At 39.4% G+C, this 122735-nt stretch overlaps 1 protein-coding gene across 1 annotated transcript; it reads right to left on the bottom strand.

The window, feature by feature from the left end:
* Positions 1–39838: 39838 nt before the first annotated feature.
* On the bottom strand, positions 39839–108669 carry RYBP (RING1 and YY1 binding protein). Its single transcript, XM_027863710.1, has 5 exons — positions 108575–108669; positions 107832–107957; positions 43099–43275; positions 42894–42992; positions 39839–40400 (listed from the first exon to the last, which is right to left on the bottom strand). The coding sequence occupies exons 1-5, from the start codon at positions 108604–108606 to the stop codon at positions 40148–40150; spliced, it is 687 nt and encodes a 228-aa protein (XP_027719511.1). The 5' UTR covers positions 108607–108669; the 3' UTR covers positions 39839–40147.
* Positions 108670–122735: the final 14066 nt, after the last annotated feature.

Consider the following 122735-nt stretch of genomic DNA (forward strand, 5'->3'; position numbering starts at 1 on the left):
AAACATTTATTAATTGCCTACTATGTAGGCATTTGAATGCCAATCAGCATTTTATATTTGTTCCTAGATAAGAATCAAGCCCTGATTTTCTAGTGTTTGACAATTTCTGAGATCTAAATGCTCACACTAAAAATTTAATAACAGTTTCTCAAGAGATGGTAATAATTGGCTCCAGCAAACCTCTGGTCGAATCTAATAAAGTGAAATGAAATAGAGATTAATGTAAAATCTTGCATTGGGGTCCAAAAAAAACCAATTTCACAAGTACAACATGGATAAAGCATGACAAGCTAACAGTTCATGTGAGAAAGCTCTGGGACTGTTAGAGCGATGGAAATTCAAAATGAGTACATCAGCAGTGGGAAAGGCAACTAAGGAAAGTGACGTAACCCTAGGCTGCAGTGACAAAAACATGTCTGGAACAAGAAGGTCATACATAGTCCCAGAGTGCCCAGATGAGACTGCATCTTAAGTATTCTCTTCATTTCTGGGGGCCCCATTTTAGAAAAACCATAAATAAGCTAGAAGTGGAGGAGAAGGAGAGTAAGCAGATGAGGAGGGAACTGAAAACCACACCACTCTGAGCATTGGTTAAAGGACCTGGGGATGTTTCGCCTAGAAAAGATAAGATTTAGGGAGGAAATTATGAATGAATGAAAAGCATTTACTAATTCGATTTCAATTCAATTCAATAAACATTTATTAGGTGCTTACTATGTGCCAGTCACTATGCTAAGTGCTAGGGATAAAAAATAAAAAATAATAAAAACACAGTCTCTGTCCTTAAGGGGCTTACAATCTTATGGGGGGGGGGAGAAAATACACAGAAGGAAGCTGAAAAGTGGTGGGGGGGTCACCAGGGGCAACTGAGGGAGCTAAGGAATTGAGTACCAAAAATTGATTCAATCTTCAGGGTGGTGAGATTTCAGGTGACCAGCTCACCCTGGGGGGAAAACATGGTGTTCTGTGGAGTTGAAACCAATCAGAGGCAACAATAGAAAATGAAGTTCTTATTATTAAGCACTTACTATGTGCCAGGCACTGTGCTATGTGCTGGGAATACAATTACAAGCAAAAAAAAAAGTCCCTGCCCTCAAGAAGCTTACATTCTAATGGAAAGAGATAACATATATAGAGGAGTTGATATTGGAAAGTTGGAATTGGAATTCCAGATGAAATCAGATGTGAGGGAGAGGGCAAGAACCTGGTAGAATGGCATAAAGATGGCCAAGAAGTTGGATGGTAGGTCCAGGACCAGACAAGATAAGGTGTGAGCTCACCAATCAGAGCCCAGGATCCCCAGGACAAAGGTCTGAGTTCTGGTGAGAGGAGGAGGAGAAGGTCAGAGCATAAGTGGCATGGTTTATACACCGCCAGGGAGTAGGGTGGTAGGAGAGAAGAATGTCACCTGTTCACTACTCAGCTCTCATATTCTCTCTCTCTCTCTCTCTCTCATCCTAATCAACTTGATTTGATTTGCGGAGGGAAGCCAATTTTAGGAACTTTTCATCTGTTTATAGAGAGTTTGGACATACCCTTGGACTATTTCAAGTTTTCCTCCCTCTCCCACCCCACATCCCCATGTAACTTCAACCTATTTGTTAACATTGAATGGGAAAAGTGCTGAAATTTGCAGTGAAAGTCAATCATTTTCCATAACCAAAGAAGCGACAATTAAGAATACTGGACTCCATCCCATCCTCATTCCAGTCCCAAAGACACACTACCACAGGATATGGTAGATGGGATATTTTGCCCCCGGGGAATTGCTACTAAATTACCACCTGACCTCAAGCAGCATATTCAGCACCTCCCACATCAAGGGACTCTTCCTGAGTGGCAAGTTCTTGAGGCCACCGTCTTCCTGCCCCCTGAGTCTGGTGGTGAATCCAAAGCAATAAGTATCTTTGAATAAAGTCTGAAGCATTAATTTTATCTTGGAAATTTTTGATCTCTATCGGAAGCTCCCTTTTTTATATGACCAATAAAATGGACCAGCAAAGATAGAGACAGAGAATCAGAGATAGAGAGGGAAATAGAATCAGAAACAAAGACAAATAGAGAGAAAAAGAGAGACAGTAACAGGAAGAGAGAGAAGAGACAGAGAGAGGAGACAAAGACATAGAAAAAGAGACAGTGAAAGAAGAGACAGAGATACTTAGAGATAGAGGAGGACAAAGGGGAGAGATAAGAGTCAGAGAGAAACACAGCAGAGTTAAAAGCAAATGGGAGAGAGAGGGTCCATGTGCATAGGATCTTTCCTGGAGAGGCAGGGGCAGAGATGTATTGCAGTTTCCTAGGATCTCATCCGTTGGGCTCAGGAGGGGAAAATCAATGGCACCGTGTAGACCATGTGGCCTCTGGAGTGAATGAAGCCTAATGTTTCTTGGATTGGAGTGAACTGGACAGAGTAAACCTAACCTCTTGGATGGAGAAGAAGGAAATTCCCAGACAATGCACTGAACTGGATAGGGTTACACTCAACCTCTTGATGGAGGAGAAGGAAATTCCTGGACAATGCTGAGTTGTGGAGAATTCTGGAACCAGCTTCTAGAGTAAGAAGGGGGACTCCTTGAACAAGTACCACCCTCTTCATGAAGAATGTGTAGCTTCAGAACTGGAGCAAGGGACTACGTCCCCAGTCAGTGGAACCCAAATCTAAACTTTGGTTCTGCTACTACAGTGAATGATTCAGACGGTTCAGGTCCAATGTAAAAGGGGGAATGAATGCCTTTCTAGCATCCTCGTTCTTTCTCTTCTAAGGAGAGACCAAGACTGTAGGGCAGTATGATCACCACGGAGGTCTGTCTAGGTCCCTGGGGTGAAGTCACCAGACTATCAGGAGTTTCATCTCTAGCAATCCTAAAATCACTTTCCTTCTGGAAGGAGTCTGAGCCCCCAGTATAATACTGTAAAGACAGAGGCTTCTATAGGTCCCTGAGTTGAAAGTGAGACTCACTGGAAACAGGATGAGAGTTTTACTACTTATGCGTATTCTATGCTGTTTTGCATTTTAGCGTGACTTAGAGGGTGAAAATAAAAGTTAATGCTGTAGCTGCTTCCTGGAATGCTCACCGTCCTCCCCTCTAGCCTCCTTCCTTCTCTGGCTTCCTCCAAGACACACCTCAAATCCCTAACTGGCCGGCAGGAGGCCTTTCCAGGTTCCCTCATGTCTTCCCTCTGAAATTACCTCCCCCTTCCACTGTACGTATCTTGTATGTACAAAGTTGTTTGCAAGTCGTCTCCCCAAGTAGAAAGTGAGCTCCCTGAGGGTAGGGTCTGTGATTTTGCCTTTCTTTGTAACCTAGGCACTTAGCACATCCCATGGTATATAGTAGGCACTTAGTAAATGTTTGACAAGGATCATAATGATGAAAATTATTTTACCTTGGATGCTTCTGTGGCAGCTGGGGCCCTTTTACCCACATCTTTGGAGACCTAGCCATGAACTCTATTCTGAGGTTCCCAGAGGAATATCTGGGAAAGGGGAGAGAATCAATCAAAGCGACATAATTTTGGAGATGCCCTCAAGCTTAACCTGGTGTATGTAAATCCCAAGCCTTAGGATGGTGGAGGATGGGTTATGTAGATATAACCCCAATTAAAACTGGAAGGAGGTCTGAGTCTTTCTATGATCAGCTTGCTTAGAAAAGTTCCTTCTTTGGAACTAAGTCATAAATTGACTTAGTCCAGGCAATGCAAGTCAGTCTCGAGGTAATTGATGAGAACAAGACATGCCCCATTCTCTGCCTCCAGCCTCCCAAAGCTGTCTCTTTCAGCACTGATCCCAGAGGGCCCGAGTGCTCTCAGAGGCCCAGGAACCAAGCTATCAAAAGACCCAGGCAAGACGACAAGCCTCTGGGAAGCATGGCCTGTCTGCCCGGGCAGCTCTGCTCAGACACTTTTCATCACCGCCTAGGAGCTGCGGGCCAAAGACGTGAATAGAGGACTGATCTCGAGGGAGAAATTCAAGGATGTTAAACCCACCAACTGAATCAGAGGAGCTGGACCGGAGGGCAGGCGCTGCAACGGAAAACCACTGCCCAGCTGAGTAAGCCAGAGAACACAGCACAGAGGGAGGAGGGGCTAACTCAGAAGCAAAACACAGAGCTCGGGCCTGGGAGGCTAGCTGGAGCGCACTCACAGCTTTTTTATAATTTTTGTTCCCCTCACACTTTGGAACCTGATGCTTATGTGAAAGAATTTAAGAACAAGTCCCATGTTCCTACACATCTGCCTCTCTAAGAACACTGGGTTAAATGAAAAGAACACTGAATTCAGAGTCAGAAGACCTGAGTTCAAATTCTAACTCTTATCATTTGCCACCTGACTGATGTTGGGCAAGTTGCTTGACCTCTTTTGGTCTCAGTTTCCTGATCTGTAAAATGAAGAAGTTGGATTAAGATTTATTCCAGCTGCCAATCTCTGATCTTATGATAATTCAACATGTAGTATAGATATGTTCATATATATGCAGATATATATATATATATATATACACATTTATGCTTAACACATTCATTATACACACATATATTTAAAAGTGGCCTTCTGGAGACAATATCCATTCTTCTTATTTATCCCCAAAGGAATAGACATGTTTCAAGCCAAGGAGAAGGGAGATCTTTTCTGGTGATTGCTAATATATCACTTAGATAGCACTCTACTTCTTCAACACTTGCACCATCAGAATATTCTGCCAGAATCATCATACATTTTTGCACAATGTCTCTCTTTAGCTAGATAGCCACCTACAGACTGTCCTTGAGTCATTAAAAGTCATTCAGACACCCCTAGTCATCTCATGCCCCCAACACACAGCCGCCCCTCTCCATCCATTCAAACACACTGACATGTCTACCTACATAGAATTGTAGATTTAGAACTGGAAGGGGGCTTAGAAGTCACCTAGTCAAAGCCCATCATTTTTCAGATGAGGAAATTGAGGCCCAAGGAGGTCAGGGGGCTTGAACCCAGGTTCTTAGAAAAGACTGTCTCTAGGGCTTACTATTTGTGTGACCTTGGAATGTCATTTAAACTTTATTTCCTCATCAGTGGAAGGAGAGGATCAGGCCAGATGGCCCCTGTGGCCCCTTCCCATTCTAGAGTTATAAATCTAGAAGGCTGAGGTCCTCAGAATCCTGATTTGGTGAAAGAAGGTGGCAGCTGAGCAAAGCTTCCAAATGGCCTCCTTCTTAACTCTTAGAATTCAGTGGCATTTGGTGGAAGGGCAGAAGCTAATGAGCTAGGTGTCTACATCGACTGAAGTCTACAACACGGAGCACCACCTACCTTGGTAAGCCTAGAAAGTCTGATCTTGAACTGCTGAGACACTGCAAAGGTAAGCCCCTAGAAGGCAGGTACTGTTTTTGCTTTTTCTTTGCTTCCCCAGTGCTTAGCCCTGTGCCTGACACAGAATAATCAATGAGCTTTTGGATCCATCCAATGCTTTCTAAATGCTTGTTGATTGGTGGGTTGGTTGATTTCAGGGAGGGAGGACAGAGGGTGGCCTGAGCATGGATGTCAAAGGCCCTGGGCATCCAGGTCATGGGGACACCAGACCAGGAAGAGAGAAGGGCCCCAGCACTGAGGAGAAAGGAGGAAGAATGAATACAAAGTCTGCCTACTTCCTCATTTGCCTTGAGTTGGTTTTATTGACTCCTGTTACAAGGTGCTTCTTTATGTTGGGAGGCTGAACTCCAAATTCTCCTTTTGCCACAGGTCATGCATTGCCTTCATGTGTATTTTACAAGAGGTGACCTGCCACAAAAGTGTGGAACTAAATATGCCTTTAGCATATGTGCCATTCAGACAAGAAATACCTTTTCAGAGGGGTGCTACAACACCAAAAAACTCCAAAGGAATTGAAATGTGTTTAATGGAGTAGAAGTGTTACCACCAAAGATAGGATTTGAACCCAGGTCCTTGGATTTCAAAGCCAGGATTATTTCCTAGGTAACATATTTCACCGCAAAGTTTGCAAAATGTTTCCTCACAAGCCCATCAGACAAACGTGCAATTATTATACCCATTTTATCAAAAGAGACAGTGAAGATGAGTGGTTCAGTGACTTGTCCGTGGTCCTACAGCTAGTAAGCGCCAGAGACAAAAGACCAGCTATTCCCGATGCAGTTTTACAGATGAGGAAAGTGAGGCACCGAGAATTTACGACGGTGGATTGTCCACGTGGTGACGTCTAGATTAGAATCCAGACTTCTTCTGAGTCCCAGGTCCCAAATCTCCTTCCATTTACTTTTAAACCCAGGAACTGGCCTTCTTGAGGTTCCTCCTAAAAACAAAACAACAACAACAACGAAAACCCCACTCCTTTCCTCGTGCTCCTCTCCCCCCACCCCACACCAAGCTTTTCCCTGGCTGTCTTCCATGCCTGGGATACTCTCCCTCCTTACGTCTGTCTCTCACCTGAAGTCCCACCTTCCGCAAGAGGCCTTTCCCGATCTCCCTTAGTATATTTCCCACTTAGCCAGCATGCAGTACATAGGTGTTTGAATGTTAGACAGTGTTAGACACCCCCCCCACACACACACACACACACTCCCCATTTCGAATGGACGTTCCTTGAAGACAAGGACTGCGGGTTTTGTTTTTCTTTGGGTCCCTGGCACTTAGCACACAGTAAGCGCTTCATGCGTGACTGTCTGATTCACCCCTTTGACTAGACAGATTACCCCAGTGGAGGCTAAGGAAAGGGTTAACTCTCCCAGCAGCCCGCCCCCTTCACATCCCGGCCAGGAGTCCCGAGGGCCGACGCTGTAATGGCCCAGCCCAGCTCTGCTCATCCAGCCCGGCCCGGCCGGGAAGAGCCGATCCCGGGCCACTGGCTCTCTTGGTGCCCCAGGAGCCCAAGCCTCAAACCCGGCGGACCAGCTGCTCGGGAGATGAAAGCCGCGGGAGGCCTGGGGAACAATGGCCCGTTCTCTAGCCAGGGCTGGGGCGGGGACGGGCGTGGAGGCGGGTGGAGTCGGGCCAGGGATACGGACTCCGGCTCCGGCTCCGGCTCCGGCTCCAGCTCCGGGCTTTTCCGAAGCCCCGCCGAGAACCTGAGGCTTAGCAGCTTTCGAAAGGTGATCCCGGGGCTCGGGAGAGGTGGGGGAGGAGCTGCAGACCCTCCCCCACCCATCCCCATCCTTCCCTCCTTGGGGCTGCGAGCTGGAGGGGAGCAGAAGGAAGCGCTGCCTGTAGCCTGGACAGAGCACTAGAGAGCCAAAGGAAGGACGCTGGTCCAATCAAGGCGGGTGGAGGTGGGAGAAAGGGCCCGGCGGAGAGGGGGAAGTCCCCAGGACACCATCCTGGGAACCTGGGGGCTGCCAAAGCCTGTGGTTTCACCCACTCACTGACTCACTCACTCACTCACTCACTCACTCTCTCACTCACTCACAGTGCTCGGGCCTCAGTGAGCCAAAGGTGTGAAGGGAGCAAGTGGCCAGCTCAATGCTGCGCTTGGGACCTTCCGGAGAGATTACTTGGTTAAGGGCGGTAGCTCTCGGCTCTCCCAAAGCCCTTACTTGCGTTCTTTCCTGCCTACCTCAAAGTCTAACACCCAGGCCATACCCCTCGGCAAATAATGTTCCCCTTCTCTGTGGGCCTCATTCAGTCCACAAGCATGTATGAAGCGCAATGCGGCAGGCACTGTACTAAACGCTGAAAACACAAAGGCAAAAAACAATAAACATTTATTAAGCTCCCACAGTGTGCCGGGTACCGTGCTGGGGATACATAGAAAGGCAAAAACCACCCCCCAGCCCCACCCAACTCTCTAGAACCTTACAGTCTAATGAGGAGAAAACAACCCAGCAACTACGTACAAAGTACACACGTTCTCATTTGTGAAGTGAGCGACTGGGTCCTTTTCGGTTCGAAATCTTTGACCCTACGACCTCTCTGGGCCTCCGAAAAAAGAGGAAGTTACACTCGAAAGGAGCTCTTCATCTTCTTGTGTGTCCTGGACCCCTTTGGGAGCTGGTGAAGCCCGTGAACCTCTTTTCCAAATAGTTTTTAAGTAACTGAAAGAAGTGCTCAATTTCAATGAGAAGTTAGTGAAAACAACAGATTGACTTTTTTCGCCCTGGATAAGCAGCGCCGAGGACCCCAGGGCTAAAGAATAATAGGTAACATTTCTGTAGCACTTGAAGATTTGCCAAGGGCTTTGTATACATTCTCTCATTTGATTCTCACAGCCCGGTGAAGAAGTGGAAGCAGTGGTTAAGTGACTTATCCAGGGTCTTACAGCAAGTATCTCTGGAAAGATTCCAACTTGGATTTTCCTGACTTTAACCTAGATGACTGCCAAGGTCCGTTGCAACTTCAAATCTACAATTCTAGGATCCTCAGAACTGCCTAAAATGCCGCTTTTCCTGAGGAAGCCTCTCAGACTCCCAAAATTTCCCCTCCTCCTCTACCAGACTTACCAGTCCTGTAGTATCATTCCCTCAGGGGCCTAGTCTCTGCAGATTTACTGTCTCCAAAGGGATTCATAGGTTAATGTGTTACCCACTGGAGAGAGATATTTACATTTTTATTGGGGCCTCCTGGGGAAACAAACGTTTAGCTAAGGCTGGAAATTTCCGGCTCTGGTGACTGGCTGGTGGGGAAAACCTTTGGAGACTGGGGAAAGCAATTCTCACATGACATCTCCAAGCGGTAAAATGGCACGCTTAGGAAGCCATTATTTTCTGCGAGAATAATCCCTCCTTGTTTCCCCTTTCCCTCTCCATTTCTTCCTCCCCCCCACCCCAGCATAAGGCTTCTTCTGGGTTAAGGACCCAGATCCCTCAGCAGTCTGTCTGGTATCTCAGATAAAGCTGAATTTCCCCCTGAGTCACTGAAAAGTGAAACCCTGTAGAGTCCAGAAAAAGTCTTTAGGGTCAGCATCTCAGTCTGGTATCTAAGTTCCCTGGCATCGGGCCAAATGGCTAGAGTCAAATAAAGATCTCAGAATTTGTCATGGCCTATCTCCTGGAGCATTTTCCCACCTTTTATTCTTCTCCTTACTGTTGCCTCCTCTCACCCTCCCTCCCCAAGTTTGAGAAATAAATACAAGGTTTTATTTTCCTCTGCAAAGTTTTCTCCCTGGCAGAGGGCCAGCAAGAGCAGTCCTGAAACCTCTGAAGGCCAATAAAGTCATCGAAGTGGAGTAAACCGGGTTTAATTAAAACCCAATGGTAGCCTCCAGGTACAGGGGAGCCTGCAGAAATTATTATCCTGGCTCCCACCCTGCCACAGTCTGCCTTGCCCCACCTCTTCTTGGGGACAATCTAAGAAGGAATTTGCTAAACAAATTAATGGTGTGACCAAGATTGTACAAGGAATGTTTAACGTCTGCAAAAAGGCTTTCTCTCTTCTGGTAGGAAGAATTGGTGTGCAAACATTCATTCGTTAATTCCTTCAACAAGCATTTATTAAATGCCTACTGTGTGCCAGGGACCTTTCCAGGCACTGGAGATACAGGAACAAAAAAAAAAAGAGACTTACATAATAAGTCATCTATTCATTAAGGCGGGGGGGGGGGTGTTGTTGGTCCTTTTAAAAGCTTGGCAATACTGTTAGAATTCATGGAATACATTTCTTTTATACTTTGCATGTCTGAATTTCCAGGAGTCTCCCCCACTTCCACCTCCTAAAATTCCATTTTCCTTTCTAAGCACAGACCAAGCACCACCTCCTTCCGGAGGCATTTTCTGGTGATAATAATAACAATCATTATGATTATTATAGTTAACATTTACATAATCCTTTAAAATTCACAAAGTACATTATGTGTTATTTCATTTAACCCTAATAATTGTGTGAGGTACATGAATACCTCTGTGAGGTAGTCTCATTGCACAGATGAGAAAACTGAGGCTGAGAGGTTAAGTAACTTTCCCAGTATCACATAGCTGGTGTTTGAGGCAAGATTTAAACTCAGGTCTTCTGGGGTCTGTCATTCTATCCCCTGGACCCCCTGGCTACTCAGCCTCCCTTGTTAGAGCTCCGTGCTTCTTGAGACTATACTTAGTTACCTGCGAATAGATCCCATCCAATCAGTAGAAGGTAAACTGCTTGAGATCAGGAACTGTTTCTTTTATTTGTTTGTTTGTTCGTTTTGTATCCTCAGCACCCAGAATAGTGCCTTGCACATAGTAGGTATTGAAATTTTGATGAATTGAATTAAATTCAATCTGTCTTTTTCTCTGATTCATTAATGTGCTCATTGAGCAGGAGTTTTTAAAAAAGTTTAAAAAGTTATTGATATCTTTTGTTTGCACATCACCTTCATTTCTGAATACATTCATCTCCCTTTGCTAACTCAGAGTCATCCCTTATGACAAAGAATAAAAAAAAAATGAAAGAAAAAGAAAGAGTGATTCAAGAAAACTAAGCAACAAATCAACGAAATCTGAAGGCATGTATGATGTCCCACAATCCTCTATCTCTGTGAGGAAAAAAAGCGGGGAGAGGTAGATTCGCTCCCTCATCATTTCTTTGAGCCAAGTTTGACTATCATAATTATACAGCACGCAGTTTTCCATTTTGTTGTTTTGCTCTTTCCCTTTACATTGTTGGCATCATCGTGTATATTGTTTTCATGGTGCTGTTTATATCACTCTATATCAGTTTACATGTTTTCCAATGTATCCCCTATATTCATCATTTCTTAACACTCAGCAATATTCTATTACATGCGTGTACCATAATTTGTTTAGCCATTTCCCAAATCAATGGGCATCTACTTGATTTCAAGCTCTTTGCCACAATAAAAAAAAAGTTACTATTGCTATATTTGCATATATGGGACCTTTCTTTTATCATTAACCTCCACAGGGTACATACCTAGTAATGGGTTAATCTCAGTTGAAATTTCCAATTGCTTTCTAGACCAATTCACAGCCCCACCAACTATGTATAGGTGTGTCTGCCTTTCCACAGCCTCACCAACAGAGATTATTCCTATCTTTTGTCCCCTTGGTCTATTCGTTGGGTGTGAAGTGAAGCCTCGGGGTTGTTTTGGTTTGGACTTCTCTTACTACTAGTAATTTGGAACTTTTTCATAGGGTTGTTAATTTCAGCGAGCTTTTGTTAAATAACAGCCATGTACCTGCCCTGTTGTTATACTTCCATATTTCAAGGATCTATGATGCCTCTCTAATGGTACTCCATCTATGAATCATGAGTGCCTGAGATTCAGTAAGTAGTCACCCAATTTCACCTAGGGTTACCTCCACACCATGGTAAGGAATTGAAGGACATTTGTGCATTGTCCTAAGTGAAACAGAGATAAAATGACAGTCCCTGACCTCAACATACCTGCATTATTCTGTAAAGTACGCTGTGGTTTTAATCACAAATACTAAAAACTACTTATTACAATGTCATTAGTTTGCTAGCAGAGCATAGGATCAGAACCAAGCTGAAGATTACGTTCTACCCATCTTTCATCCTCTGAATGCAGTCATTCACTGATGATGCCTGTCCTAACATATATCCCCTGATCATTATCTGCAGTGTGACTGTGGGGACAAGAAGAGCTGGGTGAAGGGAGGGCAACTAGGGCAGCTTGTGTATTCTTCAGGGAAAACTGTCGTCTTCTGCAAATCACATCACCAATCTGGGCATCATTTTCCTTATCTACAAATATGACAGGGTTGGACTCCATGATCTCTCTCAGCCCTAAAGTCTATGCTCCTATCAGCTTTAAGTCATGTCAAGTCAAATCAACAAGCATTTATTTATTAAGCACCTACCATGTGCCAGGCATTTGTTGAGCACTTTAAGGAGTGGAATAGCTCCATTCCCAGGAGCTGAGAAATAGCACCTTCCCGGGAGAAGTTCTACATGTCTCTTGCAATGACTATCTAAAGGTAACTGGTTTCAGAAAAGAAAGTTTATGGAGGATTACTGTGTGAACTTATGGTATCCATTGGAGGTTAGCACAAGAAATGATGATAGAGATCATGGAACCATTGATTTAGAGCTGAAAAGAGCCTTAGAGGTCATCTGGTTGAACCCCCTCATTTTACAGATGAGGAAATTGAGACCCAAGTAGCTAAGATCACCAGCTAGTTGGTAGTAGTTCCAAGACTACACCCCAGGTCTCTCATTTTCCAGTCTTAAGACCTCATTGGTTAGCCAAAAAGCCAAGGACCCTGAGTGTGAACCAGAAAAAGGATAACTGAAAATTGTTCAAAGCTGTCGCTTAAACTTAGCATTTCTGTGATGCAATGGAGGATGTATTTTATCAACTTTGGGAGATGATCGATCAATCAGCATTTATTAAGCACCTGCTATGTGCCAGGTACTGTGCTAAGTGCTGGGAATGCAAAAACGAGTAAAAGATGATCCCTGCCCTCAAGGAGCTTACAGTCTAATGGAAAAGACAACATACAAACAAATAGCAAGCTATATATGGGATGAGATGGAAAGCACTGGAATTAAGAGGTTAAGGAAGGTTTATTATAGAAGGTAAGATTTAGCTGGAACTCAAAGGAAGTCAGAAAGGTCAGACCAGAGGAGGGAGACCATACCAGGCATGGGGGACTGCCAAAAAAAAAGGCATGGAGCCAAGAGATAGTGTCTCTCCTTTGAGGTACAGCCAGGAGCCAGGGTCACTGGAGTAAGTGGTTGGGAGTAAGGTGCAAGAAGACTGGAAAGGCAGGAGGGGGCAAGCTAATAAAGGGCTTTGAAGACCAAACAGAACCTTTTGTATTTGATCCTGAAGGCGATAGGGAACTCCTGGAGCTTTTTGAGTAGGTGATGACTTTAGACCTGTGCTTTAGAAAAATTACTTTGGTCGCTGAAAGGAGGATGGATTACTGGGGAAAGACTTGAGGCAGGCAGACCCCACAGCAGGCTATTGCAATAGGGAATGAGGGTCTGCACCATGGTGGTGGCCATGTCAGAGGAGAAAATGAACCATATTCACAAGATGTTGCAAAGGGGAAAAATCTACAGGCCTTGGCAACAGCTTGGATATGGGGGGTAAGAAATAGTGAGGAGTCCAGGGTGACTCCTAGGTTTCAAGCTTGAAGGAATGGGAGGGTGGTGTTGCCCTGTACAGTAACAGGGAAGTGGGAGGGGATAGGATGATGGTGTGTCTCAAGCTAAATTCTTCTGAACTTGAGGAATTAGAAATGATTCTATTTACCTGCTAGGCAGGTGATCATTTGGTCATGACAGGGGAGCATGAATTACCTTGCCATTTCCTTAGGAAGCTTCCTTATGGCAAACAGAGAGACAAAGAGCTTGACTGAGAAATACAGATGAGAGGAGACTTTTGAAAAGATGATCTCCTTATTGGGGATACTGGGGTAACTATTGGGAATAGATGAAATAAAAGGCCACTAGGGTAGGAGGAACCTTAGTATAGCATAGGTCATGAAATGTAGGGCCACCTAGTCGGGGCTAAGCAGATTTGGTTTGTTTGTTTGTTTGTTTTGGGGTTTGTTTGGTTTTTTTGCTTTTTTGGCGAGACAATCAGGGTTAAGTGACTTGCTCAGGGTCACACAGCTACTAAGTGTCATGTGTTTGAGGCTGGATTTGAACTCAGATCCTTCTGACTCCAAGGCCAGAGCTCTATCCACTGTGCCACCTAACCACCCCTCAGATTTGTTTCATATGTACTTCTAAATACCTGTTGTCCTTTGTCTGGATTCTTCTGTCTCCTCCCCCTCCCCCCCCAAAAAAAGATACTCTGTGAAACCTAAGAAGACTTGTGTGACCTGATGCAGAATGAAGTGAGCAGAACCAGGAGAACAATTGACACAATGACTACAACATTGTAAAGGAAAACAACTTTGTAAAGACTGAACAATTCTGATCAAAGCAATGACCAATCCTGACTCCAAAAGACCAGCGATGAAGCCTGCTGCCCACCTCTTGACAGAGAGGGGTTAGGGCAGAGGTACAGACTATGACATACGTTTCTAGATACCACCAATATGTGGATTCTTTTTTTCTGATTTACTATACTTATTTGTCATGAGGAAGAATATCTGGGTTTAGTAGATAACATATAAAGCTTTGGTATGGAAGACATGAGTTCTAATCCTGCCTCAGACACCTACTAATCATGTCATCCTAGGCAAGTCATTTAACTTGTTGGTGACTCTGTTTCCTCCCTGATAATTTGAATGGGTTAAATGAATGACCTCTAAGTTTTTCTATAACTATAAAACTATGATCCTGAAAGGATATGGGGAAGAAGGGGGAAGTGGTAGGGTAGAGTGATACTAAAAAAAATTAATGAAAAAAATTTAAAACACGCAAAAGAGAGAGACATAGATGAGTGGGGAAAGAGTTATTACTACCGTTAATATTTACTTTTAAAAAAGAAACAATCTATATGTAATAGTCACAGTTTCACATACCATCTTGTTTTTCTGGGTTTTTTTGTATGCAGAAAAGCTTGTTTGTTGTTTTTCAAATTTATAATTAAAAAAAAAAGTTTGAGAAAAAAAATATTAAGGGTAGAAGAAGAAAAACTCCAGAAAATTCAGTCTTGGATCCTGCAGTGTGTGGAGACAGTAGAGAAGATGAAAGATCAAAGTAGAGTCTTAGAAAGAAAACTGATAGATGATGTCAGACAGAAGAGGTAGAATAGGGTGACAATGAATTAAGATTTGGAGACATTCATGGTTCTGAACCCAAGAAGCCAAAGAGCTCAGTGTCCCTGGAAATTCAGGAGGCTTGGTTCTTGGAATTCAGATAATCAGGAAGTATGTAAAGCAATTTGACCTAGTGGAAAAGCCAAGTCATTTCCCTTCTCTGGGCTTCAGTTTCCCCATCTGTAAAATGAAGGGATTGGACTTGATGCCCTCCAAAGTCTCTTCCAGCCTCAAATTCATAATCCTCTGAAAGTTTCTTAAGGAGTAATTAATTAAGGAGTAATTTTGAAAGTCCCTAGGGCTCAGAGTGAAATCAATTCCCTTGGATGGGCTCCTCAAGAGACTCTGGAGGTCCCTAAAGGAAGAGTTGGTATTCTGGGAAGCTGCCTCTGGTCCCAGTGAGGTCTAGGTCTGGGGCTGGGGCTGGGTCCTTGCATCTTTTGTTGTTGTTTGTCCTCTGTTTTCAAAGAGAACCAATGACCTCACAGGGTGGTGTCTTGACTTGCTCATGAATTGGATTTAAGTGAGGCAGAGTTGCACAAAGTTGGCAGCCTCACTCTCTCTTACAGAGTCATTGAAGTTTAGTGGCAAGACAAAAGTCAGGATGATCCTGGGGTCTTCAATGCCTGACCAAGCTCTAAGCATTCCACAGTGTCTGCTTCAACCCCCTTTGTTTCCATTGGAACAATTTTTTCTCATCCACCCATCCAACTAGGGAAAGTCTTCACATGCTTGGGGTAAAGATCCCCCTGACTCACTGATGGGTTTGAGAACTGTCAATTACCTGGTTTAACTCAGCTGCCAAGACAATTTTACCAGGGTGTGGCCGCTGTGCATGTTACAGCTTCTTGGAGCCAGGAGTGAGAGTTGGGTGACAGATGGACACTAAAGGTGGATGGGCAACCCTGAAAAGGGCTTGGCAAGCCTTCATACCAGAGGTGCTAGTCCTCAGGGAGGTGTATCTTTTGCACACTCTTCCCTAAGGATGTACCAAAACCCTCAAAAGCTTCTTAGGTATTTAGGTATTTAGGGTGGGATGGAGAGATATTTTTCAGCAATAACTCTCCTCTTCCTTTGGACATAATTACCACCAAGAGAAGAAAGAGGAGACAGGAAATGAAACCTTAGCATGCTGTCCAAAAGAGATACACTTCAAAAGAGGAAGAGGAAGAGGCTGTTTCTGGCAGTTGGAAGAAGGTGATATAACACAGATGAGCTCCAGAGAGCAAGAGTACTCAGAGCTGAGGTCACTAGTTCAACATTTTTGGTTTCATTTTTCTTTCTTTTAAAATGTATTTTATTGATGTCTGTTGTGCTTACCTTGCAATCATTTCCCACCTACCAGCAGAAGGAACCACTGAATCTACTCTTGATAAAGATAATTAAGTAAAAACATTCAGTATAGAAGCACTGTCTGGCAAGGTAGTCCCCCACCTCTTTGCTGTAAGGGAAGAGGGCAGCTAGGCAGCATGGTGAATAGAGAACCCTGGGTCTAGAGTCAGAAAGACTCATCTTCCTGAATTCAGATCAGGCCTCAGATTCTTTTACTAGCTGTATGACCCTGGGCAAGTTACTTAACCCTATTTGCCTCAGTTTACTCATCTGGAAAATGAGCTAGAGAAGGAAATGGCAAACCAGTCCAGCATCTTTGCCAAGAAAATCCCAAATGGGGTCACAAGGACATGACTGAAAAATGACTGACTAAATGACAAAAACAGGCAGATTTGGTTTTTCCATTACTTGAAGTTCAAGTTCCTTTGCATTTATATTTTTGTATATATTTTGGATGTATTTCATTTTTATTTTGTTGTCATTGTGTTATATAGTTCCTTGCAATAGGCATTTGTCAAATGCCTATTCTTGTGTCAGGCACTGTTTTAGCCGGGAGGGAATGAAAAGATAAACTTTTTTTTTTAAATAATCCTAGCCCTCAAGGAGTTTACATTCTACAAGGAAGAAGAGACAAAGAGAAATGCAAAAATATGTAAGTTGTAGTGTACAAGCCCTGGACTCATTCTACCAATCCTTGTTCACACTGGCAGGTCAGGTCCCCCAAACACATCTAACTACATCTCTTTACCTGGTTCTAGGGGTGCTCCTGAGGGGCTAGAAGTGTCTTTCTAATGCTATTGCTCATGAGCCCCCATCTAGTGCATATCTCCTCCCTCCCTAAACATCAATCAACTAGTCACTAACTCCTCTATCATCTAACCAGTGCTTGTTGCCCCAATATCATTTTGGCCAGTTGATCTCTCCACAATATCAATTAACCAGTTAACACTGAACAGCTTTTATTAAGGTTATTTATTTAGAAGAAAAGCAGAAGATAATGATTTACTGGGCAGTTAGAGCTCAGGATTTAGAAATCAGGAGGACCTAAATTCAAATCTGGCCATAGATAAGTATTAGTTGTGTGGCCCTGGGCAAGTCGCTCAACCTCTATCTGCTTCAGTCCAATTATCTGTAAAATAGGGATAATAATAGCACCTGCCTCACTGAAAAGGAAAAAAAAAAAGATGACATTTATATTGTGCTTTGCAAACCTTAAAGCACTTTATAAATGATAGTCATTTTTATAAGATACGTAACCAAAGTGCAAACATCTCTGAAACTTGGAGCCCAGCCCCTGGGGACAAATGGGCTCATACTTAAAGTGGTGACATTTTCCCCCAGCAAATTCACTTCTGGGTACAGCTTAGTGCCAGAGGTGGGGAACCTGTGGTCTGGAGGCCACACGTGGCCTTCGAAGTCTTCGAGATCTTTTGACCGAGTCCAAGTTTTACAGAACAAATTCTTTCATTAAAGGAATTTGTTCTGTGAAGTTTAGATTCAGTCAAAGGGTTGCACTTGAGAACCTAGAGGGCCATAGGTGGCCTTGAAACTGCAGGTTCTCCACCCCTGGCTTAGCCAATAGACAAGTTGCTTTCTTGCTTACAGGCTGACACACGGCCATGAGCACAACAGGGCTGTTTTTCTGTCTGTGTTGTATTTATTCTTTCCTGCTCTTCGGTAACAGAATATTGGAATAGGCTAATGGACTAAGCTAGGACTGTGTGAATTTTGCAAGGTCAGAAGGTCCATCAACCTGAGATCTAGGACGCATTGTTTCTATCCGAGCTGGCCAGCAGCCTAATCCAGTTCACCAATATAGCCCTGAGGAGCAACCTACTTGCTCCAGCAATGGCTTTCGGGAGGAGGGATATTTTTGTACTTCTATTCTCAATATATCTTCTCAGTAAATATCCCTTTGTAAGAGCTACTTGATGTTAACTAGTTAAATGAAATTGGAATGCTAATCATTGGGTCAATCAATGAGATAGGGTAGATACTAACTATAAGTAGGGCTCAAGCAGACGCATTAGAAATCACCCCCAACCCCTCAGGGTAACTTCTAGGGAGGGATATAGTCCCTCACTAGAGACTCAACTTGCCAGGGTGAATGGGAGTTAGGATAACAACCCCCAGAGCTTAAATGGGCTACAGTTAAGTTAGGAAATAAAACCTGTTTCTATGCTTTTTATAGGTGTTGTCTGGGACCACCAGGCATTCTGATCTCTTCATTCCTAAGCTTTACAAGGACAAACAATAATCCTATATGTGATTTTGTTTTTTTAAGTGCTCCCAAGTTTACTCGAAAGGTGCTGCAGTCCATTGTAGAGTTAACCAAATAATCTTCAGCTGTGCTACCACACTTTATCACCCACTGATGGTCCTGATCCCCTTGAGCGTCAGTATTCTTTTTTTCCTCAATTCAGTTCACTGATCTGTAAAATAATGGGGTTGGATTTGATGGGCTCAGAGCTCCCTTCCAACTCCAGGACTATCCTCTGAACCTCGGGTCTTACAATCCAAAGACCAGAGATTTTAAAGAGAAGAAAGGCATCCCATATGAGATTAGATTATGGGAGCTCAGCACAGAAGAGTGTATGCCAAGGATTTGGCATTAAATACCAGGCTCTCTGAGGAGCCGAGCAGGAGGCACACAGCAGGAAGGCTGCCGCTGCCAGACACCTGAGATACCATCAGTCAGAGAGCTAAGCCAACCAACACCCAGGCTCCAGGGGCAGGCACAGGGGTAATTACCAAGCTGAATCAGCCAATTAGGGTTTGACTGTGAGAAGAAGGCGCTCACCCACACAGCCCTCTGGCCATTTGCTAATATGGTGGTTTGTCACTCTGGAGACAAATGGAAGAAAAAGAATACCCAAAAACAAACAGGAGAAGAAAATGTAATTCATAGACAAAACGATGGGTGAGACTCAGGGTCTGTTACCAATTCAATTCAATTCTTTTCATCAAGCAGCTTCTGTGTGCCAGTCATTATACTAGGCCAAGGACAGTCCCTGCTTTATAACTTTTACATTCTGCTGGAGGAAAATAAGATCTACCCAGATAAGTAAATTTAAAAAAAAAAAGAATTACAATAAATGCCCCTCATACCTGACCCTTGCAATATCCCACTCAAGATCTGCCCACCACTTCCCCAGTGCTCTCTGGAATACCTACTCTATGGGTAACAAACTAGATTTTATCCTAAGCTTCTTCCTTTTTCTCCCCTCCTTCTGGCTCTCACTGAGACCTAGCCCTCTCCTGATGATCCATCTTCCCTGGCTAGTCTTTTCAGCACTGGCTACACTTTCTCTCATGCGCCCAGACTCACAGATCATGGTGGAGGAGTTGAAATACTGCTTGTTCTCTAGCTCCATTTCCAGACCCTCCCTCCATCTCCCTCACTCAGTAACCTCACCACCTTTGAGGTTCATTCAAGCCATATTTTTCACCCAATCAAGCTTCTGGAAGTTACTTATTGAACTCTGGGACATTCTTCCTTTGTCAGTGAGTTCAGAGTCTCAACTCACAGTCTTTCTCTCCTACCTAACTCCTGCCCTCATACTGAGAAATTTCAACGTACATATTGATGCACCCTCAAATAACCTAACTTCTCAGCTCCTTAACTTCTTCACTTCCCATAACCTATTCCTCCACCCCACCTCAGTCACACACAAAGATGGTCACACCCTTGATCTCCATGTTACCCACAAAGACACTGCTTCCACATTCAGGAAATTCCTTTACCTGATAATAATCTATTGTTATTCTACCTCTCCCTGTGTTTATGACCCTAATCTTGCTCTTCATCTTCACCATAACACCCAATCCCCCCGCTCCTCAGTTCTTTTCCATCACCCTTGCATTGGCTACATTCCCCTCTCTTCCCTAACTTAACTCTTTGGTAGACCAGTTCAACTCGACACTGTCCTCTTTTCTCAAGTCCCTTATTGCCTATCACTCATTTTGTCCTGCCAAACCCCCAGTCTAATCATTCCAGGCAACCTGACTCTTTACTCCTATTTACATACTGTTAAATGAAGCTAGAGAAAATGACAAAATCATAACTGGGTGCACTATAAATTTATGTTGCAAAATCTCACTGTAGTAAGGCGATTTTTTTATACCTCCATAATTAGTTCACTATCTCGCACACCACACTGGCTTCTCCAAACTTTTTCAACCCTCCTGAGACTTCTCACATCTCTTCCTTTTCCTCCTCTCTTGCCTTAGTGAGTAAGCAAAGAGCTTTGCCTCACATTTCACTGACAAAATTGAGGCCATTCGATGAGAGCTCTCCCTTCTTCAATCCTCCTCATCTCATGTCAACGAGACGCCTTCTGCCACTTTCTCCCTCTCCCTGCTCCACATGAAAAGGTGGCCCTCCGCCTTGACCAGGCAAACCCGTCTACATGTACAAGTAATCCCATTTCTTCCTATCTTTCCCAGCAGATTGACCCTTCTCACAAATCTTCACTCCCTCCCTGTCTACCGACTACTTTCTTGCTGCCTGTAAACATGTTCACAGCCTCTTCATTCTCAAAAAACCACCCATCCAGGCTAATCATCATCCTTTACCTCTCCTCCCTTCTATTGGTAAAATTCTTGAAGTCATAAAAAATCAATGCCTCCACTTTCTCTTCTAACTCTTTGCAGGCTTCCAACCTCACCATTCAACTCTTCTCTCCAAAGTTATTAATGATCTCTTAATTGCCTAATCTAACTGCATTTTCTCAATCTTCATCCTTCTTAACCTCTATGCAGCCCTTGACATTGTTGATCACTCTCTTCTTCACACTCTATTCAGGTTTTCATGACATTGTTCTCTCCCAGTTCTCCTCCTACCTGTCTGACTACTTCTTAAGTCTCCTTAGTAAGATCTTCTTTGTGCTGCTAACTGCACATGTCCCCCAGGTTCTGTTCTAGGCCTTCTCTTCTCCCTCTATACTGTCTCACGTGGTAATGTCACTAGCTCCCATGGATTCAATTATTATTTCCAGCAGATCTACTTATTCAGCTCTACCCCCTCTCCTGACTTCTAGTCTTTCATTTCTAACTGTCCATTGGACATTTCAACTGGATTTCCCACAGGCATCTTAAACTCAACATATCAAAAACTAAACTCATCTTTTCCCTAAACTCTCCCCTCTTCCAAACTGTCAAGGGCATCACTATCCTCCCAGGCTCTCAGGTACACAGCCTACATGGCATTCTCTACTCCTCATTCTCTTTCTTTCTCATGCCCCGAATCTAATCTGTTGTCAAGTTCTGTCCATTCTATCTTTGCAGCACTTCTCTTACATGCCTCCTTCTCTCCTTCAACACCCTGTACCACTCTGATGTTGGCCCTTATCACCCCACAGCTGGACCCAGCACTCAGCACAGTGTAGGTGCTTAAATGCTTGTTGACCTACTATCCTATTGGAATAACCTTCTAGTTCTCTGGACTTCAAGTCTCTCCTCACTCTAATCTATCTTCCACTTAGCTGTCAGATTGATCTTCCTAAAGCACAGGTCCGACCAAGTCACCCCCTCCCCATTCAATAAACTCCAGTGACTCCCCCACGATCTCCAGGATCAAAAAGAAAATCATGTTTGGCTTTTAAAGCCTTTCATAATCTAGCCCCTTCTTGCCTGTCCAGTTGCTTATACCTTCCATGGTAGGGAACCTGAGGCCTCGAGATGGCCCTCTAAGTCCTCAAGTGCAGTCGTTCGACTGAATCCCTCTAAATCCTCAAGTGTGGCCCTTTGACTGAATCCAAACATCTGATGTCTACCCCACCCCTGCTTACCCACTCCCAATTTGCTATCCCACTTCACTATACTCTCCTCCTCCTTGTTCAACCCCCATAAAACCCTATTTCCTGACTCTGGGCATTTTTACTGACTGCCCCCCATGCCTGGATTTTCTCCCTCCTCATTTCCACTACCTCTTAGCTTCTCTGGTTCCCTCAAATGATGAAGTCATCAGTTGCCCTTCCTTCAACCCTGTGAGGACCACTGAATTTGAGTTTTAGACAGAGAAGCTGTTTCTAAATGACTTCAAATGTGATTTTGTCTACTACCACTCTCAAGTCTTGTTGGCTTAGACACTCTCTGTGATGTTAACTGACCCAGCTGGTCACCTTTCCCAATTTTCTCCATGATTAATGCTACTTCCCAATACAAATTACTTTGGTTTTTATTCAACAAGTCAACAAGCATTTATTAATTACCTGCTATGTACCAACCACTGTACTAAGTTCTGGGAATACAAAAAAAGGGCAAAGGCTATGCCTCCCCTCATGGTCTGTGGGGGAGACAACGTGTAAACAAATATAAACAAACAAGATACATAGAGAAGATAATCTGAGGAGCATGGCAACAACATTAAGGGAAGTCAAGAAGAAGGGATTTTAGCTGGGGCTTGAAGGAAGCCAGGAGGGAGAGACGAGGAGGGAGAGATTTGCAGGCTGCAGGACAGCCGGTGAAAATGCAGAGACTTGGGAGATGGAGGTTTTGTGTGAGATTTAGCTACTAGGCCAGACACTGAATCACAGAGTATGCAAGGGGAGTAAGGTAGAAAATGTCAAGGAAGGGGCCTGGATTCAAACACCAAATGAGATTTTATATTTGATCCTAGAGATGATAGGAAGCCATGGAAGTTTATTGAATAAGAGGGTGGGGGTGACATGGCCAGACCTGAGCTAAGTGTAGGATGGACTGGAGTGGAGAGAATTTGAAGGAAAAGAGATTGACCATCACAATAGAGGCTATTGCAATAGGACAAGTACCAGATGATGAGAGCCTGCACCAGCATGGGGGCCCTGTCAGAGGAGAGAAGAGAACGTATAGGAGAGATGGTGTGAAGGTAAAATTGACAGGACTTAGCAACAGATTTGATAGAGGGGGTGACAGAGAGTGAAGAGTTAAGGGTGGCACCCAGGTTGTGAGCCTGAGTGATTGAAAGGATAGTGGGAAAGTTAAGAGAGAGGAGAGGTTGGTCTCACGGCAAGTATATGTCAAAGGTAGAACATGAATCCAGCCAGATCTTGGGCTTCTGAGATCAATGTTCTAACCACTAGACAACACTGCTTCTCCTGCTCCTCAGTATATTGCATATATTTGGTATTCCAGTCATTTTTCAGTCGTATCCAACTCTTTGTGATCACATTTGAGGTTTTCTTGGCAAAAGTAGTGGAGTGATTTGCCATTTTTCTCCTGCTCATTTTACAGATGAGGAAACTGAGGCAAACAGGGTTAAGTCACTTGTCCAGGGTCACACAGCTACTAAGTGTCTGAGGCCAGATTAGTTACCAACAATAATGTCAATATTTTCTTCTTTTCTTGCCTAAGAGGCTTTTGAGTTGGTTTAAAAAATGTCTCCATCAGACAAATGCCACTGACCAGGAAATGGATAATCTATAAAGGTTCAGGGGCTGGCTTGTATATGTGAGGGAACGAAAAAAAAAAGTTTCTCTTTGAAGTGAACATTTGCTTCTAAAGCTACAAAGACTGTGCAAGCAGTCCCAGGCTAGACATTCCATCCTGTACAGCTTGGAAATCCCAAAACACACTCATCCCACTTTTCAACAAAGACCAGTGACTTGTTACAAAGGAATTCTCCACAGCTGCCACCAGCAGATTGGGTGGCAGAGTATCTTTTTTCCATGCATAGACATTGGCTAGTGGCTCCTGCCTGATCATTTAAGGTGCCAAGAGAGATGCCACTCCAGGGAGGGGTGAATCACCCCCCCCCCATCCATGCCACAGGTCCTCCCTTCACCTTCCTCACTCCCATCTACACGAGAAGCTGATTGGAGCTTGGCTCTGACAACAGTGATCAATTCCATTTTTTCCTTAAGGAGCAGGTTCATTTTGCTCAACTCTTAAGACATGCTTTTTTTTTTTTTCCTTTTTTAATGTGCTCCAAGCAATCTGTTCTGAATCTTGGGGAGGAAGAATTGGTGCCAGATGGATTATTTCAAGACCTGTTAAGATTTGTTACACGAAACTGCTGACTCGGATTGCAGAGGGCTTAAGAGACCAGTGCTGGAACATGGAATGATCTCTGGTTCTTTTCACCCTTTCCCCCAAGTAACCTGGACCCCGGGGCAATCCATTCTGTAAGCACTGCCTCTGAGGCTTACTTTGCTGATAATGACAATAATAGATAAGGGACATTTCTGTACCACTTTGAAGTTCCCAAAGCCTTTACATACACTATTAACTCATTTAACCTTCATGACAATCCAGGGGATGGGGTCTGTGATCTCATCATTTTAGAAATTTCCTGTAACGATACAAATCTCAACTCTTCCATGCCTGCCCATCCTGTGAGACTGTAGTTGGACATGCAGAGGTCCTCCTCTTCTCCTTACCGGGAAACACTGGGTACCCCCCTGTTACTGCTTACTCTTGCCACATGGTCAGCCCAACTTCTCTTCCTATGATCCACTCCATTCACGAGGCCCCTTTCTCCAGTTCTTTGGCATTTCTTCTTGGTTATGGGTTGCAGCCAGCACAAATGTACTATGTATTTCTCTATTGTCCTCTGTGTGATAACTCATTTTTAGTGTTCCATGGCTCACTGACAAACAGCAACAATGTCAGCATGGAAAAGACTGGTCTGTGCTTTCACGGAAAGCTTGTGGTCAGTAAAAGAGCTTTGTCATTTTCTGGGAGGAATCCAACGTTTTCTCTTTCTCCTATTCAACTTGAAGCACATCTTGTTGTCTGTCTGCATCATCTGTCTCAGTTATATATACTTTTGCACAAACTCTATAGAAGTACATGCAAAGGCATATTGAAATCTTGGCAGCAAACACTATCCATCCACTTGGTCTTTTCTGTGTAGATGGACATGCTGAACTCCTTTGAGTAATTATGGATCTCTTCCAGGAGGCTTTGCAATGTTCTGGACCTTGATGAAACAAGCACAATGTCTTCCACAGAAAGGAACATTTGGAGATTTTGCAGATTCTCAGCATCCACAGAGAATCCCTCCCCATTGTGGACTCTGACTAGCTCTCCTCCCGCACAGTGGTAAATAACTTTTCCAAGCGTTATTTATGGCTTCCCTGGTGCTTATTAGCAGAGAGTCAATGAGTAGGGCTATAGCTATTGTTATTATCTTCTAAGAAACCTTAAATGATCTGGATATATGGATGGGAGACCCCTTGCGAAAGGCTTACAAGGCCTCATTTTGTACAGTATTAAATGCTTTATCATAATTAATGAAAAATAAGCACAATGAAATCTCATACTCTCTATATCTGTTAATTATAAAGTGGTTAAGAAGAGTGGTTAAGTGAATATTACTCTTGAAAGTTTGTTTTCTACTAATTCCTTCATATAGGAAAACCTTGATTTAGGTATAGATAACACTGATAAAGACAGGAGAGTAGGCATACAGGTTGGCAATTATTGTTATTCTCTAGGTTACCTTTTTGGTATTAATAAAGAATCAGATTTTTTTTCATCCCTTTGACATCTTGTCTTCCTTTAGATATCTTTCATAAGAGTCTCATAATGCCCTCACAATTATATTGCTTCCTTTATGCATTCATGGTTCAAGTTGGCTGTTTTCCTCTCTTAGTTCTCTTTAATGCTATGTCTACTTCCTCTACAAGTACATCTTGGATTGTGAATCCATGTGAGTCCACCATTTCTGATGGGGAAAATAGCTTGGTAAAAATTATTTTTCCAGATCTTTTCCATTTTTCTTTTGTTTGTAATCTTCTTTCCATTTTCATCCTTGATCCCCTTGGGATGACTGCTTAGCTGGATATCTTGCCAAGCTATCTTTAAACTGGTTTTATCCTCCATTGATTTGCTCTGCTTTAGTCAAGGATACTGCTCATAATCATCCATCATCTTCTCTGTGAGATTGTATAAATAAATGTATATTCTAACCTTGTATTGCCTTTAGCAGTGATCTCTCTGTTTGGCAAATAAATCAGATGCTTGCTACAGGTATTAATATCCCCATTTTATAGGTGAGGAAATAGAATCAGAAAGATGATGTGACTTGCCCATGGTCAGCATAGCTTGTAACTATCATAGCACGGCAGAATATAGACTTAGAACTGAAAGAGACCTTTGAGGTCACATAGTCCAAATTCCTCATTTATATAGGAGAACTGCAACCAATGGAGGTTAAGTGGTTTGCCTAAGGTCACACTGGTGATAATTGGTATAGCTACCCAAATTCATGTCCAGCACTCTTTGCACAGCAGCTGTAGTTGAACCTAAGTATTCCTGAATTCAAATCCAGAATTCTATCTACTATGTCTATCTGGGGAACAGGTTGGAGTGGGGAGTGGTGTTGTAGACTGGGCTCTGTATGTCTGTTCTGCTAACTCTTCAACATTACTTTAGCTTCTTCAGATCACTGGAGTGTCCTCATGATGAGGTAACGGACTACCTCTTACAAAGCTGTCGATTAATTCATTAACAACCATTTATTAAGTACTAAGACACTTTGCTAAGCACTGGGAATACAGAGGGAAAAAAATTCAACAGTCCCTGATCTAAAGGAACTCGCTACTTCAAATGGGGCCCTGTAGAGAGGGGGCGGAAAACAGTTATGCAAAATTCACCAACATATCAACCAAGTCCAACAATATATGCCTAATTCCCTGCCCATTGCCCCCCACCTCAGCAAAGAAGAGGAGGTGAGTTTTGTCAACTCTTCTCAGTGCCAAGTTCTCTTAACGATCAAAGAGCTTTCTGCTCCTTTCCCACATCCAAGGTCCACTTCACTGCTCTCCCTATCGCTTTGTTGTTTTCTGCTCCCCCCCACCCCTACTACTCTCCTTCCCTCAGCTATCACTTCTATATGGATGACTCCCAAATCTTCATCCCCATTTCTGTTCTATACAAAGTCCTGGCCGATATTTCCAGTGACCTATAAGACATCTCCACTTGTATGGCCTGCCTCTGCCTCAAACTTAGTGTTTCTAGATTTGATTGAGGTTGAACAGAAAATACACTGGTCAAGAGACTGGTGTTCAGTCCTTGCTCTGCCTAAAGTTCTCTTTTTCCCATTTAAAAAAAAATGCTTTTAGGGGCAGCTAGGTGGTGCAGTGGATAGAGCACCGGCCCTGAAGTCAGGAGGACCTGAGTTCAAATCTGACCTCAGACCAAACACTTGACATTAGCTGTGTGACCCTGGGCAAGTCACTTAACCCCAATTGCCTAAAATAAATAAATAAATAAAAATTAAAAAATGCTTTTATTGATGTCGGCCTTATATCATCATAATTATCCCAAGTATTCTTCCATTTTCCCTCCTGAGAGAGCCATCCCATATCACAAATAGGATTTTTTGAGAGAGGAAAAAAAGTAGCACAGCCGAATGATACATTAAAAGAAGCCTGAAAATGTGCCCAATGTGTAATACCTGTGGACCTCCCACCTCCACGAAGGAATTGCTGGGGTTAACCTCTCATATCTTTTCACTTGAGTCTTGCTTTATCTTCATAATTTTGTTATGTTCACTTTTGGGTTTTTTTGGTGTGTGGTTGTTCTTTCCACTTAAACTGTTGTTTCTGTGCATATTGTTTCTTGGTTCTGTTTACTTCACTCAGGATCAGTTCACATAGGTTTTTCCATACTTCTCTGTATTCATCACACACATCATTCCATACAGTGCGGTAATAGTCCACGAGATTCATGTACCATAATTTGTTTAGCCATTCCTCAATCAACGGGCAACTACTTTGTTTCCAATTCTTTGCTATCATAAAAAGTGATATTTTAGTATATATGGTGGGGACTTTCTCCTTATTGATAGCTTACTTCCTTGGGATTAAACCCTATAATGGAGTCACTGGTTCAAAGGGCATGGATATTTTCATCACTTTATTTGCATACCTATGTGATTTGCACTCAAGTCTTCTTGACTCCAGACCTGGTGCTCTATCCACTGTCACCTTGTTGCCCTACTTTATATGTTATTTCATTTGATTTCAAAGTTTTGTTAAGTATCTCTTAATTTGTAAAGTTCAGACTAGAATACAATTGTTCTTTGTACTTATTAAATTCCATCTTGTTAATCTGGGTTCATCATCCTACATGTCATGATCTTTTTGTGATATGATTCTGAAATGCAGAGTATCTTTTTTCTGTGCATAGCCATTGGCTGGTGGCTCCTGCCTGATCACTTAAGGTGCCAAGAGAGACGCCACTCTAGGGAGGGGCAGCTGAGCCCTCTGAGCTTTTTCCATCCCCAGATTTGGTTAGCGAACTATCCATGCCTTAATCTAGCTTATTGATAAAATGTTGAATGGTACAGAACCAAAGACATAGATTTGCAACTGTGTTTAGTTTGAACTCTGTGGAACAAGATGCATTTCCCAAGATAAGTTGATCACTTGAAATCACTTCATTGTTGTTGTTATTCAGTAATTCCAGTTACAACTCACTCTTCGTGACCCCCTTTGGGATTTTCTTGGCAAAGATACTTAGAGTAGTATGCCATTTCCTTCTCCAGCTCATTATACAGATAAGGAAACTGAGGCAAACAGGGTTAAGTGTCTTACTCAGGGCCACACAGTGTCTGAAGCCAGATTTGAACTCAGAAAGCTGAGTCTTACTGACTCCAGGCTTGGCACGCTATCCACTTTGCTTCCTAGCTACCCACATGGATCTTAGGAGCCATTACATTATCCCCAAGGCTTAAAAGTATGCTAATTATTATAACAGGGTGTTCCACCTGTCTACAGAATTTGGATCTACCAGTTTATTAAACCCTGTCACAAAAGGAAATTAAGTTAGTGTAGTGACTGTACTCATAGTGATCACTCTATTTCTCTTTCCAAATGTTCACAAACTTCCACTTAATAATACTTTCTAGAATTCTTCAAAGAATCAAAGGTAAGTTTATTGACTATAGTTTGAAGAATTCATCTTCTGCCTTTTGAAAAATCAAGGCAGCATTTGTCCATCTCCAGCCCTTTCCTTTTCTCCACAGTTTTTCAAAGTCATTCAACCACAGCATCCATAAGGTTCATTTAGCACTCCATGTTCTTCTTTGGTTAGTCCTGGTGTCAACTAAAACTCAGGGAAAACTGCTGGGGGCTCTTTTACCATCTCCTTGCTTAACTTCAGCATCAAATCCCTGTTACCCATTTTGTTCTATATTTCCTGATCTGAAGATCTTTCTCCTTGGGAGAGAAAACAGAAATAAACAAGGAATTGAGTCTTACTGACCTCTTTTCTTATCATTGCTCCAAAACATGTGCATGCAATAGTTTTATCCCTTATTTAATCTTCTTTCTGAAGAAGTCCTTTGTGTTATTATTAGCAGTTGGTGTACCAGACACTTTTATAGAATAATTTATTCTATAATAATTTTATTTTTATTTATAATTATTTGTTTATCTTCAGTTATCTACCCTTGCCTCCATCTTTTATACTTTTGATTGTAAGATCTTATAGTTAGAAGGGGGAAGCTAGGTAGTGCAGTGTATAGGGAACTGGGCTTGGAGTCAGAAAGATGAGTTCAAAGCTGGCCTCAGATACATACTAGCTGTGTGACCCTGGTCACTTAACCCCTATTTGCTTTAGTTCCTCATCTGTAAAAACAGGGGCACACTGGAAAAGGAAATGGCAAACCACTCCAGGACTTGCCCAAGGAGCCATGTAGAGTCAGACACAGCTGAAAGACTGAACAAAAACACCAGTAGCTAGAAGGGACCTTAGAATTCATCGAAACCAACTCTCTTACTTTACAGAGGAGGAAACTGAGACTCAGACAGAGAAAGAGATTTGCCCGATATCATATGTTAGCTCTTACAAGTACTCTTTCAAAGGCACTGCTCTTTTAACAGTCTAGGTTGGCTGATGAATTTCCAGCGCAGCCTCATCAATCTCTTTAAACAGATCCTTCTTTTCTTCCTCATTGAAATTGGTTATGTTGGTGTTATCAGAATTTTGATCTTCAGACCAATTCATCCCTCTTGTGCCAACTTGCCTCAGGAATTGTAGAACATGAGTTTTTACCTATTCAGAGGGAGGGGAACCCTCTGAAATTAGTCTTCCCAAAGTTTAAGCTTATGTCCCCCCACACCCATTCCATCATGAACTCTTAAGATGTTGTGGTTACTGCCTTCCAAGGCTCCAGTCATTTCTACTTTGGCAACCATTTTTTCCTTGTTGGACATTTGTCACCCATTTCAAATGATAGGTACCTCAAAGTCTTCGGGATCCAAAGGAAAACATAAAAGATTCCCAGGGCCTACCAATTGTGTATATTTGCACTTTGCTTCTTGAAAAGCAAATCATACAAGTGGACTAATACATGCCACATGTCAGAACTCTGTATTCCTTAGGCCATCTGAGGGAACTCCTCCAATTTCTGGTGCTGGTATGTGAACATACCCACGTGTAGGAGAGGCCCCAACCACTTGGATCAGTCTGTCCTTTGTCTTCCTTTGATGAAAGACTTTCCCACCACCTATTATCACCCATTGCCCCTCAATACCTACCACCCACAATTTTTGTGGGTACCCGTCTCCCACTGACACCCTGCAATTTACTTGTGCATAAAAAAGACAATGACTCTATTAATACACCCATTATTAGGAACCAACATGCTCTCACTTATAAATCTGAGAGAGCTCTCTGGCCCCAGGGGACCAAGTCCAAATTCCCTTATCTGGGATTCAAGGATCACAGAGGTCTCTCCTTATCCCTCTCACCTACCTTGTCCATTATCACACTCCAAAAAACCTCTATCTGCTCTAATCAAGCTAGATTGACTTTTACAAATTTCCTGACTCCTACAAATTTCCATCCCTGAAGTTTTGTCTCTATCATCTGAAATTCTTTCTCGGTCTGGTCAAACCCCATAATGTGTTTCTTTTTCTTTTTTTAAATTTTATTTTATTTTTAATTTATGGAATAAAACAAGCATTTCCATAACATAGTATAATAAAAAATTTGATTGCACATGAAACTGCAAATCTATTATGTACAACTTGCTGTTCCTTTTAGATATATAATAAAGTTACCATGTAAATATTTTTTTTTCTTCTCTCCTCCACCCCTCCCTGCTAAGAGATGTGTTTCTTACTTCAGGATTTTCCTGACACCTCCCCTACAAGTTGTTAATAATAAATTATCATTATAGCTAACATTTATATAGCACCCACTATGTGCCAAGCACTCTGCTAAGCGCTTTACAAATATCTCATTTGATCCTCACAACAACCAAAACGAGTGCTATTACTTTCCTCATTTTCTTCATCAGGAAACGGAGGCAAAGAGAGATCAAGTGACTTGCCCAGGGCCACACAGCTAGTAATAATACTCTCCTTGTATTGATTTTGTATTAATTTAGCTGTCTTTGTATTGTTCTCCACCCCCAGCCTCTGCTGTCCCCAGTAGATCCCTGAAGACCGGGACCATTTCCTTTTCTATCTTTGGATCCTCCATGCTTAGCAGACTCACCTGAACATATAGCAGACAATTAAATGATTGTTGAATGAATGAATGAATGAATGCATCGATCAATCATTCAATAACTTTTTGTTGGTTAAGTGATGGATTATAAAGGTTCCAATCTAAGATCAGCACACCTTAAGCAGGTTCAAACACCTCATAGATAATCCTAACACCTCCTGAGGCCCTTCTTTGATCTAGTTCCAACTTAGATCTAGTCTGATAGGGTTGAGCCAGGCCAGCCCCTGCCTCTAAGCAAGCAAGAAGACAGAGGTGGTGACAATATAGGGAATTTCATAAGCACAAATTGACAGTCACTACTAGTTGTCAGCTTCCTGGAAGAAAGACTTACATGACCAAGGAGTCCAGAATAATTTATTTTAAATAAGTCTGAATAGACTAGAGAAAACTCAGCGACTAACCATCACATGTATGATTTTAACTCTCTCAAAAAAATAATGGGTTAGTAGCCCGGGAGGCAGAGATTATGCCTCTGCTCCAGACTGGCCCTCAAACAATATAGCCAAGTGTCTGTTGTACTTAGGATACCAGAACCTTTTCTGTTATGCAGATATCACGTTTTATTACCATAGCTTCTCCCATCTGAAACTTAAATATCCCATTGTGAAGCAGGATGTGGGTAGCAAAGCTATAGTCGTGTTTAACTTGAGTGATTTGGTGGGAAATTAGAGGGGAGGACTGACGTGGCTTCAAAGTTTTCCATGGTCCCTAGCTACTTTGATCCTTTAAAACAGATAAGCTACTGATGCTAGTGGCTTTCTGTGACATACAGGCTGAGATGAAAGAGACAAGAAAAAGATAAAACAGTTCATCAGACAGGTAATTAAAATGTGATCTCAATTATTTTGAGATGTCGGATACTATCACTTTGGTCTACGTGCCCTCAGGTCTCAGCACAGTACCTGGTACATAGTAGGTGCTTCATAAATGCTTGTTTGATTGGTTGAGTTTCATTACCCTCCACACTTATGTGTTTTCAGTTTCTGTTCTACTTTGTTTCAAATACACTCTAGATATTAGAGGTTTGTCAGTATCTCTATCTGGTTGTTTTTTTCTTTTCTTAAAAGAACAAATATCTAATGGCCAGATATCTGTAGTCTCAATTCTGTGTTTACTAGACCACAAGAGTTATTTCAGTCTCGCCGAGGCACACACATGAGGAGGGGATCTGCCGTCTATCCAGAGTAAAATGATTAACAGCAAATATAGCACTTATTGTTTCAAGACTCCCGATTCTTGCCTTTATTACTCTATTTGTTTGCTGACTTAGTTTGCATTGTCAAGATTATCTCTACAAGCAAGAGAGGCAGGAACTTTATAGCATAATTTATAAGGAGGTCTTAGCATGTGGGAATCCCTCAAATTCACATATTTTCCACCCCAGTAAATTTTTATAATCCGAGCCTGTGATCTATGTCCACTGTTGACTTCTGAATAACTCCATAAGTTGCGTTAAAATGAAAGATGCAATGAATACAATTTATATTTCTCTATCCCATAGTGGCTGTAACATATCATTCCCCTTGCCCAGGGCTACTGTTCCTAAGTGTGGCTGAAAAGATCTCTACTATTTGTTGTCCTTTCTCCCTCAGCATTTCAATAGATGATCCAGTGGTTAGTAGCTGTATCTGCTGGTTGCAAAGCCTAGGATAACACGTTTAGCAGTTCGCTTTGCCCTTTGGGGCTAGATGAAGTTTTGTTTTAAGGATTTTCAGCTGTAGTTGGTCTTGTTTTCTGCTATTCTTTCTAACAATCCACATCTTTTAAATGGCCTACCTTGTCATTTGATATTCTCTCTGGCTAAGGGAACTGGTAGGTCCTCTTTTAATAAGCCCAACTGTAGTATGTGTTTAAGGAGACAAATACAACCCAAGAACCTTGGAATTTGAGTGCTAGATCTGCCATTTAACTAGGCAGCCGTAGGCAAGTCATATCCTTTCTTTGGGGAGAGGCTTGGAAGAGAAGGCTTCTGGCCCCCTCCAGCCCTCCAGCTATAATTTGAGGAGGTATATGGTATTCAGGGAGGACGAGCACCTCTGGTGTGAGGGCTTGCCAAGCCCTTTTCAGGGCTGCTCATTCACCTTCACCCAACTCTCACCTGTGGCTCCAAGAAGCCGCAGCATGCACGGTGGCCACACACTGATAAAACCATCGTGGCAGATGGCTAGATCAGGCTGAGGGAACTGCCGGGCCCAACTCTCTGGGTGAGTTAGGGGGATGTCTGGCTCCAGCACATGAAGACCTCCCCTGGCAGAACGGGGGGGATGAGAACAATTTGAACCAAGGCAGCTGAAACAGGCACCGTGGAACACTTTGGTCAGACATCGAAGATGCCGAGGTCATCCATTACCTCCCGGGCTGTTGCTAGCTGTGGTGACTTGTGTCCTGCCACTGCACTGCGATGACTGGAAGAGAGAGTGAGGCTGACAACTTTGTGCAACTCCACCTCACTTTAATTCAATTCATGTGCAAGTCACCACCCTATGTTACCATGGGTCCTCTTCAAAAAATGAAGGACAAACAACAATGGAATGTTAAAACCTGGCAAGTGTTCGAGCCCCGTTGGTTTTAGGGTCCCAGTGTGCTGGCCCAGTTCTGAGTCACTGAACAGAATCATGACTCGTGTGGCTGTTGAGAAACTTTAATTATCTTGCCTGATGGCTTTGTTTCTTGCTTCTTACTTTCTGTATCAGAACTCAACAATTCCTTTCCTGATTGACAAAGGCATGCTCTTCCACAAATTGGGAAGGAGAAAACAAGCATTAATTGCCTCCTGTGTGGAAGGTACTGTGCTTTATAAACATTATCTCATTTGATCCTAATTTGGCTGTTAAAACATATCCAGTTCCTGACTGGGCAAGTCTTCATTTTGAAGAACCAAGTGTGTAAGGTAAGAGAGACATTTTGAGACATCCGTCTGGTAACCTGCAGTCCTGACACAATGACCTTCATGTCCAAGTTCCCAAGATCATTGGATTTAGAGAAGAAAACATCTTGTTTGAGCCCCTCAATTTTACAGGCACAGTAGTGACAGAATGTCTTCTATCCCATTGCTAACCTGTTGTGTGTTCAGCTAGCTAACTCAACAGAATTCCCCCTTTTCCATCACCCCAAACTTTAGGGAAGTGCCAACTCCAGGGTTTAGCTGGAAAGGGAAGACTTCTACTGCCTGCCCCCAGCTGCCCTTTGAGCCCATCCACATCCAGCAGTCTCAGCTGCTCCCTCCATATAAGGAGTAGGAAAGATGGGAAGGCCAGAGCAGAGTACTTTGGGCATTCAGAGTATTAGTACTAAAAATAGCATCTTTCCTCCTCACCCCCAGCGCTTATTGACTTTGTTAAGGTCAAGGCTAAGGGCAATACTGCTTCTATTCCACTAGACCTGGGCCTCAAGGATCTTTCCATTACCTAGCTACAAGATCATCAAGAATCCAATAAGGGAAAATCAGCCCCCATGTCCATGTTCCAACAGTGTTCCCCATGAACTTAGAGAAGGATAAGCAGAAGTGACCCACATAATGAATGGCCCAGGAGGAGCCCCACCTATATCGACTAGGATCTCACCTTTCCCCAGCTTCCTTCACAGCCCTGTCGTAGATCCTCAAAAGCCCTCAACAGAATCTCACCTGGATGGAAAGCAACGACCTCAAGCATATACTTGCTGAAACAAAATCATGCCAGTCAATTTTCTCTTCAAGTAGTGTAAGTTAGGCTGAACCAGCCTTTTAGCATATTTCTATATATGGAACAAAGAGATGTTTTAGGAATAGATCAGGGAATCACATCAGAGGAGAGTAGGACTGGAAGGAAGTTCCAAGACCAGATTTCATCTAAAAATTCAGTGTGACTTTTAATTTTTATTATAGTGGCAACTATCTAAATTTAAGGTTTCTCTCATATAGCTAAGTTTTTCTAGATTGTCCTTTCATCTGATGATTATATGGTTTGGCAAGAAACCTAACTACACATTTCTATGTAACACTTAATTGATGCTAGAAAGAAAATGCCAACTCTTTATGGGGAATTTTTCTGAAGTTGTAGGGTTCAACTATTTCAGTTTGTTGAAATGACAAATAAAAATAATATGGGAAAAAATAATCAATTTTTTGGTGACTTAATGGGAGATTTAATCTACCTTTATGGGTAGAGGGAAAGGACTTAAAATAATTACCCTCTGCCCTTCCTCTGAAAGCTTTCTAAATCAAATATAGCCAAGAAATTGCTTCCTCTTAATTAACAATACTCATCCAGTAGGATTGTCCTGGTAATACCAACATTCCCTTAATAAAGATAAAACTTAATATCTATCCATTGATATCTGATGGGTTTAAAAAAAAAAAAAAGCTGTTAAGCACTAACTACATGCCTGGCCCTGTGCTAAGATGTGTCTGCCTTTTCAGTTTCTAACTCACTTGGATGCTCTAGAAATGCATGGCAAATATTTGAATCAATTCTTACATTATTAATTTTTCAAGTAAGTAACTGTCTGAGATTTGAGGAAATAAATGTGGTCGTCTTTTAGTTTAGAATTTCTGAATAGTATTTCCTGACATGATGGTACTTTCCCCTTCTTTGTCTATTGATGTTGATTAAATTCTTAGACTAAGGGATACTTTGCATACTTTTAGATTAGGCATGTTTATTGGTCAATTCGAAAATTCTTTGCTCCTATTCAGGGTCTTTCTTTATATGCTATTAGTAAAACCTATTCCTGAGTGAACTCTGCTCAGCTTAGTGAAGCATGAGGAAAGGCAGAAGGGATGTATACTTTAGAAGCTAAATCTGACTCTGGGGGAGAATTACTAGCACACCTCAAAGATGTGCAAAAAAATTTCTTTAGCATAAAAAATACCACCACAAAACTGGGGAGTCACTATTTTTGAAGGTTAAAATCCACAAAAAAATTAAAAGCTTCCAGATTTAAATTTTACTATTTTATTTGTGAAAAAACTACAAGCAGAATTCATAAATAGACATTTCTATTTAAAGCAGGAAAATGATAAAGTGGCTTCTAATAACATAGTCGTGCACATGCCAGTAACAGGAATATATTAACATCTTTTATTTGCTAGACAAAGAGCAGTGTCCGATATAAATTTTCCCAAAACATTTAAGACCTGTGAATTTCTGACCAGTTCACAAAACCACCAATTGACACTTTAGCATGAAGATAAAAACAAACCTAACAGACTGTCAGCTCTAAAGACTTTACAGAGCAGAAACTTTCAAAAGCGTTATACAAGCTGTCTTTCTGGGCAAATGAAAAATATAGCTCGTATAATACATTAACAAAAATTCACAAGATAAGATTATGTTTTGACATACTTAACAAGCATTCTCTATTTGTCTCCAACAAACAAAGCTAAGGAAATAATGTAACCATCTTTACACAGTAAATTAAGGTTACAAGTCATACACAAGAACAGAACTGCTTGCGCATTAAAAACTGTTCAGCTCCATTGTCATACATTTCTAAATGTTGGCTCTTAAACCATTTTCGGTTACATACAAGCAAAGGTTATTATATATTCAGCAATTAATAAATTTTCAATAATTTAAGATATGGTAGCTTAAAAAAGTAGACTGAGAATGGTCTTGATAAGGCAGGTGAAACATCTTAGTGGAACTAAACTCACAGAAGCGTCTGCCAATCTTTTTTATAGTTAGCCAAATTTAAACTGAAAGTTATTTATTGATTAAAATAAATACTTTTTGTCTGTGTTAAATGTTTATTTTTTTCATTGCATGACTCAGGTAGAGCAAGTCAGGCAAGTTCTGTGTGTCTATGTGTGCGCATGCACACACATGTATGAGAGACTGTGTGGCATAAAAAAAAAAAATTGAAACTTGCAAGCATAACACTGTGCTTTTTTTTTAACCTGTGTTCTGTGCCACTGAATACCAAGTATTTCTGGTCCTTCATATATATATATATGTGTGTGTGTGTGTGTGTATGTATGTATACACACATACACACACACATGTATACATCTGTATATATGTATAATACACACACACATACATACACATATATATAATCTACACTAGTGTTTTTACGTGCTGCAAAAGCAGGAAATCATGGGAATTCCATTTCCAGAATACATGCCTGAGGGGTGTAATCAACTTCAGAAACTAAAAGTCTAAAAGCACCTACACTACCCTAACAGAATACACAACAGCAGCCAAAGGACTGGCCCAAGCATGAAATTTGACTGCTTAGCTAGCAACTTCCACTTTTAGCTGCAATTTCTAGTCAATGCAGAGTTTTATTCCATTTGTTCCAAAGCAATCCTGCTCCCTTTCTTTTCCCCTCCCTACAATAAGTTAATTTACCAAGGAGGCAAAACTGAAAACCAAGACATTAGCAATGAATGAATTAGCAGCCTATGAGTAGCTGGTTAATCAGCTTTTCCACTAAACTAGGGGTCCATTCACTTTACATGAAACTAATTTTGAAAAAAATACACACAGTGTTTCTGAACAAAGTGCAAACTAACACTTACTGATTCATAAAAGCAGTGCAACATACACATTAGTTTGGTGGTATTTTAAGATTTATTTTTTGTAAAATAAAAAACTTAGCATTTCCATACACCTCTGGAAAATAAATATGGCTGACCAGTTTACCCTCCCTGAGACCCTTAATAAAAGGAATATTAAAACTTTAGAAGGAATGTCTTTGCAATATCCCACCAACATTAAAATGTGGATTTAAAATTCATAGTCAAACCACTATGTATTATATATTCTGATGCTATTGAAAGCATCTGATTTCCTTTGGTTCATTAATAAATACTTTAAAAACGTATTTAAAAGGTAATTACAACTTGCATCTTTGATACAAGCATAATTTAAAAAGAGGGGAACATTGTCCATGCATTTTAGACTAGGACCATAGCAACAAATGGCACTGCTTTGTAATCTATACTTTTGAGAATATAATTTAAATTATGATGCATTCGTGACTACAGAATAGTTTTAATGTAAATGTGAAAGGAACCTTGCCTGTTGGCTACTCAAAAATCAAGCTGATAATTTTACTTTTTACTCAGTTGCCTCCATATACGTAAGTTATTTTTTTCCCAAACCAAGTTATCATAACATAATCTGGTGCGTCATTACAAATTGGCTGCTCTCACTTGTGAGTACCTAAAGCATGACCATATATATTGAACTGGCTCTGTGCTTGAAATGATTCAGAAGCACTCTGGGCCACATGAGTAAATGTATAAAATGCGATACAGACAAAAAGGCTGAAAGAAAAAAAAAATAGGAAAAAAGTCACACTAGTGTTTTCAAGGGATGATAAACAGGAACCAAACTGCAAAGTAACTCTAAGAGGCTTGGAAGAATTTCCTTACGTCAGATTATCTTTATATCTAGAGGGAAAAACTAGCCCCATCAGTATGAGCTGCACTTGTGTCTCAGATGCTAGTATGAACATCGTTCACAACTGAAGCTTCCCAAAATAGAATACCAATGAATTTCTACAAAACATTGAAAATCACCATGTTGGTATTAAACATATATAGTTCATAATCCCCTTTCAGAAAACAAGCAGATCTAAAGGTTTGGGGGGATGGGGGGGGAGGGAAAGGGTGATGGAGAGAGAAGCTTACAGGGGTGGAGAGAAGAAGAGGGAAAAGAAAGACAAAATTTAATTACACAAATCACTATGCAATGTTACATGAAAACAAGTAACTGCTTACTGTATCGACTGAAAAACATTCCAGCCCTACAATTACAGTGTTGATTTTAATGTCTTAAATCCTAAAACTAACAAGACACTTTATAGATTTTTTAATAATTACCTCAGTCATGAACACAGGTCTGGAAAATGGATGGAATTCAAGTTACAGAATACCATATTTTTGTGAATGGCTATGCAAGAATTAGCAATGTTAACATGTAACCATAATTTACTTGGCATTCTGAAGCCAGTTTAAATTATTTTTGAATGATCAAGCACTTCCAACTGGACAAGAGAACTTGTGACTTGTTATTCTATTGCAAATGCAGGATGGTTATCTGGAGCAGTCTTGTAATTTGAGATCACATTGCTTAAAAATATAAATTTATAGCATCCAGTACTCTTTAGAGAGACGAGAGACTTAAGTTCCCATGTAGGTTGGAACACACTTCATATAAGACTGGTTTCAATTTAGTTTCAGCACTTTTATAGAAAGGACTGTCCCAAATCTTTAACTGTTCAATGTTGTTTTCACTTCACAGTGTATCAAAGCACCAGCGTTGCCATGTATTGGTTTCAAATAACCCTTTATATATATATATTTATATTTATATATATAGTTATATCAAAACTGATAGTACATAGTATAACTGGAAGAAAGAACTAAACTTAAAGGATATGCTGAAAAGGATGGAGTCTGTGAATGCAATAAATAAAGCCCCCCCTCCCTGCTCTGCCCACCCCCCTTCCCCCCCCCAAAAAAACGCCCAACAGTTGTAATGTACATGGAAAATTGTGCACAGCAGATTTTTATAAAAAGTAGATTCAGGAGCACATCCAATTATAAATGATTGTTAGGAAAATCATATAAAACAATGGAATACATAAAAGTGTCAAGAATAATTGTTAGGGTGCGAAATTCCTTGCTGGCCAGATGCCCATGGCAAGCAGAAATGATCCTGGTAGCATCACTAGGTCGATGTCCACAGAAGAATCTCCAGGGATGCAAGCAGCATGGGCAGGTGGAAGATCTGAATTTCATACCCTGATTCATAGTTTTCACAATTCCATGTGCAATTTCAGAAAGATTCATCATTTACTGCTGACATGTCGCCCTTGGGCGTTGAGGAACGGGACGAGCCCTTGTCTGTGCTCTCCGATCCAGAGCTGCTCTGGTTCTGCTGTTCTGATCCTGCACTGGAGGTCACTGTCGATGAGGACGTCGAAGAAGAACGAGTCTTTTCTTTAAAGTCTGTGATAATGACTGTGACATTCCCCACTGTTACTGCCAATTGCTGTGCAGTGCTTCTGTCCACATTTTTCAGCCTGGGCCTAAAAGAACCATCATAAGAAATAGATAATATTCAATGTCCTTCACACACAAGGTCCTGATGCAGTTGAGAATTTACCTAAGAAAGATATTCAGACCATTTCCCCAAATTTTCCAATAAACTCAGGGGCTCCGGAAGAACTGAAATTCTTCATTATTAAGCAGGATACCAAGAAGTGTAACATTTTGACTTCTGGTTTTTCTATCAAAATACCATCTTAGTTCAAGAAAGAGTTACTAGTTACAAAGTAGAGTTGGTAGGAGAAAAGAGACTTCACTCTAGTCACAAGATTATTTCAGTTGAAGAAATGAAGGGACACCTCTACGATTCTGCCCTTGAGGCACACAGAAAACTCTTCCTCCATTTCTCATGTTGCTCATGGTCTCCTCCTAATAAATACGTTACATGTACAATGTGCCAGGCACTGTGCTAAATGCTTTACAAGTATTCTCATTTAATACTCACAACCACCTTGGAAGGTAGGTGTTGTTAGTAATCTCCATTTTACAGATGAGGAAACTGAGGCAAACAGGGATTAAATGACTTCCCCAGGGTCACACAACTACTAAGTGCTTGAGACCAAATTTGAATCCAGGACTTTACCAAATAGAGATCATAACAAATTGTTGAACCAATTAACACTTAGGTAAAATATTCCTCTTTTGCAAATCTTTTACAAGTTCAGAATGTGCACAGACTTGCTACTGGTTTTTCTTTTGCTTTGTTTTATTTTTTAGTCCAAACGGTAAATCACAGCTATACATCCTGGATATTTCAAGTGGAATTCCGCCCCCCCCACCCCCATTTGAAGCTCAATATAGCTAAAAGAGAACTTAATTTGCTTCTATATCCTTCATTTCTTTCCAGGCTGCACTTCTGACTTTCTTCCCTAAAGTGTTACAATGACCCAATTCTGGGTACTATTCTCCTCCCCTTTCTGCTTATATCCTCTAAACCAATGCTTATTGACACGACCCCTCCCCCAAATTAGCTCCATTTTCTGGTTTCTCTCCCCCCTCTTAATATATCACAATCAAGAAAAGCAGTGTGATAGAAGGGAGAGTATAGAGAGCCATGGATATGGTGTCAGAAGACCTGGGTCAAACACTTAGAATTTAGAGTATAGGACTTAAGAGTCGGGAAGAACAGGTCACTTAAAGTTTTAGCTGCAGTTTCTTGATCTGTAAAACAAGGATAATAATAAAAGTACCTACTCTCACACTAGCTGGTAAGGACAAAATGAGATAACATATTTAAAATACTGTGCAAAACTTTAGAAAAACTCTTATATTTTCTATTACATAACTATACACATAAGTATTTTAAAATAATGCCAGCTATTATTATTATTATTAAATAAATTGCTATCATTATTAATGCTTAAAGAAAAAGGACTCAAAGTCAGGATGATCTGGGTTCAAACCCTATACCTGATTCATCCTGGCTATGTGAGCTTAGGCAAGTAACTGAAATTCTCAATGCCCAAGGCAACTCTCTGCAACTTCTACCAGCCTGTATAGGAAGAGGTTGTTTCCTCATTAAGAGCTTCCTATCCCAATAAAATCACAGAGCCTGTCCCTTTTTTAAATCAGAGTCAGAATGAATTCTTTCCCCTTTTCTTCCACTGTTAACCATACTTTTCTTTTCCCATTCCTACTGATATCACTATTCACAGAAACCTAGATCTCTGCCAATTCATTTTCCTGCTTACAGTCTGTCCATGCTCCAAAATCCATCCTATGAACATCCAGCTATCATAACATTCTTGCTCCCTTTTCCTCTAAGATGGCTTTACTGAAGTCTCAAGTCCTATATTCTCTCCACTAACCTATCCAGCTGACCCACCCAACTGCAATCTCTCCTTTTAAACTTTTCAAGCAACTGTTTGTTTTCATTTGGCTACTGAGTACATACTTATTGCTCTCATTATACACATCATCTTGTCACTTCACTACGATCTAGTAATAATTTTTTTAGGAATCTTTTAATCAATGATAACTGGATGAAACTAGCAGAGACTTCCAAATTCAAAACACAAATGACATTACAGATAAAACATCGTAAATTTTTTCTAAATTTCCCTACTATGTTTACAAAAGGAAATGAGAGAAATTATGTCAATGCAAGTAAGTCTAAAGAGGCCTGAAAACAAAAATACTTTATAAAGGAAGGCAAAAGCCTCAATTCAAACATGGAGTGCAATCTTGACTGGATACTAGACAAAAATGTTCTATATTTGTAGAAAACACTTACGTTCTCTGATAATTTTAGATGTGAAATGGTGAAATCAACTATAGCTTATAAACTTTTAAGGACCACTAAAAATTCTATTGATGACATTTTCCTGACTCTTCTATTTTGGCCAGTGATGCAAACGTTATTTTTAGACAACAAAATTTAACATCCTTATCTGTGCCTCCTCAGCCTAACAGGTACACAATTTTTATTGGCTAAATCACTGAATCAATCTATCAATTTGGTGCTAATGTCTTACCGTGAAGTGTGATTTGAGTCACTGGTCTTTGTTGTAGCATTCCCAGACTGTATACTGTTTGCTTCACTAGGAGGATCTTTCAGAATATCTGACTTTGGTCTAAAAAGAAGGAGCAAAAATATGCTTTATTAGAATTTATGGATTCATTTACAATTTAATCAGCTCAATTATGAATGACAAATTTCTGGCTTGCTTTGGGACTTACTTTGTCTTCTTGTTGGTGTTTTTCTTTGTAACACTAGGACTAATTTCTTTTTCTTTATCCGGTTTCTCTTTTTCCTGCTTTTCCACTTTTTCCTTCTTCTCCTTTTTAGGTGGTGGAGGAGTGGCGTACTGCTGGGCCACTTGTTGTGCCACCAGCTGAGAGTTTATTCTAGGTTTTCTATAAAAGAAGGAAAGAAGCAACTGTCACTTACTTTGTAAACAAAGTTAATTTGAATAAATGGAAATTTTTTAAAATACACATGGCTAAACCACAACCCATTAAATATAAACTAGACAACTTTTACTCATTTCATTTTTAATAGTAGTAATATATGCTCTCTTGCAAATTTCCCAATATTCTAAAAGAAAAGTTTCCTCTTGTATAGGAACACTAAAAACTTTTTTAGACGTGTCAAGATTGTATTGATTGCAGATTTAAAATAAGCTTTTCTTAAATCTCCTTTTATCAGAGATTGGTAATCTCTTAAAAAGAGAATGAAATTAGAAGTGAGTCAGCCAATAATCTCCCCAACTAGTTTATTGAGCCTAAGTTTTGTGCATGAGTAATACATCTGATCAAGAAAAGGTAACAGATTTATATTCACTCCCAGAAGGGGATGAATAATTAAAAATTACTCTAACAAACCTAAGACAAATGGTATATTCACAGGGCCATCAACAGTCACGTCTGTGCCAATCTCCAACTGACACTGTCTCTTAGAACCATTGTCTACACGTTCTAAATAGTGCCAATCAAGTTTCTCAATGCATGTTCCTTCAGACCAAAATGGAAAGGACTGCATATCCACACTATATTCTATGTAAAATGAATCATCCAGATATTCTGACATGAAATAATATACTAAAAATAAAGGAAATCAGGACCAGACCTAGCAAATAATGAAACCATGGATGTGAAGTAACCTATTTCTACAATGTGATAATCTGTAAATAAATTAACTAAGAAAACTTTAATGATACAATCAAAATAAACCAACCAAAATTCTATTGAAATATGCTTAATAACTCCTTATTTTATTAGAAAACCGAGGCCCAGAGGTGTTCTGATTAGAATTGTCCAAAAGTAGAAGCACTCAAGAAAAACTGTTTCTTCCATCCGTTTTCCACATCTTTCTCAGTCCATTCATCCCAATTTGTAAGCCCTTGCTTATTGGGAAAATCTACTATTAATTTTCCTTCCCCTTCAAAAGAGCACAGGAAGTACGCTGGCCTTGGAATTAACCATCTTTGATAACATAGTAGATCATGGGCTTTCTGCCAACAGCTTTCCTTCTCTCTCTATCCAAGGGCCAAAATTTTGCCACAACACTGACGAACAAAACAGTGGAATAGTCTTGACTATATAACCCCATCTCTGGTTTCAACAATGAATGAGAAAAAAAAAAATCAAAGTTTGGTAGTAAATGAAAAGATCCAAAGGATCTTTAACTATTTCCTCTTTCGTGAAACACAAAATAGAACAGGATAAAAGTTGCACAGTAGTTCCAACATGATAAATGTTAAGAATCTGCCTACCAAAGGAAAACATGACACTAATACAAGAACAATTCAGTTGCATAATGGGTTAAACAGGCTTTTTAATGAGATTGACTGGGAAACACATTCATTATTATTCAAGTACGCAACAAGCATTTATTAAGTAGTTCAGTCTGCCAGGTATAGTGTTACTGGGGATACAAAGAGAACAATGAAACAATCCCTGCCTTCAAGTTGAGTTCTTTCTATAAAGGAAAACAATATGTACAGAAATATATGTGTATGTGTGGGGAAAACAAAAATTGAGAGGGCATCCACTGCTAGGGAGGTAGGTTGGGACAAAGTTGAAAAGGGCTTTAAAAGACAAACAGGACTCTAAACCACTACTAATTAGAGAAATGCAAATTAAAAGAACTTTGAGGTACTACTTCACTCCTATCAAATGGGCTTGTTAGCCAATTGTCATGTCTGACAAAACAGGAAAATTAGAGTTATGGTATATCAATGTAATGGAATACTATTGTTCCATAAGAAATGATGAGCAGGCAGATTTTGGAAAAACCTGGAAAGGCTTACATGAACTGATATGGAGTGAAGTGAACAGACCCAGGAGAACACTGTACACAGTAACTGCAACAGTGTGAGATGTTTAATAGACTTTAATAGATTTAACTCTTCTCAGCAACGCATGGACCTAAGACAATTCCAAAAGACTTATGATGGAAAATGCTATCCATATCCATAAGAACTATGGAGTCCGAATGCAGATCAAAGCATACTATTGTCTCCGCCTCCTTTTTATTTGGGGGGGGGGGGGTTGTCTCTTCTTTCTCCTGGTTTTCCCCTTTGGTTCTAATTCTTCTTTAGAACATGACTAATGTGGAAATATGTTTAATATAATTGTACATGCCTAGCCCATCAGATTGCACGTTGTCTTGGGGAGGAGGGAGAGAAAATTTAGAACTCAAAATTTTATGTTGTAAACTAAAAACAAATAATTTTTTTTAAAAGCCAAACAGAAGTTTATACATTTTTAACCTTAAACTAACAGGGAGGCATTGGGATTTATTGAGTGACATGGTCAAGACTTGCACTTTAGTTTTTTTTTTTGGTTTTTAAGGCAATTGGGGTTAAGTGACTTGCCCAGGGTCACACAGCCAGTAAGTGTCAAGTGTTTGGTCTGAGGCCGCATTTGAACTGAGGTCCTCCTGACTTCAGGGTTGGTGCTCTATCCACTTCGCCACCTACCAGCCCCCTTGCACTTTTGTTTTAACAACTGTGGCAGGGATGGGGAATGTATTCAACAGAGGTTTTAGGCATGCATACTGGCATTACTATTGAGGAAAAACAAAGAGAAGACAGGCCTTCAAAGAGCTACAATATACATAGGTTCCTCCCCAACCCCTCTCCCCACCAACAGTCTTAACTAGGAAATTTTCTCCCAGGACTACTATTTTAACATACAGGTTCTAAACACCTTATTTTTGTCAAGTATACTAACAAATGAACTTTCATGTCCAGAATCTGATGTACTTTACTATACATGAAGTGTTGATGAAAAAGTTACTGTTGCCATTTAAGGTCACATTGGTCACTTCTGTTCTTACATTAAGTATATACAATGAATTTCTTAAAATAAATCATATGCAATGATATGTTAAAATCTAAACACAGCTACACCAACATCAACCTTCTCAGCATATTCAAATAGGTGTTTTTGCAGTTAATTTAACACAACAGTATATGGAGGGTGCTAGGAATAAAGTATGTCTGTGAGGTCTTCACTGGATGAACACTGACGCAGAGGTTTATTTTAGTCAGTTTATCCAGAGTCATTTTATTACACTCTACTGGCCTGTTTGTCAGCAAAATCAAAGTTTTATACTGAAATCTCTATTGGGTTACTGAGACATAAGATTTGGAAATCTTTGCTGACAAACCTGTTTGTTGTGCTCCTAAGAACCTTTAAAAACAAAACAAAAACAGAATAACACTAGCCACCCCAAGCAATTTCTTAAGCTATATAACATGGATATAACATGGAAAGTGGAAGAATATGAAATTCTGTAACTCAGAATTTTCCAAGAGAAAAAGATTTAATACTCCCCAGTAATTTGGGTCTTATAGCAAGAATCTGACTAATCCAAAAATGCTTACTACAGGTCGATAACTATATTTATAAAGTATTTATAAACACTCAAAGGACATATGAAAGAAGATACTATCTGCATCCAGAGAAAGAACAGAAGTTTATAAAATGTTTTTACATTCACATCCACCCACTTCCCACCCCCGCCTATATATACATATGTGTCTAATGGTAGCCATTTCTAGGGCAGGGGAGAGGGAAAAAAGAAAATTATCATGTAATTTTATTACATATTTAAAAGGAATTGCAAGTTGCACGTAATAGATTTGCAGTTTCATGGACAATCACCTTTTTTTCTATCCTACTAGGTTATGCAAATGCCTGTTTTATTTCTTAAGAATAGAATAAATAATGAAACTCATGTCTCATTATAATGAATTTTCAAAATCATTAAAATTCATTTTAAAAACACCACCCCTGTATTATTAGAATTCTTGAGTACATTTTAGGAGGGGAATGGGAAGATCTAGGCATGAAAAATGACTATTGAAATAACTTTAAAATTTTCTCTTATTGAGTTAAAAAGCCACTCAAATTCCAGCTGCATTTTACAATTATTTCTGAAACAGAAGTGCTGGTCTAATATCCAATTCAACAAATATTTAATATGCACCTACTAAGTGTCAGGCACTCTTTTACTACTACTCCACTATTAGGGAAGGGAGAATAACAATGTTTAGCATTTTTAGCACACACATTTGTGTTTGTGGTCATTTCTGTTCTCTAAGTAACAAATGAAACGCAAAATAAATTTGTCTTACTGATGGTTTTTTTTATACTGGTGAAATGCTAAAGTTTCACGTGAGTTAGTGATTTTGCAGAATCTAAAGAGGTAAGTGTCATAACTTTTTATGTCCTCTGGCCTCTGCAACTCCCCCATTTATCATCTCCTTTCCTATTGATTAATATCTCTTCTGTTCACTTTCCAATTCTTCATCCCATTCACCCCCCTCCAGCCACACCTATTTTGACAGTTTCGACATTCATGGCTCTCAAATCTGGCTACAACTACTTTTCTTAGGGTTGTGTCACAACTTTTATGTGTGGAGCCAACTAACCTGTCCCCACTGAAAGAAAACTCGTCCTTTGTAACAACAGAATCAACCTAAATACAACCTCTTCCAAAGAGGCTGTAAAAGCTTCAACTCCTGGCACTTTTGTTTAATACCACTCAGGGTCAGAGGACCTTGGTTCAAAAAACCTAGCTGTGTCACTTACCACTACGATCTTGGGCAAGTCACTCTGGGCTTCAGTTTCGTCATCTATAAATGAGGGCTTATGATTTTTGAACATAAAGCAAGGCCAACGTGTTAGTTTAAATGAAATGAGCCATGATTCGCCAGGGATAAAAAAACCTAAAAAACAAAAAACTGCTAACAGCATTATTCCACAACCTACAAGAAAACATTTCTGAAAGGGTGCCTCCTTTCACTAATTTAACTTATACTTATAGCCAGAGACTTTATTTTTCTCCGTATTCTACATAAGCATATGATCCAGACACATTCCAGAATTAATCTCTTAATAAATTGGAATTTGTAAAGTACATATTACCAGAAAACAAAGGTGTCTAATGTTGATAATGAGAATAATTTTTAGGACCCCAAATGTTGCATTCGTTTCTCAGAGAATTTCAGATTTTGAAACTCTAAGGAATGTTTTCTCTCCTGTACCACTAGTATATTACCAGTTGCCTACTAGACATTTTAAACTGCACATCCCAAAGGCACCTCAAATTCAACAAGTGTAAAACACAACTCTTTCCCTCATAAATCATCTCACTTCTAATCTCCTTATTTCTGTCAAGTATACTATCCTTTCAATCTCTTAAGTTATCAACCTTTTGGTGACTCAGTTTTCTTTTTTAGCTTTTAGAAAAATCATATTAAGAAGGTATAGTAAGAACAGTTAGTATAAAACACTCCCCCAAAAGTCCAGCGCATACTCTCCTACAAATGCACATAGGTCCATAAGAAGACTGGGCTCAACTTAATAAGTATGCGTGGTGGGCAGCTAGGTGGCACAGTGGATAGAACACGGAAACTAGAGTCAGAAAGACCCAAATTCAAATCCCGCCTCAGACCAGACACTTGACACTTATTAGCTGTGCAACCCTGGCGCAGAATTCCATTTCTGAGTCCACAACCAGCATTCCTCTCTAGTGCAAGAGGTCAGAGAATCTCCCTGAAGCTGCCTCCTTCCTCAAGTGACTATTCACCCTTCTGCATCTGTTTATCTTCAGTGTGGCACTCTGCTCCTGGCTGTATGTGTTGTCTCCTACTGGTCAAATTTCTCCAAAGATGGGAGAAAGGCAAGGGGGAAGGGAGGAAGAGGAGGATAGAAAACAGAAACTCTCTCCTCCCCTAGACAATTTTCAGGGGCTAGACTTCCAACTCTTGAGCTGGAATTCTCAGCTTTTTGAGTTCTCCACCACTAGAATGGTTTACCAAATGGACCTTTTTTTTTTTTTTTTTTTTTTTTTGCTTAGGCAGCTAGGGTTATGACTTGCCCAGGGTCACACAGCTAGTAAGTTATGTGTCTGAGGTTGGATTTGAACTCAGGTCCTCCTGACTGCAGGGGGCCAGTGCTCTATCCACTGCGCCACCTAGCCGCCCCATGGACCACTATTTTTAACAGATGTTAAACAAGATGTTTCCTGTGTCACATCACCTGCCTTCATCCAATGGGTCAAAGGCATTCTCTACTCACACTGCCACTACCCTACAGTTCAAGCCCTCAATACTTCTTGCCTGGAATATTGTACCAATCATTTTCTAAGCCAACTCCAGTTTCCTCCCTCTAATCAATACACTTGTCAAATATTCCCAAAGCATTGGCCTCCTTGTACTACATCATTTAAGAAACTTACTGTTCCTTATTGTTACATATATAAAGTAATTCTCATCCTTATTTCTTATTGTTTGCCAAACTCTTGTTAGACACATAAAATCCTTTATGAATTTGTTCTATACTTTCAGATTTATTGTCTATACTTTTATCCTGTCAAACTGGCCTAATCACTTTCTGACCCTCACAACCTTATCTTTCCCGCCTTCCTACAGGCCGTCCCATCTGCCCTGACTCCCTAACTTCATTTCTAGGCTCAATGCAAGTACCACTTCCTACCTGAGGTCTTTCCTGACCCAGAACCCAGATTCTAGTGCCTCCCCAACCCTATGTTATCTTATAGAAGCACATAAGCATGTATACACATTGTTTTCTTTGAAATAATAATGTAAAGCTTCTCAAGAGCAGGACTTTCATTTTTGTCTCTGTAACCTCAGTACCTAGGCACTTAATAAACACTTAACTGATTGAATTCAACCCAAGAATAAAGGATTACCAGATTGTGACTAAAGTAAAGGATTTGTATTAAGAAATGATGCACTGTTCTTTTGACTATTATGGTTTTGGTCACTAAACTTCTTTGTATTCAAGTGCATTTTTAAATTGTCTAGAATCCAAAAATCTGATGTGAAATTTCTATGACAGAAGTTAACAAGAAAATTGGAATTTGACTTAATTTGTACTACTATGAATCAGTCTACCTAAAGTAAAGGAACCTTGTACTCAGGACTGCTGGCAGTTTGGAGGTATGTGGATGCCAGAACCACAGGTGGAGATAAGAAAACAGTGGGAAGTCAAACTAGGTATAGAGGTACCTTGTTTTATTGTGCTTCGAAGATAGTGTGTCTTTTACAAATTGAAGTTTTGTGGTAACCCTGCATCATGCATGTGAATCCACACCATTTTTCAACAGTATGTGCCTACATCATGTTCTGTGTCACATTTTGGAAAAACTCACAATATTTCTAAGTTTTTAATTATCATTATACCTGTTATGGTGATCAGTGATCTGTAACCTTCGGTATTACTATTGTAATTGTTTTGGGGTACCATGATCCCTGCCCATATGATGTAAATGTCACCGATAAATGTTATGTATTATGACTACTCCACAGACCAGCCAGTCTCCTCTGGCCTCCCTGTTCCCTGAGACACAACAATTTTGAAATTGGGCCAATTAATAGCCCTACAATGGCATCTAAGTGTTTAAGTGAAAGGAAGAGTCAACTGATAAAGCAAACTTCACTGCTGTCAAAATTTTGAGAAATTGCCATAGCTACCCTAACCGTCAGCAACCTTGACTCTGTTCAGTCAGTGGCCATCAACACTGAAGCAAGACCCTCCACCAGCAAAAAAAGATTATGAATGGATGAAGGCTCAGCTGATTGGCACTTTTTAGCAATAAACTCTTTCTAAAAATTAAGGTGTATACATTATATTTTTAAACATGATACTATTACACACTTAATAGATTACAGTATAACAAAATATAACTTTTACACGTACTGGGAAACAAAAAAAATTCATGTGATTTGCTTTATTGCAGTAGTCTGGAACTGAACCCACAATATTTCTGAGGTATACCTGCAGCAGGTTACAGAAACAACTGAAGAGAAGGTAGGAGCTCAGGCTGGACCAGTCAGACAGAGAATGAGTAGTAAAGCAAATGCTGGATCAAGCCAGAAGGGAAAGGGAAACTAGAAAGTAGAATCAAGTCAGGAGTAGAATTCTCATAGAATTTATATGTATATGATAAACTGTTCAGCCTGCTGGCCCTGCCTCATTTTGGAAAGGAGAAGGGTAAAGATGAAACACACCAGAAAAAAAAAATTTTCTTTTAAGTTCATGTGAATTGAACCCATGTAAGGTGTAGGGTGCTTTAAGGTCCTTGTTCCTTTATGTATTATGCTATAGGGTGCCCTGCTTAAACCATAATTCAAGAGAATGTGGTACTCTACCTTGATCTCTTATTTACCTCTTTATTTGTAAGCCACTATTTATTGTCTGAATCATGTGCAGCCAACTGCAACTTCAAAAATTTAATCGAAACATTCATTAAATGACTTGTATGTGCAAAAAACTAGGGTTATTAAATAATTATTGTGGCTCAGAAAGTGAAAGCCAAACTGTCCCCTGGTGCTGCATGCACCTCCCCCCACTCCCACCCCTTGTTTTGTCATCACAGGTATCAATACAATTGCATTTGGTACAAACAAGAACTTCAAATCAGATTTGTTGAGTTATCAATAATGCATGTTCATGGAGATCAGAAAAAGTAGGAATGACTTAAAAATTAAAACAACCAACTTGTATTGCCTCATAGTATGCATCAACATGGTAAGACTTAGACGGCAGAGTAAAGTCTGTTTGGAATTAACATCTCAATGTAAATAGTAAAATAAATAAGATATGCACTAATGCTAGTTTCTAAAACAGATTTTAAAATTATATCCTTAGAGGGGGCAGCTAGGTGGGGCAGTGGATAGAGCGCTGGCCCTGAGGTCAGGAGGACCTGAGTTCAAATCTGACCTCAGACCAAACACCTGACACTTACTAGCTGTGTGACCTTGGGCAAGTCATTGAACCCCAACTGCCTAAAAAGAAAAAAAAATTTATATCATCAGAAAGATTTCCTGTGATTACAGAAATCCATCCACTGCTCTCAAAACTGTGAGTGTGCTGTAGTGAAAGGCACACTAGATTTAGAGTCAGAATCAGTACAGTTGTCCCTTCCACACTGCATGGCGGGGGGGGGGGGGGCACATTCTGGAAAATCCACATAAAATTTTTGGCCCTCCCTTTGTACCAGAGAAGAAATCTGAATTATTACAGTATTAAAAGATAAAATATGTTGGAATTATACAATATTATACATACATTTATTCATTTCTAAACATTTTCTAAGTCACCTCTGGCTTCCCCCAACACTCCCCAAAAATTCCCATTTAATTTCTTATGCTGACCTAAGAAATGCAATGGGAAAGTTGCAACGTGGAAAGGATAACTGTAGAGGACCTAGGTTTGAATTCTGACACTCCTGTTGACCAATTTCATTACCTTGAGCAAGTCAATTAAAATTTGGGGGCCTCAGCTTCCGCAGTGGTAAGATAAAAAAAAGCAAGATTAAAAAAAGGCTGAACTAGATGACTTCAAGTCTTTTTGGTATTTTCTTAGAAAATTCCAGTATTTGAAGAATAGAGGCATTCTAAATGGCATCTACTCACGAATGCAAAAAGTAAAATTTCTTTTCAACCTTTACTTCAGATAGTAACTATCACAGACCAATGGTAACACCCCTACCAAACTGTCTTTTCTCTACTACTTCCCCTCCTCATACCCCCAGCAACAATCCTATAAAATGCTGTTTCTCTTTATGTTCAACCATTAACGACACTGACAGCTTCTTTCACATATCATTCACAAATTTTCCCCATTGCCTTCCAACTCTGACCCTTCAGAAAAAAATCTCAAGACTGCCAAAATATCAAGGAAGCTCTGGGTGGAGACAAGCCAGTGTAGGAGAAAGATGGGAGACAAGCCAGTGTAGGAGAAAGATGGGAACCAGATCCAGGAAGACAGGGTCAGACTAGCACTCAGTATACCACAACTGATAATCAATAAACATTTAAGTGCCTACTGAGTTCCAGGCAGTGTGCTAAGCATTAGAGATACAAATAAGACATCCAAACAACCTTTCTGAAATTCCCAAATGAAAAAAAATCACAAAAACATCACAGCCAAAATCCAACATCTGTCAAATCAAACAACAACTCCACAAGCCCTCCCACCCTACAAGGGAAATTCAAGTATCAAAAAGCCATAGTTAGGCCACACAAGATTTCTCAGCTGCCCTGATAAAAGCAGAGAAAGGAGAGCTTGGAATGATATTCCAAGAGGCAAAAGAAAACAGGCTTATACAACAAAGATTGGGGTATCTGGCAAAAATGAGCATAATCTTACTGGAAGGGAGTGAGGGGTGGGGTGGGGAATGTAGTGAACTTCTTCCAAGCATTCCTAATCAAAGAGCCAGAATTAAATAGAAACCTCAAAATGCAAATCTAAGAGTCAAGATAAATACATTTTATCAACAGAAATTATCTATGAAGAATTGCTTACATTCAAATAGGAAAAGAAAAACAAGTGTCCTTTCAAAATCACTTCACAGAGAAAGTTAAAATAAAATAAGGCAGAAATGGCTTGGAGGTGGTCTGGGGTATTTTTCTTTCTCTTTTTTAATGGACTTAAGGAAATGGGAAGTAAATGGGACTGGACAGAGGAAAAGGAAAGGGAAGAAACTAATAAGGCACACAAGATAAAGAATATAAGAATACTGAAGGAGCTAGGGGAATGGGCATAGCACAGCCTCACTTTCACTCTCAAAGAATAAAGATGGGGGCAGAGCAAAGGGAAGAGAAGAGGGAACATGGGAATGAAAACAGTATTGTTTCAATTACTGATTACTAGTTTTAAGCAAACTCATCTTTCATCACCTTTTTCTTTCTGCTTACAAAAAAAAAAGGGAAGAGGGAAATAAGGAAAAGTACAGGAGAACAGAATAAAAGGAAATATTTAAATCATAACTGTGAACACGAACTGGATGAACCTGCCCCCAAAATAGAAAAATAAAAGCATAGATTAGAAGGTAGAATCTAACAATATGATGTTTAAAATAAACACCTGAAGAAGTCACATAATGCAGAACAGAGAGGTGGAGGGGCTGATTATGCTTCAGATGAAAAAAAAAGCTACTTCAGATAATAATAAAGTGATAAAGAAACTGCATTAAAATATATTTGTAACCCTAAAATAAATACTCATCGCATTTTGGCAGTCATTTGCATACATGAGCAGAATTTTGAGCCCTGTGTTCCCAGCTGAGGTAACAAGGTAATGCCTTGCCTTCTTGTTTTAGCTCTCATACTGCAAACAAGTGACCCTTTCTGGGTCTATCTAGTGCCACATTTTTATGCTTTTTGTTAGTGATTTCGTTGATTCAAAATGACCCCCAAACATAATGCTAAAGGTCTATCTAGTGCTTCTAAGCACAAAGCTGTCTTGTTCCTTACTGTGAAAATATGTCTTAGATAAGCTTCATTCAGGCATGTGTTACAGTACTGTTGGACATCAGTTCAGTGTTAAATCAATCAACAATTCAGTACACTGTGACTGACAAGAATTGACTGTCCCTATGGCACATATCCAAACGTTAATCAGTTGCAGAGAGAAACTGACAATAAAATTTTAATGGGGGATTCTCAATGTTCCCCTTTTCAGACTTAGCCAAATCTAACAAAAAAGTTCAAGAGCTTCATTAAAAGACCATTTTTTAAAACTGGAAAAGCAAGAAAATTTAAAACTCTACTTAAATACTCAATTAAAAAAATTTGAAAATCAAAGCATGATTAACAGGACCAAAAGCAAAAATCCTATTGAAATGAAAAACAAAATGCATGAAATACAGAAAACAAAATAAGGTATACTGTGGAGACCACAGCATAGTTCAGTTCTCCTAGTCCTACACACTATTCCTCTCAGCACAGTGTAAAATTATATTAACTTTCAAAAATCTTGCACATTATGTTGCCAATTCATTCTTGTTAACCTTGTATTTGTATCATCCCTTTCATGGGAATATATATTCCTGAGGTCAGAGACATCCAAAATATGTCTAATCACAGCTCCCACCTAGTGAGTGTGCCCTTCTGCACCTTGCTCGGCTGAATTGAGAATTACTAGTTACCAGAGAACAGATAGATCAACCCATCTGCATCAGGCAGGGAAAACCGTGATTTCCCATACAATACCTTATGCTTTGTCTTACTGGGTCAGAGTATGGTTAATTCAGCTGCCCAAACATTGGTATATTGCAAGGCCTTTAAATAATAAAGTTAGGGAAGACTTAATGCAGTATGTTGATACAAGCTTTGTACTATGCCACTAAGAATTTTATAAGGGCAGGCCAGTTAAAAAATAAGGACTGTTATCTTTTGAGTTTCTTTAATTGTAGCCAATACTCAATAAATTATAAGTAGAAATACAAGGCAGAAAGTGATGTAAATACCTGATTTCAGCATGATCATTTTTCAAGGCAGATTACCTTATGTTGGTTATGCTTGAAAAAGGCTTATACTAAAATCCCCTTCCCAGAATACATTTATTGTCAAAGGTATGACATACTAGTTGGCAACAGAGGCAAGTCTGAGATTATACATTTTCTTCAAATAATCCAAGAACAAATGATAGTGTATTGGTCTCACATTCTTAAAAGATCATCTAGTCCAACTCACAGCAATATTAATACTCTTATATGGCACAACTGGCAGTTCTGTTTTAAAAGTTCTATAATAGTATATTATTCTTTGTAATTAAATCCAATGCATTTATTAAGTGCCTTGTGTTCTAGATCAGGGGTGGCATACTATATTTGTACAGCCAGGAAGCTAAGAATGGTTTTCACTTTTTTAAAAGAAAGTTTTATTGCATTTAAAAATTTAAAAACCATTCTTAGTTGACAATCCTTGTTCTAGATACCTGGAATATATGGATGCAGTGAGACTTCACGATACTCTCTTCAGATGTGTCAAGGTAAATTTAAAGGCATAAAAACTGGATGGAATCTACTTCTTTATGAAAGTGTTACAGAGGTATGTTATAAGTATATCCCACATAATGCATATTATAATTCAAGATGTTCTCCCATTTCCCTTTTCCTTCCCCTCCTTCATACGAAGTTCATATAGATCCTGGAAGCAATCACCCCATTTGGTCCTCCTTTAAAGTCCCTTAAATTGTTTCACTTAATGTTTTTTTTTTTAAAGGGACATGGTACTATAATATACCAAAATGGTCCTTCCTGACCATTATTACTTATCACTCCTCCTATACACCAAATGGCACTTCCTCTGATGGCTAACAAGCTCCTACTACACATCTTTAATAACACCCTCCCCCCAAGTCTCATTAAAAGTCTTTTTTTATCCCCCCATTTCTTCTCCTTTGCCCCTACCCCTCTGACTATGCCTTCTGGATCCACCAAAAGCTCCCCTTTATCCATAAAATCAATAAGCTCTCATTGATATCTACTATGTGCCACACTGGGGATATCTTGAGGGGGGGGGTAGGGTGGGTTGAGGAGTCCAAAGGCATTTCCATCTTCTGTGATTTATCTCTAATTTATTCCATATTATATCTTGTCTATACATAGTTGTTTACAGGTGTTCTCCTCTTTATTAGAGTATGAGCTCCTAGACCGCAGGGGCTGTTTTTGTCTTTCTTGGTATTCCCAACCAGGCACAATGCCTGACATCTAAAAGGCTCTTTATTAATGCAAATGTAGTTGAAGTCCCAGACCTCAGCAACATATATTCTAATTGAGACGGATGACCTCACACATATACACAAGTCAAATACAAGATAATCTTGGAGGGGAGAACATTAGCACCAGGAAGAGAGTATTCCAAGCAGGTGGGAAGCCAATGTAAAGGTGACTTGAATGGGCAACAGCAGTTAGGCAAGTTGGCCAGTATGCCAGCTGGATTGTAGAGACAGTAGCCTGGAAAAACTGTATAGGGTCAGATTGTGCAGATTTAAATGACCAACCCACTCCCCACCCCTGGCCATCTTCCCATCCTTTTTAGGTCCAGCTCTTTGAATAATATTACTGGCCCCTTTTGTCATTTCCCTTCCTCCTTTTAATCTTCAATTTCAGATTCCTTTTCTGTTTTCTACAAATATGCCCAAGTCTCCCAAATATCCTTAAAAACCCTTCACTTACCCACATGTACAGAAATATTTATAGTAGCTCTTTTTGTGGTGGCAAAGAACTGGAAACTGAGGGGATGACCATCAATTGAGGAATGGATGAACAAGTTGTGGTATATGAATGTAATGGAATACTACTGTGCTACAAGAAATGATGAGCAGGCAAACTTCAGAAAAACCTGGAAAGACCTGTATGAACTGACGATGAGTGAAGTGAGCAGAACCAGAAGAACTTTTTACACAGTTAACAGCCACGTTGTTCGAGGACTAACATTAATAGACATCTCCAAAGGTCTCATGATGGAAAATGCTATCCACATCCAAAGAAAGAACTATGGAGTTTGAATGCAGATCGAAACATTATTTGCTATTTTTTTCCTCTGTTTTGTTTTGCTTTCTCTTTCTTGTGGTTCCTCCTATTGGTTCTAATTCTTCCTTACTAAACATCACTAATGTGAAAATGTGTTTAATAGGAATGTAAATGTATAGCCTATATCAAACTGTGTGCCATCTTGGGGAGGGAGGAGAAAAATTTAAAACTCAAACACCTTCACTTGATCTGGCTGTCCCCTCGAGTCATCATCTTATACTTCTCCTCCCTTTCATTGCCTAAGCTACTAAAAACAGCCAAAAGAAAACAAGAATACAAATATCTACACTTGCTTCCTCCACTTTTTCACCATCCACTTGTAGAGCTTGATCAAGAATAGGTAAGGCCCGTTGATAAAGAAAGTATAGTATGGTAGAAAAAGAAAGTGTAACAAAATATTAAATGTAGTCTTTTATTTTATTCTTGTGGAAAAGTTACAAGCCAATAGTAGAACAATTAGGTAGATTTGGATTTAGAACTGACTGGCTGGATTCAAGAGTAGTCAATTAATGGTCTTATGTCAATTTGAAAGCTTCTGGTGGAGAATCCCAGGGATATATGTTTGGCCCTATGTATTTAACATTTTTTCTATTTCTTGGACAAAGACATGCGATATGCTTATAAAATTTGCAGGAGACATAAAAGGATTTAAAAGCTTGAGTTAAAAAGTCAACTTTACAAGTAAAAGGGGAGGCATGGCTAGGTGGCAATTATTTTAAAGGTGTTCTAGGGTAGCAGACTCAAAATTCAACAAGTCAACAATAATAATGATAGCTACCCCCCAAAAAAACTAAATGCAAAAAGAGGGGAAAGGAAAAATAGGGTTCCCTCTAACATCTGAATCTTGACAAAGATTGGTTACTTGTATACACTGATCTAAAAGCATGGTGACTAAACCAGCTGAAAAAAACCTCAATAAAATGGTTACTTTCTTTCTGCAGAGATCTAATAAAGAGACAGCATCTTCTTAACAAAAAGTCTTGTCAATGGCCATCCTCTTCACACCCTTCCAAACTGTGCAGGCTGTTAAACCACAAAGACAGTATAAGTATAATGCAACAATTAGTTCCCAAAACAACTGAAGTTTAAATAATGTTCACCATAAAGTCCAAAAAGAACATGAGGAGCCAGCGTCCCCCAGCTTTGAGAGCATGGCTGTTCAGTCATTCAGTCATGCCCAACTCTTCTTGACCCCATGGACCACAGTGCACCCAACACTTCCATAAGATTTTCTTGGCAAAGATGCCTGAAATGGTTTGCCATTTCCTTCTCTGGTAGATTAAGACAAACAAAGTTTAAGTGACTTGCCCAGGGGATCACACAGCTAGTGATCATCTGAGGTCTGATTTGACCTCAGGCAGGCCCAGGGCTCCTCTAAGGCTCCAGCACCTAGCTGCCTCCTTTTAGAACACAGGGATTTTAAAATTCTAAATGTCACGAAAAAAACGTCCAAGAACTATCTCAAAAGTGCTTCATAACACTGATTACAAGTCTCACTTCACTATGCATATAGTGGGCATTCACTAAACTATTATAGATGGATAAATATTAATTATCCCACAGCAAGTGTATTGGTCTAAACCAGATTCACTAAAGTTATATAACTGTTTCCCAAAATTTTGTTAGAAACGATTTTTGAACAGTGAACTTTTCTGATACACTTATAATTCCTGCACTTCCATTTTAAGCATGAGTTGTTCCTAAACATTTGTTCAATTCTACTGTTTTAAAAATATAAACAATTTTTTTATCTGGATCCAGCCAGATGACTTCTTTAACATTTCATTTTTTAAAAAGAGGAACATTTAATATTATATCTTTTCCCCTTAATTTATAAAAACATTTAAAAAAAGATACTTATTTGAAAAATGTTGACCTTTCTAACTGCTTAATATTGTAATTTTTGTGATTATTCTTATGTAAGCCACATAAAGAATAAACATTTTCAAATGTAAACAAGATAAAGCACTTCCCTCCAGGAACATTATACCAAAATAATCCAATCTGCTCTGAAAACGTTTTATAGCTGTCAAAAATCCCAATTAAAATGTATTTAGCAGTCTCTACATTGTAGTTCATGTGACAAAAGCAGACATATGCAAAATGCATCACAATTAGTAATTTTTGGAGGGAAAAATCAGAGGTATATGTGTTTAAAAAGCTAAGTTGGGCGGGGGGGTAGAGGAGTTAGTCTATGGAAGAGGTGTCAAAGTCAGCCCCATATATAATGTTATGAAAATGCCAAAGAAAACATACTTGTGCATTATTATGGGAGCAATAGGACAAGTACCTTTGTGGCAGTGGTTTTGTTTTGGGGAAGAGAGATCCTGAATATTTAAAAGAGTTTCACTCTTGGCTCACAGAGCATGTTTTATGACACAGTTTAAGAGTCTGAAATCTGGAGCCTACTAGGCATGAAACAAGTGCTCGATACTGGCGGTACAAAGACAAGTAATAACAGTCCTTGCTCTTAAAGGTACTTACAATTTGGACAGACAGTATATGCAAAATAAATCCAAGAAAAGGGGATTGGGGGTTGGAGGTGGAGGTGGGCTTCCCCTAATACTTGTGGCTAGGAAAAACAGTTAAAGCCTCACAAAGATGGTGGTATTTTGAGTTTTGAAGGAAATTAAGTGGCAGAGGAGAGAACATTCCAGTACATTTCAGACATGAGACAGAAAATGTGCTGTGTTACGTGAGAAGAACAAGTCAGTTTGGTAATACCATACTAGCAGAAGTGGGTACACACTAGCATGTGGCCTCCTAGGTGCAACATTTTGACTGAGTCCAAGTTTTACAGAACAAATCATTTTATTAAGGGGATTTGGTCTGTGAAATTTGGATTTAGTCAAAGAGCCGCACTTGAGGACCTAGAAGGTCAGATGTAGCCTGGAGACCTCAGGTTCCCCACTCCTAGGGTGTGAAGGTAAACCACGCAGAATTAAGGCTGAAAAGCTAAGTTGGAGGCAGAGTGTGATGGCTTTAAATGCCAAACAGAGAAGTTTGCAGTTAAGCCTAGGAGGCAGGAGGTAACCACTGAGTTTACCTGATGCTTCAGGAATATCATTTTACTATCAATGCTAGGAGGCTACTGCAATAATCCAAGTGAGAAGACCTGAATTAGGTTGGTGGTTATGTGAGCTGAAAACAAACCTTAACTTTACATACAGGACTGGCAAATGATTCGATGTGTTGAGAGAGAGTAGAACAAGCCTGAGGTTGTGAACTTGAGTGACTGGAAGGATGCCTTTCAAAGAAAGAGGGAAGGGTAGCAAGGTTGAGGGAAAGATAATGAACTGTGTTTTAGTTTCCTCTGTTGAGTTTCCTACTATGGCTGGACCTCTCTCTTCATCTCTGCTTCTCGGTTTCCTTCAAGTCCTAACTAAAATTCCACCTTCTATAAGAAGCTTTTCACAATCTCCCTTAATGCCAGTGCCTTTCTTCTATTGAGTAGCTCCAACTTACCAAATTATCTTGTTTGTTCATAGTTTTCATGTTGCCTCTTTGACATAAAATTGTGGGTTCCTTGATAACAAAGATTTTTGTCTTTCTTTCTCTAGGGCTTACACATTGACACATAGTCAGAGCCTAAGAAATGCTTGTTAGCAAACTGATACACATGAATGACATCATAGGTCTGTCTGGTAGAATAACTTGAACAAAAGGTTAAGATGCTCTGACACTATGATTGTCCAGTACAGAGAGTTCTTGACTTACCTAAGGGAACCATTTATAACTTGCATGGGACATGGGGAAGAGAGAGGGCTGCTTGCTAGTGGAGGGAAGGAATCAGCACATGGTTGAAGGACACGTCAGGTGCCAGGGACAGCAAAGGGAGAGCAGGCCAGCCAAAGACAAGAGGAAGGCAATGAGTGGAACACACAGGACAGAAGACAGACACAGAAGGGGCAGGACACATGGGGAGAGCGGGGCAAAGGTCTCCTGTCAAGCCCCGCTCTCTCCCTGGTCCATTTTTCTGCTTTTACTTGGAGGATGGTTTTTTTTTTTCAAAAGGTATTTTGTTGTGGTGGGGGAGAAGAAGGACCTAGTTGAGGGCCAGAAGCAGAGAGAGCCAGCAATGTACTGTAAAGTTAACATGGGTACTTTTTTTGGAATTCAGATTTTCTTCAACAAAAGCAAGAATTGTCTGCATATCCTAACTGATTTAATGCAAAGTACAAAACAAAACTACAGAGCTTACGTTTAGTTACCCATACAAAGGAAGCTGTTCTACAAAAACTGGGGGCAACAGTTCTCTTTACAGGGATTCTTATGTATTCACTTCATTAGCAGTCAAGGAAGCAGTCTATTCACTTTTCCAGATATTTCTACTTACTGTTTTCTTCCACCATGGGAAATGTTAGATCAGAAGAATGTTGTATGTATAGCTTGCTTCAATTTTAGGGAAACATTGATAAAGTCTCCCACGTCGTTCTCATGAAAAAGGTATATCTGAAACTATTTGGCTGGTAAGACTTGACATCTCCAAAGAAAGAGAAGATCAGAGAGCCAAGGGCTAGGCCCCAGGAAACATTAAGTATTTAGGGGCCTGGGACAGGAAGTAGAATCATAGTGAGGGTTAAATACATAAAGGGAAGGAGAATCAGGATAATACAATGTTGATACTGTTGTCGTTCAGTCATTTCAGTCATGTTCAACTCTTCATGACCCCATTTCAGGTTTTCTTGGCAATACAGATACTGGAATGGTTTGCCATTTCCTTCTCCAACTCATTTTACAAATGAGGAAACTGAGGCAATTAAGTGACTTGCCCAGGGTCACACAGCTAATGTTTGTGGGTGCTCTGTCCACTGTACCACCTAGCTACATGTGATTATGGAAAGAGCACTGCATTTGGAAGCAGAGGACCTGGGATCTATGTGATCTTGGAAGAATTAGTTTTGTATCTCACTTCTTGATCTTTTAATTAATTCACAAATGATTTAGGGTCATGGAGGCCCATCTCATGCTCCTCAACCCTTTCCCCAAACACAGAACCACTAATGGAATGCCTCATCCACCTCCTAAATTATCCAGCTCCAAATCATTGCTACCATTATAAGGTCGTCTGGGTAGAAGCCCAAAGAGCTTAACTCCAGCTTCATCTTATCTTCATCTACACTCCTTTGTATTTTCCCCCAATCTGGTTCTCTCAAGGTGACAATTAGATAATCTAATAAACAGAAGATCCTTTTAAAAGCTCTTTTGTCCAGTACCTAGGCCTCTTACAGGGTTGATTAGATATAGATAGATTGTGTCCTTTGGAGACAATTCATCTGTCCAATTCAAATACTAAAAATGAGCCAGAATACAAAACTGGTAAAATAATTTTTGCCATCAAATGAAAAAATTTTATAAGTAAAATTTATTCATTCAAAAAACATTTAGGGAAATGACTGTGTAGAGGATTGTGATAGGTACTAGTAAGTAAGCTTCCCAGTAGAATAAACAACTAGGGGATGGGGTCTGTTTTTCAGTTTTGTCTTTTTATCCTCAGGACTCACCCTAGTGACTTGCACACAGTGGGCACCTAATAAATGCTTGCTGAATTGTTGAACAGATGAGGAATTGTAACTACCTTCATTAACTCACAAATTATTTGTGGCAAAGTTGAGTTTGGGTAAAGGGGTGAGGGTAAAATAATTCATAGTGCATTAGTTAATTATAATTAATAATTATAACTGCATTAGACTTATGAAACAAAGAGCCATATTGGGGGCTCTTTTTCTAAGAATACTTCCAAAAATGACTTCTTAAAGGATAGACACCTAACTAAAAGGAAAGGGATAAACAGATTCATGTTCTTTTCCTCTAAAAGATTTAGGGCACTACTTTTTCAGTTTGCTAATTCATCAGAGAAGGCTGGTTCCTCTTCCTATTTCAGAGTGTAGAAATGTGATTTCTAACTACTAGTTCTAAGTCCAAAGATACTGTTCTATCTAAATCTGAAGATATTTAAAACCTAATGGTTGAACAAAGGTTTTCATGAAAGGATTCCAAAAACAAAAAAGTTTCAAAAAAGGCTTTAGTTCAGAACCTTTATATGCAATAGGAAAATGAGGAACTTGATCATAATCACTGGAAACTGAAAACTTTACATCCTCCAAGAAAATGTTATTGACCTCCTTTATGATCTAAACAAGTGTCAAAAGGTCTAAAGGAGAAAAGAGTCCAAGTGTGGTACTATTAAATAAGAATGCTTAAACTTAGCAAAAAACAAGACAAGATTAAGTATCAAGGGGGGGTTCTAATTCCCTACAAAGGGTACTAAAGAACTAATGTATTTAATTTGTAGCTTAAAAAATAGATAATCTGGATCAAAAGGGATGATATACAGAGTTGTCTCCATGAGTCATCATTTTGACAATGTGAAGATTCCACATCAAAATGATAAAGGAAATGTTTTCTGTAATAAGTCAAATTGAAACAGTCTACTTACAGCTAAGAAAGTAAATTTCCTTATAAACTTACAAAGTTGGCAAGGATAAAGTTATGTTTTGCCAAATGCCTCAAAATTTTTTAATTATAAAAAGTGACTATACAACTCTTTATATATTCAAGGTCTTTCAGCCCTTTTTCTAATTCTTAAAGACATATAATTGAGGAAATGATCAAAAGGAAGTGGGCTGTCCATTTGGCAAGAACTAAGGATAACAGATGTTATAAAGCTAATAATAGGCCAAGAGCTAAACTGTTAACCTGGAAAATGCATAGACACACACACTACGGACAAATGAAATGAAATGTAATTTTTTATTTAAGAAAGGACTACCTTATCAACAAGAACACATATCCACTGAAGTGGATTCTGACTGTGTGACTCTCCCCCCATCTCCCCCTGCAGAAGCCAAACTACTGGTTTCCTATGTTACATCACTTCTGCTATGAAAAAAATCAAAATAACATGAGTCATCATCCTAATGTTTATATCTAGCGTATCATAAACATTTGTCAAACATTAACCACAGGTTTCATACAAAGAACAAACAGTAAATTGGAGATATGTAACACGTAAAAGAAATGGTGCTTGGTCCACAGGAATACACAAACCAGTTGAAAATACAGAGCATAGTCATATGAATTAAGAACTACAAAGGAACAGATTAAGTAAAAACTAATAAACATTGAACTTTTTTTAGATGGACTAAGTGACTTGTCATAGTAATAGCTACCCTATGATGTCCTAACTCAGGAGAAGCTGGGCAAGCTATTTTTCTTCCCCCCAACTCTTACCTACTACCTACCCTTCAGGCTACTTTTCAAACTACAACCTACTTCAACTACATAGTAATAAGTCGAATTTGCATAGTACTTAAATGCTTACAAAGCTTCTTCATACCTCTGTGAAGTAGAGGTGGTACTACATGTATATGTATATATACACTACATATATATGTATATATACACAATTTATTTTAAAGATTAAAAAAACTGAGGCTCAAAGAAACTGAGTGACTTGACTGAAAACTAAATTAGGATACTACATACCACCACAGAAAGTAGAAATTTCATGTGAGAAGAAGTAGGTAAAGAAAATGTCAGGATGTGAACATGAAAAGAAAGAAATCCATGTTCATTTCAATTTCAATTTTAATGATACTCAGTACAAAGAGTTACTATCTGGGGATAATAATGATAATTACAAGTAACTACAACTATACAACACTCTAAGGTTTCACTGATCTCCACAATCACCCTGGTGAGGCAGGTGTTATTACCCACTTTGCAGATGAGGAAACTGAGTCTCAGAAATCTTTCCCAGAGTCAGACAGCTAGTGCACTTCAGATGGCATTGAAACTCAGAACTTTCTGATTCCCACACTATCCACTAAACTAAACTATCTAAACTGACTGCATCAAGACACTACCACAAGGTAGGGCAATTCACTGGGAAACACCAAGCAGAAGAATGTATATTATCTAGATGTGGCATGCAGATAGATGTATTACCTCATCTATGATAGGTAGGCACTGCAATGAACAAGAAGCTATGCCAAGCAATCAACCAACTGACAAGCATTTGCTGAATGCATTCTATGTGCTAAGATTATACTGAATTCTTGGGACATTATGTTCAAAGGATGAAACAATCCCAACTAGCATTGAGCTTATATTCTCATGGGAAAGATGAGTACATATAAAAATATATACAGCAACAATAGGTTAATACATATATCATACACACATAGTTAAATATATACAAGGTAGTTAGGGAGCCTGGGTGTTAGAAGTTTGAGGGCAAGAGAATTGCATGAGGTGGAAAGGAAGTCAATCCAAAGGCACAGAGGTCCCTGAGATAGTAGAATTAATGTCCTATGAGGCTGGAAAAATAGGTTATGTAGGCTTTAAAAGCTAAAGTTTATACTTAGTCTTAGAAACAACCAAAAGCCACTAGAGTTGACTGAGTAGAGGAAATCACATCATCAGACCTATGCTTAAAGAATATCACTTTGACATCAAGTGTGTAGGATGCACTACAATGGTGAGAGACTTGAAGCAAGAAGACTAATTAAAAGGCTATTTAAATAGTTTAGTTTACTTAGCTAGCATTTATAGACCTTTAAGGTTTGCCAAATGTAGTGTATATATATTACCTCATTTGATCTGATCCTCATATCAACTTCAAAAGTATTACATTTTGCAGATGAGCAAAGTGAAGTTAGAGATTAAATAACTTGTTCTGGGTCACACAGCTGATAAATAAACTGAGGCAGGATTCAAACCCAGATCTTCCTGACTCCAAGTCAACACATGAACAAAGGTGGTAGTTATCTGAGTGGAGAGGAATCCAAAATGAGAGCTACTATGAAGGTAAATCTGACCAAATGACTGGATATGTGGAGTGAGAGTGAAAAGTTGAGGATAACGCCTAGGTTAGGAACCTGGGAGAATGGAAGGATGGTGGTAACCCTTGATTTAAGTATGGAAATTTGAAAGAAGTGAGGAGCTTTTTGGGAAAGACTAAGTTCAGCTCTGGACATGTTGAGTTTGTTGAGATGTCTCTGGGACATCCAGCTTGAAATAAGCAAAAGGCTACTAACTGGTAATACAGAGGTGAAGACTGGGGCTGGATATATAGATTTGGGAGTCATCTTCATAGAGATGATAGTTAAACCCATGTGAACTGTTAAGGTTACTGTGAAAGTACAGAGGTAGAAAAAGGCCTAAAACAGAACCTTGGGGAAAACCCATAGTTAAGGGGTGCTGTGATATAGATGATAAGCCCGCAAAAGAAAACAGAGTGGTCCACACAGTTAAGAGAACCAGGACAAAGTAGTGAATACAAGGAGCTGAACTGTGTAGGTGAAATTCTGCAGTGCTTCCAACGATCCTGTCGTACAAGCCGTGTGTGTGTGTGTGTATGTGTGTGTGTGATCTCTGAATCAAAAGGGGGACATTAGACATATAATGGCTCCAGCATATTACCAACTGCTATACTTTACTGCAGCATGCTATTAACAATGACTTTTGGCCAAGAAATGGCATAAAAAACATTAAGGTGAGCAGAAATGGAGGTTGGCAATAGAAGGGATGAGAGATTTACATGGTGTATAATCTGCACTCGTGGTAGGATAATGAATGAGCTCACAAACAAAACAGACACTTTGTCATTGAGGAAAGAGTAGAAAAATGGGCTGAAATACAAATATCAATCAAATGATCTCCTCTTCCCCAAGGTTTTGCTATAGTAGAATATAAGCTCCTTAAGGGCAGGGACCCTTTTTTTTAAGGGGGGGAGGCCACAGATAATCAACAGAGCTACTAAGCACATGCCTTTTGAACCAACTTCTATCATAAGCTAGAGAAGTACTCCTTATCAGCCAAAGAAGAGGTTCTGCAAGTTTCCTTCTAGCCTTGAGATGGTAGGAAGAACTATGATATATTGGGAAACACCACACTTTTAACAATGTCTCACAGGATTGAAGATCAAGGGAGAATTTTACATGCAAAATACTTTGGAAATCCTAACTTGTCACATGAATACAGGGTATTTGTATTATCACCAACTGAACATAATTTAATTTTAGTGTTATTAATACAAAAGTTCTAGGCTTATCCAATTGCTACTCGTTAGTTACTACCGGTGTGATTCTGGGTTTTAGTTGCTTCCTCTGTAAAATGTAAAGGTTGGACTACAGCAGGTTTAACCTTAGAATCTATGAATTTAAAGAAAATGTATATCTTCTAATAGTTATTTTAATGTAACTGGTTTCCTTTGTAATCCTACATATTTTAAAACATGATTCTGAGTTTCACCAGACTGCCAAAGGGATCTATAACACAAAAAAAAGTTAAGAACCCTTGGATTAGAAATCCAAAAGGCACCTTTTACTTCTACTTCCTGTCATCTGTGTTTGTCTTGGTTACACTGATAGGCATAGGCTTCAGTTACATAATTACCCTATAACCCAGTTTCTTGATATATAAAATAAAGAGGTTAATAGATTAGACACACTTTATGGTCCCCTTTCCTTCTAATATAACTTTTAAATATGTTTAATAAACATTAAAAAAAGACATATTTACTTAAAATTACTTAACATTTTACACCTACACTAAAGAGTCAGGGTGGTACAAAGAACACTAAAGAACTGAAGGACATGGGGGTTCAATTCTAGAGTCTTCTATTTATACTACCATATGTGACACTGAGTCACAACCTCCCTGGTCCCTGGGACTCAATTTCCTTATTTGTAAATTGAGAAGGGAAGACTAAACGCTATCATGTCTCTTCCAGTCCTTAATCCTATCATACAGAACAGGTAATCTTTTTACTAAAAGGAAGAAAGAATGAATGAATGCAAAGAAAACATTAAAGCCTGAAAAAGTCATGAACTTTTCTAAAGGGAGTGTTAGTTCCCTCAATTTTTTTTTCTAAAAGGCAATCTTCATTCTCACTAAGAAAACAAGACATCTTTTTGAATGAAATCCCCTTCCCTCCCCTCCCCTCCCAGTTGTTTTTCTTGTTCCATTTTTTTATTCCTGCTCTCCTAGCTAGGGCAAAGAATTCGGAAACCCAAAATAGCAGTAAAAGACAACTAGAGATTAAGCTATGGCTAGCCAAAAAAAAAAAAAAAAAAAAAAAAAGTAAACCAAAATAACCTCAAGGCCTATTAAAAATTATATATAATAAATTCAATTTTTAAAACTAAATGTTGCTTGAAATAGGCTACTGGATGAGACTTTGGGTCTTTTTTTCTTTTGATGATTTATACATAATAACCAGACTAAGTAACTCCCCCAATTTCAATGATTTGGAAGAATGGTAATGTGTATTTAAAAAAAAAAAGGACCAAAGATGCACGCTTATTGAGTTGTTTGCAATGTTAATTAAAATACCTGTATAAAAGATTCTGGATTACCTATACCTCTGCTCTGTTCACCTCTACTGGTAATTGCAGCTTTATATAGGCTTTACTAGTATCACATTTGATCCTTACTATCACCTTGTGAGACAGAAAATATTATCTCTATCTTATACAGGAGGAACAGGGGACAAGGGTAGGTGGGAATCAAGTGCCCAGGGTCAAATAGTTACTAAAATATTAGGGTGGAATTTGAATCAGGTCTGCTAGACTCCAAGTCCAGTGTTCCGTATCCATTTATATATTAGGCTGCCTCTACCGCATGTCTCAGGTTAGTACATAATGGTATTACATCACAGAGTTTGCAATTCTATATGCTAAAAAAATTAGTTTTATTATCTAATTCACAAGGAAAAACAAAATGCCCTGTAATTTTATCATTTCTCCAATTATGAATTAGTTCTCATCTGACTATTACAATGTCAAAAAGAGGAAAATCAGTTCTAAGAACTTCTACCTCCTAAGGTAAACCTGTGCCAACTGCAAATCTCTCCAACCACCCTGGCACCATTATTTAAATCATTTTCCATTTAGAGAGTCTGACATCAATGCCAAAAGAGCCTTTCATTACCCATCCCACTTAATACTCACAATCTCTCCACAGCTCACTTCTTCAGTCTTCACTGACCAGAGTATACTGAGATTGATGTGTGGATTATTGGGATTCCTAATGCTTTTCCCCTGTTGGCTAAATGTTGAGCACTTGGCAGTACGCCTGACTTGCAACATGTGTAGAATTGTCAGCCTAACACAATGCGTCATCTGGAGTCTCAGAAATAAAAGTTAAAGGAAATAATACCTATTTAGCAACAGCCTTATGCCTCCAAAACTTTCAGCTAATAAAATTTCAAACAACATTAAGATTCTCTCTGGAATTTTTTTTTCCTTTTTGTGTGTTCTATGAAAATATTAGTTAACAAGAGAAGCTCCTTTTGGAGGATATCATTTAAAACAAATTCCATTCATGTTTATTATTTCCTTCCCAACAGTAACACTCAATAAGCACATCACTTACAGATGTCTTTGTATAGCAATTATTCCCTATTGGCCATGGGAAAATTTATCAGAGGGAAAAAAAACAAACTTGTTTTTAGCAGACTGCACTAAAAATGTTTTATTGTTTTTAATGTAAAGGGTTTATAGCAGCTAAAGTACAAATGTTAGATCATCTGTTAGGGTGGGCAGTAGTCAAAATTTATTTAGTCACAAGGAAAATTACAGTACTATTTCGTCATTTCTTTAACCATACTATCTATGCAGGGCATTGAAAAATTCCTAAACCATTCTTTCTAGTTTTCAATTTTTGCCATCTTTCAATTTTTCCCCCTGCTCCCTCAACTATTTAAAATATTTTTACTCCATAGTTATTCTCAAATAGACTGAGCTGAAAAAAAAATAGACCTTTTCCTCTTGGAGTCTGCCATCTAAGAAACAAGTAGCAGAAATATTTAGCTTACACAGTAAGCAAATATAAAGTGTTTCTATTATGTGCAATCGAAAATAGTACATATAATAGACAGATGTAGAATGGGGGAAGAGTAGTAATGGTAGGTTTTTTGCACTTATGTTTAACTACAAAAATCTTTAGGCTCTCAGAAAGGGGAGGAGGAATTTTAAATTGAAATTTTAAGGGATATTTCAATGACTGAAAGAGAAATAACAATCAAATAAGGACAAAGGCCAAGAATGAGGGCCTTAGTTCTGATACATTTATAATATGATGATACCATAAAGACTACGATATTGCCATGACTATATGAAGGAGTTTTAAGAGCTGTAATGCCACAAATGTGAAGCTGAGGTTTCTTGTTTGAATGGCAGTAATAAATTAAATTCACCTACCAAGATGGGCTATTCAATACTGGAAAGAATTCAAGCACCAAATAAGCAGTTATTTCTTTTCCGAAAGATACAAGTGGCATTTATTCCCCATGAGAACACACAAATCCTACACCATAAACTTCCATGCATCTACTAGGTAACAAATATTTATCAAGTCAAGTGCCTATTATTTACAAGGAACCAAGCTACGTGGAACTAAGTGCTCTAAGTGTGTAGATACTAGGAATAAACAAAGACAAAAAGAAAACCAGTGGTTGTCTCAAAGAAAATTACATTCTAAATGAGGGTAAGAGGAGAACATCCCAGATATGGATAAAACCAAGACCATTCTTTGTCTAAGGCCTTTATCTCTTCTCTCCCTACTCTGGATCTCACCAACTCCCAAAAGTCCACCCAAATCTACATATTCATAGTTCTCCTTTCTCTCCAGGACTCTCCACTTTGAAGCATCATAGACTTCCCAAACTCAACAAATCCCAAACAGAATTAAACATCGATTGCTCTTCACTAAACCCACACTTCTTTCCTACCAACTTCCCTTCTTCTGTCGTGGACCCCACCATCACCCAGGTTTTCAATATAAGAGGTTCATCAAATAAATTCCAGTGACTCCCTATTACTTCCAGTATCAAATACAAAGTACTCTGGCATTTAAAGCTCTTCATAATTTCACCCCTTCCTACCTTTCCAGTCTTCTCATCTTGTCCTCTCTAAATACTTAGTCTCTAGACTAGACTAGAGTCTTTTGACTGCCTTTGCACTGTTTGTCCTCTCATACTTGAAATGTTCTGCCCTGTCATCTCCTGGTTTCCCTGGCTCCCTTTAAGACTCAGTTCAAATCCTACCTTCTACAGGATGCCTTTCCCAGTCCTCTGGCTGCTAATGCTTCCCCTCTCACATTACTTTCTATCTAGTCATTTACATGCCATCTCCTTGATTAGAAAATCGAGTCTTTTAAGAGCAGGAACTAATTTTTTTTTTTTTGCCTATCTTTGTATTGTCAGCACTGTGCCTTGGCACATAGTAATTACACAATAAGCTTCTTAAATGAATGGTGGTGGCTGGCCCTGAAGGGTTCTGGGATGCCAGGTCTTCACTGAAAAAGTGAGTTTCATAAGTAAAAATTACCTTTTCCCAACCTACAGTATTCCAGCCTTCACAGTCTTGGCAATGACATTTTTGTCATCGTATCAAGGAAAAATCATCAGCGGGCTTTTTTTTTGTTTGTTAAAAACTTTTTTTTCTTTTTTCTTGCTGCTTCTAAACCACTATAGAGCAATCAATACTTTCCACCTGCCAGATCTCTCTCAATGTCTGCTTATTTTCTAAGGATTAGAAATCACAGATATACAGTTCTCAGTATCGTTTTTTCCCCCCATTTTTCAAACATGCTTTCCTTTGTATTTCAATGTGACCGATCCTGCTCCTGCTCTTTGTGTTCTTGAATGATTCCTGAAATGCTTAACTCCCTCCACCAAAAGCTGCTGCAATATCTCTAACGGTCATCAAAAGTTCTTTAAAGAGCAAAACAATTCTTGGCTGAACCCTAAAACCTCTCTGCATCTTTTCATGGTATAATATGCATTCTTAAAAACCAAAGAATTATAAACTACCCTACTTACGGCATGAAATCCAGCACTCAACTGATAGAACTTCCTAAGATGAGGAAACAAACTCAGTCTAGTTTCATGAATCAGATGTTGAATTATCCTATTATTAATAGTAGAATAACACAACTATTGCTGTCACAAAATGAAATCCTACCAAAATTGTCTGTTCCAAGTAAATTCATACAACACTATATGTGCCTTGTACTTAAAATGACTAGGGAGTGAAGAAAAAGAAAAGATTAGGCCAAGATGCTTCAAGAGTATCTGAAGAAAGACAGCACTAATAAGGGGTACCAAAGAAGGGATCTTGGAATAAGGCGGCAACTGAAAAAAATTTTAAAACAGGGGCAGCTAGGTGGCGCAATGAATAGAGCTCCGGCCTTGAAGTCAACAGGAGTTCCTATCTGGCCTCAGACTCTTGACACTTACTAGCTGTGTGACCCTGTGCTCTGTGTGACCCTGTGCAAATCACTTAACCCTGACTGCCTCACCAAAAAGTGGAAAAAAAAATTAAAGCATTAATTTCATGTTTTTTTACATGTGCTTTCCATAGATAGTAGGTCTTAATGTTTGTACAGACCTCTCACATCTACTCATTTAGCCCTAATCTCTCCACTGACCCTCATCTCCAACTGCCTACACCAAGTATCTTATATCTCACATCAAATCCTGCCTTCTTCCTAACTTCCCTAAACTACCACTATAGCTTGCTGGTTGGGTCTCCCTGTCCTAAGACTTACCCTGCTCTAGTCAGCTGACAAAGTGATCTCCCTAAAGAACAGGCTCTGACACTATGCCCAAAGGGCAACCAAACTGTGTACACCTTTTGATCCAGGAATACCCACTATCAGATCTATATACCTGAGATCATAAAAAAGGGGAAAAGACCCAAATGTAAAAAATATAGCAGATCTTCTTGTGGTGGCAAAAAACTGAAAATTGAGAGGATGCCCAATAACTGGAAACAGCTGAACAAGCTATGTCACATGAATGTAATAGAATACTATTGTGCAATAAGAAATGATAAGCAGGCAAATTTCAGAAAAACCTTGAAAGAGTTACATGAACTGATACAAAGTAACATAAGCAATTAAAAGAGTTACATGAACTGATACAAAGTAACATAAACCAGGAAAACATTGTACACAGTGACAGCAACATTGTACGATGACCAACTATGAATGACTTAGCTCTTCTCAGCAATACAATGACCCACGACAATTACAAAGGAATTCGTGATGGAAAATATTCATATTCAGAGACAGAACTGATGGAGTCTGAATGCAAATCAAAGCATATTTTTTTCACGGTTTTTTTGTTCTGTTTCTTCTTTCACAATATGACTAATATGGAAATGGTTAACACAACTGCACATTAGAACCTATATCAAATTGCTTACCATTTTATGAAGAGGGAAGGGAAGGAGGGAGAAAAATTTGGAACTCAAAATTTTCTAAAAATGAATGTCACAAATTGTCTTTGCATATAAAAACACTATTAAAAAAAGAATAAGTTCTGATCATGTCTGTCTCTCTCTCTCTCTCACAGACACGTACATGTCATTTAATAAACTCCAACAGCACCCTGTCCCTTATATTTGACCAGCTAATCAGATATAAAATACTGTTTGGCATTCAAAGCCCCTCAAACCACCTTTCCATTCTTCCTACACCTTAAACCCCCACCTCCCATGTACTAGGGACATTTTTATTGGCTGTCCCCCCATGCCTGGAATTTTTACCTCGTCATTTCTGCCTTCTGACTTCCTGGCAGACCCAGTTTGTGTAAAAAACCTTTCTTGAGTTGATTATCTCAAATTTATCTTGCATCTAACTTGTTGGTGCATAGTTATTTTTCATGTTGTCCCCTCTCCCCATTAAATTGTGGCCCTTCTTGAAAGCAGAAACTATCCTTTTGCTGCCAATGCTTAGCACAGTGCCTGGCACATAGGAGGTAGTTAATAAATTTCCATCTCAAAATAGCTTAAGATGTGACAACTACTAAAGGCAAGGAATTTCTACTTGTAGTGTATTAATTTTTGCAAAAAAGAGACATGACATCTTAGGGTTATTTCAAAAAAGGGTTTTTTTAAATGTCTTTCAAATAATGTAAAAAATGTCTCCTAAATGGAAGCCATTAAAACTCACAAATTTCAGGATTTAAAAAAAATTTGGGGGGGGGGGGGCTAGGCAATAAGGTTAAGTGACTTGCTCAGGGTTACATAGCTAGTAAGTGTTATGTGTCTGAGGCTGGATTTGAACTCAGGTCCTCCTAAATCCAGAGCCAGTGCTCTATCCACTGTACCACCTAGCTGCCCCAGAATTAAACTTTTAAGATGACTTTTTAAAAAACAAGTTCCCAGAATCTTATTTCACTCTTTCTTTTATAAAAAAGAAAATTATGGTCAAGTATGCTATTAGTTATCAGTTACCATAATGGAGGCTTTATTTATTATTAGATCATGCTTCCTGAACTTGGTTTTTATCTTTGATTGAATTCATTCTATAACCGCTAAGAACAAATAATACTGTCTCCAGGTATCTGTAATGTCAACTTTTTTACATATGAATATGCTGTGACCCTTTAAGCAGTAGGACTGTAAGTTTTGTATGTCTGACATATTTCATATCCATGGACTCAGATTTCCACAACGAAGGGAAGAGGACAAGGTATTTTCTCTCTTCTGGGGGGCAAAGCTTCTTTGTAATTTCACAACAATCAGTTCCAATTGCTTTGTGGTTATTGTTCTTTGCCTTGACATTGTCTAATTCATTGTGCACACTGTCTTCTCAGATTCTATTTCGCTACTTCACTTTGCATCCGTTGCACAAGTCTTTTCACGCTTTTTCTGTATTTATGATGTCGGCTGCATCAAGGTAATATTCCATTATTGATGCACCATAATTTATTACTCCATTTTTCAATCACTGAGAATCTACTTTGTTTCCCATTCTTTCATACCATCAAGTATACTTTCAGTAATTAAATATTTTTTCTCAATCTAATTCAAATATATTAAAAAGAGGTTAGAGTATTCTTTGTGAGTAGCTGCAGGCACTTTCTCACATTGTTATGATGCCTAATGCATTCATTTTAAAAATAATGTGTACAAATCAAATATGGATCAAAAGTTGCATGTATCTAAAAAGGACCACTTTCTTTACCCTCCTTTTTGCTTTTGACTGATTTTTTTTTTGAAAATTATATTTCACAGAAATTTAACATCAAATTACATACATATATAACTATATTAAATTACTTCAGACTTCTTTGAAGAAGTTTAGTTTTACACAAATATGAACACTTCTCACTCTCAATACATACAACTGCAAAGCAAGATGCCCCCTCTCCCCATTATTTTTCAATACTGTTTTGGAAATTACAGCAGTAACAATAACACAAGAGAAAGAAATTAAAGTCATAAAGATAGGTCAAGAGGACATAAAACTATCCTTATTTGATGATGACATGATGGTGAATCAGCATGGATACTAATTAAGACAATAGCTTCAGCAAAGTTGCAAGCTACAGAATACCACCCCCCACCCCGATACGGTAACATATAATTATTCCATATAGTAACAAAATACAAGCAGCACCAAAATGGAAAACCCCATTCAAATAACTATAAAGTATATTAAATACTGCAGATCAATTTAGCAAAGCTACAAAATAATTGTATAGAATCTGCCACCAAGTGCTCCTTAAAGAGAAATAAAGAATAAAATAATATAATTATATATATTTTATTAATACTGAATATTCCTTCAAATTGAATAGCTAGAAGAATATTCAATACTCAAAAGGTGAGCTGGGCCGGGATACAAGTTAATGTATGCCAATCAAATTATCAAAGGGATACTTTCAAGAACTCTATAAAATAACAAAAATTACTAGAATGTCAAGGGAAATAATGAAAAGAGGCAGGGATGGACCAAAAGGGAGAACACTTATCACCACATAAGACTTACCACTATTAAGTATTAACCTCTCTCCCATCCTTTGAACTTTATATTTCTTTTTCACCATTACTTTTCAACATACTTTTTAACAGAAATATGTAAAATGACCTCATTGAGTCACACATCTTACATGTGTGGATGGGGAATTGTAGATGCTTTTTTGGGGCCCCTGCATGCCATCCATAGGTAGCTACTCACTCACACTAGAAGTTGTCATTAGCCATGACAAAGTTCATCAAGACCTAACTCCTCGTAAAAATGTCCAACTTTCCAATTTTAAGGTGGTAAGTTATTTAATAATTTACTACCAAAAATAAATTGCTTTAGAAACCATCACATTATCCAGTTCCTTCTTCGTACAAGCCAAAACACATAGGAGGTGAAGTAACCACAAGGTCAGTCACTCAGTTTGTAACTGAGGCAGGATGTGGTGAACTCAGTGTTTCTGACTTAGTCACATACACTGACTCTCTATCACATACTCTATAATAAAGTAACCCAGCCTTAAGTTTCATACTGGATCAAACTCAATTATCACAACGATGAGTTTATCTTTCCTTGTCAACAACTGCCTTTAAAAATAACAAAAACTAAAAATCTAAGTTTTGTATAGAATTTAAGGAAATCTTCAATTTATTAAGTTGTAGTTCTGTAGGAATGGTTAAGTTTAAAACCAATTACACTATTTTCTGTTTTACGACAAAATATCTTCTAATATATACTGAGGGTTGAACATCACTAAATTGGTATTTTCATTTTATTTGGGTAGGGATCCTTCCTCATCCCCCAACCATGAGAAAATAAGAGTCATGTCTCTCTCATCTACCAGCTGGGGGAGAGGAGGGTGCAACCAAACTTCAGTCAAGACCAGAGTTGTCAAGCTGACTGAAGGTAAACCAGAACCAGATTAAAATGTAATTGGGAAATGTTCCACAAAATAAATAAAAAATACAATGTTAATTTCTAGATTTCTAAGTCAGTATGTGGCCTGCAGGGATCTGTTTCTACTTGAGTTTGATAACATTGTTCCAGGCAACTCAGTAAGTCTTCTAGAACTGTACTTACAAATCTACAATTAAGTCTCAAAAATGGAAGCACTGGTTTGACCAGTAACACAGCATGTAGCAGTTGTTCTTGTTTTGGGAAGTTTAATTACCAAGAAAATAGGAGAATTTTATAATGAACTTACAACAATGTGTCTGTTTTCATCTTTATCTCACTTAAGAATTAAGTGGAAGCAAAAGTTACACAGGCATTTTTCAATCATTTGTTGTTCAGTTGTGTTTCTTATTAAAACAACACAGACTCTTTTAAACACTCTACTTTGAGGACTTCAGAAGTATGTGGTGGAAAGAACACTGGACTTGGGTGTTATGGTTCAGTCATTTTCAGTCATGTCCAATAATGTGATCACATTTGGGGTTTTCTTGGCAGAGATAGTGGAGTGGCTTGTCATTTCCTTCTCCAGCTCATTTTACAGATGAGGAAACTGAGGCAACCAGGGTTTAGTAACTTGCCCAAGGTCACACAGCTGGTGTCAGGAGCCAGATTTGAACTCAGGAAGCTAAGTCTTCCTGACTCCAGACCTGGCACTCTAACTAACCACTTTGCCACCATGAACTAATCACAAAACAAGAATTTTTTTCATCTTCCTCCCACTTATACATTCCATCTATTTTCTAATGTTTGTTTTGTTTAAAAACTTCCTTACTAAATTACAAATAGTTATAATTCAGTATCAATGAGGGTATTACATATTTCCACAAGTTCTCATCCTGTGACTTCCTTGTATCTCTTAAGAGTATCTGGAGATCAATGTAGCACCAGTATGTGACCCTCTCCTCTTTCCAGTCATCTCTTTTTTCTGCAACTTCATGCAACATATCATTGCCAATGTGCAACTTATTTATAGCCACCCATGATTTTCTTTCATTCAACCTTGTGGCAGTCCATGATTCCTGGATATATCACAGAATATTGGTGTTAAAAAGATGAAAATTTTATCAGGAAGAAACTGAGGATAATTCAAAGTCCTTCAAAATTGTCCACACTCAATCAAGTGTTTTCCCAATTCTGAATTAGCTTAGCTTTGGGGATGCTGAAAGGTTATCAATAACAATTAAAATATGCCTATTTTCTCATGTTTTCATATATGGAGGGCATCCTTGATGAAGATCATAGAAGCAAACAGGTAAGCATTCACAAATATTCTACAGCAATTTCTTCATAGCCACAGCTGACTGACGGATGCAGAGAATACAAGATTTCACTGTGCCTTTTCTTTCACTATTAAAAATCATTTGATGATATAAGAGCAAAGTAGATTCTCCTGCATGTGTCACTCCTAGTCACAGAATTCTAAAGCTAAGAGACCATCCAGTCAATTCTCCTTCTTTTCACATGTATTTGTATATTAAACCTTTATTGATCAAAATAAAACAAAAAACAAAGAAAGTCATGGAAGTCATCATCTGACTTCTCTCTCTCTCTCACACACACACACACACACATCACTGAAGGTATATAGAGAAGGAATTTTGACTGGGGCTAGTACAAGCTGGTTTTGGCTTGAAAATACTCTTTCCCCCCTCACATATTGTATATTGAATCTCTCTTGCACAAAGGTTGAAGGTTTTAGTTGAATTCTTTTGATTCCTCCAATTCCTCCAAAAGGAAGTGGTCTCTCCTAGATATTTATGATATTGGAGAATTCTACATATTCTCATAGTTGTAATCTCCCCTGCCAGTACTATGAATATAGTAGGGATCAAATACTTGAATGATTTAAAATTATCTCTGTTTCTTGCTGCCCGTCCATCTCTTAAATTAAGAGGAGGGAGTAAGGAACCTGCAAATTCTACAGCAACCATAATCTAGTAAAATTAGATATATGGCGTTCCAGGGACAAAATGAAGGTGAAAAGAAATTCTTGTAGTTCCTTTACTTCCATTGAAAGGACAAGAGTAATAACACTATTAAGCTAGAGAATAAATAGAGAGAAGGCCTAGCAGAACCCCCTTTTTATATGTCTGAACTAAATAGCCAAGGAAAAATAATTACTTTATAATTCTGACTCTCAAAATATCCAAAAATTTTAGATTCAAGTTTTCTAAATGAAAATGAGTCTTTTATTCAATAAAGTAACTAGTTCACATGTAAAGATTATCAAAATTTGAACTCTATTTTTAAAAAATAAGGACACCTACGTCACATTATTAGACAAGCTGTTTCTCACACACGTGAATGTCCACCTTGTCAGATAAGTTTCAGAAAGGATAATGACAACATGTAAAACATTCCCACCCTGCCAAAGTGGTCCAGATGCTACACAATCATCTACAAAGAAAGTCATCAAGTAGAATAATCAGTATGAAAGGACTAAAGTGAAAACAAAGGAAATCTTGCAAAAAGAAAGTATGTGCTTTTGGATGTGATACAGATGGGCAATCTTTTTAAAAGTTACAAACACATTCAAACATACTCCACACTAGGGGATATGTAATCAGGTAGATAAACTGGAAACACATGTCAAGAGAAAGCTAGTTCCACATTTTGTAGAACTCCAATCAAATAAAAAGTTCAAGCTAATGGAAGCAAATGTAGAAAGAAGCTGAATGAAGCTGGAGGCTGACAATACATAAGCACACCAAGTTTCTAACCATTCCCTACTCAAGTGACATAAATGAATTACATAAGAAATGGCTGTATGGAGAAAGAAGTACAATCTGAGAATAACTTTTACCCTAGTTCTTAATAAACCTAAGTCCAAAACTGTGCTATAATAGATAATGTTTCCACTTCCTAATCTTAAGACAGGGTGTGAAGAAAATTGCTTTGAAAACTTTAAGTGAGAACTACTGGTTTAAAATTATTTTTGGAGGGAGAAAGGTAGAAAATCAGGCAGATGGACAGGTAAAAGCAGAGAGGTAAGCAAATAAGATACATTTATTCTGTGATACTTCCTGAATGAACTGATAAATACTTGTTGAGTTAATTTGGATACTTTCAAGATTTAAGATAGTAAGTTATTCAGGAATAGTAAAATGATTGATGTTACATCAATCATTTAATGACTGTGGTTACAAAAACTCTAAAATAACTTTTCCCACAAAACAGCTGGGGGAAGAACCATACCTTCAGCCAAACAGACTTTTCTGTTGTAATTTTTATAAAATTTGGGACAACAGTAGAGCAAAATGGGAGCCCATGTGTAGTACTTAATGTTCCTGGCTCCATGGGGTCTTGCATGATCCAGGTTCCTCTCAATGTAAATTTGAAAAAGAACAAAACAGGTTAGCTATGCAAAAAAATCTGGAGAACCAGCCACAATAATTCAAATCTAATAATAAAATCACACTGTAATACATGACTCAAAGGGAGCTGTACATAATGACTTAAAGTGCTTTGCATAATCCTGCACTCCACTCAAACTTTGGTATAGAAAAATCATCTCCAACTGGTAGCAAGCACCAGCTTAAATATCTACTTCTGTAAATTCTAACTCAAGGGCTGACATTTATATAGACCTTAAAATTCATTATATATCATTTGATCTTCACAACCACCTTTGAGGGAAGCAGATTATTATCCCCATTTTACAGATGAAACCAAAGCTCATGGAGGTAAAGTGACTTGCCCACCATCACACATCTAATAAGTTTTGAGACATCTGAACCTAGGTCTTAACATTGATAATTACAAAGAACTTACAAATAGTGTCTTTTAAGACCCTGAAAACAAAATTTATTAAAGTTGAGATACAATGAAGATTCAAAACGTAAATCAACTCAATCTGGCAAGAAAGGTACAACCAACACATTTCATTAGTAATAACCCACCTGATTCAATTTTACATTCAAAGAAAGCTCTGCATTAACTTATTCCCCCCTTTATTGTATGTATAATAAAATAGTATACTAATTGTATTTCACCTAGTACTGAAGAGATACCACAACTAAATTCCTCAAAGTTAAATAGTTTTCCAAACAGTACTGAACATGTTTCTTTGTGTATCACAGTTTGCAATTTTATTTCAGGCAAGTTTTAGTAAACTTTCTGTGATGTTATATGATATTGTCATTTCCCATCTTTCATATTCAGTAACTTTAAATAAAGTTTTGGTTGTGCTAAACAAACAAACATTTAACCAAGGAGTCGCTTTCTCTGGACTTGCCAAGGAATGAAGTGTTTTCATGAGATTAAGAATCATAAAACTGTGCTCTATTTATACTTGAGTATGACTTAATCCAATTTGACATACTACAAAAAGAAGAAGAAGCCAGAGTAGCACAAGAATAAATACTCCTCCCACTCCTCTCCTATGTTTTCTTGTCTACTCCCAACAATTACAAGAATCTAGTCTACAAGGTCCTAAGGACAATGCTAGAAGGCACTATAGTTAGGTAAACCAGCTTTCAATTCACTGATAAGTCCAGTTAGTGAATTAGGATCATAGATTTAGCTAGAAGGTACCTTAGAGATAAACAAATCTAATCCCAGTATTTTATAGATAAGGAAGCTGAAGTCCAGAGAGGAAATGCAATTTGCCCAAGGTCACACAGCTGGCAGAGCTAAAATCTCTTATGGACAAATCAATTCAAACATTCATTAAAAACCTATTTTGCAGTACAAAGCAAGGAATTGGGGACACAATTTTTTAAAAAGGGGGGAGGGAGGAAGAGCAGTCCTTACTATCAAATGAGTATCTTATTCTTTTCTTTTTAGTGATTCCTTCTGTTTTAAGGAAAAGGTAATACTACATAGCTGCACCTCTCTACCAAGGGAAGTGGGTATTTCTCAACATTGGTTATAACCTTTATTGCCCAATGTTTGGTTTTTTTTGTTTGCATTTGTTTTAGTTTTTGTGTACTTCTATAAGTTCTGCTTACTTCTCTCTGCATCAGTTCAAGTCTGAATCCAACTTATTTGTTATTTCTTATGATATAACAATATTCCATTATGATATTCGATTAATTTTTTATAATTTTTCATCATTCTAATTTGACCAGTCCTTTTGTAACCAATGTGCACTCACACATACAAAAAAATGTTTCTACGTATATTTTTGTATATTTGACATCTTTTGACCTCCTTGGGCTTATTACTAAAATGCCCACTAATGGAAAGTCTGAATAAAGGATATGAACACTTCAGTTGACTTTTCTCACATAATTCCACTATTACTTTTACCAGTCCAACTCTGAGGAACTGACATTCTATATCAGTCTTCTACAAATCCTCTTTCCTAATTTATGTTTCTGTTTTTCTTTCTTTGCTACTACAATAAAGTGTAGTTGTGCCAGGTCACTTCCCTATTTCTGAACACCTATATGCAGAATTAGCTGAAGTTAAAACCTAAACGGACATTCTTCCTTGATGGGTGTTCTATTAAATATCTCTGGGTATTTTATTTTCCATTTGGAGAAGACTGAAATTAATCATTAAGATGAAGCTTGAGCATCATCAGTGACTTTTCAAATATCCATGTGCTGCTCCCTGATCACAAAACGTAAGTTGGCTATTGATTGATAGACTTTTGACTCACAAACCTATCTTATTTTCTGCTCTCACCAAAAATTTAAATTAAGTTTAATATACAGAACTCAACTGTAACACAAACAAGTTGTTAATATAAACTCAGATTACCAACTCAAATCACACCTACTAGAACTAATGTCATAGTACCCTGGTTTATAACAAGTTACCAGTCATGAAATCATGATAATTACTGAGTTGGTATTCTAGAAAGCAATTTAATGTTAAGAAAAAGATAGAGAGTAAAATAGATCCTATTGCTATATCCCAAGGAGGTCAAAGAACACAGAGACACCACTCCCACCCCCCCACCCCGCCTCACACACACTCTTGCCAATACACTTAGCTGCACTTTTTCTAGTAGCAAAGGGGAAAAAAAATGTAAACTAGATGCTCACTGATTGAGGAATGGCTTAAGAAATTCTGATAAATAAATATAGAATATTAATATGAAATGATGAATATAAACACTGAGAAACACAAGAAGACTCAAACTGATTCAAAGTGAAACAAAACCAGAAAAACAATACACCAACAACACAATGCCTAAAAAATGTAAATGGAAAGAAAAACAACAAAACACAGAATACTATATAATTATAAAGACCAAGCCGGGCCTCAGACATGAGAAAATGTTATCATTCCCTTTCCTTTTTCGCACAGAAGGGGGGTTGCATACGATGTCAGTCTCAGGTCGGGTAATGTATTGGTTTGTCTTGCCAAACTGTTTTACTTCCTTTTCTTTTTTACTGTTACAAGGGATGGTTCTGGGGGTAGCGGAGGATAGAAAGATAAAACTTATTTATTAGGCACTATTCTAAGGTTATATTGGGAAATGAGAAAGGAAAGGTTGCCAAGCTAGATAAGAAAATATAAACTATTGTTGTTACTACTCTCTCTTACTCTGCTTGGCCTTAAAAAGACAGAACCAGAAGTTACAGGGAGACAGTTCAGTTCTCACAATTCAATGTAAGAAAAAAGGACATGTAAATTACAACTATCCAAAAATAGAAATGATCTGCTTCAGGATATAGCAAGTTCCCCATACACTGGAAGTCTTCTTTGTGCTTGATGAGCACTTGTCAAGGATGTTGGTGATAATACTCATTCTGTAGAGGGTTTGGGTGGAAACAGCACTCATTCGCTTTGGATTCAGAGACTGGCAGTTCAAACACTTGCAAACAAGTAAATGAAGTAACTGGACTTTGATGGCTTCTAAAGTGCCTTCAAGCTTTTTAAAAACTATGATCATGGCACCTTTAGTGACTCCCCCATCCCCACACAACTACTCGTAGTATACTCAGGTAGCTTAGTGGATAGAGTGTTGCAGTTAAGAGTCAGGAAGACCTGAGTTCAAATACTGCTTCAATCAATTTCCACCTATGTGACCCTGGGCAAGTCACTGCTTAAAGTCAAATCATTCACTCCAAGTCCTTGATAAAAATGTCGTACAGAATCAGACAGTGTTGTCGCCTTTTCTCTTCTGAGATGATTTGGCCAATCAGTTGTAAACCCATCTAACTGTATTCTTATCCGTTTATATCACAACATCTTTCAATAAAGAAACTCAGGCAGTTTTCAAATACGGTGATAAAATCTAGATATATCATTTTCTACTGGGCATTCCCCTGAATCCACTAGCTGGCCAAAGTTTAAAAAAAGTGGGGGGGATGAAATTAATCTTGTATGACTTGGTTCTTAACAAACCTACCTTGGCCTATAGTGATCACAACTTCCTTTTTTAAGTTCTCACAAGTTATTTAATAAAATGTCCAGGAATTTTTTTTACTAGGAACAGACAACAATCTCACAAAGGAAGTTTCAAGTATTAACCTTCTTACCCTTAAAGAAAAATTTTCCCACCCCTAGTCCTATTCCTCTGCTTTTCATTCTGATTTCTCAAAGATTACCATCTTGTGACACTTACTAGCACTTATCAGCTTTATTTTTCTCATTGGTAAAATGGGGATTAAGACTATCTGAAACATTTCACAGAGTTATTCTGAGGAGCAAGTAGGATGATGTATGTGACCACTTTTGCTAAGCTTGAATTATAAATTATATAAATGTGAGTAGTAGTTATGTTCTCAAGTTATTTCAATAAATTAGGATATAGCTCTTCCATAAAGTTATTTGAATTCACTGAAAGCAACAGCCAGGTACTCTATGATTTTTAGTCCATGGATAAAGACAAAGTAGAGAAAAGGAAGAAAAACAAACTCAGCAGTTCTGACTTCTTCCCTCTATCATCTTTCTATATGTGCAAAACAAGAATCCTTATTTCTATGACTTCCTTTTTCCTAACACAAAGCCCTTAAAATTTTTTTGTTTATCTTTTATTTTTATATCATCTACAAGTCCCAATGTAACTCTACACACACCAACACACAAAACTATCATCTATATTCTATAACAAATTTTTAAAAGGGCACTTTTTAAAAGTTAACAAGCAAAAATAAAAAGTCTGACATTAGTTACAATGTTCTGTACTCATACCCCCCTCCAAATTTTTTTTTCCCCCTGAGGCAATCGGGGTTAAGTGATTTACCCAGGGTCACACAGCTAGTGAGTGTTGTGTCTGAGGTCGAATTTGAACCCAGGTCTTCCTGACTCCAGGGCCAGTGCTCTATTCACTCTGCCACCTAGCTGCCCCCCTTCTTTTTTAACCAAAAAAAAATTTTTTTTATTTTTACAACTAAATAAATGTAATTCAAATGTCTCCGTCACTAGTTTTTCCCCAAAATTAATGTGTATAAATAAGCAGACTAAACCTGGGCACTGACGCATATAGACTCCCTAGATGACTCATGGGCTTAGTTACAGAAGACCACTCACAGTAAAAAGACATTTTGAGTACAAAGTGTAGCATGATGTTAAGCCATTTTAGCTTCTGAACGTTATATGTTGCACTTCTGGCTGAAAAAGCATAGAAATTCAAAGCATACACTCTTCTTTGAGGTCAAAACTGGTCACTATAATTTCAGTCTTCACTTTGGTTTTTGGTTTACAGTTTTTCTCTCAACATTGTTTCATTTATTGGGGAGTCTATTTTCCTGGTTCTGCTTACTCTAAGTCTTCCTACGTTTCCCTGTATTCCACATGTGCATAATTTCTGACATCACAGTGATGGTGGCCTATTACATTTATGTACCATTCTCATGCATTTTTGTCTTTCTTTCAGTTAATACTGATGTTAAGGCTTGCTTTAACATGATCCTTACATGACCCTGCCACTCCTGAATTCCTTGGTTACCTTTCCTAGCATTATCTTTTATATACCCCTAAAATCTGAGGTCAGTAATGAGTTCCCTGGGCAGTCATAGCAATCTCCCTTTTTCTTTGTCAAAAATTATTTCCTACCAAAGTCAACAGAATGTTTCCCTCAAAAGTTTCCCATTCACTTTGATCCAACTGACCTCTTAGGAAATCTACCCTATATTCTTGTTTAGTCTGAGGCAAACAGACTATGTTCGATATTAGCCTCTAGAGTCATCGTGGTCACTGCCTCCTAAAGTTTGGTCATTTCCACTTAACTAACCAGTTGTTCTGAGGACCCAGAATGAATTCCAGAATAGTAATTCATGGCTTCCTACACAACCTTGTAACAAATGAAATGATCATTAAGTCAAGAAATTACTCTTTCAGGTGAGAAAAGTACATGTAAAAAAAATTTTTCCCAATGTACAATCTAGTCTGGAATGACCAGTTCTTAATTAAACCATGCTAGCCTTTAGCGAACACTATTTGCATTTCTAAATGCTCTCATTAAGAGCCTTCAGTGACCAGAATCCAAATCCTACTCTCCAATGTATCTACTAAAACCAGTCACTCAGTAACAAAGCCAAGGTTTATGCTTTACAAAACAAACATATGAAAATTGATGTATAATGAATTTTAATGTCTTACCTGCTTACTAGCTAAATCTAACCACCAGACATCAGTAAACAGTAGTAAATTAATGAAAAATCAATTCAAAGATAAAGAAAAGACATAAGGTTAACAGCCTCTTCCTCATGTTAGGCCAATGACATTTAGGGTTAACAGTAAAAACTTCCCAAGTAGAAGTATATGGAGTTGAAAGTGTGGCCTAAAACTTACTCTTAATATTTAATTACTTTGAATATTTTATGTTTATTCACTTTGTATTCATGATCTTACATATACATGTCTTCCCCATCAGAATATAAGTTCCTTCACTGGGTTTCATCTTTTGTATTCTCAGTACCTAGCAAAGTGCTTAGCACATAGTAGGCACTTAATAACTTGCCTAGGTGGTCAAGAGAATTCTAAAAAATAAGGAAGAATGGTTTTAATTTAATTTTAATTTAATTTATTTTTCTCAAGGGGTTAAATGGACATATTAAAGGTTAAAAAACAAAATCCTATTTTGCTTATCATTACATGAGTCTGGGTATGTAGCCAAGATAAAACAGTAGGGAAACTTGGAAAAAGATTTCTTTCCACCAAGATAAGATAGATCAATCATGTGAAATATAATTTTCCAAGGATAGTAGAAACTATCTTAGCACTTTTAAGAATACGGTGAACTGGATAAACCCAAAAGACTCCAGATTCTGGGATAAGAACTCACTATTTAACAAAAACTGCTGGGAAAACTGGAAAATGGCAGAAACTAGGCATGAACCAACCTCTCACACTGTATACCAAGATAAAGTCAAAATGGGTACACAATTTAGATACAAAGGCTGATACTACAAGCAAACTAGGAGAGCAAGGAATAGTTTACCTGTCAGATTTATGGAGAAGGGAAGAATTAATGACCAAACAAAATAGGAAACATTATGAAATGCTAAATGGATGACTGATTACATTAAACTGAAAAGTTATTGCACAAAGCCAGTGCAACCACAATGAGAAGGAAAGCAGAAAGCTAGGAAACAATTTTTACAGCCAGTGTCTCTGATAAAGGCCAGATTGGCTAACATGACAAAACAGGAAAATGATAAATGTTGGAAAATTGGAACACTAAGGCATTGTTGGTGGAGTTGTGAACTTGATCCAACCATTCTGGAGAGCAATTTGGAACTGTGCCCAAAGGGCTATAAAACCATGTATACCCATACCCTTTGACCCAGCAAGGTCTGTATCCCAAAGAGATCATAAAAATGGGAAACGGACCCATACATACAAAAATACTTATAGCACCTTTTTCTGTGGTGGCCAAAAACTGGAAATTCAGGGGATGTCCATCAATTGGGGAATGGCTGAACAAGTTATGGTATATGAATGTAATAGAATACTATTGTACTATAAGAAATGATGAGCAGGCAGACTTCAGAGAAACCTGGAAAAACTTATATGAACTGATGCTAAGTGAAGTGAGCAGAACAAGGAGAACATCATACACAGTAACAGGTACACTGTGCAATGACTACCTTTGATAAAAGACTTATGAGGGGAAATGCTATTCACATCCAGAGAAAGAACTCTGGAGTCTGAATATAGATGGAAGCATACTATTTGATCTTCTTTGGTTGTTGTTGTTTTGTTTTGTTTCTTCTTTCTCATGGTTCCTCCCACTGGTTCTAATTCTGCTTTAGATCATGATTAATGTAAAACTATGTTTAATAGGAATGTATATATAGAGCCTACATCGGACTGCACGTCTGGGAAGGGAGGGGAAGAATATTTAAAACTCAAGCTTATGGAAGCGAATGCTAAAAACAAAAAATAAATTTTAAAAAAAGAATATGGTGAACTGGGGCAGCTAAATAGGTCAGTGGATAGAGCACCAGGCCTGGAATCAGGAGGACCTGAGTTCAAATCTGACCTCAGACACTTAATACGCACTAGTTGTGTGACCTTGGGTCAAGTCGCTTAACCCTTACTGCCTCTCCAAAAATTTAAAAAAAAAAAAAAAATTTTTAATGGTGTGAACTAAACTAAAAAGGAATATTAAATAGTGGATACTAATCACAAAGTATATAAACTAATCTTCATTCCTATTACATATGAATCTATGAAGCCTAGGTAAATGAGAAATGGCCTACCAGTAGTCAGCAAGCATTTATTAAGCAGCTATTCCATGCCAGGCACTGTGCTACGTGCTGGGGATATGAAGAAAAGTAACAACAGCCCCTGTCTCTCAAAAGAGCTCACTATCTAATGAAAGACACAACATACAAACAACCGTGTACAAACAAGAAATAGAAAGGAGAAATTGGTGTCATTTGTTACTAAGTTTTACACACACATGAATCAATTTTTGGATTTTCTACATTCATAAAAAAACTGAAAAATAAATGTAAAATCCTTGTCCAGTAACTAACAAGCGAACAGTCTACTGGAGGAAGAATCCTATTGACATTCTCACTATAAATGAAATCAGAAGACAAAAGAAAATGGAAGTTAAGCACAAAGATGGCAAGTTAACAACAGCCACATGAAAAAATATTCCAAATCACTAATACTTAGAAAAATTATTAAGGCAATTCTGTTTCTACCTCACAACCATCAAATTCAGTAAATGTGGCAAAAAAGAAAGACTGAGAAATGTTGGAGGAGTCATAGAAGGAAAATGGGCACATTAATGCACGGTTGGGGAAACCATGAATTGATACAGTCACTCTGGAAAAAGCTATGTCACTAAACTATCCGTGCCCTTTGACTTCGGACCCAGTAATGCCAATATGAGACCTATACTCCAAGGAAATCAAAGAAAGAAGAAAAAGATAACCCATACAAACCAAAATACTTAGACTAGCTCTTATTGTAATGGCAAGGAACTGGAAAGTAAGAGGTTAGCCCATCATTTAGGGAAGGGCTGAACATAATGGAATACTGCTATGCTATGAGGAATAATGAAAAGGCACAGTGGATAAACACCAGCCCTGAGCCAGAAGGACCTGGGAAGTCACTTGACCTCAATTGCCTCTGACACTCCCCAAAAAAGGAATAATGAAAACAACTGGTTTACGGTAAACATGAGAAGACTTGTATGAACTGATGCAAAGTGAAAAGAGTTAAGAAAGAATAATTTATATAACAATAATTACATTGAAAAGAGAAACAACTTTGAAAAACCAAGAACTCTGATTAATGCAATGATAGACTGATTTCAGAGGACCAATGAAGAATGTTCATGGTGATGAACTCAAGATGCAGAATGAGATATACATTTTTGGACATGGTTATTAATACAAGAATTTATCTTGTTTGATTATGCATATTAGTTACAAGGGTTTTTCCCCCTTCCCTTTTTATGAGGGTTAGGTGGGAGGGAGATCAATTAAATATTTAATTTAAAAATAAATGGAAGGAAAGCTCACAAGTTCATAGTGAAATTGGTTTTATCATGAATCAAAAGGAAAAAAGAAAAGGTATTACTTCATGGGACATTTGGTCACCTTTTATTGTAGTACTTATGATTAAACATTTACAAAAGGATCATCATGAAGATATTGTAGTTTATGTGTCAAAATCTGTTATGCAGAATAAAGTAGTAAAGATATCATATTAAGAACCTGGCACAATCCTCCAAATTAAAACATGTCATATAAATACATATGGCACATATACACACATAATACGTATATGGGTAAATGTATATGATCACTTGTTTAGTCCTGAAATCTATCCATATATCTGAAATGTAATTTCTTTCTTGCTCCTCAAATTTGTTTATGATGTGACATATATCATGTATCCATCTGGAGCTTATCTTCAGTGAATGGTCACATCTCTACGGTCATACAGTTAATCGAAAGGTAGAAAGAATACAAGATCTCCCCCCTTTACTTCCTATTTATTGTAAAACAAACAAAATCTTACTAAAAAGCTCTCCTCCAATATCCTACTTCTTATGAACATACAAGCATTTTTAGATATAATTAGCAATTCTATCAATTTTTAAAGCATTGGAGAACTGCTGCACAGGCTTGTTGGGAAAATGAAGTTACCTAGCCACTCAGACTAAGCAAGAGCTGAATTCAAGTCATACCCTCTGGAATATAATGGGCAAATCCTCTTAGTGCTCCAGCAAACTCTTTAAGTTGAGGAACACTTTCAGATTTTCAGTAGGGGAGAGAAATTTTCTCACCAGGAGTAATACATCAATATCCTAAGATTTAACAAATAAGATCTCTTCAAACAATTCTCTGGTTTAACACTTCTCAAAGTGTTCCATATAATCCATAGTTTCCAGGAAGCAGAAAAGTTCCATTTGGTCAAATAATGTAAAACATATACATATACACACAGAGCTGTGTCAGTCATGTAAAATGTATTCTTTCAGCTGATGGATAGAGACGATGAAAATCAATCCCACACACAAAACTGTTTCCTTTTGAGTTTAGAACAGTTTCTCCAGGCACATTTTAACCACCTCACATCTTTTACTACCGAAAGTCTCTAACCTTTAAAAAATTACATAAATTTTTTTAAGTTTACTCTTCCTTCTGCACCCATCCTATTTTTCTCCATCCTGTACTCTCTGCCTCCTAAGGACTTATTCCTAAAGAAACTGTAGTATAATTTGAGCTAGAGTTTAATTTGGGATGCAACATAGTTTGGGATTGGTCTAAGCATCAAATCATTAAGATTCTTAATAAAGTAAAGTTATTCCTTCCACATCACAGGGGTTAAGGAGTGCAGTGCCCAGTGATCTGGAAAATCCACATAAAAACTTTTGGCCCTCCCTTTATACCAAAGAAGTCTGAATTATTATGGTATTAAAAAATAAAGTATTATACAATACCACACATATTTTATGCATTTCTGGGTTTCTAAACTTTCTGTGTCATCTGCTGGCCTTCACATGTCTGTGGCTTCCACAAAACTCCTCCAAAATTCCCATTTAATTTCTTATGCCAATCCGCAATAATAGAAACCATGATGGGAAAAGTCGAGATGTGGAAAGGGTAACTATGTCACTTAATCCAGTTGACTGTTGATGTATGTCCCCAGAGAACATAAAAAATGACCACAGCTATTAACATTCATGACTGGGGTTTTTTTCTATACATATTTTTATGCCAACATGCATTATAGATAAGATAAAAACAGGGACATCTCGAGAGACAGCAAAACAATAACATCTCCTCATTATGAAAAGGCATGCAAGAAATTTGTTGGTCAAACAGCAGAAATCCAAACAGTAACTGTCTTCAATTAATCTTGATGCACAGTGTACCTTACTCAAAGTCTAACATCCAAAATCTGTATTATTACAAGAGCATTTCCCAAACAGAGAACATCAACAAGTGGTTTTCAAATGATCAATAGCCACCCTTAAAAATCCTCAAAAATCTAATAATCAAAAGCTGCAAATGAACAGAGATTGCCTGATATCTATCCAATTACGAAGGAACGAAAAAATTCAAAATTGGCAGAGATGGGGGATAACAATGCAAAGAGCAGGTTCACTAATTCAGGCTAGTATAATTCTTAATTACACTAGCACCACTTTGAAAAGCAATTTGGCCACATATGCAAAAATATTTATAGTAGTTTTCTGTAGTGGCAAAAGAGTAAAGCAACATAATGTGAATCTGCCCTAAGGTGGGGAAGGGAGGGAGGAAGCAAAGAGCACATGGTTCAAGGACATATGGGGACCAAGGACAGAGGAAGTGATTGAAGGAAAAGGAACATAAAGTGCCAGGGCCACTTGGCCAGAAACTAGGAGAGAAAGAAGGTGGGAGGGGAGCCAGACATAGCTACCAACAGACAGGAGAAAAAAGGTGGGAGCTAGGGGCAGGCACACAGTACCCCAAGATGGTCGGATGAAAGACAGATGAGGGAGTGGGGTCTCAAAAGAGTTGGCAGTCTTTCTACAATCCATTCTTCTGCTTTCACTTGGAAGGTGTTTTTGAGTTTTTTGGGTTTTTTGGGGAGGTGGGGAGGCCAAAGATTGTTTCTTTAAAATACCAGATTTCTTTCAGAATACTTTGTAAAGTCAAATCTGTATAATGCAAGTTTATGTAAAGCAAGAACTGTCTGTATAAGTAAGCAATGAAATACTATTGTGCAGTAATAAATGATGAACAGGGATGGTTTCAGAGAAACCTGAGAAGACTTGTATGAATTGATGCAGAGTGAAGAGAGCACAACCAAGAGAACAATGGTCCTCAAGCGCATCTAGGCCTTTTAACTAAATCCAAACTTCAAAAACAAATCCCCTTAATAAAAAGATTTCTTCTATAAAACTTGGGACTCAGTCAAAAGGCCATATCCATGTACCAAGAAAACCACATGTGGACTCGAGGCCAAAGATTCTCCACCCTGATTTATACAATAATTGCAAGACAATAAAGACAAAAAACTTTGAAAGACTTAGGAAATATGTTTTACATGACTGGACAGGTATAATTGATATCATATTGCTAGCCTTCTTAATGAGTGAGGAGAGAATTTGAAACTCAAATTTTTAAATATTAATGTTATAAAAGAAAAAAAAAGGCTCAGGACTACAAATAACATAACGATCAACTATAATTCCATAGAACTCAAGATGAAACATGTTGTCTACCTCTTAATAGAGGTGACAGACACTACAACATGGACATTTTTTTTTTTTACAGAGCTAATATATGCATTTGTTTTGCTTGACTGATACATGTTTTAACAGGTGTTTTGTTTATCTAAAAACTAAAATAACATTTATTTTTTAAAAAACAGAAGAAATTAAATAATTTGGAACCATTTAAGAAAAGATCCCTTTTGGGGCAGCTAGGTGGCACAGTGGATGGAGTACCAACCCTGGATTCAGGAGAACCTGAGTTCAAATCCGGCCTCAGACACATAACACTTACTAGCTGTGTGATCCTGGGCAAGTCACTTAACCCTGAATGACTCAGAAAACTGAGGATGTTATATAGATACTACCTACCTCAAGAGAGAAAAAAATTCCACAAATTCTTTATTGATGAAATTCAAAATATCATTATTATAACAAAGGAGTATATGTTTTCGCAATACAAGTACACACAGAAGAACAGAACTCTTTTTGGGGGGATAGCACTTCATTTAATTACCACACAAAATAAGTGTTCCCTATCATCAAAATTGATTGCAAATGTTTATGTTAGGTCTGATTTATAATATTTTATGTTATTTCATCTTTGAAAATGTCTTTTCACACAAATAGGTAGTACCAAATATTGGTATCAATCCATGAGCACATGATTTTAATTGAGCAAATTCATCACTTGAAAGGCATTTGTAGAATTCCATTAGATTCCTCTCTTAATAGTTGCCTTTTATCATGTCATTACATTTCAGATTAATCACTTCCAATTGAATATTAAGTGGAAGCTCCTCAATTGCACAGCCAAATTAATTTTGAAATATGGCCGTTTCTTTTGCCCTTGCATCAAGGTCTGGAAAACTGCTGGAACTGTAGTTTGAGCTAGAAAAACCATCCACTGTAAATCTGTGTGAGAATGGAGATCTTACATCTTCTTTCTTAACTTCTGAGCTTAGCAAGTATGTAAAGAAGCTTGGTGATTCAAATTTTAGTTGCCACAGAACTAACTTTACCTAAGTTACAAGTTTCACATATAAGTGCTATTTTGCCTTGTAATTTTAGGGAGAATTCATTTAAGAAAAATTGTCAAGTTTGAGCAAAAGCTAATTTCCAAAGCTATTCACTAGTTAAGGAAGATTCCTCTCGTTCAGTCTAGGCCCTGAGCTTAAAAAAACAGCAATTCTACCCCCCCTCTTTTCCTAGTACGTACAATGGGTATTGTACTGGTAATAAAAGTAGAGTAAAACGGCACATGGTACTTACAAATGCTGTCCAGTTATAACTATCACAGCTGAGAAGCTCTGCAAAGTCCCAGTGACAAGACACTCCCTCCTCCCCTGACCCCCACCCCAAAACAGAGAAAAGACCTATAGGGAGGGGTAACCCACTACGTAAAGTGGGCAATTCCATTTTTGGATAGCTATCACCATTAACTTTGCCTTTTCCACAGTGTCAACCCATTGCTTCTAGTTCTGCCCTCTCTAGGGCCCAGCAGAACAGTTCTCTCTACTGAGAGACAGGCTTTCAAATTTCAGGTGGCCAGTGAAAAACGTAGAGGATGTTTTCCTCTACATTCTTCTTTGGCAGCCCAAAATCCTTTGGGCCACTGGTTGTGCAGGCCTGAATTAAAGGGACAGTAGATTAAGGGAGGGATCAGTCTTAAGCAAAACTAAGTAGGATGTGCAAAAATATTTATAACTCTTTTTGAAGTAACGACTGGGAATCTGAGGGAGGGTACGTAAACTGAAGAATAGCTGAACAAGGTAAGGTACATAACACGATGGAAAAAATGATAAAGGAGATAGTTTCAGAGAAACCCGGACTTATATAAAGCAATGCAGAGTAAAATAACAGAACCAGGTGGTTATATAATGACAGCACTATTGTAAAAAGTTTTGAGACAATTAGGGACTTATCAGTACAATGACCAACTATCATTCCTGAAGACTTCTATTCAAATAGGTTATCATGTACCTTACTATATATACTTAATATACCACTCTTAAGAGTATGAAGTGAAACTTTTGGGGAGGGGGGAAAAGGGAGCAGGGTCCATGGCCAACACAGAAATTTGTTTTGCTTGACTATACAGGTTTATAAAAGGGGATTTGTTTTTCTTTCACTCTCAATTGGGGGAGGGGGATGTCTACAGGGGGAAGGAAAGGTGGATTTTTGCTGATTGAAAAAATATATATAATTCAGAGCCGAAAGGGACGGCAGAGGCTGTGTAATCTAACCCACACCTGATCTTTCAACATCCACCAAAAGTAGATATTCAGCCTGCTAGAAGACTTCTAAGAGAAGGAAGGGGAACTCACAGATACCTCCTGAGGTAGGACATTCCACTCCGGCATTGTTCTGATTCTCTTTTCTTTGATTTTAATTGTAGTATTAAATGTGCTTTTAGAGAACTATGTAAGCATTTTCTTAGTTAATCGAACGTTTAGTTAAGAAAGCACTTCAAACCTATCTGATCCAGACCAATTAGGTAGTAACCAAATATACTGTTTCACCTAAGATATGCAACAGTGTATGTCCTCAGTATGTTTTATGATGTTAACAGATAATTGTTTTTAAAAAAATCACACAGAGTTAAATAGGGGTATTATAAGCAAAATGAATCACTTAGCATCAATTTCTATATTGTTTTATTAACTTTAAGTTATAAATGATCTGATTATAGGAATAATTCAAAAATACAGTTGATGAAACAGCATTTAACATCCTAGGCCCCGAGTCGTTAAACAGTGGGTTTCTCCCCTAGATTCGCAAACAACATAGGTAGAAAAACACAAAACCTGAAGAATATAAATGTAAAACATTGTGACACCATTATGTTTAACCAAAAATGTCTTTTTTGTTCTTAATATGTTCTAACAGAGGGAGAGTACACTGAATTCATTCAAAACATAGTTTTAAAACTATAGGCCCAAAATGCAAATTCAAGAAGGTAAAGGACTATTACTAACATTGAAATTGCAAAGCACTTTACATTCTCAACTTCCCAACAGCCCAGGGAGGCAAGGACTATAATCATTCCCACTTTATAAGAAAGCACATTGAGGCAAAGGTTAAGTCATTTCACCTAGCTCTTATCTCCAGCAGGAAAGGTGTGGCCTGGGTACTCTACCCTTCCAAGACTAACTTAATTAAATGACCCAACAAAATCAGTAACTCTCAAGATGTGATCTGAGGACTCCTGGGGGAGGGAGGGCCCCCCAGGTCAAAACTATTTTCATCATACTCTTGTTGCTGTGTACTCACGTTTTCACTCGTATCAGACTCTCTGGAACCCCGCTGGGGATTTTCTTGGCAGAGATACTGGAGTGGTTTGCCATTTCCTTCTCCAGCTCATTTTACAGATGAGGAAACTGAGGCAACAAGGTTAAGTGACTTGCCTGGGGTCCCCACAGCTAGTGTTTGAGGTCACATTTGAACTTAGGACTTCTGACTCCAAGCCTGGATCTCCATCCACTGGGCCACCGAGCTGCCCATCACCATACTACCACTTTCGATTTCTAATATGGTAAACATCAATAATCCACATACAAAAACTCTTTAGGGGAGAGTCCTCAATCATTTTTTAAAATGTAAAGAGATCTTACAACCAAAAAGTTCAAGTACTGCTACTCTAAGTTATAAGTCATGGTAGATCATCAAATCCAATCATAAATAAGTATTCATCATATCTCTGCTTGGATACTTTCAATGATGGGGGAAAAAATCACTTATCTTGAGAGAACTACTTTTGCACACGTTTAGGGCCAAAATGTGGTCATCTCTAACTTCAATTCATTACAATAGGTCACTGGTTCAATAAAACATGTTTCAAACTCCAACCCACTATAATTTCCCATAAATTTGAAAAAAAAAAATTAGTTACACGCCTTAGCATGATCCAACACCTTTAACAAACTGAAATATTTCATCTTTTATCATAAACTGTGTGAGGCATAATTTTAAATGCAAAAAAAGTGACCCGGAAAATACTTTTCATATTTAACTAATATTTCTAATTTGGTACTAGAAGACAATAAAATTACTATTAAAATAAAAATACTTGGTTTATATCTTAAAGAATTAGTGTACTAAGTTGTTAAAATGATTTCTTCCATTGCCAAAATCTGAAGTTACATGTACACTAAAGTATTTACCAATTAACACTGAGAAAATAATCTTGCCATATTCACCTGAAATAGGCAAACAATCTTATTTAAATAATAATCCCCAAAATGCAAAGTCTAAAGATCTCTAAATATCATTCATTCATAACATGTGAAAATAACAGTATGAATTTCTGTCAAGCTTATTTCAAGTATTAATATATAAAATCAGTATGCTAACCACCAGACTTAAGTGGGGGATATGGCTTCCCTTCAGGAAAATAAATTTATCTCAGTGAGGTCCAAACAAGTTCAAAGTAAACAATGAAGAGTCTAGATTTTCTTGTTTGCTTAATTGTTTGGGTTTTTTTTTGGGGGGGGGAGGTTTGTTTTAAGTAGAGGGCTCAACACTGCCCGATTTTATGATGATGTATGCTAAGAAATTTTAGGAGATCCTAGAGTGAAAACAGGCCAGCAAAAAAAAAAGGGGGGGGAGGGCCCACCAAGGATATCCAAAGCTTTTTTATTATTTTTAAGAAAAATACTTCCAGATTGTTGATAAATCTAATTAAACTAATTAATTAAAAATTCATCTAAATTTTTAAAAAATTAAAAAAATAAAAGTACTTCCAAAGACCAGTAATTCCCACAAACTCTTTTTTTATAATCTTGGGTAAAAACATTATAAACAAGCCACATGAAACTGAAAAGACCAAATGAAATGCTAAAAGAACCAGACTACACATACAACCAAACATTAATAAATTGTTGATAGAGTACTTGTTGTTGTTCAATTGTGTATGACTCTTCATGACCCCATTTGGGGTTTTCTTGGCAAAGATACTGGAGTGGTTTGCCATTTCCTTCTCCAACTCATTCTACAGATGAGGAAACTGGAGCAAACAGGGTCACACAGCTAGTAAATGTCTAAAAGCAGATTTGAATTCAGATCTTTCTGACTCCAGGCCAGGTGCTCTATCCACTGTGCCACCTAGGTGCCCTAAAATAATTAATTCAAAGAACCACAGGAAGACATTAACTGCTGAAGACTGAAATAAGCAGCTACAAGAAGACAACAGAGACAATGATTACAACAGTGCAAAACAGGAAGAATACAAATCAAAACAATGCAACAAAATAATGAACAAGCTGGCTCCTCCTCTCCCCCCAAAGAGATAGGAGATTGTACAAAGGTAGAAAAACTGGCTCCAGCCCAGAGCTGAGGACAGCAGAGAACCCCTAAAGTCCCAGGACATGAGTGTGAGCCAGAGGCAAGGCCAGGACGAGGGGCTGGGTCTTATTAGGGCAATAGATACAGAGCACTGGCATATTTCTTGCTGCAGAACATCCAGAAACTTCCTATAATAAAACCACTCCACAAGCTCTTCTTTCTATTTCATAATATTTTTATCCAGATCTTTATGGAAGTCATGGCCTCCAGTCTTTCTTCCTCCTTTCCCAAGTTCAGTACCATGAGCTCTGAATATTCCTCTCCACCTGAAGCACTCCAACCTCTTACTAGGAGACCTCAATATTCATGTTATCTTCTTCCATATCCTGGCCTCCCAGGTCATCAACGCCTCCCCACCTCAATTCCCATGCCCGACCTAATTCTTCCTTAACCACCAAATGGAAGGAGGGGAAATTCATACCTCAGCAGACATCACCCAAAATCAATCCCTTAATTTCTTTATTGAAGTCATTTCTCTGTCCTTAATCTCTGCAGCTCAATATTGTTGACTACCCTCCTTCTAATTACTCGGACATCCTTAAACTAACTAACATTACATCGATCCTTCCTGGTTCTCCTACCTGTCTGACTGCTGCTTCAATGGAACATCACCTATCTAGTTATCCAAGTCTCCTTCCTGGGCCACCTTCTCTTCTCTTCTCTATCCTTTACTCTCAAGGATTCAGTTATTACTTCTATGTAAATAAAACTCCTAAGTCGATAAAGCAGTGCCTGTAGAAAGAACATTAGTAAGTGGAGACCTGGATTCAAAACTAATAGCCTGGGGCAGCTAGGTGGTCCAATGGATAGAGCACCAGCCCTGGAGTCAGGAGGACCTTCGTTCAAATCCAGCCTCAAACACTTGACACAACTAGCTGTGTGGCTCTGGGCAAGCCACTTAATCCCACTGCCTAGACACAAAAAGAAAAAAAACCACTAATAGCCCGAGTTTTCCCATCTTTAAAATGGACACAATACCTATACTTACTTCAGAAGGTTTTTTTGAGAATCAAATATGATGTATTAAAAGTTCTTTATAAACTTTAAAGCATTATATAAATATCAGCTAATATAATCCAACTCTAATCTCTCCTAAATCTATCCAATTCCACAAAACCTGCCGCACGTCCATTTAGATTGAACTCACTATGTCCAATACTGGATTCATTTTCCTTTTTTCTGAATCTCTCTCTCCTCCAAATTTACTTATTGCTGTCACCCAAGTTAAAAATCACTCCTGTCCAAAATATCTGAAAATTTGAATGTTTATTAATCTAATTCAGGCTTACAAAGGCCTCCAAATTGGATATCCCTTCTTCCAGGCTCCTCCCCACGTCAATATATCCTTCACACTACTGCCAAAAATAACTAACCATATCCTATGTTCAAAAACTTTCAGCTACCCTTTATTGCTTTCTGTGATAGAATATCAACTCTTTAACCTGGTATTTAAAGCCATCTACAATCTAACTCCAACCTACCTTTCCAACTTTATTTTCCAATACTCCCTTTTCATCCATTCAACATTCCAGTCAAAATGGACTATTAATTATTCCCAACCTAACGCTGCCTTTTCCCATCTCCATTCGTTTACAAGTCTTCCCCAAAACTAGGAAAGCATTCTTCCCCCCTCTTTTTGATTCTTGCTCTTATAGATAGTGTCATGGAAACAACAAACATGAACTTGGACAGACTTCAAGAGCCAGTGAAGGACAGAAGGGCCTGGCATACTGTAGTCCTTCAAAAAGGAGTAGACAGAGAACTGGCTCCAAAAGCCATCAATTTCCACCTCTGATGCTTTGTAACTGCATTTCCCTAGGCAAGTCACCAGTTCTCAGTGCTCTAAAGCAGAAAAAGGTGCCAAGCTAAATTGGTATAAGGAACTTCCAACTTCCTCCCCTAGAAGTTCCTTTTATCAGTGAAATCACAGGTCCAATCCCTATTCCTAAATCCCTTACCCCCACCTTGATTATACTAATCAAAGTATGTGACATGTTCTTACGTCACCACTACCACCCTTGGGAAGGTAAACTTGAAGAAAAGGGCAACTATTTATTTTTGCGTCTGTGTACCTAGCACCTAACACAGTGCTTGCATAAAGCAGACCCTGGGGTATAGAGGCAAGTATATCCAGAGCGAAAAAGATAGACTAGGAGAGATCAGAGATCATACCATTCTAGTTACTTTTGTGTGAGTAAAAAAAATAGTTCTCAAACTTCCAATCTTTCCTGATTCACAAAGAGCTTCTACAGAGCAAAATACACACTTAGCGAAGGTTAAGGAAAAGAGCTATGAAAAAATTTAGGAAGGGACAGAAGAACAGATTTGTAGATTTCAGAGATTGTTTGGATAAAACAGCACTGAATAAAAAAAAAAGCATGATAAAAAAACTTGAAAAGGAAAAGAAAATAATGAAATTTATTAGGTAGCATCCTTACATTGAGGTGCATTTTACTTCTTAAGTCCTCTCTCATAATCCATGCTTCTCCATCACAGATGTACTATGGAGTTGACAGAGCTGGCTTCAGGCTCATATGTGTCCTTTACCGTACTAGCCATACTGGATCCTGGGCAAGTCACCTCAGTGCTCAGTGTCCCTAAGTAGTTCTCTAAAATTAGATCTAAATCCACCAAAGCAGAACAGTAGCAGATCTCCTATACCATTTTCCAGTCGCCTATAACATCCAGAGTACAACATAACAAATCTATGAGGCCTACAACTAAAGCTTTGGATTGCCCCCAAAATTCAGTTTGCTGAAGAGGCTCTTGTTAGAAAAATAAAAATTTTAAAGCCTCTCTTTTCAGCTAATTTTGTCAGCAGCAAGGGTCTTCCCAGGTCTGTGTAGGTCTCCACAATAAAAGGAAACGGGACCAAAGTTCCCATGCTTGCACTCAGGCTTTGTCCTTCCCTACCCCCCACCCCCATCCAAAAATACAGGCAGACACAAGATTTACAAAGAAGAAACAGGACTTTCTCCTCCCCACCTCAAGTTTCTTAATTGTCACAGCATTTAAGTACCAGAAACTTAAATTCATAATCAAAGCATTTTCAACTGGAGAATATTCCTCTAATTGACATTATTAAGTAGTTGAATTGAAATAAGTGACTACAGTTATCCCTTACACGTCACAGTTTTCCCCATCTTGGTTTTGACCTATCTTGGGTCCACCGAAGAAATTACATGGGAATTCTTTGGGAGTTTGGCAGAAGCTGAAGATGATAGAACCCATGGCCAAATACTTAATCCAAATTTTAAGGTACTGTACACACCTCAAAACAGAAAAAGAAAAAACTTCAGACTTCTATAGTACAAAGGGAGGGCCAAAATATTTTAGGAGGATTTTTCAAAAGGAGCAGAGCCCCCAACACCTCTGATGTACAAGGGAAAGGAAAGCTTACATTCTACCAGAGAGATATTTTAATGTGCATCTAAGTAAATGAGGTAATTTGAAGATGAAATACCAGCGTTAATAATGCTTCAGAATCAAATCAAACAATGCTTTAGAAAAGAATCTATCTAGAGTCCACAAAGAAAAAAGTCTGAATTGTGTACTCTGGAAAGATCCCATAAGTATTTTTTTTCTTAAATCATACTACATTTGGCTAATTTTCTTTGGAGGAGAAATAAAACTTCCTTCTTCATTCCTATCTGGTAGCAACAACTAATTAATCAATAGTTTTAAAGACCCCAAAATTTATTTCTTCTCATTAAAAACCAAAAATATTTCCTTGATGACAGCACTACAACTTACATTTAGAGATGAACAGATCTAATAAACTAAGACCTGCCAAAGGTCTTCAAGCAGAGACCAGAAGATCACTTTTTGAGGATGTTACAGTGAGGATTCCTTTCATGTACAGATTGAACTAGATGGCCGCTGAGATCCCTATAACTCAGATTCTGTGAATACTATGGTTCAGGCTCAGGCGGGGATTAATTTGCTTCCAACAAATGAGTTGATAATGGTAAAATATACTTTTCCCCCCAAAGAAAGTACATATTACTTTAAACATACTTTTACCAATACCACCTCATTATGAAGGCTTGTGCAAGCCAGTCCAGAATAGCACAAACTCTTCACCAGTCCTACCAAATAGGAAGCAACATATCCTGAGGACCAGCCTAAATAAGTATTCAGTCTTATCACTAGGTTGGGTGGCAGCAGAATGATACTTTTTTGGGGCCCTTTTCATGGATATTCATAAGACCAGGCACCAAGATATAACAGGATTACAGGTCTGCGTAGGTGGAGTTATCTTCTTCAGACCTTAAGTAAGACTGATAAAACCGTAGATCCTTTAAGTATTACCGGCTTTTGACATTGGCTCTTTGTATAGTGGTGATGGATTCATGTCAGTCTAGTCAATCCCTCCACCCATGTGGCTAAGTATTTGTGAAAATGACTAGATAATAATCCCAGAAAGTGTAGGTTCACCATATTGTCACTGAAAAAATTACTTTGATTTATCTCATAAATTCTGAAAATTTGTCACCATATAGGTTGAAGTTGATATTAAATATACCTCAGGTAGGTAAACAACATACACAATCAGTTATAACTACCAAAGGTTAACATGACCAATGCGAAAAAAATTTGTAATACACTTCGAAATGAAGATGTAGAAAATGAACCATCTTTAATAGTTTAAACACTAACTGATGCCATGGACTTTAATCTAAAGTCTTCTGTATGGAGAATGGATTTTCTATTATATGCAAATCTGCCCTAATTTATAAGGAAAAGACAGCCAAGTGGGTTATATACAAACTTTCATAAAAGTTCTGAGCCCCACAACTACTTATTAAAGTTCCATTCTCCCTAAAGAATTCTGTTATCTATTAAATCAACTGGTTTATACCTTCCTCACAGAAATATATATGTGTGTATATATATGTGTACACACTCATATATACAACATGCATACGAAACCCTTAAAGCTCCTGAGAAAACAACAAAATGACACTGTAAATTGTGTTTGAAACCGCATGAAGATATTTGATTCTAACTTATATCAGAAGTATTCTGATTTTCTAAGTATGGTTCTAAGCTGTTTTTAATCAAAAGATCCAAAGGCAGATCTAAGCTACTGATCCAGAAAAGAAACACCCAAGAAAGTAAAGGAAGATATTTGTGATCTTTAAAAACAAATTTCCTCTGTCTTTACAATATTTGTTTTTTTAACTATATTTAGAATAAGTTGAAAGTTTTGGTTGATCATATTTTATTTAAGGTTTGAAGAAACCTAGGGGTTAAAATAGCAATGCTTTCCTGAGTACTTTTCTTAGTTCAACTTACAAATAAAGCTATAAGAACATTTAAATGACAAGGATAGAATGTCACAACATTAAAGTTAAAAATTCAAATAACAATGTTATCATAAAAGCTTATAATGTGTTAATTACTCAAAAAAGCCATCAGACTGAAGGTTTTTATGTGAATAGTCTAGGTTCAAGAGCCTGCTTCTTTATAAAAAGAATAGCACTGAGTGCTAGCTGTCACAGCATTTCTATCCAAATTCTCAATAATGGAAGATAACATTGGCATCCATAAAAGGGGAAGATCAGAACAAACTCAATACCACTTAGTTCATGGTTATTCACAAAGTTGGGTAACATCAACTTACTAGAATCAGAGTAATAACCAAACAGACAAACTACATGAGTTGGGGGATGAGGGAGTGGGACATTGTTATATTTTTTTGAAATAGTATTTTCTTTGTATCTGGGAAAGTAAACTAGAAAACACGGGGTGTCCCAAAAGTCTTCCTACAGTTTTAAGCTATCAAAGACTTAATAGCTTAGAAGTGCAGGAAACTTGGAACACCCTAAAGATCTTGGGCTAACACTGAGGAAAGCCACATCCAATCACTGCCCTTTTCTTTTACCTTGAAAATTCCAATCAGAACATACACATATGGTAGTAACATGCAGCAGCATACCAGGTCCAACAAATTAAAAAAGAAAAATTCTAGGTGACTGACTGATGCCTGTTAAATTTTCCTTGCTCTCACATCCTTAGGTTATCTGCCAGGGTATGCTCCTTCCTACTCTTTGATCCCTTCTTCATTCTGTTAATGTTCTTAATAAATTAAAAAAAAAAAAGGTTAATTCAAACCTCAGGCCAAGTCACTTCTCCCATTCCAGTGGCAAAAAATGAATGGTAGGTAAACAAACAGAATATATCATTAAAAAATTTATTAAGACTGAGCCAGCCTCATTTTGTGGAAATCAATTCTGCATGACCAGAGACAGCATTCCCTCAAGACTATCTTTTTAATTTTCAAGGCAAAGTAATGAATGTATCCTCACTCTCTCCAAAAGGTATCTTCACTACAGCTTACAACTTTGCTAGTTTCAAAACCTACAAGCCTGGAAGCTGCTTCAGAAACAGACTGCCTTTTTTTTGCCTGTCTTTGTATCCCCAGTGCTTAACACAATGCCTGGTACATAGTAGGTGCTTAATAAATTCTAAAGTGCCTTAAGTGAGCCTTTTGGGAATACAACTTGTCAAGTGTCTGTTCGTAAAATCCAACCAATGTCTATATAGTCAAGAGGACAGAAAAACCTACTTAGCTAACAAAACCAAAAACATCCTGAGGATTTAAATGGAATTTTCTACATGTTTCTGATTGAATGATTTAGGCAACATCAAGAAACAGAGGGAAAAAATAGTACATCAATATCAATTGTGATGATGAATATATATTAGAAGATTCTATGCTCATACATCATCATCATCATACGAGGTCCCCAAAAATAATCAGGTAAAAAGGTAGAAAGGGAACAAACACAACTACCACTATTATCACAAAGAAAATAAGGAAGCATTAAAACACTGCACTGGATGGCAGAAATCAAGTAAAATTTGCCCCCTCCCCATGGAGAGACATTTACAACACTGTCAAAATATTATTTGCATTCCAATTAACTGTAATTTCTAGAGTAGCTCTAACCTACAAAAACATCAAGATAATAATTCTGACCTGGAAACACCATCACTGGATAAGCCATAAGCCTGACTAGAACCAGGGTAGTTACATCACAGGTCATGTAATAATGTCATGACTTCAAAGAGACTTCAGATTAACTCCAGTGGTTTATTATTGAAATTATATAAAAATACTAACCACTAGACACTATGCTACCAAACTAAATTTGTGTAGATACAAATGCTACTAAACATTAGACATTATTCCAAGTTCATAACTACAATATTCAAATTCTTCGCTTTGATCCCTTAAAGATTTACTGTCTTAGCAGACTGAGCATTAAATTACTCAATTCAACAAGCATTTTAAGTACACACAACACTGGCAAAAATACAATAACCAGAATTTGTACTGTCACTCTTTGTGACTTTGGGGGGGAAAAGCTGATATTCAAATTTTATCCAAGAAGAAAATGAAATAAAAATGTGCTTCATTACAAAGTATTTTAATTCAACAATAAATCATATGTAAACTAATTGGCTTAAGTTTCAATACAATAGTAATCTATTTTTTAAAAAAGTTCAATAGTTTCCCAGTCATTGAGTTGTGCTGCACACACCATTTACAGTAACCCTCAAAGTAAAACCACAATAAAGAGGTTTTTACATGTTAAAAGAAATAATTCATTATCCACATGCTACTGCTTATAATAACATACAAAATTTGATGGCATTTGACAGAATTCTGCATTTAAGAAAGTGAAAAAAAAATCATACCTCAGCCTCCAAGCAAATTCAGGCTAGAGTAATGTATTCCGAAAGTTATGATTAACACCACCAAAAACTATAGAGAGGAAAATTAGCTCTTAAAATAACAATTTCAGTATTCCCATTTTCTTTCTTTTTTTTTTAAGTATACTACTTAAATCTAAACTAAATTCTAAGTTATATGCTTAAAGTATGCTCAACTACTTATGTTTAACCTCAAGTATAAAAATCAAAGCACAACATTACAAGCATTACATAAAGAAGAGCCTTTAATCATGAAACCATGCAAGTTACGGAATACTATGCATTTGAAATACTACCCAGAGTAACACTGACTACCACCCAAACAAAACAGACACCTGATAAAATGACACACTTTTTAGCAATCAACTCCAAGTCCCAATCCAGAATATACATAAACATCTGGGCATCAAATGATAACCACAACAGTTGGAACTCAAACTCCAAATTTTGATAACACTAGACCAAATTCTGTTCAAAGAAAACAGAAGGAAACAAAAAACTCCGAAGCAACCACGGATAATTTCTCCAAATTTTAACTCACACAGAAGAAAAATTAAATCTAGAAGAATCCACCTAGTATTGATTCGAGATCAGTACCATTTAGGGCTCTGCGTTCCACCAAAAAGCACTTTTTAAAAAAACATTCTATTATTTACAAAAACAAAGCATTACACATTATCAGTATTTATAGCGTTATCAGGTTCACCATTTTGAATAACAAGCACCAACGCTGATTAAGTTCAGCCTTTAAAAATCCAAATTCAATTCTCTATCAAGCTGTAGCTTTTCCAAGTTCTGTGGCATTTGCAAAGCAAGAGCTGCTTTGGGGTCCTCATTTAAAACGTCCTTGGGGTTTGCAAAAACAGGGCAAACGAAACCATTCTGCCCACGACAGAAACAAAATTCCGTTAACTCCCCACGAAAGTGTAGGTGAAGAGAGGTGCTTGTTTCTCTTAAGTCGATGGCCCAAGTCCACTGCGTTTGTTCTATATTTACGAAATAAGATGAAAAAAAAAAAGAAAGATTTGGAGCAAGGTCCTCCCCCTAAGTCCAAATCCGAATTATGACAATATTGGGCCAAATTCTGTTCACAGGAAACCGAAAAAATCAGACTAAAAGCGTGCACCCCACGCTCTCGACACCAACACCCACGAGTCAAACGCAGGTAAAAGACAGGATTGATCAACAAGTGTTGGAGGGGGGTCGTCCCCGCCTTCCCAGCTCCCCCTCCCCAGCAGCGGGCAGTTGCGGGAGTACCTGGTGGAGGTGCCTTTCCTCACGTCACAGATGCTGCATTTAAAGGCTTCCGCGCTGTTCCTGAAGGTGCAGACACTACAATCCCAAAATCCCTCATCGGCCGCAGGTTTCGCTTGTCTTTTTGGCCTTCGCAGAGTGGGCGAGGGGGGAAGGGTGGAGAGAACAACAAACACACGCACGGGTGAGAAATCCCAACGCACGGGAGTGGGGCGCCCCCCTCCCCGCCCCGAAGTTACTCCCCGGCCCACTCGCGGAGCGTGGCCCAGGCCCGACAAGGGCGGGGACCTCCCCCCCGCCTGGCCGGGCGGACCACGGGGGGCCCGCAGCGGAGCGCCCCCCCCGGGCGTCCTCCTCGGCCCTGACTCCCTCCCCACCTGGGGAAGCCGTTCCCTTTGTCTGGGAGGGTCGGGGACGAGGAACCGCCATGGCTGCGGCCGAGGCGGCGGCGGCGGCGGCGGCGGAGGAGGCGGCGCTCTCGCTCGCTCGCGCGGCGCTCGGCCCAGCCGGCAGGCAGGCAGGCCGGCAGACACCGCCTCCCCGCCGCCCGCCCGCCCCGGGCCGACGTCCATCTTAGCGGCGCCTCCTCCTCCGGGCCCCCCCCCCGCCGCGCGCGCCGCCGCCGCCGCGGCCCGGGCTCGGCGGCGGGGCCTAGTCGTGGGCGCCTCCTCCGCCTCCTCCTCCTGCCGCTCCTCGCGCCCCCGCCCCTCCCCCCGGCCCCAGCCCCGAGCGGCGGGAGCAGGTACCTGGTCGGGCTCTTCTTGTCGCCCATGGTCATGGATGGGCTCTCCCCCCGCCCCCCCTCCGCAAAACAGGGGCCGCGCTGAGGAGAAACGAAACACCGCCCGCCGCCGCGTCGCCGCCGCGGCCGCCGCCGCCTCCGCCGTCCTCGCCGCCGCCGTCCTCCTCGCCCCCCCCCCCCCAGGCCCCCTGGGCTCGAGCCCCGGCCGCCGCCGCCGCTGCTGCTGCCGCTGCTGCTGCCGCTGCCGCTGCCGCTACCGCCGCCGCCGCTACCGCTGCCGCCGCCGCCGCTGCCAGTCTCCGGACGAGACTAGTCCCCGCCAGCGCCGCCTCCGCCGAGTGACTGACTGGGGGCGGGGCCGAGCGCCGCGCGTCACCAGCCCGGCGGGCCAATGGCGGCGCGCGGCCTCTCCGACGAGGGGAGGGGGAGGCTCCGAGCGGAGGGGGAGGGGGAGAGGACGGAGGGGGAGAAGCGGGAGGGGGGAGAGAGCTGCGGACGTGTGCGCGGTGGTGGGGGGGGCTCATGGGTGCGTGCGTGCATGCATGCATGCATGTATGCACGGGTCCCTTTGCGTGTGTGTGCATGCGTGTGCATGTGTGTTTCTTAGGGTTCAGCGTGCTTCTGTGTTCTGTGTGTGTGTGTGTTTTGTGTGTGCTTACACCGCGCCTGGCTGTACTGCTGTGCGTTTGTGTGTGTGTGTATGTGTATGTGTGTGTCTGTCTGTCTGTGCATGTGTCCGTGCACGTGTCTGTGCGTCTCTGGACGCAGATCTGTGTGTACATCTGTATAGGGGGACGTCTGTGTGTGTGTTCCCCGCCCTCCCCCCTCCCCCCAACTCAGCCCCCGGGCTGCATTCCCGGCCCACACTTGGAACCCAGGAAGCTGTTTTGTAGGTGGCCATTCTCTTATTCTCCTCTAAGCGAGGATCCCCAAGCGGGACTTGGTGGGGACGAGGATGTACCCGGGGCTTTGAGGAGGCGCCCCTTGTATGACCAAGCCGAGACTCGGCAAGACTTAGGGAGAGGACGAAGGGAGGGAGGGAGGAACGGCAAGAGATTGGAAAGAAAGGCGTCTGCATGGCTTCTGAGGCATGTGCCTACAACCCTACGGTGGGCTGTCAGGGAGCCACCCCCCCAGAGTCAAAGAGATGAAGTAGTTCACGGTAGCACTTTGCTGGGGAGGGAGAGGAGGACATGCATGGGGGTCCCCTGTCCCCATCCTTGCGCTTGCACGGTCTGGAGGAATGGTCAAGCGAACGCCCCTCGGACGGTGGGGTGGGTCGTGGCTGTGCTCCACCCAGGTGTGGACACCGCTCTGCCCCTCGTGCTCACCAAAGCAAAGGGGATGCCTGCAGAGCAGAGCCCGTGTGACCCTTGCTCAGTACCTGGCCGGACTCTTGCCTGGCGACCGGCCAGGCAGAGGAGCTGCTGCAGAAGAGTGGCCCCCGCTGGAAACCTCTTTGCCCACCCTGTCACAGAGCAAGCAGCTCACTGCGGGAGCAGGTCGGAGGGAGGGCCAGAGGGGTGTGCACGCCCAGGGGGACGGAGGGAAGGGAGGATATTCCAAGCCTGGTGCAGACGAGGGTGCCCTCATTTGGAGGAAAAAGAAGGGGATTGAAGCCAGCCCGCCGCCCTCCAGTGTTACCTGGTGCATAACTTCAGCCAGTTTGAATCCCTCGCTCCCAGGGCCCCTCCCCGACCCCTTCGGCATTTTCTGCACGAGCCATTTGGGCAATGGGCAGTATTCAGCTTCGTGCTTTATTGCGCTGTTTTCAGTATTTTTCACGTTTTCTATGAAACTTTTCGCTTTAAAAGAAGGTTGGGGCTAAATCATTTTGGAAAGGGGGAAAGGAGAAATTTCTGGCAGGAATCCAAGAGGTCAGGAAGATTTGGTGCAATAGAAGAACGCCGCATTTGTAGGCCAAGGCCGTGGGTTTGAATCCCAGCCCTACCAGTGTGACCTTGAGCAAAACACAACCTCTGAGCTGTAAAATGTAGATAATAATATCTGCAATACTGACACCCACTCTCGGTGATTGTGGGGTTCAAGATCGTGTACATACAGCTTACACTGTATATAATTAGATGGTCTGGCAGTCCCCTCCCACTCTAAATCTATGGTCCTGTACTGTAATCCACTAATACGTAAACCACACTTGACCGAATCCCCTTGAATTTAAGTAAGGGTGCTTCCACCTTAATTCTGGGGAGCCATGGTGAAGTTTATAGCCCATTATTAATAGAATTACAAATGACTTAAAGAAATACCCTATGTCTTCCATGTAATACCCTTCCTTCAGGAGAGCAAAGAGTAGGTGATGCATTTCCTTAGGCAATAGTACTAGAATGAATAGCAAGAAAAGTAGAGATTTGGGAGACTGGGAAGCTAGGGCATGCCTGCTGGGTGCACTCTGGAGTTCCTTTGAGATTAGGCCCTGCTTATGCACAGGGTGTTATTATTATAATTAGTATTCAGTAGAAGGATAACTCAATCAGGACAGGAGTGGAGACTTCCCATCCATCTATCAGAAGCAGCAGCTATAAGGGAGGAGGAAGTAGGGGGGCTGGGGAAGGGAGAAATAAAAGGAGGCAGGAGGGAGTGTGTCAAAGATAAGCTTATTCAGCACATGATGTACTCTAACTAGGCACACCCTGCACCCAGCCTGAGAAATACCATCCCTGTTTAGAGCAAGGGTCAGCAACCTCTTTAGTCCAGAGAACTAGCAGGGTTGTGACCCTTCCTGCCTGTGGATGCCAAAGAAGAAAAGAGAAGAGAGTGAGAGAGAAGGACAAAGGGATTAGGAGGAGGAGGGGGAAACAGAAAAGTAAGGTGGGGGGAAGGGGGGGAGTGGTGGTATGGACATTTTGTGTCTAAAACAGTCCTGCAAAGAGGTCTTTGGAGCGAGATATTGTCCTAAAGTTTTCACAAAGGAGTCCCCACACCAAACTCAAATTATGTTATTTTAACTGTAGTGTCTAAATAGTCACAGACATTTTTTAAAATTCCCCCTGTCAGTAGTTACCCATTATTGCCCATGGTCTTGTTGGCGAGTAGTTTATCTACCTTTATCTCAGGGTTGGGTACTAGTTAAAATTAGCCTCAAGGAATTTCTGGCACACGAATACCTTGTCAGGGTTATGTTATTTTATTTCATTTTATTTTTTTGTCTTTCTCTCCCTATGACCTAGTACTGTAGTGTGCATATAGTAGGAGTTCAGTAAACATCTGTTGGATTGAATCCAAACATAAGGGATAGAATCTCAGATGATGGGATGGTCCTCTAACTTAGAGGCTCTCCAGATTTTGGTTTCACTGGGTTGGGGGTGGCGCTTTCCATCATGGCAGTGGGCACTGTTTCATTTGGGAGCAGATCTCCATTGCTTCGGAGGCTTGTCTGCGCTTAGGAACGCTAAAATGAGCCAGGTAGAGTGAGTGATCTGTTGTGATCCCTTATAGTTCCTGAGCTAACCAAGTTTAGGGAAGGGGAAGAGATAGAGATCACCATGTTCAACTCCAAAGGAAGGACTTGGAACCATTGTCATATAGAACAAAGCTCACACCAAAGGCAAAACAAAGGGAAAACACCCTAAAAAAAAAAAAAGCTAAAACCAGAAAGGGGAAAAGGAAAGGCGGTCCAGGCGGCCTGAGCAGTGCATAAGCCCTCCTTCAAGGTCTTCTGCCCAGGAACAGCCCTGCCTAGGTAGCAGCAAGGAAGCAAGAGGAGATAACTGCAGAAGACAAACTGTTACATTGCAAAAGCAGCTTCTCTACTTCACAGTTGGAAGCACTCCTCCACAAAGAAATAAAATTCTGAATATCCTGGGTCTTGGACTTTAAACCTCGGGATTAGCTAACAAAGGTATTACCAACAGGTAAGAGGGTGAGAATCTTTACCCAAATACCACAAACTGGCCCCATACCCCAACCATGTTAAAAATGGTACCACCCATTGACTAGAAAATGTCATTTAAAAAAAAAAAAAAGATAAGCAGGGCCCTGTGCCAGGAGTTTTACACTATTGGAATTAAGATATAATTATGGAAGCATGTAAAAGTTTAAGTAATCTTGGGATGGGGGGAGGAGGAGTCTGGACTTTTGTACTGGGAAACTGATCTTCCCTAAATGAGACTGAAATGCTCTGGTGTGGTTAGGGTCTCAGTGATTGAATGAATGAATATGAAAAGGTTAAGAATTCAGTTCTAGTTGCTAAGACTTAGTACTTATTTTGCACCAAATGTTTCTGTGGTGGCTTAAAAATGGGAAATATCTCCCTGAGCAACTAAGTACCAAAGAGACTTGGGCTTATTTCACTTAGGGATTTTTTGAGATGATTTAGATGAGCAAATGAACTGGACGAGCAGTCTGGCTGAATTCTTGGTGCTGCTTCAGCTACTATCTGGCTTTGACATTTATCGGCGTTTTTTGAGGTGAGCTACTATATAAGCTATGTGTATAATCAACAAACCTAGGCTTCAGTACCTCAAGGATGTGTGATTTCTGCTAAGTGGTTCATTCCATCAATCCTGCTGTAACTTATGGGATGATCTTTGAGGGTTTCAGAAGTACAAATTTCATCACACCAGAAGGAACACTGGACTTGGAGTCAGGAGAGACCTGCGTTCCAGTTTGACACGTACTAGGCATGAACCTCAGTTTCTTCATCTGTAAGATGGGGCTAATAACATTTGTAGCATCTCCTTCACAAGACTCTTGTGAATCTCAGAGGAGATAGTGAATGCCATGCCTTTTGCAATCCTTAAATATATAAAAGATCAATCAGCCAGTTAACAAACTTTTCTAGCTCACCAGATGCTGTGCTAAAGCACTCCTGATATAAAGAAAGGCAGAAATAGGGTCCAAGCCCTCAAGAAGCTAACATTCTAATAAGGGACATAACATGTAAATATATAATTATATACATACTAGAGTGCAAATCAAAGGTAATATCAGAGAGAAAGGGAGCTGGGGGTGGGGGTGGGGGTAGGGAGAGGAAATAGAACCAGACCGGTTTTTTTGCAGAAGTTGGGATTTGATCTGACGATTGAAGGGGGCCCCAGAAGTGAGGAGGTTTGAAATGAAGACAAAGAGAGCCCCCAGGCACGGAGGACAGCCGTATGGTCTGTCCTATGAAATGAACAGTAGGAAGAACAGTGACATCCACCAGTATCCTAGAACTTCTGGATTGGGATGAAGTGTTAAAAGGCTGGAAAGGAATCAAGAGAACAGGTTGCAAAGGGCTTTAGAGGCCAAAAAGCATTTTATATTTGATCCTGGAGGTAATAAGGAGTCACTGGAGTTTATTTGGGGGGAATGGAAGGGAAAGGTGACATGGTGAGACTTGCTCTTTAGGAAATTTACTTCGGCAACTGAGTGGTGGATAGATTGGAATGGGGAAGTCAGTTATTGTTTTTTTGGTTTTTTTTTAAGGTGTCTGTAGGGAACGTTGAGCCTGGAGAAGAGAAGGCTTGGGGGATGGGGGGGGGAACGAGGACAGGATAGCTATCTCTGAGGGACTATCCCTAGGAAGATTTGTTCTGTTTGGCCTCAGGAGGCACAACTATGAGCAATGGCTGAAAGGTGCAAAGAGCAAGATTTAGGTTTGATGGAAGCAAAGGAAGAGTGGGTGAGGGGTGTCCCCTGATCGCTTTGATGAGCTCCCCAGCAACTGAATGAGTTTATAAGGTGGGGACCCTTTGGGGCATCTGATGGGCAGGTCCCTACTGAGAATGTGGATGTGCCCAATTGTTACTTTGGGGGATTGGGGCTGCCTCCAACCTGATTGGCTGAATTCTTGGAAGGAGCTGCCCCTTTCCAGTAGCCTATTAAAATGAACTCAATCTCTTTTCTGCTTCATCCCCTATTCAGAACTAAGAATGAACCTCTATGGGGTTGAGGTAGGAAGAGGAAGATCTGTGTTCTAGGAGTGACATAGTGAGAACACTGTCTTTCATATTGTTGTTATTCAGACAGTTGTTTCAGTCAGGTCTGATTCTTCATGACCCCATTTAGACTTTTTTTGACAAAGATACTGGAGTGGTTTGTCATTTTCTTCTCTGACTTGTTTTGCAGATGAGAAAACTAAGGCAAACAGTATTAAGTGATTTGCCCAGGATCACACAGCTAGTGTCTAAGGCCAGATTTGAACTCAGGAAGATGAGTCTTCCTGACTTCAAGCCCAATGTTCTATCCACTGAGCCACCTAGCTGTCTATCTTTCGTATTAGAAAATCAGTCAGCCAAGAAGTGTTTATTAATTGTCTTTGTGATAGTTGCATCAATCTTTTGCCTTCCTTTCCTTTTTTTTTTTTCTGTTTTAGGCAATTGGGGTTAAGTGACTTGCCCAGGGTCACACAGCTAGTAAATGTCAAGTGTTTGGTCTGAGACCAGATTTGAACTCAGGTCCTCCTGACTTCAGGGCCAGTGCTCTATCCACTGCACTACCCAGCTGCCCCTTCCTTTCCCCTATTTGCTATGATATACCACTAGCTAGAGGCAGCTTGGTGACTGAGTAGATAGAGCACTGGGCCTGGAGTTAGGAAGACCTGAGTTCAAATCCAACCTTAGACACTCACTTGGCCACATGACCTTGGACAAGTCACTTAACCTCTATTTGCCTTAATCCATTCCCATATCTTTGCCAAGAAAAACCCATACAGAGTCCAAAGAGTCAGAAACAACAACAACCACCACCAGCCCATCTAGCCCACCGCGCTATCAAGTAAAGAAGGAGCAAACTTGTAATGACCTGAAAAATAGTGAACTATGTATGTATACCAGGTAAGAGCGAATCATGGAACCTGGTGAAGGTTCCAAGGTGTCCTGATATGCAAGTCAACCCTCTGACCCGAGTATAGGAGAAACAACTCATCCCATTTCCTCTGAGGAGATCCCCTTCAGAATAACTGATGCTCTCACTGTACCCCCTCAGAGCCCTAGCTAATCATCTTGAGGCCACCCCGGTCCTGAAAAGCCAGTAAGCAGATCTGCCCTCTCAACAAGGTGCCAGTGGACGTGCCTCGCCCCTCAGATACCCCAAAGACTCCTCATCCTGTAAGTTCATGCAGTTGACTAGGGAGCTTACTCCCCTGATCAACTGTCCTTACAGAAAGAAAAATTTCTACCAGTTAGAGCCAGGTTTCTTAACTAAGGTCTATAAACTTTAAAAAAAAAATTTTTTTTTGATAATTATATTTCAATGTAACTAGTTTCCTTTGTAACCCTACATGTTTTATTTTATGCATTTAGAAACCTTATTCAAAGCATCCATAGGCTTCCCCAGACTGCCAAAGGGGTCCATGATGTTGGGGGGAAAAAAGGTTAAGAAACTCTGATTTCAAGTTTTCCTGCTTTAGGAGGTTGTGGGTTTCCCTTCGTTGGAGGTCCTCAAGCAAAGACTGGATAGCCACTTTGGGGGGCATGTTGTAGAGGGAATTTTTTTTTCCAGGTATGCAGTAAACAACTTCTGAGAATCATTTTTAACTTAGAAATTTGATGACTGATTCTGAGGAATATTCTTTCAATAGGACCTGCCCAATTTAGAGTAGATTTAAAATCTTGACTTTCATGATAATGGAAAAAATATCCCTGGAGATTCATTCAGTGTCTTCACTACCCTCTGATACACACTTCCATTTTTTAGAAACTGAGACCACTCTTTCAGACTCAGGTTAGGAGAACTGGGAGGCCCTCAAGCACAGATTGCCATACTTTTGTCTCTAGGGATTTTTAGCCATTATTTCAGTTCTAGATTGAAGGCAGCACCTTCCCTGGGAGGGTGAGAAGGTTGGGGCAACAGCACTAGATTTGGAGCCAGAAGACCTGGGTTTGGGTTCAGGCTCTGACACTTTTTTTACTTGCATAAGTGAGTGGTGATCCCAGAGCCTCAGCTTACTCATCTATAAAGTGAATATAATATACATGTCCTGCTTACCTTGAAGAGCTGTTGTAAGGATGAAATAATGGAGCATCAGAAATTGTTGAGCACATGTGATTCTTATTAATATAATTAAAACCAAAAAAAAGTCAACCTTCAGCAACTGGAGAATACAAACTTTCTTCTCTCCTTACATGCTTCCCTCATCTTTGCTCATCTCTTTTCAATTTCCTGTTTTAAAAGGTTTCATTTAGGGTTTTTTTTTTTAATTAGGGATTTCTAAAAGATGGGTTGCTTATTTCAACACAAATCTGTCATACTTCTCCGACATGTACTAGCCAGTCTTCATCACAGATTCAAAACTGGAGTGTTCATTCATCTAGTCATAGGTTTATAGTTAGACCTAAAAAGAACCATTAGGCCATTCAGGTCAACCCCCTTCTTTTATAGATGAGTAAAAGTGAAGCCCAGAGAGGTCTACCATCTTGTCCACCATCTAACAGGTAGCAAACAGTACCAGGGTTTGACCTCCATTTCACAATCTTGGCACTGATAGGGTGAGGATAATAATTTCAGAATGCTGATGTTTGTCTTTTGTCATTTAATTATAAATGCTAACCTGATCAAAGTTTAATTATAATATTTTAGAGTAGAGGTTTGCCCTTAAGGTCATTGAAGCCAACTTAAGGAGGGCAGAAGTAAGATCAAAGTAGAGATGTTACAGGGAGGTAGATTTTTGCTCAATGGATTTTAAAATATCCTAAAAATTCCAGGATAGAATGGATGTCCTTGGTGGGGTAGTAAATTTCCAGTCACTGGAGTGACTTCCAGTCATCTTCAAACAGAGATGGATTGACTTCTTGTCAGGCTGTTGTCAATGAGGTTCTTGCTTTGGGTAGGATTTCTTCCCAACTCTATCTACAATTCTATGTTTCTACAACCTTCTTTATTTTATAGAAGAAGAAACAGAGGTCCAGAGAATTTAAGTCATTTACCCAAGGTTACCCAGCAAGTTAGTGCAAAATCTCGGACAAGACCCTGGCCTCTAGACTCCCAGTAGAGAAGTCTTTCCACTAAACCAGTGGATCTCAAAGTTTGATTCCTGGGACCCTTTAATGGAGGGTCCAAGGTTAAATTTATTTTCATTACAATTCTAAAATGTTATTTGTCTACTAACACACTCCACCCTCTTCCAAATACCTGTATGTATGAGACTGGATTTCCTTCATATAGTTTAAGTAAAACAACACATCACACAGATATGAAAATCTAGCTGTCTTCTATTAAGCTGAACATTAAAGAGATTTGCAAAAATATGGAAAACAATGCCACTCTTCTCACTAAGTTTCTTTGTTGGGAAAATAGTTGTTTTTTTCATAAAACTAGTATTTATGTTAACACACTAAGCTTATTATTGTTATTTAAACAAATATTTTAAGCATCAGCTTTGATTTCTAATATGGTAAATCTTTATGTACATAACTCGCATAAACAAAAGCTCTTTGGGATCCTTAATAATTTTTAAGGGGTGGGAAGGAAATAAACATTTGTTAAGTGCCTACTATGTGTCAGGCACAGTGCCAAGCACTTTGTAAGTACTATCTCTTTTGATCCTCACAGCAACCCTGGCAGATATCTGCTCTGTGGCAAGAGCTGTTCCTTATATATGGCAGATAGGTCCTATTATTATCCCCATCTTACAATTGAGGAAAAGGAGATTAAGTGACTTGACCAAGGTCACATAGCTAGTGTCTGAGGCTAGATTTGAACTCAGATCTTCCTGACCCTATCCATTGTGCTGCCTAACTGCTTCATTTTAAGAATGTAAAGGAATCCTAACACTAAAAAGTTTGAGAACTCCTTCACTTAAACATTATGAGACATACCTTCTTAAAAATTTCCATTTAAATAGTTTCTTTTAATTCCCATTGAAAGAACAACAATCAGAAGTATTCCACAATCTGTGAATGAAAAGACTTTCTCTTCATCATTGATGGGTGATGCTAAAGTGGGATTCTTTAAATTAGAAACGTGTAACACAGTTTTGGAGTATTTGTTCATATGCAAGCATCTTATTTCTATTTGGACATTTCCCCCCCTAACATATTTTGAACAAAATGAACATATGTCCTTTGCATCAAATACACAAACTACAACCTTCCTATATGTACATTTTGAAGGAAGAGTGTAAGATTTGTACAACCTGTTTGTACACCAATTCTACAAAAGCCTTCTTTAGGGGCAGTTAGGTGGTACAGTGGATAGAGCACCGACCCTAGATTCAGGAGGACCTAAGTTCAAATCCAGCCTCAGACACATAACACTTACTAGCTGTGTGACCCTGGGCAAGTCACTTAACCCCATTACCTAGCCTCCCCCGCCCCCTCCAAAAAAGCATTCTTTTACAAAACGTTGCAGTCACTTTTGTGACTCATTTGGTCACACATGCCATGTTAGTCAGGGCTTCCATTAATAGACTAATTTTTTTCATGCTACAGAATCCCTCAGTGTAATCCAAGCATGGACTGCTAAGCATATTCAAACCCTTCCCTCCTTTTTTCCCACTGCCCACCCCCCAGCCATTTAATTCCCAACTGAATAGTCCCTCATCCCTAGTAGCAATTGCAGCTGCTACTGTTCCTGGACTCTGGTTATGAAAATGGGACCAAGTCCAAGTGTACTGTCCATGGCTGCCTCTGAAACAGAGGGTAGGGAACAGCTCTCGCCACAGAGCAACTTGCACACACACACACACCCCCCCCAACTCGACCTAGGTTCATCCCCCCTGCAGAACATCTGGATTGCACCACCCTGGGGAGCAAAGGTCCACGGAATGACTCTGCACCTGGCATGGCTGTTTAAACTGAACTGAGCTAAAACAAAGCCCTAGGAATCAAAGCCGTTATTTATGCTCCGTGTTGGATGCCAAACAGAAATATTAACTTTAACATCTTATCCCCACGGGATTTTATGATTAAAGAATGCATATTAACCATCTACTGTGCATAAAAAACCTATCCTGCTTCTTTCAAGTGCAAAAATAGCAGCTTTCTCCTAAGCACCGTGGTTGGATCTTTGAAAGGTTTTTTTTCTTTAAATGTTTGGTGATTTTAATATTATTTCCGAGTTGGAAGCCAGCTCCAGCCCTCTGGTCCTTCAAGGCTTCAGGTGGTGGGAAAAGGGCAAAGATAGGAGTGGCTCGGATCCTTGGGAGGAAAGTGTCAGCTAGCACCCCAGGCTATTAACGCCTCTCGAAATGCACGACTGGGCTGTCAGCCCAGTCAGGGGAAAGGGAGGTCAAACAGGTGTCCTGAAGTGGAAGACGGGCATCAGATTCTCAGCCCTTCCAGGTCTCCCGTAGGACTTTCTGTGGTGAGTGTTCCCACTGAAGTCATCGGAAGCTTCGGGGTGAGAGGTTTAAGAATTGGAGGAGAGGTTGGCAGAAGCCCATCATTTAAGGGAAGATGATACTTTTGAATAAAGCAATCAACTAGCGTTTATTAAGCATTTACTGTGTGCCAGGCACTGTGCTAAGTGCTGGAAATAAGAATACAAGCAGAAAAGAAAGAGTCCCGGACCCCAAGAAGCTTATATTCTAGTGGAGAAAAACAACATGTAAAAGGAAACTGGAGGTTTTGGTGGGGTGGGGAGTGTTGGTACAATGGTAGAGAAAGTCCTGAGTAGATCCTCGAAGGTCTAAGTTATCGCCCGGAGGAGCTTCCCTCTAGAGTGAAAAACTAACACACACACACACGCACACACACACACACACACCCCTTGTCTTCAGGGCCATATAGACAGCACAGAGTTAGTTGATGCTCTGGAGAATAAACAAATAAGGATGATGTGACCCCTGCCTTCAAGCAGCTTACCTTTTCCTTGGGGAGAAAATACAGGCATGAAACAATTAGAGAACAAAGCAAGTCCCCGTATAATAAAAGGTAAAGTCAAATTGAAGGAAGCCTCGATTACATTGTGAGACAATGTGACACTGTGGTTTTCTCTGGCCCTGGAGTCTTGACTCCAGGACACCTGGGTTTATGTCCCACCTCAGATATTAGCTGATCACACATTTTGTATTTACCTATCTCTTTGTATGTCTCACCCCTCAGTAGAAGGTAAAATCCTTGAGGGCAGGGACTTTCTTTTTTTAATCTTTGTATACCGCTGCCTGAGATGGTAGACAGACTGCCTCTGCCACGTACTGGCTGTGTGATCCTGGACAAGTCACTTAACTTCTCTAGCAACTGTCCTAAGACTGTAAATTACAGAGAAGATGCCTTCTACATTAACAGAGTTTTCTCCCTCTATGTTCCCTCTGCCAATGAAAGTACAGATCCAGTCCCATCAGAACGCCATTACCAGGGCCTCAAACATAGTAGCTGCTTAATAAAGGCGTTCTGAACTGATTTGAGTTAAATTCTGGTCAGACCAGTGTTTTCATCTGTAAAATGGGCTAATATGGCATAACTGCCCCCACAGGGTTGTGTGAGAAGAGCTGTTTGTAAATGTTAAGGCACTGTAGTGGTATGCTATGAACAGTCGGGGAAGGGAGAGACGAAGATAAAAATACACAGTGTTCACTATGGGCTGGTTATGCAGCACCAGAAAAGGATAACTAAATTGGATGGCTCTCATTATTTCTTGGTCTTCACTGAGTGTCCAAAGAGCACAGGGAAGGGACCTGGGACACATTGCATGGACTACCTGTAGGGCATTTATGGAAGGACATGGATAAGAGTCAGCCATGATGGGATGTGGGTGGTGATGATGGGATGGGGGTGCCCATATGCCAAGATCACAGATGATCAGAATATTGGTGGTTACTCTTTTTAGTAGCTGGACTAAAAAATCAAATGAGACAAAGGATGTAAAGTGATTCACAAACTTTTAAGCACTGTTCTCATCATCATCATTTTGGGCTGGACTTATGATTTCATCTGTATGAAGGGTATCTGGTAAAAGTGAAGAATTCCTCTCCCAGTGCAGACCAGTACCTTTCTGCAATTTATGATCCTAGAGAGTTGCCTGGGTCCAATGGGATGTTAAGTGATGTAAGGAAGATCAAAAAGCCAGTGAATGCCAGAAGCAGGTCTGGAGCCCTGGTCTTCCTGGCTATGAGGGCCAGCTCTCTATCTACTATATCAAGCAGACATTACTAATATTATTATTATGATTACTACTACCACCAAAAGGTGCTCGTTTTTCAGTGTGGAGGGAGAAATGAACCTCCTGATACTTTGGCTGGGAAGGGGCAGTTCCCCACTCTAAGAGAAGCAATGTCATGGTTTACTATAAGCATGATAGGAGGACCCTTTCTGGCAGTGCTCAAGACAATGGCTGGCCTTCCATAAGTACTTAATGAATGCTTTTTCATTCATTCATTCATTCTTTCATTACTGGCTCCATAGAGGCAACCCCCCAGAAATTGTGGGTAGAATCAAGTAAAGCTTTGCAAGAAAAATCTGAACTTCCATGCAAATGAGAAGAAGCTGTTGGAGTGCTATGCATGGAGAAAAAGGGATCAAAAATTATCTGAGAGAAAGAAAGATAACTTTGACAGGGTCAGGAATTTGGGTTTGCACCATTCCCCTAGCAGTTAAGAAAAATCACACTGAAGGCAAACATTCACTCCACAGAGGATTTCACCAATGCTGGTTGATGGTGGAGGGTACTTCATTCTTCCACAGAGCCCCTCCAAGAGAAGTGAAAGAATGGGATGGATAATCAATCCCCATAATCTGAATCTTCATTAAAAAGTGCACATATATTAAACAATGCCACACAGTTAACTCCCATTTTATTGGCAGCCCTCCCTGGCCAGATGGGAGTTAAACCTTTGAGCTCCTCCCTTGCTATGCTCTTGCTCCAGGTATTCAGCTGACTTTGCTAGATGGAACAGTCAGTCACATGGAGGTGCTTTGGGGTGATTGGGTGACCTCTACTCCTTCAATGGTTGGATTCCACTAGTTCAATAATAGCTAGGATTCATATAATGCTTTAAGATTTACCGAGTACTTTGGGCAGGAAGGAATAAGAATTTATATAGCACCTACTATGTGTCAGTCACTTTGGTAAGCCCCCTCACCTTTTTTTAAACAAATATCGTCTCATTTGATCCTCCCAACAACCCTGAGAATTAGGTGCTATTATGTTCCCCGTTTGACGACTGAGGAAACTCGGACGATTAGAGGCTGAGTGACTTGCCTAGCATTTCTCTCTCTCTCTCCCTCTCTTTGTCTGTCTCACACACACACACACACACACACACACACACACACACACACACACAC

This window comes from Vombatus ursinus, unplaced genomic scaffold (genome assembly GCF_900497805.2).
Source record: "Vombatus ursinus unplaced genomic scaffold, bare-nosed wombat genome assembly UNPS02014773.1, whole genome shotgun sequence".
In the NCBI taxonomy this organism is placed as follows: Eukaryota; Metazoa; Chordata; class Mammalia; order Diprotodontia; family Vombatidae; genus Vombatus; species Vombatus ursinus.

Bases quoted from the DNA above. Each gene is read 5' to 3' on its own strand.
- RYBP (XM_027863710.1), bottom strand. From the start codon at position 108,606: ATGACCATGGGCGACAAGAAGAGCCCGACCAG. The intron at 42,993-43,098 runs GTAAGTCCCAAA...CCTTCTTTTTAG, and splicing joins AACACCAACAAGAAGACAAA to ACCAAAGTCAGATATTCTGA. The intron at 40,401-42,893 runs GTAAGACATTAG...TGGTTCTTTTAG, and splicing joins GACTCAAATCACACTTCACG to GCCCAGGCTGAAAAATGTGG.